This window comes from Prinia subflava, chromosome 23, assembly GCF_021018805.1.
Source record: "Prinia subflava isolate CZ2003 ecotype Zambia chromosome 23, Cam_Psub_1.2, whole genome shotgun sequence".
NCBI lineage: Eukaryota > Metazoa > Chordata > Aves > Passeriformes > Cisticolidae > Prinia > Prinia subflava.
The window spans coordinates 3,288,294-3,423,767 of NC_086269.1; the positions used below are offsets into that span (position 1 = coordinate 3,288,294).

At 57.6% G+C, this 135,474-nt stretch overlaps 6 protein-coding genes across 7 annotated transcripts; 1 reads left to right on the forward strand and 5 right to left on the reverse strand.

Annotated features, from left to right (window-relative positions):
* Positions 1 to 3,264: 3,264 nt before the first annotated feature.
* On the reverse strand, positions 3,265 to 19,605 carry BAK1 (BCL2 antagonist/killer 1). The gene is made up of 6 exons (XM_063418637.1): positions 19,426 to 19,605; positions 15,413 to 15,503; positions 11,129 to 11,264; positions 10,907 to 11,050; positions 5,931 to 6,111; positions 3,265 to 4,729 (listed from the first exon to the last, which is right to left on the reverse strand). Exons 2-6 carry the CDS (start codon positions 15,480 to 15,482, stop codon positions 4,628 to 4,630), a joined length of 633 nt encoding a protein of 210 aa, XP_063274707.1. The 5' UTR covers positions 15,483 to 15,503; positions 19,426 to 19,605; the 3' UTR covers positions 3,265 to 4,627.
* Positions 19,606 to 38,525: 18,920 nt separating this feature from the next.
* Positions 38,526 to 79,946, forward strand: ITPR3 (inositol 1,4,5-trisphosphate receptor type 3). Its single transcript, XM_063418508.1, has 58 exons — positions 38,526 to 38,968; positions 44,809 to 44,879; positions 48,028 to 48,149; positions 50,976 to 51,062; positions 51,622 to 51,780; positions 51,900 to 51,998; positions 52,106 to 52,189; positions 53,188 to 53,334; positions 53,420 to 53,515; positions 54,518 to 54,568; positions 55,101 to 55,243; positions 55,808 to 55,907; positions 56,369 to 56,529; positions 57,198 to 57,339; positions 57,534 to 57,695; positions 57,811 to 57,983; positions 58,075 to 58,194; positions 58,913 to 59,095; positions 59,180 to 59,431; positions 59,613 to 59,757; positions 59,895 to 60,042; positions 60,316 to 60,512; positions 60,630 to 60,759; positions 61,003 to 61,060; positions 61,224 to 61,389; positions 61,496 to 61,660; positions 61,843 to 61,911; positions 62,270 to 62,395; positions 62,531 to 62,653; positions 62,816 to 63,016; positions 63,741 to 63,992; positions 64,422 to 64,547; positions 64,827 to 64,952; positions 65,053 to 65,173; positions 65,815 to 65,999; positions 66,595 to 66,743; positions 66,868 to 66,976; positions 67,119 to 67,209; positions 67,407 to 67,576; positions 68,017 to 68,191; positions 68,276 to 68,460; positions 68,951 to 69,151; positions 69,492 to 69,602; positions 70,533 to 70,628; positions 71,480 to 71,581; positions 71,824 to 71,910; positions 72,483 to 72,593; positions 73,005 to 73,197; positions 74,246 to 74,371; positions 74,801 to 74,973; positions 75,067 to 75,231; positions 75,710 to 75,902; positions 76,254 to 76,349; positions 76,690 to 76,814; positions 77,016 to 77,181; positions 78,026 to 78,186; positions 78,634 to 78,795; positions 79,060 to 79,946. The coding sequence occupies exons 1-58, from the start codon at positions 38,880 to 38,882 to the stop codon at positions 79,126 to 79,128; spliced, it is 7,995 nt and encodes a 2,664-aa protein (XP_063274578.1). The 5' UTR covers positions 38,526 to 38,879; the 3' UTR covers positions 79,129 to 79,946.
* A 963-nt stretch (positions 79,947 to 80,909) lies between these two features.
* LOC134561532 (ubiquinol-cytochrome c reductase complex assembly factor 2) lies at positions 80,910 to 85,131 on the reverse strand. Its single transcript, XM_063418645.1, has 4 exons — positions 84,952 to 85,131; positions 82,494 to 82,568; positions 81,770 to 81,839; positions 80,910 to 81,097 (listed from the first exon to the last, which is right to left on the reverse strand). The coding sequence occupies exons 1-4, from the start codon at positions 85,087 to 85,089 to the stop codon at positions 81,003 to 81,005; spliced, it is 378 nt and encodes a 125-aa protein (XP_063274715.1). The 5' UTR covers positions 85,090 to 85,131; the 3' UTR covers positions 80,910 to 81,002.
* A 547-nt stretch (positions 85,132 to 85,678) lies between these two features.
* On the reverse strand, positions 85,679 to 101,711 carry IP6K3 (inositol hexakisphosphate kinase 3). The gene is made up of 6 exons (XM_063418560.1): positions 100,839 to 101,711; positions 96,958 to 97,377; positions 91,760 to 91,922; positions 90,408 to 90,580; positions 89,606 to 89,781; positions 85,679 to 88,518 (listed from the first exon to the last, which is right to left on the reverse strand). The coding sequence occupies exons 1-6, from the start codon at positions 100,954 to 100,956 to the stop codon at positions 88,066 to 88,068; spliced, it is 1,503 nt and encodes a 500-aa protein (XP_063274630.1). The 5' UTR covers positions 100,957 to 101,711; the 3' UTR covers positions 85,679 to 88,065.
* Positions 101,712 to 104,391: 2,680 nt separating this feature from the next.
* Positions 104,392 to 117,491, reverse strand: LEMD2 (LEM domain nuclear envelope protein 2). Its single transcript, XM_063418539.1, has 9 exons — positions 116,008 to 117,491; positions 114,802 to 114,842; positions 113,687 to 113,762; positions 112,425 to 112,501; positions 111,701 to 111,780; positions 108,923 to 109,068; positions 107,864 to 107,965; positions 107,679 to 107,781; positions 104,392 to 106,353 (listed from the first exon to the last, which is right to left on the reverse strand). The coding sequence occupies exons 1-9, from the start codon at positions 117,473 to 117,475 to the stop codon at positions 106,203 to 106,205; spliced, it is 2,244 nt and encodes a 747-aa protein (XP_063274609.1). The 5' UTR covers positions 117,476 to 117,491; the 3' UTR covers positions 104,392 to 106,202.
* A 4,974-nt stretch (positions 117,492 to 122,465) lies between these two features.
* Positions 122,466 to 127,983, reverse strand: LOC134561533 (promotilin-like). Of its 2 annotated transcripts, none has more exons than XM_063418647.1 (5): positions 127,856 to 127,983; positions 125,939 to 126,064; positions 124,598 to 124,720; positions 123,355 to 123,454; positions 122,466 to 122,600 (listed from the first exon to the last, which is right to left on the reverse strand). In XM_063418647.1, exons 2-5 carry the CDS (start codon positions 126,053 to 126,055, stop codon positions 122,593 to 122,595), a joined length of 348 nt encoding a protein of 115 aa, XP_063274717.1. In that variant the 5' UTR covers positions 126,056 to 126,064; positions 127,856 to 127,983; the 3' UTR covers positions 122,466 to 122,592. The 2 variants fall into 2 exon arrangements, with proteins under 2 accessions (XP_063274717.1, XP_063274716.1); XM_063418646.1 differs by having other exon boundaries at positions 123,355 to 123,457.
* Positions 127,984 to 135,474: the final 7,491 nt, after the last annotated feature.

The window sequence follows — 135,474 nt, forward strand, 5'->3', positions numbered from 1 at the left end:
GCCCGGGCACCCCTGGGTGCTGGCACTGCCCTGGCTGTGGGGACAGCTGGGGACAGCAGAGCCACCCCCTGGAGCAGCCACCTCATCCCACAGAGCCCCCAAACCCCGCCCCAGCTCTCAGGTCCTGCCACAGGAGCCCCACGAGGCAGCCCTGACAGAAGGAGAGGACACAGCCCCAGCTGAGCCAAGGGAAACACAGGTTGGAGATCAGAAGAAGTTTTTCACAGAAAGGTGACAAAGCCCTGAATGGCCCTGCCCGGGGAGGAGCTGGAGTCACCATCCCTGGGTGTGTTAAACAAAGCCTGGATGTGGCACTGGGGCCGGGGTTTATTGAGGAGTTAGGGCTGGGTTGGACTCGATGATCTTGGAGGTCTCCTCCAACCTGGTGATTCTGGAATTCTGTGACTCTGTGACTGTGAATTCTGTGATTCTGTGAATTCTGAGAGGGAATTTTGGGAACTGAAAAAGCAGAGGGTTTTCACAGCCTTGCAATAAGCTGACATAGAGGTTTAAATCAGAGTTGACTTTTAGGCTTTGAAATATCTGGAGCATAGAAAGTTTCTGCAAAAAATATAAAACAAGCAACTATTGTCTGCTGTAAGCAAACCCTTCACAAAGCCAAGTGAGTTTGCACTCCATGTACCATTTTTATTTTGACATAGATACATATATATATATATATATTAGATAATTTAAAAGCAGATTGGTTGTAAAAACAAAGGGGTTTGTTTTGGGGTTGTTTTTATTATTTTCAGGTCAAAGCCACCCCAGAGTGTCCCACACAGTCCAAAGGCGACCTGCAGGTCCCTCCTTCCCCATCCCCCTGCTCCTCCTGTGGCTTTCCCCTCTTCCCCCCCTGGAACAAGGTTTGTGTCCCTGTCCCACCCTCCCAGGGCCACCACGAGGTGTCCCTTAGTGCCCTGTCCCCTCCTGGAGCGCTGGGGAGGGGATGCTGAGCACTGGGACAGCGGGAAAAGGGAGAGGAGGGAGCGGAGGTGACAGGGACAGCGTGGGACAGCTTCACACAGAGCTGCCACCAGCCCCGAGCACCGTCCTGGGCACCACCAGGGGTGGCTCAGGGTGGCTCAGGGGTGGCTCAGGGGTTGGGAAGGGCTGGAGAGGTGGCTCTGACCCTCAGAGAGCTGGGACAGGCTCCTCCATCCAGGAGGGAAGAGCTGGGAGAGGGTGGGATTAAAACCCGCCCTCAAATCGGCTCAGTTGGGGTAAAAATCGGCTCAAGAGGTGCAAAAATCGGCTCAAGAGGAGTAAGAACGGACTCAGGAGGAGTAAATAAGACTCCTTTGGGCTCTCACCCCTTTTCCATGCACCATCCCATCCTCCTGGATGAATCCTCCTGGATAAATCCTCCTGGGTGACTTCTCCTGGATGAATTCTCCTGGATGAATCCTCCAGGGTGAATCCTCCAGGGTGAATTCCTCCTGGATGAATCCTCCTGGGTGAATTCTCCTGGATGAATCCTCCTGGATAAATCCTCCTGGATGAATTCTCCTGGATGAATTCTCCTGGATGAATCCTGCAGGGTGAATTCCTCCTGCCAGCCCTTCCACCAGCCCAGGAATTCCCCAGTTCTCCATACCCTGAATTCCTCTCCTGGGCAGCCCCTGGAAAATGCCAGGAAATCCCCCCAGGGCGCTGTTCCTCCCCTGGGGTGGTGCTGGGGCACAATCCCAGTTCAGCACAGCCCCAGTTTGAGGTTTTTTCCACCCAGGACCGGTGTCAGGAAGGCTGGGAGAGCTGAGAGCAGAGGGAGGAGAGGCACTGACATCCCGAGAGCCTCCCCCCTCTGCAAATCCCCTGAGAAAAAACGGATAAAATGGAATTTTTCCTTCGTACAGCACCTATTGAAAAGTTCTCTCTCTGTCCTGGACTTCACTAAGGCTCAATCCTTTCCCATAAATCGGGAAAAAATATCCTTTATGACCTCACAAGCTTTAGCTTCCCCTCTCCATCCCAAAAACTCTCTCATTTCCACTTGGAAACAAGAATAAACGAGGAGCAAAAGCTTTCCCTGATCCATTGGAGTTCCAGGAGTGTGTCTGAAGTAGTGAATTAAAGGACTCTGGGATTAAAGTGAATTCTGAGGACTCTGAGAATTCCTGCTGGACACAAACCCAAGCAGAGAACCGAGGGTGATTTGTCAATCAAGAGGCTGATTAGGAGGAAAAAAAGGAGATAAGGAGCGGTGGCTCGTACCCGTCGTGGCCAAAAGGCTCCATCTGGTGGTGTTTGCACCCAAAAAGGAGCTGGGGAGGAGGGAGGGAGGTTGGATCGTACTGGTTAAGAAGGGTTTAAATGAGAAATTCCAAGCTGGGAGAAAAGGGAGGCATGAGAGGAACGGGAATTTTGTATGAAATGCACCAGTGCAAGGGGGAAAAGCAGCCGGGGGGCTCAGGTGAGCCAGCAGGGCTACAAAACCTGGATTGTGGCCACAAAACCTGAATTGTGGCCACAAAATCTGAATTGTGGCCACAAAACCTGGATTGTGGCCACAAAACCTGAATTGTGGCCACAAAACCTGAATTGTGGCTACAAAACCTGAATTGTGGCTACAAAACCTGAGTTGTGGCCACAAAACCTGAGCTGTGGTCACAAAACCTGAATTGTGGCCACAAAACCTGAATTGTGGCCACAAAATCTGAATTGTGGTCACAAAACCCGAGTTGTGGCCACAAAACCTGAATTGTGGCCACAAAACTTGAGTTGTGGCCACAAAACCTGAATTGTGGCCACAAAACCTGAGCTGTGGCCACAAAACCTGAATTGTGGCCACAAAACCTGAGTTGTGGCCACAAAAACTGAGCTGTGGCCACAAAACCTGAATTGTGGCCACAAAACCTGAGTTGTGGCCACAAAACCTGAATTGTGGCTACAAAACCTGAGTTGTGGCCACAAAACCCGAGTTGTGGCCACAAAACCTGAATTGTGGCCACAAAACCTGAATTGTGGCTACAAAACCTGAGTTGTGGCCACAAAACCTGAATTGTGGCTACAAAACCTGAGTTGTGGCCACAAAACCTGAATTGTGGCCACAAAACCTGAATTGTGACCACAAAAGCTCAATTGTGGCCACAAAACCTGAATCGTGGCCACAAAACCTGAATTGTGGCCACAAAACCCGAGTTGTGGCCACAAAACCTGAATTGTGGCCACAAAACCTGAATTGTGGCTACAAAACCTGAATTGTGGCCACAAAATCTGAATTGTGGCCACAAAACCTGAGTTGTGGCCACAAAATCTGAGCTGTGGCTACAAAACCTGAATTGTGGCCACAAAGCCTGAGTTGTGGCCACAAAACCCGAGCGTGGCCGAGCTGTGCTGCCCTGCACGGGGCAAACACGTCCCAGCAGGAGTGAGAATAATACAGCAAATATTTTAATGTTTTTCTCTTAAGCACAGCTCAGAGCGTTCCCATCAGGGAAAAGGGATCCTGCAGGAACAGCCAGCAGCAAAATGACAAGCTCACATATGGAAACAAGCTGAAAAGTTTGTTATTCTGTTAAAAAAGTGGCAGGGACAGGAGAAATGGGTTAAAAAATTCAGGCTGGTCCTGCTAAGCCTGCGAGGGGAGAAGAGGGAGGGATCCTTCATCTGCAGCTTGGGCAGGACAGGGAATTATCAGCTGGAATTCCCTGGTTTGCAAAAATCAGGAGGGTTTGGATGGGAGAGAGGAGCTGGAATTCCCTGGTTTGCAAAAATCAGGAGGGTTTGGGATGGGAGAGAGGAGCTCGCTCCTCCTCGGCCCAAAATCACCCAAGCATCGGTCAGGAAGGGAACCAGGACAAATCCCTGTCCTGAGAGGAGCCTGGTCCCTGCATGGGACAGGCTGCAGCTCCAGTGCCTCCCAGTAAGAGCCAGGGAGCCCAACTGGTGCGCAGGAGGAGGACAGGGCCACTGCCTGCCCAGGTTTTTAGTGTTGGGGAAGCTGCTGGTGCCTCCCAGCTGAGCCCCCAGGAGCTGCAGGGCTCCGGGCTGGGGCAGGGAACAGCGGGCAGGGCTCAGGGCAGGAGGGTTCCAAGGGAAAAGGGTCGGGATGTCCGTGGAAAGGCCGGGAAAGGCTCAAGAGACGGGCTCAGGAGCAGTGGGAGGTGGAGCAGCCCCGCTTGGTTTGTCCCTGCTGGGATTTCCAACAGCTGGAAACGCCTGGAAACAACAGCTGGAAAACCCTGGAAACAACAGCTGGAAAACCTGGCCAGGGCTGGGATCAAACAGGGGGATGGAGCTGTCAGAGATGGGGAGGGGGCTCTGCCCCAGGGGCACAGGACCCAACGCTGGCACACAGAGACATTGTCACACACTGGGGCACTGTCACACCCCTCTGCTCCTCCAGAGGAGCCGGGAGCACAGAGATGTCCCCTCTCAGAGATGTCCCCTCCCAGAGATGTCCCCTCCCAGAGATGTCCCCTCTCAGCCATGCCCCCTCCTCAGCAGCTTTTCGAGGCATCAAACACAACGAAGCAGAGCCCCCAGTCCTCTCCTGGGGGTGCAGAGACCCCAGACCCCGCAGCAGGAGGGTCCCAGTCCCGATCCACGCTCTCTCCTGGAGCTCCTGGTGTTCCCTGGGGGTGGGAGCAGAGGAGGGGCCGCCCCGCAGCCCCCCCGGGCCCCCTCAGGGGTTGAAGCAGCGCCGCAGCACCAGGACCCCCAGTGCCACCACGGCTGCCACCAGCACGTACTTGACGTAAACATTGTCCAGGTCCAGCACGGCCCTCTGCAGGGAGGGACACTGGGGTCAGTCCTGGTAACATCCTCGAGCCCCAAACCCTGAGCCCCAAACCCTGAAACTCCTGAGCCCCAAACCCTGAAAATCCTGAGCCCCAAACCCTGAGCCCCAAACCCTGAAACTCCTGAGCCCCAAACCCTGAAACTCCTGAGCCCCAAACCCTGAGCCCCAAACCCTGAAACTCCTGAGCCCCAAACCCTGAAACTCCTGAGCCCCAGACCCTGCCCCTCTGCCCCCCAAACCCAGACTCTCCTGACTCCTCTGACCCCCAACCCCTCACTCCCCCAGCTCCTCTGGCCCCCCTGCTCCCAAGCCTGTTCCTGTACCCTCAAACCATGCCCCCAAACCTGCCCCCTGCCCCCAAACCCTGCCCCCGACCCCAAACCATGGCACCAAATCTGCCCCCCTGATCCCAAACCTTGCCCCCAAACCTGCCCCCAAACCATGCCCCAGACCTGCCCCCCTGCCCCAAACCCTGCCCCCGACCCCAAACCATGGCACCAAATCTGCCCCCCTGACCCCAAACCTTGCCCCCAAACCTTGAACCCAAACCATGCCCCCAAACATGTCCCCAGTCCCAAACCTGGCCCCCTGACCCCAACTCTGGTCCCTGATCCCAAACCCTGCCCCAATCTCAAACCTGTCCCCCTGCCCCAAACTCTGCCCTGTGACCCCAAACCTTGTCCCCAAACCCTGCCCTCAAACCATGCCTTCAAAACATGCCCCCAATCTCAAACCTGCCCTCCTACCCCAAACCTGCCCCCTGACCCCAAACCTGCCCCCCTACCCCAAACCCTGTCCCCTGACCCCAAACCTGCCCCCTGACCCCAAACCCTGCCCCCGACCCCAAACCTGGCCCCTGACCCCAAACCTGCCCCCTGACCCCAAACCCCGCCCCCAACCCCAAACCTGGCCCCTGACCCCAAACCCTGCCCCTGACCCCAAACCTGGCCCCTGACCCCAAACCCTGCCCCTGACCCCAAACCTGTCCCCTGACCCCAAACCCTGCCCCCTGATCCCAAACCTGACCCCCTGCCCCAAACCATGCCCCTGACCCCAAACCTGGCCCCAAACCTGCCCCCAAACCCTGCCCCCTGATCCCAAACCTGGCCCCAAACCTGGCCCCAAACCCTGCCCCCAAACCCTGCCCCCTGCCCCCGGCTGTGCCCCCCGAGGTGCCTGTGCTCACCCATCCTCCCTGCTGGGCGATCCAGCGGGCGATGTGGTGGTGCAGCATGAAGTCCCCGAGGTAGCGGGCGATGCTGCGCAGGAAGCCGCCCACGCCGCGCTGCCACACGTGCATGGCCAGGCGGTACCCGAAGGCCAGCAGAGCAATCACCCGGCCCCAGTTGATGCCACTCTCAAAGAGGCTGCAACAAACCCCGGGGGACCCCTGAATCCAACCCCAGGGGAACCCTGAATCCAACCCCAGGGGACCCCTGAATCCAACCCCAGGCTGAAACAAACCCCAGGGGACCCCTGAATCCAACCCCAGGGGACCCCTGAATCCAACCCCAGGCTGAAACAAACCCCGGGGGACCCCTGAATCCAACCCCAGGGGAACCCTGAATCCAACCCCAGGGGACCCCTGAATCCAACCCCAGGCTGAAACAAACCCCAGGGGACCCCTGAATCCAACCCCAGGGGACCCCTGAATCCAACCCCAGGCTGAAACAAACCCCGGGGGACCCCTGAATCCAACCCCAGGCTGAAACAAACCCCGGGGGACCCCTGAATCCAACCCCAGGCTGAAACAAACCCCGGGGGACCCCTGAATCCCCACCCGGCACTCCCAGCCCGGAGCCCTGGAGCTGCCCAGGGGGGTCAAGATTGAGGAAACGGCCCCAAATTGTACCAGGAATGGCTTAGGTTGGATACTATGGAATATTTTTTCTCTTTCTGTTTTTGTTCCAGGCCTGGCACAGCTGCCCAGGCTGGGGGATCTCCAGCAATAAGATCAGGATTGAGGGAACAGCCCTAAATTATAGCAGGAAACATTCAGTTTGGAGATTTGGGGAAATCTTTTCACTGGAAGGATTGTCCAGCAGAGCAGCATGGTCAGGACAAGAGGAAACAACCCCAAATTTAGTTTGGAGATTTGGGGAAATCTTTTCACTGGAAGGGTTGTCCAGCCCAGGGGATCTCGAGCAGCGTGGTCAGGACAAGAGGAAACGACCCCAAGCTGGATCAGGAAACATTTAGTTTGGATATTTGGGAAAATCTTTTCTCTGGAAGGGATACCCAGCCTTGGAACAGCTCCTTACACCAGGGAATCTTGAGCCAAGACTGAGGAAACGGCCCCAGATTGTACCAGGAATAGCTTAGGTTGGATATTATGGAATATTTTTTCTCTGGAAGGGTTGTCTAGGCCTGGCACAGCTGCCTGATCTCGAGCAATATGATCAGGATTGAGGAAACAGCCCTAAATTATAGCAGGAAACATTTAGTTTGGAGATTTGGGAAAATCTTTTCACTGGAAGGGTTGTCCAGCCCAGGGGATCTCGAGCAGCGTGGTCAGGACAAGAGGAAATGACCCCAAGCTGGACCAGGGAACATTTAGTTTGGATATTTGGGAAAATCTTTTCTCTGGAAGGGACACCCAGCTGGGAACAGCTGGGAATCTTGAGCCAAGACTGAGGAAACAACCCCAAATTGTACCAGGAAAAGCTTAGGTTGGATATTAGGGAAAGGTTTGTTCACTGGAAGGGTTGTCCAGCCCTGAGGACATCGAGCAGTCTGGTCTGCAGTGAGGAATTCCCAAGTTCCACCAGGGAATGTTTGGTTTGGATATCAGGGAAAAGTTTTCACTGGGAAGGGTTGTGCAGCCCTGGGGATCTCGAGCAGTGTGGACAGGCAGAAACAAGCCCAGGTTGCACCAGGAAATGTTTAGGTTGGATATTATGGAAAATCTTTTCACTGGAAGTGTTGCCCAGCCTTGGAGCAGCTGCCCAGGCCAGGGAATCTTAAGCAGTGCAGGACTGAGGAAATGACCCCAGGCTGCACCAGGAAATGCTAAGGTTGGATATAAAGGAAAATCTTTTCACTGGAAGGGTTCCCCAGCCCTGCCACAGCTGCCAGAACACCCTCCCTGGACAGATGGAAAAGCCACACGGGTGTGGCCCTTGGGGACAGGGTTCAGTGGTGGCCTTGGCAGTGCTGGGGAAGGGCTGGACTCTGAGGGGGCTTTCCCAGCCCAAACCATTCTGTGACTGTGGGTGAACAGAATCTGGGGGATTCTGGAATCAGCTGGGGATGCTGCACCAGCCCTCGAGGCTCATCCCAGCCACACGGAGATTTTGTGGCTGGAAGAGGCTCCAAAATTCTCCTCGGTGCTCCTGCTCCAGGGCTGGGCACTGATCATTTACACCAGGTTTGGGAGGGGCCTTTCCTGGCTCCCAGCAAGGAAGGGAAAAGGGAATTAAAAAAATACTAAAAAGGAATCTGAGGGCCTGTGGTTCAATCTGCTGCCCTGGGCTGGGGGTGGCCCTGGAGAGGGAATTGGGGACACAGGTGGCACGAGGACAGGGACAGGGGGAAATTCACCTGTGTGTGACAAGGGGAAGGATGGGATGAATTTAATTAATTAATTAAATTTACCTTGAGTGTGACAAGGATTAATTTACCTGAGTGTGACAAGGGTTAATTTGCCTGAGTGTGACAAGGAGTGAGACAGGAGATAATTTAATTCACCTGAGTGACAAGGGGAGGGATGGGGTTAATTTAATTTACCTGAGTGTGACAAGGGTTAATTTACCTGAGTGTGACAAGAGGAGGGTTAATTTAATTTACCTGAGTGGGACAGGGGTTAATTTAGCCAAGTGTGACAAGGAGTGGGACAGGGGTTAATTTAATTTACCTGAGTGTGACAAGGGTTAATTCACCTGAGTGTGACAAGGACAGGGACAGGGGTTAATTTAATTTACGTGAGCATTGCAGGGACAGGGACAGGGGTTAATTTAATTCACCTGAGTGTGACAAGGGTTAATTCACCTGAGTGTGACAGGGACAGGGACAGGGGTTAATTTAATTTACGTGAGCATTGCAGGGACAGGGGTTAATTTAATTTAATTTACGTGAGCATTGCAGGGACAGGGGTTAATTTAATTTAATTTACGTGAGCATTGCAGGGACAGGGGTTAATTTACCTGCGTGCGTTGCCGCCTCAGCCAGCGCGGCTTCCCGGACAGGGGAGCAGGAAAAGGACAGAAAGGAAGGAGTTAGACACTGCAGAAAAGAAGGAATTAGACACAAATGCAGAGCAGAGGGCGCAGGGACAGGGCTGTCACAGGCAGGGGTGTTAGGAGGAGTGACAGGAACCCAGAGACCTGTGGCTGTGCTTTGGGTGGCTGTCACCTGCACGAGGCTCTGTGTGCCACCTGCACGAGGCTCTGTGTGTCACCTGCATGAGGCTCTGTCACCTGCAGGCTCTGTGTCACCTGCACGAGGCTCTGTGTGTCACCTGCAGGCTCTGTGTGTCACCTACACGAGGCTCTGTGTGTCACCTACACGAGGCTCTGTGTGTCACCTGCAGGCTCTGTGTGTCACCTGCAGGCTCTGTGTGTCACCTGCACGCTCTGGGTGTCACCTGCACGAGGCTCTGGGTGTCACCTGCACGCTCTGGGTGTCACCTACACGAGGCTCTGTGTGTCACCTGCACGCTCTGTGTGTCACCTGCACGAGGCTCTGTGTGTCACCTGCAGGGTCTGTGTGTCACCTGCATGCTCTGTGTGTCACCTGCACGCTCTGTGTGTCACCTGCACGAGGCTCTGTGTGTCACCTGCACAACGCTCTGTGTGTCACCTGCAGGCTCTGTGTGTCACCTGCACGCTCTGGGTGTCACCTGCACGAGGCTCTGGGTGTCACCTGCAGGCTCTGGGTGTCACCTGCACAAGGCTCTGTGTGTCACCTGCAGGCTCTGTGTGTCACCTGCATGCTCTGTGTGTCACCTGCAAGAGGCTCTGGGTGTCACCTGCAGGCTCTTGTCACCTGCACAAGGCTCTGTGTGTCACTTGCAGGCTCTGTGTGTCACTTGCAGGCTCTGTGTGTCACCTGCAGGCTCTGTGTGTCACCTGCAGGCTCTGGGTGTCACCTGCACGAGGCTCTGTGTGTCACCTGCAGGCTCTGTGTGTCACCTGCAGGCTCTGGGTGTCACCTGCACAAGGCTCTGTGTGTCACCTGCAGGCTCTGTGTGTCACCTGCATGAGGCTCCGTGTGCCACCTGCAAGAGGCTCTGGGTGTCACCTGCAGGCTCTTGTCACCTGCACAAGGCTCTGTGTGTCACTTGCAGGCTCTGGGTGTCACCTGCAGGCTCTGTGTGTCACCTGCAGGGTCTGTGTGTCACCTGCACGAGGCTCTGTGTGTCACCTGCACAAGGCTCTGTGTGTCACCTGCAGGCTCTGTGTGTCACCTGCACGAGGCTCTGTGTGTCACCTGCAGGGTCTGTGTGTCACCTGCACGAGGCTCTCTGTGTCACCTGCACAAGGCTCTGTGTGTCACTTGCAGGCTCTGTGTGTCACCTGCAGGCTCTGTGTGTCACCTGCAGGCTCTGTGTGTCACCTGCACGAGGCTCTGTGTGTCACCTGCACGAGGCTCTGTGTGTCACCTGCAGGCTCTGCCAGCCCGTGGGGCAGCCCCTATCCCGAGGTGTCCATGTGGACCAGGTTGGGTGGGTCCTTTGAGCCCCTGATCTCATGGGTGGCCTCCTGCCCACGGCAGGGGTTGGAATCAGGTGACCTTCAAGGTCCCTCCCGACCCAACCATTCCATGATTCCATGATTTCTGTGGCCTCCAGATGGAGTTGGATCTCCAGATGTGCAGTTGTGGCTGGGCTTGTTCCTCGGGGTGTCCCAGCCTGGAGCAGGGGCAGGGCTGGCTGTGCCCCTGAGCTGGGACAGGCACAGGCCGGGTGTCCCAGGGACATCCCTGGCACAGCTGGGCAGGACTGGGATGCCTGGGAAGGGACAATGACACGAGCAGAGCACAGGAGGAGGAGCAGACAGGCAGAAAACACAGGAATCATCCCGGGAAGCTCAGCCAGGGCTGGAGGGTGAAGCTTGAACAGACAGAGCGTGGGTTTAACCATCAGCACTGACCACACCTGACCTCCCCTTCCCTTCTCCCCCAGGGAAAGCCCCCAGCCCACTCCAGGAGCCCCTGAGGCTTTACCTGGAGGCAATTTTGGTGAAGTGCTCGTAGGCGTTGTCGGGGGTGGGCTGCAGGGACGCCAGCATCGTGCGGAACTCGGCGTCGTAGCGCATGTAGATGTCGTCCCCGATGATGGCCAGGCGCTGCCCCACCTGGCTCCCGGTGCTGCCAAAACGAGCGGCGGCTCAGGCCAGGCTCTGGGGCACGGCCTGGCCCGGGTGAGGGGCAGGAGCAGGGATTTACCTCTCCAGGTCCTGCTGGATTTGCTCGATCTCCGGGTCCGGTGGCACCTCTGCCCCGCGCTCCTCGCGCTCCTGCTGGTAGCGGTAGAAGGCGAAACTCCGGAACACCTCCTCAGCCTCCTCCGCCACGCGGCCCTCTGGAGAGGCAGGAGGGACAACACTCGAGGCACGGACTCATCTCCCTCCACTCCCAGCTTTGGAAGAGGCCATTCCCTCATTTTCACCCTGAGTTTGAGCTGTCTGTGCTAACGCCGCCCTTTTGCGGAAATCCCCAAAAAAACCTCCAACATAAACGAGTCCTCAGAGAATTCCTTTGGAATCCAGTCACGTTCCTGAGGGCACAGCCCCCTTCGGAATCCACTGAGGCGAGAGGCAGGGCTGGCACAACACACACCAGACATTGGAGGGCTTGGGTAAATTGGGTAAAATTGGGTAAAATTGGGTAAAATTGGGTAAAATTGGGTAAAGCTCTCCCCCGTCTCCATCAGGACATTGCCCAACAGGATTTGGGAATCTCAGATCCAAAGTCTGAGCTTTGCCCCCAGTTCAAAGCTCAGCCTGGTTCTCCCCAGCAGCCCCCAGCAAACAACCCTGGTTGGCAGCGTGTCCTTGTGTGGCACAGCCGTGTCAAGGTGAGGGAAAAATCTGCTCATTTTAGGGGAAATCCTTCCGGATTCAGTCACATCCCTGGAGTCACGTGCCAGCACCAGCAGGCACTGCCACCTCTGCAGGGGCTGCTGCAGGAGCAGAAGGGAGAGGAGGATCTGGATAAGTCCCAGAGGGGGCACTCCCCACCCGTGACAGCAGGGAAACAGCCAGGATGGCCAGGATAACCCAAATCCCCTCTCTGCTCTCAAAAAGGGGGGAATTCCAGGTCCAGAGGGGGAATGTGCCCGTCTGTGACAGCTCCAGGCCCACACACATGTCCCTGCACCCTCACAACCCTCTCCAGACCAAAATGTGTCCCTCTCCCCACAGAACCATCTCCTGACCCACACACATGTCCCTGCACCCTCACAACCCTCTCCAGACCAAAATGCGGCCCTCTCCCCACAGAACCATCTCCTGACCCACACACGTGTCCCTGTCCCCACAGAACCATCTCCTGACCCACACACGTGTCCCTGTCCCCACAGAACCATCTCCTGACCCACACACGTGTCCCTGTCCCCACAGAACCATCTCCTGACCCACACACGTGTCCCTGTCCCCACACTGCTCAGGGACACAGCCAGGACCAGCCCCCTGCAGCACAGAGGCGTTTCAGCCCCAAGGTGACCGATCCCTCATCACACACATTCCACGGCTCCGGGGAAAGCCCCGGCTCTGCCACGGGCTGTTCTGGGTTAGAGCTTGGTTTCAGCAGCTCCAGAAGCAGCTGGAGAGGGACAGGGGCTCCCACAGCCCCACTGAGTGACCCCACAGGGACCAGCAACACCGCTCCTCACAGGTTTCTTTTCCAAGATAAAAATTTGTTTGGGACAGGAGTGGTGGGGCCGGATCAGAGCTCAGCTCCTTTCACAGAGCACTCAGACACTGCCCAGGTACAGCAGGTCCCAGGGGCAGCAGTGGGGGACCCTGCAGGACTCTGGGTTTGGGGGATCACCCTGTCCTTGGGGGACAGCACCTCCAGCAGAGCTCCACGGCAGCCAAACTGTCCCACCATCCCATAAACCCAGACTGGCCATGCAGCTCCCCACAATCTGCATTTCCAACCTCAGATCTTCCTGCCCAGGGCTGGGAAGTGAGGGCACAGCTGCGCTGGCAGTGCTGCCCCACAAACCCCATCCCCAAGCCCCCAAATCACACCAAATCCTCCTCACGGGGTTTTCCAGCTGGTCCCATCTCCCTGTCCCAGCCGGACCTGCCCTGCTCAGGTTACACCAGCAGGGCTGAAGGGAAAGGACAGCTCCTGTCACTGTTTCCTGGGGTTTTTGTTTTCAGGCACGGGTTTGTTTGGTGGCAAACAAATCCTGCACCTTCTGGGAACCGGGAATCGGTGACGCTCCAGGGAGAGCCAGAAAACAAAACCAACTGAGTCAGAGTTTCAGGGAGAGGAGGGCAAACACTCAGCCAGGCAGAAGAGGAAATCTCTGCACCAAAATAATCCCTGGGTTTGGCTATTTTTAGAAACACCAGGACAGGAGGATCCCCTTCCCACAGGTGCTACCCCCAGCACCCACTGGGATTGTCTGGGGATCTCTCCCACTCAAGGGATCTGGATCAGGGTTTGCCTGGTGGATTCCCAGTGCCAGCAGGGCCAAGGGGAGCTTTGGAGGTGCTTGAGGATCTCTGGAAGGGAGGAAGTGCTCCATGTCTGCTCCATGTCTGCTCCCTGTCTGCCCCGTGTCTGCTCCATGTCTGCTCCGTGTCTGCTCGGTGTCTCCTCCCTGTCTGCCCCGTGTCTGCTCCGTGTCTGCTCCGTGTCTGCTCCCTGTCTGCCCCGTGTCTGCTCCATGTCTGCTCCCTGTCTGCTCCGTGTCTGCTCCGTGTCTGCTCCGTGTCTGCTCCCTGTCTGCTCCCTGTCTGCTCCGTGTCTGCCCCGTGTCTCCTCCCTGTCTGCCCCGTGTCTGCTCCGTCTCTGCTCTGTCTCTACTCTGTCTCTGCTCCGTGTCTGCTCTGTCTCCTCCCTGTCTGCTCCCTGTCTGCTCCGTGTCTGCTCCGTGTCTGCTCCGTGTCTGCTCCCTGTCTGCTCCGTGTCTGCTCCGTGTCTGCTCCGTGTCTGCTCCGTGTCTGCTCCCTGTCTGCTCCCTGTCTGCTCCGTGTCTGCTCCGTGTCTGCTCCGTGTCTGCTCCCTGTTTGCTCCGTGTCTGCTCCGTGTCTGCTCCCTGTCTCCTCCCTGTCTCCTCCCTGTCTGCTCCGTGTCTGCTCTGTCTGCTCCGTGTCTCCTCCCTGTCTGCTCCGTGTCTGCTCCCTGTCTGCTCCGTGTCTGCTCCGTGTCTGCTCCGTGTCTGCTTCATGTCTGCTCCGTGTCTGCTCCGTGTCTGTTCCCTGTCTGCTCCCTGTCTGCTCTGTCTGCTCCGTGTCTGCTCCCTGTCTGCTCCGTGTCTGCTCCCTGTCTGCTCCCTGTCTGCTCCCTGTCTGCTCCGTGTCTGCTCCGTGTCTGCTCCGTGTCTGCTTCATGTCTGCTCCGTGTCTGCTCCGTGTCTGTTCCCTGTCTGCTCCCTGTCTGCTCTGTGTCTGCCCGTGTCTGCTCCCTGTCTGCTCCGTGTCTGCTCCGTGTCTGCTCTCTCCGTCCCCAGCTCACTCCATCCTGGATCCACACCCATGCTCAGAGCTCAGGGCCTGATTTTTTACTGATTTTCACATCAGTGTCTCGCTGGCCTCAGCAGGAAATCAGCAAACGGCTGCTCCTGTTTGTGGATTTTTGCACCTCCTGGACTCTGGCGTGGCAAGGACGGGATATTTTCCTTCCAGTGCAACCACAGGGTCTGGCACTGAGAGAGGGAGAGGAGCCCAGGCAACCCCAGAGCAGAAATCCCCTGTCAGGGCAGTGCAGAGCCCTGAGCTGGGCTGAGCTCACCACCCCAGCCCTGATCCCAGCCCTGATCCCAGCCCTGATCCCAGCCCTGATCCCAGCCCTGATCCCAGCCCGGCTGTTGACAGAGCTGACTCAGCTGATTCACTCTCACCTGCCCTCGGAGGGGAGGGCAGCAGCAGCAGTCACTGCATCCCACATTTCACCCTGCTGGGATGAGCTGGAGCTGAGGGTTTTTCCTCTCAGCCCCACTCCCAGTTCCACCCATTAACCAGGGCAGGCTGGGCTGGGCTCCCAGTGGGACAGAGGGACCCCGCTCCCAGCTCGTCACCACTGCCCTGCCAGGGCACACAGGACCTGATGTCACCCAGACTGCCTCAGATCTGTGTTTTCCTCTGTGATTTAAACCCCTCTCTCTCGTGCTCAGGGAAGGAAATACACCACACCAGGCAGCTCCCAGCACTTTGTTCTCTCCGTGCCTTCCAATCCCACCTCGCTGCCCACCCAATGCCAAGCACAAAATAATCCTTGATTATTTTGGATGGAAAAGATCCTTAAAGCTCACCCCGTTCCACCCAGGGACACCTCCCACTAGACCAGGATGCTCCAAGCCCCTGACATCTCCCAAAATCATCGAGCACCTCCCAGTTCAATTCAGTTCATTACAGAGCTGACCTGTTATCCCAGCCTTGCAAAAAGCCCTGGAGACAGGAAATCCCATCTTGCCCGAGGAACACAGCAGGGGAATGAATAAAAATCCAAAGGTTTGAAGCTGCTCCCTCCCCTGAGCACCCCAGACCCCTTTACCTGAGCTGCGCCTGCTGCTCCCGCGGCGTCCCTGCGCCTGTGGAGGATCCTCCTCATTCCCCGAGGCCATTGCAGAGAGGTTTGGGAACACCTGGAAGGGCGATGGAGTTGGTGAGTGACTGGAGGCCTGTGGTCCCTCACAGCCCAAGGAATCCCTTCTGGCAGAGCTGACTGCCCAAATCTTCTTTTATCTCTGCCAGACCGGGCTCCTCCCTTGCTAGCGCTCATTTGGTACCCACAGGAAACTTCTAGGTTCTCACCGCATGGCTGAGTTACCTCATAATAGCGTTAATTTCTATTTTTGCTTCACTGTCTTCTGCTCTGTCCCACACCAGCTCTTCTCAGCCCACATCACAAAAAACTAGAAAACTTCCAGCACCTCTGCGACCCCCTGGATGCAACCACTGCCATGACAATGTGTTCATGAGATAAGCCCTGATTTCCTCAAGGATTCCAATTTCCTCTCATTTCCCTTTTTCTTTACATTTCCCCTCTCAAAAAATATGAAAATTAAATGAGAACTAAACACAAAACTCATCTTTTCCCTAAAGTCCACAGGGCAAAAAACCCCAGCATGTCAGGGCTCATCAGAGCTCCTCCACCCTCTAAAGGGAATATTAATGATTAACATGAGGACATTCCAGAGCCCTCAATTCCACAACGCCTGAGCTGCAACTTTTCCTCATTTAGACCAAGCCTGAATTGCAGATGAGACACAATTCCTGACACCCCAAAATTTAAATTACACCCCAGGCAAAAATAAAGGAAGTTCTGGGTAGGGATAAATAAATATATAAGAAAATACAAAATATAAAATATAAAATATAAAAATAAATAAATAAATAAATAAATAAATAAATAACCACCCGTGGCTATGGGAGAAGTGCACAGCGTGGTTCAAGCTCATGGCATCTTACTGGAGATTGTTCAGAAGGGAAAATAAATGTGAGGCAAGAAGTGCAGCCGGTTCTCTGTGGGATAGGGCTGCAGAAATGGAAGTGCAAAGCAGCTCTGCCTTAGAAAACCACAAGCTCCTGGCACGGCTGCACTCAGGGCCCTGAGCCTGGTGACCAGGATGGAAATGCTGCTTTTTCCTACACTTTGAGGATGGGAGGACAGGATTTGCCCCTTCTTCCCCAAATTCAAACATCCCCATCCTTGTAAGTCTAAGGAAGAGCTGAGAATGCAGTGAGGATCATCAGCTGGGGCCGAGGGTAAATCTCTGGGGAGAGCTGGCAGCCACTCACCGAGATCAGCTCCTGAGCTGCCTCTCCTGGCTCCTACAGTCACAGAATTCCCTGCCCTGGGGTGCTGCAGATCCCCAGGGACGTGCAGATCCCTTGGAATGGTGTCCACCTCTGGGATGGTGTCCATGCCCTAGGACAGTGTCCATCTCCTGGAATGGTGTCCATCCCTAGGACTGTGTCCATCCCCTGGTGTGGTGTCCATTTCCTGAGGTGGTGTCCATCCCCTGGGATTGTGTCCACCCCTGGGATGGTGTCCATCCCCTGGGGTGGTGTCCATGTCCTGGGATGGTGTCCATCCCCTGGGATTGTGTCCATCTCCTCCTGCACTGAGGAGCCTCCTGTGCTTCATCCTCTGCCCTCCCAGGCCGTGGCTGAGCCCACCTGCACCGGGAGGAGTCGGAGCTGTTCCCCAGGTGGGAGCAGCTCCTGGGAGCTGCAGGAATCAGGATCAGCAGGAGTTTCCTCTGCCCCACAGTGCCACTGCTCAGGTGGCACAGGATGCTGGGCAGGGTGTGGGAGCACCAGCAAAGAGCTCAGGAGCCTCTGGAGCTTTCCCAGCTCTGCCTGTGGGGCAGCAGGGCTGTGTCCCACAGTGTCCCAGGGCTGCTGGCCGGTGACAGGGACTTTTCCCGCCAGTGTGAGGGCTCTGAGGAGCAAGAACTTCCTGGAGCACGGGCCGCCTACGCAGCTGCCTGATGACTCACGATTTCAACTTGCACTTCATTCTAAAGCCGCTGCAGCAACTTTTCTTTTCGGTTTTCATTCCGCGCCTTGGCAGCGCCGTGTTCTCAGTGACGCAGGACTGAGCCCTGTCACTGCTGTCCCCAACCACTGCTGGCCCCAGATGCCCGTGGGGACTCCCAAAAGGTTTCTCTGCAGGGGTCAGAGTGCCTCAGACCATCCTCTGCAGCTTCCAGAGCTGCTGCCTGTGCTCCTCCTGCTTCCCAGCTTCCCTGTTCCCCCGTGGTTACGGGAACACCGCGCTGGAGAACGGGGAAGGGTGTGAAGGAGGAGGTGACATCCAAACACCCAGAGACAGCCCGGGGCTGCAGGAAATGAAAACCCTCCAAGATTTGAGTCAGGGCTCTGGGGAGGGTTTGTATGTTGATCATATTGATTCAACCATTAAAACAAGTTTATCTTTTATAAGAGAAAAAAAACCCCAAATAATTAACATTTTATAATAAATTCCCTGATGAATAACTAATTCAGTTTAATGCTTGCAGGACCCACTCTTATTTTGTTAGGACAATAATTTTGTTGGAAGCCTATCAAGCAAAAAGAAGAGCCATCAAAGAAATTACAAGCTTTTTCCTGTGCATTTTAAAAACTCACCACACTGCTAAAATGTAAAAGAGAATAAGCCCAGAGGCTCCCACCCACCACCAAGCCTCTCCTGACTGAAGTCAACTCTGGACACATCAGATTTGGGGGTCAGGGAAGCTGCAGGGTCTCATCCACCCTACCAGGGCCTTGTAGGAGGCTGCAAGGGGTCAAAAGCAGCAGCCAGAATTTTGGATTTTGCAGATTTTTGAATTTGCAGATTCAGCTGCAGCTCTAAGGTGGCACAGGGCTCTTATCTTCATTAAGGAGAACCTGCCGTGCTAAGGATGCACCCTCCTGGAGCCCCCCAGCCCTCCCCAATAAAACAAAGGCCTTTGCCTCAACTGCTCCTCATTTCCCCCTCGTCTCCTCCTCTTAGGAGTCCCAAACACATTTCCTGGGTGTTTTTAACTCACACTCATCGTTTCTCCCAGCTTTTCCCCAAAGCAAAGTTCCTGAGCCCTGGGTTCAGGGAGAAGGAAGCAGATCCACGAGGATCCACAGGAGCAGCTGCAATCCCTGCATCCAAGCCGAGCCATGGGGCTCTGGAATCAGCCCCTGACGTGTTTTGAATGCCAGGAAATCCAGGAGCATCCCCTGGGACGAGCCTTTGGCAGCTCTGCAAGGCAGGAACCCCTCCCGGGGCAGAGACCCCGCGGGATTCCCGATCCCATCCCCGCCCGGCCAGCGCAGCCGGGGCCGCTCCTGCCCCTGCCCCAGGGCAGCAAAAAGGGGAGTTTGCCCAGTTCGGGGGTCGCCCAGTTCAGGGGTTGCCCAGTTCAGGGGTTGCCCAGTTCAGGGGTTGCCCAGTTCAGGGGTTGACCAGTTTGGAGGTTGCCCAGTTTGGAGGTCGCCCAGTTTGGGGGTCGCCCAGTTCGGGGGTCGCCCAGTTCGGGGTTTGCCCACCCAGCACGACCCCAGGGTGGGCAAACGACCCCCAGCACCCATCCAGCCAAGGTCCCCCCCAAGCCGTGCCCGCGGCCGGCAGTCCCCGGCGGGGACAGCACAGCCACGCCCGTGCCCAGGTCACAGCCCGGGCTGTCACCTGCCCCTCGGCGGGGACAGCTCTGCCCACCGATGCCCTGCCCTGAACCCTTCGGGCACCGCCGCGGGGTAAAAACCCCAAGTGGAGAAAATAAGGCTAAATTCCCTTTTTTGGGGCAGTGACCCGCCCGGAGCGGCACCGCCAGCCCCAGCCCGGGGCTCTGCCGCGCCCAGCGCGGCCGCGGAGGAATCACCGCGCCCTTGGTCCGTGTCACCCTCCCGCACCCCCGGAGCCCCGCACCCCGCGGCTGCCGGGGCATCCCTGCCCATCCTTGCCCATCCCTGCCCATCCCTGCCCATCCCTGCCTGTCCCTGCCCCGCCCGGGCCCGGAGAACACGGATAACCCATCCCGGGGGGAGTCTGGGGAGGGGGAAACCGGGACTGCCCTCGCCACTCACCGCGTCCCGGAGCAGCGGCTCGGGATATCCCGGGAGTTACCGCATCCCTGCCGGGCTCCGCTCCACCCCTCCGGCCCCTCCCTTCCGCCGTGCAGCCGGAGCGCGGCACGGCCGAAGGAAGCACGCGAGGCCGGGAAGGAGGAGGAGAAGAGCAAAAAATAGATCAAATAGAAACCCAACCCCACTGACCATAGATAGACACGGGCGCGGAGCCGCGCAGGACTCAGCTCCCTCTAGAGGCACCAACCCCTGCGCGGGGCAGCGCCGAGCACCGGGGGCTTTTTGGGGGGTTCTGAGGGCTCCTGAGGGGGGTTCGGAGGATGCTGAAGCATCTCCCGACCCCGGAGCGCTGCGAGGCTCGGGAGGTGCCGGCTGCGTGGTTGGCACCGCACAGCCCGTGCCAGCCCCGCTCCCTCCCCGCCGCGCTCTCCCGGAGATCTCCCGCTCCTCCCTGGCTTCTCCGGCGCTTTTCGGAGCTGTTCTGGAGGGTTGCACCTTCAATTCACCCTCTGCCTGTTCCCCGGCCCAGAGCTCCGCTAAAGTAACGATTTTAAAGAGCTCCTGGTTCCGGGAGGGAACTTGTGTTGATCCGGCAGAAAAAAAACCCCAAAAATTCACCGGTGCTGCTGCCAAGCGCCTTAGGGAATTCGAGATGCGCTGAGATTTGGGGAAATCCCAGCGGCTCGAGGAGAGCACAGATATGTTCAGCCCTGGAGGGTTCAGCAATCTGCCCCGGCCGCTTTTCCTCTCCTCGCGCCTTGGGACGCTGCCAGGGACGCTGCCGGGGCCGGAAAATGCCAGATAAGCAGAGCTGCGGGGCTGGGCAGAGCCTGGCTGCTGATTATGGCATCACCTGCCTGCCCCATGCAGGAGAGCCCCGAGGGCCCCGCGGGATCTCCTCTGGCATTTGGGAATTCTTGGTTTGCCGGCTGAGCTTTTCCAGGGAAAACCCTGGCTGGCAGAGGGTCCTGCTCCGGCTCCCTCGGAGGTTTGGGCTGCTGAGGGTGGGGCTGCACTGACGGTGAAAAGCAGGGGAAAAAAAAAGGATTCTCACAGTGGCTGTGGGGACAGGGACAGGGGAGAGGTGCCCCAGCCTGAGCTGGCCTTCAGGGAAGGAGGATCACCATGGAGCAAGGAATCAGCTCACGGGGACTGTGCCCACCAGGCTGGCAGCAAGGGGGCTGCCATCCTCCCAGTTGTGCCCACAGAGAAGGTCCTGAGTGGGGGTCGAGTTCCCACCTCCAATTTTAATTTTTGGGGTGAGTTTTGGGGGTGAATGTGGCTGTTTGGGCCTGATGTCCCTGACTCTGGGGGACCCCAGTGACCCGTGCTGGTGGTGGCTGCCCTTGTGCACAGCCAGGTGAGCTGTGGCCAGGTTAAGGTGTCCTGACTCCTGCAGGATGAGTCCTGTGCCTCTGCCCACCCCCTTACATCAATCTGGGTTGCTCCTGGCCGTTCCTTCCTGCCAGTTTGGATTTAACATCCCCAGGATGATCTGGGAGAACTTCTGCAATCACAAACCCCATCTCAGCCCTTCCTCCCTGCAAACCACTTCCCTTCCACCTCCAGCGTGTTGCACAACACCTCTGTGCTCTGGCTGTGGAAATCCAGCTGGGAAAGAGGCACTGAGCAGCCAAATCCTGAGCAAATCCTTGGAGTGAACCGCCTGTGCCACAGGCAGCTCTTTTTGTGGCGCATCGATGCAGAAGTTTCCAGCTGGAAACCAGAATTCCTCCAATGATGACTCTGACAGGGCTCGTGCTGCTCCCACTGAGCAGCAAAAGGTGTGGAAAATGAACTGTGTGGGATTGCTGGACAATTGTGAGTGCAGAGTTTGTGGGGACTGAGCCGTGGGTGGGCAGTGGGGACTCCCCGTGTCTGCCAAGGGCTGGAGAGGGTTGGAGATCCCAGGGAAACCGGTGGGATCAAAGAAAAGAGCAGCTCTGTATGGGAATGGTCAATGTGGACACCAAGGAATGATGGTGGGATGGAAGCATCCAGGAGATCGCTGGAGGGGCGCAGTAAATCCTGCTTGCAGCTCTGCCGAGCAGCCAGCCCGTGCTGCTGCAGCGCCTCGGGGATGTGGAATCAACAACTCCCAGCCCTGGATTTGCGATCACCGCTGCCGGTGTGAAACGCTCGCAGCTTTCACCAGCTCCTCCTTGCAGCAGCTCCTTTGGCTGGGGAGGGGAACAGGAGAAAAAAAAAGGAAATGTGTTTGGTGTGGGAATGTGCAGCAGCCGTGGGGATGGGGCCGCTGGATCGGGGATCCTCGTGGGGTTTTGGTGGAGGCTACATCTGTGCCAGGGCTGGGAAAAGGGCTGGGAAAAGGGCTGAGAAAAGGGCTGGGAAAAGGGCTGGGAAAAGGGATGAGAAAAGGGCTGGGAAAAGGGCTGGGAAAAGGGCTGGGAAAAGGGCTGAGAAAAGGGCTGGGAGAAGGGATGGGAGAAGGGCTGAGAAAAGGGCTGAGAAAAGGGCTGAGAAAAGGGCTGGGAAAAGGGCTGGGAGAAGGGGGCTGTGCTCAGCTGTGCATCCCCAGCCCTGCCGAGGGGCCAGGCCAAGGTGAGAACTCCCTTGTCGCCGGTGCTGCCGCAGGAAGGGAACGGGAGCGCGCAGCTGGAAGGTGGGAGAATCTCGGCTTGGAGCCGCCGGGATGACGCGGCAGTTTTAGATGAGGGGGTTTGAGGGCAAAGAAACCATCCTGCCCCCGAGGCAGGGCTGAGCCGGGCGAAATCCCGGAGCACAGCAGAGCTGGGGCCAGCAGCGGGACCGCAGAGCTGCTCTGGCCGTGTCACCGCAGCCACGGGGACACTGGGGGGGAATCCTGCCCTGCCCGAGGCTGCGCTCCTGGAAAACAGCGCTGGGAACTCCTGGAAAACAGCGCTGGGAACGTGCCTGAGGGGGAAAGGAGGAGCGGGTCGTGGTGTTTGCCCTGTCAGGGTGACACAGTGGTGACAGGAGGGGCAGGTGACACTGCTGGGATGGAGATTTTATCCTCCTCGGCTGCTGGAGGAGCTTCCCTGAGCCTTCCCCTTGCTCCCACCTCCTGTGCTGGGTGAATCTCAGGGCTTGGCCCTGGTGGGGGTGGGAATGTGGCAGGGATGGGAATGTGGCAGGGATGGGAATGTGGCAGGGACTGAGCCGCTCTCGGTTTTGGGGAGGCTTCACCTCTGTTCTGGCCCCGCTCCCGGCTGTGCCTGTGTCCCCCTGCCAGCCCTGTCCCCTCTGTGCTGTCCCCCAGCCCTGTCCAGCCCCTGTCACTGCCCCAGGCCTGCGGCTCAGGGCAGTTTGTGTCCGTTGTGTCCATTTGAGCCACCCGCTGGCAGCGATGGCCACCCCAGTGACCACCCCTGTGACCACCCCAATGGTCACCCCAGTGGCCACCCGGGCTCCCAGCCAGAAGGAAAGGGAAGGGAAGGGAAGGTTTGGGAAGGGAAGGTTTGGGAAGGGAAGGGAAGGTTTGGGAAGGGAAGGGAAGGGAAGGGAAGGGAAGGGAAGGGAAGGGAAGGTTTGGGAAGGTTTGGGAAGGGAAGGGAAGGGAAGGTTTGGGAAGGGAAGGGAAGGGAAGGGAAGGGAAGGGAAGGTTTGGGAAGGTTTGGGAAGGTTTGGGAAGGTTTGGGAAGGTTTGGGAAGGTTTGGGAAGGTTTGGGAAGGTTTGGGAAGGTTTGGGAAGGGAAGGGAAGGGAAGGGAAGGGAAGGGAAGGGAAGGGAAGGGAAGGGAAGGGAAGGGAAGGGAAGGGAAGGGAAGGGAAGGGAAGGGAAGGGAAGGGAAGGGAAGGGAAGGGAAGGGAAGGGAAGGGAAGGGAAGGGAAGGGAAGGGAAGGGAAGGGAAGGGAAGGGAAGGGAAGGGAAGGGAAGGGAAGGGAAGGGAAGGGAAGGGAAGGGAAGGGAAGGGAAGGGAAGGGAAGGGAAGGGAAGGGAAGGGAAGGGAAGGGAAGGGAAGGGAAGGGAAGGGAAGGGAAGGGAAGGGAAGGGAAGGGAAGGGAAATCCTCCCCTCACCCTTGAGGCCTCGTGGGCTGTCTGGTGTTTGTGGGGAGGAGCCCTGAGGAATGAGTGGATGTGGAAAACACCCCGGGGGTGTGGGAGGCTGAGGCACCCCCCAAATTCAGTGTCCAGCACGCCTGGAATGGGTCCCTTGGCTTAGGAATGGGATCCTCTTCAGCCACTCCTGGGAGAAGTTCAGTTCCCACGCGAGGGAGGGGAGGTGACAGCTCGGGGGAGTCACCCTGGGGGTTTTGGGGCTTGTTTTGATCAGCAGCTGAAGGCTCAGGGCCCCCAAAAGCAGAGAAGAGGCTCTGGAATGAGAGCAGACAGCAAAGGGCTTCAGATGAGGTCGGTGAGAGGATGAGGAGAGCAGGGGATGCTGCTGGGGAGGGCCCCAGTGCCCCCAGGCCTTGGGGAAAATGTGAGGATGGAGAAACCACGAGCAGAACTGATCCTGGCTCTGCCCTGCCAGCGCCTGTGGCCTGCCAGGGGTGTCCTGGGGGTTCTTCCATCCCTCCACAGCTCTTCCCAGCTGAGCAGGGAACAATCTCAGGATGCTGCTGGTCAGCTACACTTGGCTTTTGGGACTGCCTGTCCCAGTTTGCCATCGGTGCCAGGGGACATCTGGGTGACAAAACGGCACAGCAGGGGCGGGGGCAGAGGGACAGGATTTTTTCCCAGCTCAGCTGCCGGTATCAGTTACATCAGAGCCGAGCTGTTGTACAGACACTTTGTCAGCACTGACATCATCTCTTCCCCATTTTTATTTTTTCCACTGCAGGCTGCTGCCCTGGGAAGTGTGAAGGGAAGAGGAGTCGCTTCTGAGCGGGGCTGCTGCTGGCCCTGTACACCCCTGGGACGCGCTGCCGCCCAGGAGGTGAGCCAGGACAGGGATAAACTGCCAGGGGACAGGGTTAGACAGGATTTTAGTAGAAATTCCTTCCTGTGAGGGCCTGGCACAGGGTGCCCAGAGAAGCTGGGGCTGCCCCCAGATCCCTGGAGGTGCCCAAGGCCAGGCTGGAGCAGCCTGGGGCAGTGGAAGGTGTCCCTGCCATGGCAGGGGTGGCACTGGGTGAGCTTTAAGGTCCGTTCCAACCCAAGCCATCCGAGGGTTCTGCGGCTCGGAATCTCCTCGGAGCACCAGGTGGCACTGTCCGACTTCCCACCGAGCCGAGCTGAGCCGGGCCAGCCCGGCTGGGAGGCGCAGACACCGCTGGCTCCGGGCCGGGGGACAGCGGGGACAGCACGATGGGACAGCGGGGACACCGCGATGGGACAGGAGGGGCCGGCTCTGCACGGCTCAGAAGGGTTTTCCTGAGGTTTTGGGGGGTGGATTCACCTCCTGCACCCTCAGCAAATCCCAGAATCGCAAAAACCCCACCCAGCAAACCCCACCCAGCAAACCCTTGTTGTTCATCAGGTTTGTCCCAGAGTTTCCTCCCGGTTCCTTCTGGGGGTCCCAAGGGGGACAGGGCACTGTCCCGTGGTGCCACCTGTGTCCTGAGGGGGACAGGGCACTGTCCTGTGGTGCCACCTGTGTCCCAGGGGGACAGGGCACTGTCCCGTGGTGCCACCTGTGTCCCAGGGGGACAGGGCACCTGTTCCGTGGTGCCACCTGTGTCCTGAGGGGGACAGGGCACTGTCCCGTGGTGCCACCTGTGTCCTGAGGGGGACAGGGCACTGTCCTGTGGTGCCACCTGTGTCCCAGGGGGACAGGGCACCTGTTCCGTGGTGCCACCTGTGTCCTGAGGGGGACAGGGCACTGTCCCGTGGTGCCACCTGTGTCCTGAGGGGGACAGGGCACTGTCCTGTGGTGCCACCTGTGTCCCAGGGGGACAGGGCACCTGCCTTGTGGTGCCACCTGTGTCCTGGGGGACAGGGCACTGTCCCGTGGTGCCACCTGTGTCCTGAGGGGGACAGGGCACTGTCCTGTGGTGCCACCTGTGTCCCAGGGGGACAGGACACCTGTCCCGTGGTGCCACCTGTGTCCTGAGGGGGACAGGGCACCTGCCTTGTGGTGCCACCTGTGTTCTGGGGGACAGGGCACTGTCCCGTGGTGCCACCTGTGTCCTGGGGGACAGGGCACTGTCCCGTGGTGCCACCTGTGTCCTGAGGGGGACAGGGCACTGTCCCGTGGTGCCACCTGTGTCCCAGGGGGACAGGGCACTGTCCCGTGGTGCCACCTGTGTCCTGAGGGGGACAGGACACCTGTCCCGTGGTGCCACCTGTGTCCCAGGGGGACAGGGCACTGTCCTGTGGTGTCACCTGTGTCCCACGCCGGGGTTGTCACCCTGTGCTGGCTCTGGGCTCTGCAGGAGCACTGAACGTGAGGCTTGGGGCACAGCCAAGCGCTCCTCACACGCAGCAGATTTCTCAAATTGATGAACAAACCCCGCCAGATCCAGGCCCGGTTGCTGTAGCAGCTCCTGGAGCGCGCTGGGCGTTCACCACGCTGTGTTTGGGAGCCCAGGGCAGCCAGCACGGCCAGCCCGTGTTTCCCAGGCCTTGGAAGAGCTGCCAGGCTGTTCAGGACAAAATTCCTTACAAATCCACCTTGGATAATCTGCTGTACAAACACGGGCAGGCGGGGGAGGCTGGGGGAGGGCTCAGAAATCCCCTCAGGTGGGAAATTCGAGCCATCCTGTGCCGGGGGCGAGTCCTGAGCCTGGGGAGGCTCCCAGATCCTCGGGGTCCTGCACGGTGAGTGCAGAGGGAGGGGGCTCGGAAGGTCCTGCAGGTCCGTGGTGATGCAGCCCCGCGGTGTCTGGGTGGATTCCAGCCGGGAATGCCGCTCCAATGCGCTTTTCCTCCCCCTGTCTGTCCTTGATGGGTCTCTCTCTCTCCTCCCCGAGGTTTCCTGAGGGAGGAGGGAGCAGCAGAAGATTTTGGCTGCTTCGGGAGAAGCTGGGCACAGCTGGGAGCTGGGCACACGGTGCCACTCGGTGCCACCACTGAGGCGCGTCCCTCCCTCCCCAGATCCAGCCCCGGGAGCGGCGGGGGCGGCTCCCGGAGCTGCAGCCCCCGCCGGAGCCGCGGTCGCCGCCTCTGCCCCGCTCCCCGCACCGGCACCGGCCGGACTCGGGCTCGGCCCCAGCCGCTCCTCAGCTCCGGCTCTTGCCTCTTCTTTTCCCTCGGCTTAACGAAAATACCAAGTTTTCCTTTTTGCTCCCCCCTTTCCCATTCCTGGGGAAGGACCCTTGAGCCTCCTCCAGCCTCCACTGCCACGGCTTTGGCTGGAATATTTTATTTTATTTTATTTTAGATGAAGCGTTTAGTGTGACTAAAACATTCTCACTTCACGCCCTTGATTATTCCCTTTTCTTTATTAAACAGCTCTGTGTTGAATTATTTTCCCTCCTTTCCCAACCCTTCCTCCCTCCAGCTTTTTTATTATTTATTCTCTGTGGCTTCTGAGGGCTTTATTCATTAATTTCACGGCGAGAAGAGGCCACACTGCAAAAGGATCCGTGGGATCTGCTTGGCTGGGGGCGATCTCCATCCCATGGGGTTAAAACCTTACAGAACTCTGTGAGAGGGGTCGGTTCCCATCCCCGTGGGCTGGAGAAGCTGCAGCTGCCTCATCCCTGGGAGTGTCCAAGGCCGGGCTGGACGGGGTTTGGAGCACCCTGGGACAGTGGAAGGTGTCCCTGCCTAAGAACAAATCGATTTTTGGGGTCCTTCCCAATCCAAACCTTTAAGAGACACCCCTTCCCTTTCCCCGGGGTGCAGCAGGAGCGCCCCGTGCCCACAGCCTCACCCGCCGTGCCCTGCCCCGCTGGCAGCCGTGACCTCGGAGCGTTCCCAGCGCCGCGCTCACAGGCCGGAGGAGCCGCTGGCAGCGCGGCTCCTGCTAATCTGGGAATTGTATGCCAGGAAACGCACACCCAGCCGACCTGGACCTGCCGGGACAGAGCCAGCGCAGCGCTCCGCCGCTCCCCGGGCTTCCCCCCGAGCGCCCCAGGGCAGCCTCGGAGCGGTGCCGGGGCCTCGCCCGCTCCTTCCCCGGGGTTGGGCACCTGCTCCAGGTGCGGGGACAGAGTTTGGTGACGCCGTGAGCTGCTGGGTGCTCTCCCAGCCGCCTGGGGAGCGTCACAGAGCAGAGCTGCAGCACCCAAACTGCCCTGGGCAGCCTGAAACCAGGGCTGTGAGAGAAATGCACTCCCTGCTCACCCCCAGGGTGTTTGATGTGGGCCCTGACAGCGGCGAATTCATGCAGCCAGCGTTGTTTTCCTCCCCTGGCAACAGCCCCTTCCCGTGATGCCTTCCCGGGTACCAAAACCGCCCGTCCTTGACACATCCTTAGGAGCCTTGAGCTCCAAATAGACTCCAGCTCTGTGCAAAGCCGCCCGAGATTTCCCGAAGCCGAGGGCTGGAGAAAAGCGTGGGTTTTATTTATTATTATCACTCAGCCTCTGCCGGGGCGAGTGTCAAACACGGCCGAGGTGCCGGGGAGGAAGGCTCTGACCCGGCTGAGCCACCCGGGGCAGCTCCTTGCGGGTTTCTGGGCACACCTGTGGGCAGCAGCCGGTGCCATCTGTGCGGGGAGCCTGGCAGGGCCTTCCCACGGTGTCACCGAGCTCCTCCTCACCGAGCACAGACACCCGGGCTGTGCCCTCTGAGGTCCCTTGTCACCCTGGCACAGCTCGATGTGACGCTGCCACCTCCTGCCCGGCGGTGTTTCCAGGCTGTTCACAAACAGGGGGAGCTGCTCACGGACTGCTGGGTGGAAAAGCCTCGGCCAGGCTTTCCCTGCACCGATGGAAAAGCAGGATCCGGCTCTGGAGAGCTCTGTGGAGGTGCACGGGATGGCTCCATCCCGTTTCCATCACCCCGCTCCTCACTGCAGCCTTGCCCTGAGCCCCGGGGCTTGTTCAGCTCCTGCTGCACCTCCAGCAGCTCCACCAAGCCCAGGATGCTGCACCAACGTGGAGGGAAAGGAAGGCCTGGAATAACGTCCAGGCTGAGATTCACAGGGCTCACGGAGCTGCTGCAAAGCTGCATTAGAAGTGCGAGCCACTCGGATATTCCGGCGATCCGAGGCAGCAGAGGAGGATATTTGAAATGAAATATTCATGGGGATCCTCAGCCTGGGAAAGCGATAGAGCTCTTCTGCCTTCTGTGGACTCACACGGATTTATTTTTTATTATGACCCATTTGTAGGATGATGGGGCCGAGAGGCTCCAGGCAGTCTCCTCCAGCTTCAGATCCCGTTTTTTTGGGTTTTTTTTAAATTCAGGTGCTCTAAAAGCACAGAACAGCTCCACAATCTGTGGCCCAAATTCCAAACCGCTAAGGATGTAGCCTGGTATTTCTGACACACCAAACCTGGGCTCTGACACAGGCAGAGGAACAGCAGTTCCTCGCTGCCCTGGCAGCTCAGACAGGCCACAGGGTCCCCTCTGTGCTACTGCCACTGCCCTGGGGTCCCCTCTGTGCCACTGCCACTGCCCTGGGGCCACAGGGGCCCCTCTGTGCCACTGGTACAGCTCTGGGGTCACGGTGTCCCCGCTGTACCACTGGTACTGCCCTGGGGTCCCCTCTGTGCCACTGCTCTGGGGCCCCTCTGTGCCACTGGCACTGCCCTGGGGTCACGGTGTCCCCTCTGTGCCACTGGGGTCCCCTGGGGTCCCCTTGATGCCACTGCCACTGCCCTGGGACCACAGTGTCCCCTCTGTGCCACTGCCACTGCCCTGGGGTCCCCTCAGTGGCACTGGCACTGCCCTGGGGTCACGAGGGTCCCCTCTGTGCCACTGGCACTGCCCTGGGGTCCCAGTGTCCCCTCTGTGCCACTGCCACTGCCCTGGGGTCCCCCCTGTGCCACTGCCACTGCCCTGGAGTCACAGGGTCCCCTCTGTGCCACTGGCACTGCCCTGGGGTCCCCCCTGTGCCACTACCACTGCCCTGGTGTCCCCTCCGTGCCACTGGCACTGCCCTGGGGTCACAGGGTCCCCTCTGTGCCACTGGCACTGCCCTGGCTGGCGAAGGAACCATCATCAAACCAACAAAGGGCGCTCACAGCCCCGGAGCAGATGGGAGAAATATTTGCCAAACAAAGGCTCTATTTTCAAGGAAACCCTCTGCCTTTCTGCCTCGAAGACAGAAATGATTCAAGCTCTGGCGCAGGCGGCCGGGGCGCCGTGGGTAGGAAATTCTCCTGTCATGGGCTGAGCGGTTCTGCCGAGGCTGCAGCGGGAGCTGGGGCTGCTTTTCCAGGCAGAAACCATTCCTGCTTTTCATCTGGGAATGACCTGAATCCCTCCAGGTGCACCTCTTTCATCCCTGGAAGTGTTCCAGGGGAGCTTGGACTGGGCTGGGGGAAGGTGTCCCTGCCCATGGCACAGGATGGAACTGGGGGATCTTTAATGTCTGTCCAACCTGTCCTGGAATATTTCCAGGGATGCATCCACACATCCAGCCCTGCTCAGCACAGCAAAGAGCTTTGTGCTCTGCTGGTGGGATATGAAATACACTGTAATGTCACCTATAATTCTTAAAATAAAGCGCTTGTGTGGTTCCCTTTTTTCTTCCCCAGCTGTAAATTCTGCCCAGCTCTGGCTCTTCCCCCTCCTCCTGTGCCTGTCCCGGTTTATGGCACGGTCACAAAGCGATCGATTTACATGCCAGGTCAATAAAGAGTCGCTCCCAGCCCGCGCTGTCGCTGGTCCCTTGTCCCGGTGACTCAGACGAACATGACTAACTCTTCCCTCTCCAGCAAACAGCGATCCCGGGCTCTGCTCGGCGCCGCCGGGAGCTGCCGAAGAACCGCCCTGGCACGGCGTGACTCATCCCGGGGAGGTGATGTCCGCCTGCTCCGGCGCTGCTCCAGCGCTGCTCCGGTTCTGCTCTGGTTCTGCTCCGGCTCTGCTCCGGTTCTGCTCCGGCTCTGCTCCGGTTCTGCTCCGGCTCTGCTCCGGTTCTGCTCCGGCGCTGCTCCGGCGCTGCTCCGGCTCTGCTCCGGTTCTGCTCCGGCTCTGCTCCGGCTCTGCTCCGGCGCTGCTCCGGCTCTGCTCCGGTTCTGCTCCGGTTCTGCTCCGGCTCTGCTCCGGTTCTGCTCCGGCTCTGCTCCGGCTCTGCTCCGGTTCTGCTCCGGCTCTGCTCCGGTTCTGCTCCGGTTCTGCTCCGGTTCTGCTCCGGCTCTGCTCCGGCTCTGCTCCGGTTCTGCTCCGGCTCTGCTCCGGCTCTGCTCCGGTTCTGCTCCGGCGCTGCTCCGGCGCTGCTCCGGTTCTGCTCTGGTTCTGCTCTGGCTTTGCTCTGGCACTGCTCCGGCGCTGCTCCGGCTCTGCTCCGGTTCTGCTCCAGTTCTGCTCCGGCGCTGCTCCAGCTCTGCTCTGGCTCTGCTCCGGTTCTGCTCTGGCACTGCTCCGGTTCTGCTCCGGTTCTGCTCCGGCGCTGCTCCAGTTCCGTTTCCCCCGGGAGCGCTCCCGGGGCTCAGAGCACCCAAGGGAACCTCGACGGTCACCGGGGCAGCCGGCCCGAACTGCGCCCCCATGGGCAGCTCCAGCTCCTGGGGGGAACAAAAATCCCCCAAATTCACCCCAAAATCCCAATGTTTGACACCAAAAATCCACTGATCCCAAAATCCCCGTGTTTGACCCCAAAATCCACTCATTGACCCCAAAATCCCCGTGTTTGACCCCACGGCCCCCACGCGGCTCCCCCTGCGCTCCCGCCCCACAGGAGCTGAGCCCGGGCCTGGGAATCACAGCCCAGGCTGGATGAGCTGAGCCTGAGCCTGAGCCTGGGAATCACAGCCCGGGCTGGATGAGCTGTGCCCGGGCCTGGGAATCACAGCCCAGGCTGGATGAGCTGTGCCCGGACCTGGGAATCACAGCCCGGGCTGGATGAGCTGTGCCCGGGCCTGGGAATCACAGCCCAGGCTGGATGAGCTGTGCCCGAGCCTGGGAATCACAGCCCAGGCTGGATGAGCTGTGCCTGAGCCTGGGAATCACAGCCCGGGCTGGATGAGCTGTGCCCGAGCCTGGGAATCACAGCCCAGGCTGGATGAGCTGTGCCCGAGCCTGGGAATCACAGCCCGGGCTGGATGAGCTGTGCCCGCACCTCAGAATCACAGCCCAGGCTGGATGAGCTGTGCCTGAGCCTGGGAATCACAGCCCGGGCTGGATGTTGTCCGTCCTCCCGGGGCTGCTGGCGTTGGTTCCTCCCCAGCGGGATTTGGGAATGCTGGGAGGGTTTGTCCACCTCTACTGGGGTTTGCAGCCAGCCTGGGCTCACCTTTCAACATGGTGGGGGTGATTGGGAGTCAGGATTCCTCCCAGCTGGGCTTGGGAGTGAGGATTTCCCTCTTAGCTGGATTTGGGAGTGAGGATTCCTCTGACCTGGGCTTGGGAGTCAGGATTTTCCTCAGCTTTGCATGGGAGTGAGGATTCTCCTCACCTGGGTTTGGGAGTGAAAATTCTCCTTGCCTGGGTTTGGGAGTGAAGGTTTTCCTCACCTGAGTTTAGGAGTGAGGGTTTTCCTCACCTGGGATTGGGAGTGAAGATTCTTCTCACCCGGGTTTGAGAGTGAAATTTCCCCTCACCTGGGCTTGGGAGTGAGGATTTTCCTCACCTGGGAGGCTCAGCCACGCCCCTGAGGGTGGAAACACTCAGGATGAGCCTTTGTTTCTCCACACCCAGTCCCCAGTTTGAGGTGATGGGATACGGACACAGAAGGAATAACATGGAAGGAATTCCTGCCTCTGAGGGCGGGCAGGCCCTGGCACAGGGTGCCCACAGAAGCTGTGGATGCCCCTGGATCCTGGCAGTGCCCAAAGCCAGGCTTGGAGCACCCTGGGACAGTGGAAGGTGTCCCTGCTCATGGCATGGATGAGCTTTAGGATCCTCCCACCCCATCCCTGACCCTGCAGCAGAGCGTGCAGGGTGCCCAGGGCACTCCTGGGGCTCCAGCAGGGCACGGGGTCCCTTCCAGCCTTGCCCTGAGCATCTCCAGTGACATCATGCAGGGACAGCCTGGCACCCCCTTTCCTGACATTGTCACCCGGAGGAGCCCGGGCATGGTGTGGGCACCCCATGCCAAGGGGAGCAGCGTCTGCCTGTCCCCCCACCCCTGGGGACATGCCCAGGGTGACAGGGGCGGTGGCCTGGCGCAGCCACGGAGGCAGCAGGCTCTGCTGGGCCACTCTGCTCCCAGCCTGTCACTCAGCAGGAAGGAGGGCGTGTGGTTTGCTCAGCCAGGGCTGTAATTAGGCTGATTGGCACTAACTTGCCTCAAAACGCCGGGGAGGAGGGGAGAAACCACAGCTCAGCCATTTTATGTGGGATTTTACAGGGAGAAACGGAGCCAGGACAGGGCTGGCTCTGCCCCTTGTCTCTGTGACATTCCCCCGAGCCCTTTCAGAGCACACCAACCCCGAGACGAGCTCCACTGCTGAACCCCTGCCTCAAACCTGCCTGGCACAGCATCCCCAAAGCCCAGCTCAGGCTGGGCTGGGGCTGAGCCTGCCCCGGGGCTGGCAGGGCACCGCGGGCGGCGTGCCCGGGCTGGAGCAGGAGCGCGTTTCCTGCCAGGCTCTGATAAGCTGTGCCTCCATTCACGGCTGTGCGCTGACCACAGGCCACATGAGAGGGCCGGCGTGGCCCGCTTGGGAGCAGAGGAAACGCGGCTTGGCCTGGCAATCCCTGTGCCAGGGGCTGCTGGAGGAGAGGCCGGGCCTGGCAGCGCCAGCAGGGGCTGTGCTGGAGCCCTCTGGGTTTCCTCAGGGGCTGCGGGATCTGATTCCTGCTTGGAAAATCTGCCCGTTGGAACCTTGGAAACTCAGATTTTAAGGTTTTAGTAGTAGTAATATATATGGGGCAAGATGGAGGATTTGGGGTGTTGGCTAAGCCCTTCTTCTTCACCTTCTTCTTCTTCATTTTGGGTGGTTTTTTCTAATTGGGTGAAGAAGGTCCGCATTGCGGGCCTTGGGTGGTCATTATTGGATTAAAAGTATAAATAATATAGGTGTCACCTCATTATTGGATACTTTATGCTTAAGAAGATCTTGGAAAGAGTTAGAGGCACCTCCATTTTCTACCTTGTTAGTTAGAGCTCACGGCTTGTGAGACCGTAATGTAGAAAAGAGTTAATAAACACCGAGTCCAAACACAAACTGCGACTGCCGTGTGTTAATCCCGGCTCTAACATGAAGAAAAGAAGATAAGAAATCCACAGTCATGGAATAGATTTGGGTTGGGAGGGACCTCAAAGCTCATCCCATGGCACCTCCTGCCACTCATCCAGGCTGCTCCAAGCCCTGTCCAGCCCTGGTGGCACCGCTCTGGGCTGGGTCCTGCCCTGATGTGCAGGAAAAGGCCTTGGCTGGATAAAGGAGGCTTTTCCTGGGATGTAAATGGTGTGGGCACAGCTCTAATGGGCAAAAAAGGAGCCAGTCTGGAGGATTTTGCAGGTGGCTGCACACAGGTGACACCGGAGGGGCAGGGCAGGGGTGCCAGGTGAGCCAGGAGGGCTGGGCAGTGCTAAAGCTCTCGGGGAGCTGACGGAAGGGATGGGAAATGAGGAACAGAGCTCTTCCCTCACCCATCCTCAGCCAGGCTGAGGGTACAGCTGGCAGCCCCAGCCCCTGCCCCACCCCCCAATTAACCCGTGTTTGCTTATTAGGGGAGTCACAAGCCTGTGCAAACACTTCCATTTGCTCGCGATAAAGCCCAGGGAGAATAAAACCCCTGCCCGTGAGGTGTGGCCGGGCCCCGTGGGCTCCTCCTGGGGGTCTGGGGCTCCCCAGGGCCACCTGCCGAGGCCTGAGCAGCCCTTGTCCCGTGTCACCCGCTGGCTGTCCCCAACCCCGCTGCTCCCACGCGCCCGCGGCGTTTGTCCCCAGCTTGGCCCGGTGTCGCTAAGAGCAACTGCTAATTGTTCTCGCGCTCTGTACTATATTTAATTCCCCACTATTATTTTTTCCCCTTTTAATCATAAAAAGCCTAAATTTCCCTCGGGGAAGGTTATTGGCTCGAGTGTGGAAATATACCTGCGCCTCGCATGGCGCTGGGCCACCGGGGCTTTGGCTGTATTTTTAAATCCAAGTACAAAGTGTCTTCCACGCCAGCGCCGTTTAACCCTTCCCGGGAGGGAGAGTGGGAGGAAAGGAGTGTGAGGGGGGGTGTTCTCCCCTTTTTCTCAGCTCCTGCATGGAGCAGGATGGGTTTGGATGAGGAAGCAGCGAAGTGGGCAAGGAGAAGCGTGGGATTTGAGGAATTTTGAGGAATTTGCCCTGTTTCCCTCTGGTTTTCCCTCTCCCAGACCCACGAGGGCGTCGCGAGGTGGCCCCAAGCATCTCCTTCCCAAACCTCCTCCCTCCCGCCCTGTGGGGGTGTGTGTGGGGGGAGGCTGGGGTGCCCCGAGGTAACCCGGAGCCTCTCCACCTTTGAGGATGTGGGCCAAAGTCATCCAGTCTGAGAGCTATTTCAGGGGAGCGCGGCGCTCCCGCGGGAGCCGCGGCACAGGCGCCGCCGGAGCCGGCCGGGCACAGATGGGACAGGCGGGAGGGAGCTGCTCCCGCCTCCTCCGTTAATGAACCCACCCGAGGGGGCTCAGCCCTTCCCCCGCAGACCTTGGGGCGCCTTTCCAGCGGCTGCTGCAGGGGGAGGTTTGGGGGTTGCAGCTCAGAGCGGGTTCAGGGCTCGCCCTCATCCCTGTGGATGTTCTGAGCCCAAGGAGAGATTTTGTTCAGCCCTGGCTGCTCTGAAATCCTCGCTCAGAAGGAGGAATGCGATTGAAAGAGGCCTTTTTGTTTTGGCCTGGGGTCAGGCCTGGTTTCATCCATCCCAGCCCTGATGCTGCTTCTCTCTGGGGTGGGATGGGCAGCAGAGTGAAAGGCTCTGCACGGGCTTTGTGCTGGGTCCGGGGCAGCAGCGGGGTCAGGGAGCTCCCAGAGCCAGCAGGATGAGGGGACAAATTCCCCTCCTGGCCCAGGAACCTCCCTCCTGTGCCTGACCCTCAGCAGAGCCCTCGCTCCCTGCTCTGCCCGGCACAAGGGACCAAGTGTCTCCCTCCCTGCTCCTCAAACAAAGGCAGCCACAGATCTTTTTCCCCTTCTTCTTCTTCCAAATGGTTTCACCCTTGAGTTGCCGGCCTTGGTTTGGGATTCCTGAGGGGACCAGCGGGCAGAGGGGGCCCTGGCAGGGCGCTGGAAGCTGCTTGGGCACCCCCCACACCTGCTCCATCCCCTCCATGGATCTGCTCCCAAAGCACCTGGACAAACCTGAGCTCCAAGCGGGCTCCTGTGGAGCTTTTGGGGCGAGGATAGAACCCCTGGTGATCCGTTCTGGGCATCCAACCCCATCCCAGCGCAGGGAGCAGGGTGGGCAGGTAAGGGGAGCCGTGCCAAGGGCGCATCCCGCGGGCAGGGCGGGGGCCTGGGGCAGGGAGGGGACCCTGCAGCTCTTTCAAAGGAGCGATTTCAGCATGGGAAAGGAATGCGGCTCCCGGCCCTGCCAGCGATGGGATGGGATGGGATGGAGGCCGTGCCTCAGGAATAGGGATGATTTCTGCTGGCCTGACTCACTGGCAGCCTCCTCGCAGCCGCTTCCTCTCCAGGAGGCAGAAACTCCCAGTTTTTATTTATCACAGGACTTAAAGTAGGGGCGAAGGAAGGAAATGTTCTTATTTTTAACTCCTCTGAGTCCCTGGGGCCTGGGCCACCCCTGGCATAGCGAGGTGGCCACCAGGAGCATCTCGGTGGCCAGGGCTGCCCCTCACCTGAGCACTGAGCCCATGCACAGAGTGTCCCTGCAGGCTGGGAGCACCCGAGGGACCCTGTGCAGAGTGGGGTCAGCAGGGCAGGCAGGGGGGTGGCTCAGTGTGGGCACAGCCACAGAGGGCAGCTGAGAGCCACTAAGCCCCAGGGAAAATTCATTTCTCTTTCATTGAAGCCACCTGCCCGTGCTGCTGCTGGTGTGGGGACAAACCTTGGTGTCCTGCTGGGGTCCCTGTGTGTGCCCCCCAAAGGGACAGAGTTGTCACCATTCCTGCAGTGCTGGGGGTCCCTGTGTGTGCCCCTCAAAAGGACAGAGCTGTCACCATTCCTGCAGTGCTGGGGGTCCCTGTTTGTGCCCCCCAAAGAGACAGAGCTGTCACCATTCCTGGGGTGCTGAGGGTCCTCCTTTGTGCCCCCCAAAGGGACAGAGATGTCACCAATCCCAGGGTGCTGGGGGTCCCTGTGTGTGCCCCCCAAAGGGACAGAGCTGTCACCAATCCCAGGGTGCTGGGGGTCCCTGTGTGTGCCCCCCAAAGGGACAGAGCTGTCACCATTCCTGCAGTGCTGGGGTCCCTGTGTGTGCCCTTCACAGGAACAGAGCTGTCCTGTCCTGGGCTGGAGGACAAGGAGGGTTTCACCCATCCCAGCTCCATCCAGGCAGGATTTGGGGCTGTTGTGTCACCATTCCCAAGGCTCAGAGTGGGCAGGGCGACACCCCCGGGATATTTTGTGTTCCTCACCCTCAGCTGAGCTGGGACACAGCCCCGAGCACGGGCTGGGCACTGTCCCCACCCCAGGGGTGCCGTGGGTGGGATGGAGGCTTCCAGAGACTCTGAGTGGCAGAGATCGGGCCAGGTGCCCGTTTGTTCAGTGCCACGGGGCTTTTTGCCCTGCCAGAGGGTTTTCCTTGCCCGGTGAGGCCGCTGGCCCTGGCACAGCCACGGTGCCCCCAAGCTGAGGCACCGCTCGTGTCTGTGCTCAGCTGATCCGGGCACGAAGTTTTGCTCTTTGGTCCTTGGGGTTTTCCTTGTGCTCCTGTTGTGAAACCTTCATTTGCTTCTAAAAGCAGTCAGGTTCTTTTTTTTTTCTCTCATGATCTTCTCTTTTCCCCCTCTGTCGCCCTGAGATAAAGGCTTCTAAATTTGTCCTGTGCTGAAAACGCAGCTAATCCTGATGGACCTGAATTCGCATCTCCCCCCCAGAGGAATTGCACTAATTTTTTTTTTTTTTCCCCTTTGTTCTGCCAGGGGACCTGTCCGTTTCCTAGTGGAAAGGAAAAAAAAAATCACTATTTAGGGCAAGGTTTATATTCCCGAAACCTGTGTTTGTTTGCGAGAAAAGAGGACAGGAGGGAAATAAATGAGAAAAGCATCATGCTGCTTTTTTTTTTTTTTTTTCTTCTTTCCCTCCCAATATTGTTTTCACAGCAGGCAAGTTTTAATTAAAGTGCAGAACTGGGTCGCTTGTGCTGTCCAGAAGATGCTCTGAGGACGTGGTCCTTTCCCACCAGTGTTAATTTGGGAGCAGCTGGCCCAGCCCGGAGGTGTCGGAGGCTCCTCAGAGGAGCGCAGGGACAGGGTGGGCTCTGCAGGAGGGGCCGGGCGGTCTCTCCTCCCTGCCCGCAGCTCCTGGCGGTGATGGAGGGGTTGGATGTGACATTTTGGGCGCTGCCTGAGCTCCGTGCCGCTCTCAGGGCCGGGGTGTCACCGGGTTTGGCACCGCGGCGGGGACAGGAGGGGACGGCGGCGGTGAGAGGCGAGGCAGGTGCGAGCCGGCCCAGCCCGGAGCTGGCAGGAGCCACCCGGGCTTCAGGAAGCCGCAAGTGCTCGCCCGGGGCGGAAAAATCCACCGAGAGCCGCCTTGGCCTCACCTGGGGCTCTCCGTGCTGCGGGGGATCCTGGAACGCGCAGGGACGGGGACAGGGACAGGGACGGGGACCTGCGGCTCCCGCGGTGTCACCCGAGGAGGGGACAGCAGCCAAGGGGGCGGCACGGGAGGCGCCGTGCGGGACAGGGGGAAGGGGCTGCGGCAGTGACCGCTGCGGGCGGTGGGTGGGGGGCTCCCCGCGACCCCCCGAGCGCTGCAAGCGGGGGAGCCGCGGGCAAGACCCCCGGGATGGGGGCTTGACCCCCGGGATGGGGGCTTGACCCCCGGGATGGGGACTCCGCGCTGCGCCCGAGGGGCGCTGGGGGGCTGCGTGCGGGGACCGGGGGCGGCGGAGCCGAGCCTGCCCGCGGGCACCGGGGCTCGCAGCCCCCGCACCCCCGGCCCCCCCCGACGGGAGGCGGGTGCGGGGGTGGGGCCTCTCGTCCTCCCCCCCCGTCCCGGGCGGCCCCGGGTCCCCTCCCCGCACGCTGCTGCCGGCGGGACTTCCTGATCCCGCCGCATTGGCCGCAGGTAGCGCAGCTGTGCGGGACGGGGCACGGACAGACGGACAGAGCCCATGCGGACCCTTAGCTGAGCTTCATCCCCCGCCCCCTCCTCCTCCTCCTCCTGCTCCTCGTCGTCTTCCTCCTCCCTCCCTGCCCGGCTCCCTTCCTGCCCGGCACATGTAAAACTTGTGCGTGGGGCTCCGCTCCCGTCCCGCTCCCGGTGCTGCTGGCGGCAGGAGCCGGGCTGGGATCGTCCCCCGGCGGAGCAGAGACCCCTCCGCGCCCCCCGGAGCAGGGACCCCCCGGCTCCGCTGGCCCATGCTGGATTTCGGCCCGGGAAGGTGACTGCGGGAGGAAGCGAAGCCGCGCCGGGTCAGAGTCACCATGAATGAGATGTCGAGTTTCCTGCACATCGGGGACATCGTCTCCCTGTACGCCGAGGGCTCCGTCAATGGCTTCATCAGCACCCTGGGGTGAGCGAGGGGCTCCCGGGGCCGCCCGACGGCGATTCCGGGATGGACGGGACGGGCCGGGACGGAGCGCGGTGGGAGAGGAGCCGGGAGGCTCCGGGGAAGCTCCGGGTGCTGCAGCGGGGACGGGGAGAGCTGCCGGGCAGGGGACGGGGGGTCCCCGGGCTCCTCACGGGCTCCAGCTGCTGTCAGGGGCAGGATGTGACCCTGGAGGGACCCTCTGCCCTCCTTCCCCTGGCCAGAAGCTGCTTCCCCCCATTTAGGGGCTGGGGGGGATGAAGTGGGACCGAGCAGCGCGAGGGGTCGGTGGGGTGAGGATGGGGACATGTGAGGGTGACAGCTCGGGCAGCCACGGCCCCTCCTGGGTCATTCTGTGCTCCCAGCCCCGTCCAGTGCAGCTGGAGGCTGCCGGGGGGACAGGCAGGGGTGGCTCCCGCTGTCCCCCTCCGTGTGACACACCGGGAATGGCTGCAGGGTCACTAAGCCGGGCTGCCCGTGGCTACCAAAGGCTGCCAGGGGACAGTGCCAGCTCCGGGCTGAGGCAGCTCCCTGGACGTGGCAGGACAGGCCGGGGGGTCTCTGCCCAACCTTGGGGACCTGTCCCGTGTCCCTCCTTTGTCCGTGTGGCTGCAGCAGCCCCTGGGCACAGCCAGGCCAGCGATGCCCCTCTGCACCCACCGGCCTGCTGGCACAGGGGACACGGTGGGTGACAGGGAGGGCTCCCACAGGGCCACCCTGGGGCACGGGTGGGTTTTTCCTTACCCTGACCCGGGACCCCACAGCGAGCCCGCAGCCCCGGGCCGGGGGGGATTTGGGGCCGCGCCAGCGCTCCTGCCCCGCGCTGCTGCTGCTACGTGTAGGAGAGGCTGAGCTCAGGCAGGAATGCTGCCTTGGATGGGATTCCTGGGGCAGGAGCTGCCCGGCTCTATAATCTGCGCTGAATGCACTTGCTCCCACACGCCTGTGGAGCCGCGCATACCTGCGCCCACACGCCTCCCCTCACCCGCCGCGGGCACCGCTGCTGCCCACCTGGCTGCCCAAAAACGGGGGGCAGAAATGCCCAGAATCCCAGAATTTAGGGCAGGCATTTCCTTCCAGCATAGGAAATGCTTTTAAAGGTAGGACAAAGTTTGGAATTAGCCCATCAGCACCATTTTGCCACATAAGTTACAATATGAGAACGCAGATTTCAGAAGGTGCTCCTCAACCTCGGAAGCAAGTCAATCTCTCGGCCCATCAGTGCCTGTCTTTTTGAGGAATTTGGCTTACATGTCCCGTGTGTGCAGCCACAGTGGCGGGCAGCGGGCCCTGCGGGTGCAGCCTGCCCGTGCCAGCCCTCCCTGCACCCCCAGGGGAGGTTTTGGAGGTTTTGGAGGGGTTGTTTTGGACAGGGCTCCTTGGAGCTGTCCCAGTGGCAGAGCTGTCCCGGGCAGGGGATGCTGAGCACTCCTCAGAGGAGGCTCTGCAGGGACCCAGCACTGGCTGTTGGCCCCAGAACACGTCCCAGCAGCTCCATTAGGAATGTGTGGGGTTTTCAGAGCTCCCTTTGCAGCTCTGGCCCTCACATCCCCCTTTTTGCCAGGTGTTTTTCCAGGTGTCTTCAGAAGCACCTGAAGAGCAGGGCTTGCTTGGGGAGTCTCTTCTCCCTGGCCCCAGCACATCCTCTGCTTCTGCTTCAGGCTTCTGCTTCCTGCAGGTTCTTTCTCTCCTCCCTCCTAAAATTGTTTTCCCTGGTGTCCTGAGACCTGGGAGACCCAACCACACCTTAAATCACTCCTGTGATAAGGGACCAGGTGACTCACCGAGGCTGCTCCTGCTGCCACAGGGACCTTCCTTAGCTCATTTGCAAGGCAAACAGCGCTGGCAGCCCACGAGGGCGCCCTGCGGAAGCGTTCCTGACATCCTTCCTTGTGGAGGAGCCGGCCCTGGGACCGCCCGGGCTCCGCAGTGGGATCCTCTCTCTATGGGGTGACACCGAGTGTCCCCAAGTGTTGGTCACCAGGGTCACATTAAGGTGTGACATCCCTGCGGAGCAGCCCCGGGAGGAGCCCTGCAGCCCCACCCGAGGCTCCTCTGCTCCCCAAATCTCTCTGTCGGGCCCCTGGGCACAAAGCTTCCCTTTCACCCTCTCTCTGCAGTGGGCGTTTGCTTGTGAGCAGGAAAAACCTCCCGGGACGGGCGTGGAGCTCAGGCTGGGCTGGGGGAGCGCCGAGCCGAGACACCCAAAGCAGCTGAAACCTTTGAGCCAGCCCAAAGCAGCGCCCTGGGAAGGGAGAACCGGCCACAGCGGCCTGGGAGTGACCCTGGGCAGGCTGGGGCATGGGATGGGCAGGCTGGAGTGGCCACAGGGGGTTTTGGGGACACAAGAAGCTTCCCGGGAGGATTTTGTGCTGCCCCATCCCTGCCAGGCTCCCAGAACCCTTCAGGAGCTCAGAACGGGCACTGGCAGAGGGGAAGGGTGGGTGACAAACCCAGCCGGGTGCCGGGCGGCTGTTTCAGGTGAAATAACACCTGTACCTGCGGCTGCAGGTGCATTTCGGGGTGGAGCAGCTCGGGGAGATGCAGTTGGTTAAAGCGTAACTGCAGCTCCGCCGGGTCAGGATGAACCCGTCCCTGCCGGGGAGGAGGAGGAGGAGGAGTCCGAGCCCTCCTGGCACCGGGACAGCACCAAAAAGCTGCATTTTTGTGGCTGCCCCGCTGGCTTCACCCTCTCCTCCCTGGGGCTGTGGGTGCCAGAGGGGCTGACCCGGCTCCGCGGCCAACAACGAACTCTCATCACCTTCCTCTTCCTCCTCCTCCTCCTTTTCCTCACCTTAGGGATTGCTGGGCTTTGTATTGGGGTTCTCCTGGCTCTGTTGGGATTCCCCTTCTCCCGGAGCCCCCCTGGACGTGCCCGAGCTCCCCTTGGCACGGTCTGTGCCACCTCTGGGGGAGGTTTCTGCCCAGCCCGGGGGCTCCAGCCACGGCCGTGCCCGGGGAGGGCTCGGGAGGGTCGGGCTGCCCCGGATCCTGCAGCGCTGGACGAGCTCCTTCCCCCTGACCTCGGGGAAGGCCAAGAGCGCTGGCCCCGGGCCAGGGAATCACTTTGTGCTCGGGATTTGGAAGCACCAGGAAGCCCCGCTGGAAGCGCGGCGAGGACTCCGGGGCTGAGAGCCGGCCAGATGCTCGCCTGGAGCTGGATCCGTGCTGGATCCCGCCCCTCCTGCTCCTGGGGAGGAATTTGGAATGGCAAAATAACATTCCATGGGTGCATCCTGCCTCCTGCCTCGCTCAGGATCCTCCTCCCGGTGCTTGGGAGTCAAGCCATTAAAAATTTTGCCATTAAAAGGTGCCCTCGCACATCCCCACTGCTTTTTAGGGAGCTTCCCTGGCCCATCCCAGCGCGGGAATGCCGGACATCAGCGGGAGCGTGTCCCGGCCCCAGCAGCCTCCCAGGTGGCTCATGTCCACTCTGGCAGAATCCCTTTATTTTTTATTATTATTATTATTTTCAGCAATATTTTAACTGAGGAACGTTCGCCCAGAGCATCAGTTTAATCAAAAGAACGCTTGGCGTTCCTGCCGAGCGCGTAATCCTGGGATTAAGGATGCTGAAAGTGCCTTGAGATCGTTAACTAATTAAGACTTCCAGGCTGGCAGGTCACTGTCTCTAATCCTGCCCGGTGGGTGCCGGGCACGGGGCAGAGCTGCAGCAGGGCTGAGTGGAGAGAGAATCTCCCTTTTTGTGCTGTTTTCTTCAGTGCTGAAAATAAACCTGGCACTTCTTCAGAGACCTCCAGCGACAGGAGTGGAGGATTTGGGGGTTTAACGTGCCCAGATGAACTGAGCCTTTCTGCCTCCACTGGCACCGGTGGGAGCTGGGGATTGCTGAGGGTCAGGGCGTCACCCCTGAGCCCCACCCGTGGGTTGGTGTCCTCAGCCCTCGGTGGTTTTTGCTCCCAGGCACATCCCAAGGGTTTCTTCTGCCCTGTCCCCCACCAGAATAAGAGAACAGAAACCAAAACTGCCCCCGAGTGACACCAGGGCTGGGCTGGGGTTTTGCATGGCCCCTGTGGTGCTGCAGCTGCTCCGGTTTTTCCCCTTTCCCTCTTTCTCTGCTCTCCCATGTCCCTTTGCCCTGCAGGGATCTGGAACATCCCTGGCTACTTCCCCGCTGTCACAACCCATGGAAAAGGCGTTTGGACATCCCCAAATCCCCTGCACTGCTGCCCACGGGGGTTTGCAAAGGCAGGGCAGCCCTGCCTGGCCTGGCAGCTCCTGGGGTTTTCCCACCCTTCCAGGTCTTTGCTGATCGTTTTGAAGCTTCTCCTGCCACCGGGCAGGTTGCTTTTCTCTCTTCGTGTGGAACCTGAGGCCGTTCGTTCTCCCCGGGGAGCCGTGAGGAGCACAGGGGTGTCAGAGCCCGGTGCCAGCCCACGCCCCCTCACCAAGGACACGGCGCTTCCCGGGGTCCCCATCCATCAGCACCGAGGCCAAATTCCTCCCTGCCGAGCCAAAGGAATTCTCCCCTCGTCCAGAGAGCGGCTGGGCTGAGGGAAAGGGGCTGGACCTGCCAGCGGGATGGATCTGCCCGGGTTTTAGCCCTTTGCAGGGCACCGCGTCCACCTCCAGCGATTTTGGGGTTGTTTGGTTTGCTGGGGACACCGAGAGTCCCTTGGGGGTGGCGGGGACAGCGCAGGCTCTGCTTTGCCTTTTCTCCAGCGATTTTGGGGTTGTTTGGTTTGCTGGGGACACTGAGAGTCCCTTGGGGGTGGCAGGGACAGTGCAGGCTCTGCTTTGCCTTTTCTCCAGTGATTTTGGGGTTGTTTGGTTTGTTGGGGACACCGAGAGTCCCTTGGGGGTGGCGGGGACAGCGCAGGCTCTGCTTTGCCTTTTCCACCCCTCGCTGCTCCGGGCTGTGCCTGTCCTGCTGTCCCAGGATGGATTCTCCCTCCGGGACAGCGCTGCGGGCGCATCCTCGCAGGTGGGGAGAATTCCCTCCGCTTCCCTCCGGCTCTCCCGGGCAGGAGCGGGGTTCCTCCTGCTGCTCCGGATTCCCGGGGCTGGGGAAAGCGGGAGAGCGGGTACAGCCTGTCCTGCTGGAGCACCCGGTTCCCTCGGGAGCCTCGCAGGGAGCACAGAGAGCCCCTGGGGTGATGCTCACCCCTCTGTGCTCTGGGCAGATCCCCCCGCCGGGCTCTGCTGTTCTCGGTAATTCCAAAAAGCAACGCCCCGTTCATCCCAAAATCAGCCCAAGGCCCAGCCCGAGGGATTTTGCACAATGCTGGGAAAACAGAGGTGGGCAGGGAGGAGACACGGAGCCGTGATCTGATGGGCAGAGGCTGCAGCTCTGATCAGATAATAATTAATAACTGGGTTTGGGGGGCCCTGCCACCCCCATCCGCAGCACCTGCACCCTCCGTGTCCCTGTGGGAAGAGTTCCCAGGAAGGGAAGGAGAGCTGGTGAATGGAGGCTGAGCTCCTCCTGCTTTTGCTGGATCAGGGGTGCAATAACAGAGCTCTGTGTGCCAGGGGGAGCTGGGCAGGGCACAGAGCCCTCGGTCACCAAGCAAAGGGCCCGGCGTGACTGCCACGAACCTTCCCTGGTCCTTCACTGCTGCACCAGCCCTGTGTGCCCGAGGGAACGGCGTGGAAAACCCCCATGGCAGCAGTGGGAATCGATGGAAGGGGTGTTCAGCCCCTGAAAAATATTTATGGGTGGGAAACAGGTAGGAAACAGGTGGGAAACAGGAGGTGCAGCTTTGGGTTTGGCGCTCTGGGCCAGGTGATGGTGGCACAACCACTGTGCAGGCTCAGCCCTGCTGCTCCCGACCCTGACCCTGCTCCTTTTTTGTCCCCCTCAGGCTGGTGGATGATCGGTGCGTGGTGGAGCCGGCGGCCGGAGACCTGGACAACCCCCCCAAGAAATTCCGAGGTGAGGCTGGGGCAGCACAGCAGGGGTGGCACAGGGGGACACAGCTCTGCACCCGCCGGGGAGGCGCTGGCCTGTCCCCTGTGCTCAGGATGCTCCACACTCAGGGAAGGGCCCTGTCCTGGCAGGATTTGAGTGCCTGGATCACACGAGCAGGGAGCTGGGAAATCTCCCCAAACCCGTGGCTGCGGTGTTGGATTTGGGGTTGGTTTAGGGCAGCTGCTCCTTTCATCCCCTCTGCTGTCATTTTATGTCTTCTGTCAAATAAGATTTTAAATGTCCATTCCCCACTCTGCCTTTTGCTGCCACAGGGGTGGCTTTTCTCAGGGGTGGCTTTAACAACACCCATGCCCCTCACTCTCCCCTCACACCCCAAAATGGCTCAAGACCAATTTTTCCCCTCTCTCAGGATCCCACCAAGCAGTGACCTTGCTCTCCATGGGAGTTATTGCCAGTAATTTATTCACCAGCCTAATTAACGACCCTCCCAGCACCTCCAGCATCCCCCAGCCCTGTGCAGCTCCATTCCCGGACCCCCCTGGGGCTGGATGCTCAGCACCCATCCCATCCCCTGCCCGGCCTCGTGTGCCTGGGCTGAATCTCTTTTCCAGGCGCAGGTTTCTCGGCTCAGCCCCGCTCCTATCAGGATATCCAGCTGTTTGTTTTAATGGCCGGAAAGGTAGAGCTCTCCCTGCTCGATAGCCATCGCCTGCAGCGAGGTGGAAACAACGGCCCGGGGCTGTTCCCTGCGCCTGCGGGGGATTTTCATGCGCTTGTCGCCGTCCCCACATCCTGTGGCCGGACCCTGCCCTATCCTGAGCCGTGCACGGGTCGTGCCGGGGCTTCCCGAGGGGAAAACAGGACCCTCCTCCCTCGGAACGGCCCTTTGGAAATGCCAGAACCCACCTGGGAGCCGCTCCTGCCGCGGCTCCTCCGAGATGCGCCCAGCACCTCTGGGTTCTTTGATTTTTATTTTTTTGCCCTTTCTCCTCCCGCCGAGGCTCTTCCCAGCCCAGCTCGGGCGTGTCAGGAAAAGCTTCCGCCCTCCCAGGCAAGAGGGCAGCGGGACCCTCAGTGTGCCACTGCTGTCCCCAATTCCCCGAAGGGAGTCACCTGGAGATTTTGCCCCTCAGACCTCTCTGGGTGGGAAATTTTGCCCCCAAAGCCACACTGAGTGGAAAATTTCGCCCCTCAGACCTCTCTGGGTGGGAAATTTTGGCCCCCCAAGGCCTCTCTGGGTGGGAAATTTTGGCCCCCCAGACCTCTCTGGGTGGGAAATTTTGGCCCTCCAGGCCTCTCTGGGTGGGAAATTTTGGCCCTCCAAGCCTCTCTGGATGGGAGGTTTTGTCCCCAAAGCCACTCTGGATGGGAGGTTTTGTCCCCAGAGCCACTCTGGATGGGAGGTTTTGTCCCCAAAGCCTCTCTGGATGGGAGGTTTTGTCCCCAAAACCTCTCTGGATGGGAGGTTTTGTCCCCAAAGCCACTCTGGATGGGAGGTTTTGTCCCCAGAGCCACTCTGGATGGGAGGTTTTGTCCCCAAAACCTCTCTGGATGGGAGGTTTTGTCCCCAAAGCCACTCTGGATGGGAGGTTTTGTCCCCAAAGCCTCTCTGGATGGGAGGTTTTGTCCCCAAAACCACTCCAGGTCCTGCCAGCTCAGCCCCACCTCACCCTCCAGGCTGCTCACTCTGGGCAGTGCTGCTGCAGGAGCTTCCTTCACCTTCCTGCTTTTCCACCCCAATCCATCTCTCAGAAATCTGGTGGTGCTTTAACCCAGGTGCCAAAAATCTCCAGCTCCCCACACAAGCCGTGCTGAGGATTTTCTTCACGTGCCTCAGTTTCCCTCCTTGCCAAGGCGGGCTCAGCGCTGAGCCCAGGGGCAGGGCACGCCTTGGATTCGTCTTGGATTCGCAGCCATTTCAGAGAGGCTACACCAAGTTTGTGGAATTTTTTTTACCTCCCCCTGGTTTCTCCTTCCCACCAGCGCCTTTCGCAGCGGTTCCCACTAATTAGCAATTTAATGGGGGCCGCTCCGGCTGCTCGGCACGGGATGTGCCAGCGGCAAACAGGTAAAACGAAACGTGAAACCTGGCACTGCCCCAGCGGCCCCGGCCAGCGGCACTCCCAGGTAAATAAATACGCGCTCGCCAGCGCCTCGGGCCCGCCGCCAGACAGGGAAGGGACTGCTTTATTTTCTTTTTATTTATTTTTTTTTTTTAAGATTGTTTTTCTGATATATTTTTTTTTAATTTTTCTTGTTTGTGCCTGAACTTTCTGGGCTGCTATTTCAGGCATAATTAGGGCGATTCAGGCTGCAGAGCCCTTCCTGCCCTCGCCCCGCGCAGCTTCCAGCCCGGGAAGGGGGTTGGGAGATGTGAGAGCCTCGTTGTCTTCCTGACATCTGCTCCCCTGCTTCAGTTCCCGAAGCCTGGCCGTGATGTCTGCGCTTCCCGCCCACCATCCTGGGGGAAATCAGGAGAACGGGGGCAATCTGAGCGCAGGGAGGCTTTGGAGGAGCTGGGACGCAGCTTGTGCATCCTTTAGGGGCTGCAAATAGAGCTGCTGACACAGGGATTTCGGAGCGGGCAGGTCAGGGAGGGGTGGGTGTGTGTGCCCCCGTGGCACGGCCACCGCAGGCTCCTTGCACAGCCTCAGGGTGTCCCGTGGGTGACAAGGGACGGCCACCGCAGGCTCCTTGCCCAGCCTCAGGGTGTCCCGTGGGTGACAAGGGACGGCCACCGCAGGCTCCTTGCACAGCCTCAGGGTGTCCCGTGGGTGACAAGGGACGTGGAGCTGGCTGATCCTGGCCTCCCTCTCGGATCCCTCTCATCCTTTGGTGCAGCTGGGCTCCATCAGGGCTCCTTCTCCCCCCTGAAGCTTCCCTTCCCTTCCCTTCCCAACCAGCACAGCCATTTCCGATGGGAGCGCTTCTGATCCCGAGTCCAAGGAGTGCAGTCATTCCTGGACTCGTTATTTACCCTGATTTCGAGCCCGTGCAGCAGCCAGCACGCGGTGACGTGACCTCCAGCAGTCCCCGTGTCTCCTGCATGGATGGGGGACCGTCACCCACCCCAGGCGTGTCCCTGCCCCTGGGTGACACTGGCCCTGCTGGGGACAGCGCCTCAGCGGGCTGTGCTCTGCTCTGTCCCCAGACTGCCTCTTCAAGGTGTGTCCCATGAACCGCTACTCTGCCCAGAAGCAGTACTGGAAGGCCAAGCAAACCAAGCAGGACAAGGACAAGATCGCTGACGTGGTGCTGCTGCAGAAGCTCCAGGTGGGCACGAGCCGGGGACCCCGAGCTGGCAGTGCCCACGGGGTGGGTGGGCCGTGGCACCCACACCTCTGGTGGAGCTGCTTGGGGAGGAGAAGGGATTTCCAGCTTGTCCCCTGCCCAGTCGTTGTTGTGTCACCCTCCCGATGCTTCTTGTGCAGAGGTGCTGTGGCGGAGGAGATCTGTGAGCACAGCCCTGCACCCTGGGGTGCCCCAGGACACCCTTCAGCATTTCAGGGCACTCCAGGGTACCCCAGAGCACCTCTCAGCACCCCAGGACACTCCTCAGCACCCCAGGGCACCCCAAGACAGCTCTCAGTATCCCAGTATACCCCCCCGGACACCCTTCAGCATTTCAGGACACCACAAGGCACCCCTCAGCCCCCCAGGGCACCCCAGGACCCTCCTCAGCACCCCAGAGCACTGCAGAGCACCCCAAGACAGCTCTCAGTACCCCAGGATACCACTCAGGACACCCTTCAGCGTTTCAGGACACCCCAGAGCACCTCTCAACACCCCAGGACTGCCCTCAGCACCCAGGGACACCCCTCAGCACCCAGGGACACCCGTGCAGGAGGGAGCTCTGCTTCCAGGACGAGCTCCAAAGGGCTGGGGAAGGGAAAGGCTCCCGTTGGCTTCCCGAGCTTTGGCCAGGGCCCACATCAAACATTGCACAACGGCCTGAGGCAGCTGGCGAGGCCCCGCCGATGATTCACAAAACCAAAGCCGGGAAGAGATTTCACTAAATCATCTCATCAGGGGCCTGGAGCCCCACCATGCCCAGCTCTGCCCGGGGCAGGGGGGGCTGAGCAGTGCCAGGACAGCGTGTGCTGCCCTGGGGGTGCCAGGACAGGGTGGGTGCCCGCAGGGCACAGAGCCCTGGCACACAGAGCCCCCGATTTCCTGGCCCTGTAAAGTCACAGCTGTCGTGGCCACGAGCAGGCCCAGGGGCTCATTTCTGATTGATTGCACCCTGCTCAGGGCTCCTCTCGAAGAGCTGCTGCTGTTTCCTCGCTCCTTCCTGCAGCTCCCGGTGTTTCTGTGGCCGGAGCTCAGCCCGGCCCTGCCAAGCTCTGCAGGCACCGGGCTCCAGCCTGCCCCTTATCAGGGGGCTGATAAACAGCCTGAGACCACCCCCAGCCCACGGGGATGATCTCCTGAGGCAGCAGCAGCCAGGTCTGGAGTGGGAAGCCCTGCCTGCTATACTTGGTTGCCTTTCTGAGCTCGTGCGTTTCCGTGGGTTTAAGCTCTGACTTTTCTTGGCCCAAAGCAGCTCAGACAGGCTGTGGGGGCTGTCCAGCCGCTCTGCTGGTGTCCCCCAGTCCTCCCCAATCCCCTGTGGGCATCCCTGACACCCCTTCCCTGGGCTTGGGGACAGTCCCCACCCCATCCAAGGGACAGTGTGGGAACATCAGCCCCGGGAACTCCACGTGCTTGGGGCAGCCAGCTCCCGGTGCCAGCCCCACGGGCTGGTGGTGAGGGAGGTGCTGAGATCCAGAGGGAGATTTAGTGGGGCTGGATCTCCCAGCAGAGCCCTGTTGCTCCACGGGGTTGTTGTTGAACTCCCAGAGCAGCGTCAGGGCGGGATCCCTTGGCAGTGGGTTTGTTCTGATGGCAGCAGCCACTGCAGGGAGGTGAGGGTGGCTCCAGGTGGCACCCAGAGCTCTGTGGGCATGGAAGGGTCACCCCAGGGGACACCCAGAGCTCTGTGGGCATGGAAGGGTCACCCCAGGTGGCACCCAGAGCTCTGTGGGGATGGAAGAGTCACCCTGGGTGACACCAAGAGCTCTGTGGGGATGGAGGGTGACTCCAGAGGGCACCCAGAGCTCTGTGGGCATGGAAGGATGACTCCAGGTGGTACCCAGAGCTCTGTGGGGATGGAGGGTGACTCCAGGTGGCACCCAGAGCTCTGTGGGGATGGAGGGTGACTCCAGGTGGCACCCAGAGCTCTGTGGGGACAGGTACCAGGCACATTCAGAGCCCTCACCTGCTCAAGCACTCAGGACCTGCTGCTCCATCCTCCCTCCCAGTGCCAAGCTGTGATTCCAGAGGTTTCCCAATTCCTCTGCCCTCAGGTGAAAGGGGTGAGAGCAGGGTGGGAAAGGGCAGAGACTCTCCCAGCTCCATCCCTCATTTTCTGCCACAGTTCTGGGGGAGCCCTGGGCTGGAGCTGCCCGGGCTGTGCCCAGCTTGGCGCCAGGGCTGTGGGCGCTCCCTTGCCATTCCCAGATTTGCTGTGGGAGCAAATTCCTGCCTCTCTCCACGTGTGTCAACATCCCCACACTGCTCCGAGTGCCAGGGCCAGCACATGGAAAATCTCTGCGGTTTTTGGAGAGGGGCTGCTGAGCCTTCACTCCTGGGGACCCATCCTGCTGCAGCAGGCCCAGGCCTGCTCCATCTCGGGGCTGGCATGGCTGGCATGGCTGGCACGGTGCCTTTGGCTCCTTGGTTTGGTGCTGCCAAGAGCCCCCGGTCCCCACAGCCCTTATTTTGTGTGTTTGACCCCCATCCCCACCTGAGCCCAGCAGCCTTGTTCAGTGTGACCCCAAAACCCGCTGTCCTGGGGGAAGTTTGGTGCCCTTTTGTTCCTGTCCCAATTGGTGAAGTCCTCAATTTAAAGCCCTCATGGACCTCCTAGGGCTGGTCGGGGCCCTGGGCTGAGCTCTTGGGTGCTCCACGCCGTGGCCCCGGGGGCCAGAGGGGCGCTGACCCCGATCCCAGCCCGTCCATCCTTCCCCAAGCCAAGGCTGTGAGTGCCCCCGCCGGGATTTGCTCCTGGGGAGGAAGGAGGGTGCTGCTCCACCCTGAGCCCCTCTCCCTTGGGAGCAGCACGCGGCCCAGATGGAGCAGAAGCAGAACGAGACAGAGAACAAGAAGGTGCACGGGGACGTGGTGAAGTACGGGAGCGTCATCCAGGTACGGACCCAGCATGGATCCAGTACAGATCCAGCATGTCTGGGAAGGTGTCACAATCCCGGACTCCTAAACCCCGGCAGGCTCGGTGGAGTGGATTGTGATAAGGTCCAAAAGAAGCGGGGTGGCCACAGAGGGATGATAAAGGACCAGGCGGGGTCTTAAGGGTTGGCAGTTCCAAAGCACCTTTAATGTCTGAAGGGAACTGGCACCATAAGACCCAGAACAAAGAAATGCGAGCCTTTTTAAAGAGGGGTGATACAAAAATCAGGAACCAATAACTTTCAGGGGTGGGGTATGGGATCACCCCATAGGGAGAGAACAAATCAGGGAAAACACGAAGGTGTGATTTGAACATATTGCCAAATGGGGAACAGAGTTGGGGAGAACATTCCAGAACTGGGAGGTGGGTCTGGATTGAGGGACATGGGGTCTGAACCATGGATGGGGTTTGGGGGAATAAACCATTTTTCAGGGAATACCACAGGAAGGGGCTGCTGGTGTCTGGGGAGCCTTGGGGGGCTGCACTCCTCACCTCTCCCCCCACCCTTGGCTCCTCCAGCTGCTGCACATGAAGAGCAACAAGTACCTGACGGTGAACAAGCGGCTGCCGGCGCTGCTGGAGAAAAACGCCATGCGGGTGACCCTGGACGCCACCGGCAACGAGGGCTCCTGGCTCTTCATCCAGCCCTTCTGGAAGCTCAGGAGCAACGGGGATAACGTGAGCGTGGGGCCCGGCAGGCCCTGAGAGGGGTGTGCAAAGAGCTCCGTGCCCGGGCTCGGCTCCACGCCGGGCACCCCTTCTCACGCTCGCTCCTCTTTTCCCGTTTTGCTCCCCAGGTAGTCGTGGGAGACAAAGTCATCCTGAACCCCGTGAACGCCGGGCAGCCCCTGCACGCCAGCAACTACGAGCTGGCTGACAATGCTGGCTGCAAGGAGGTACTGGAGGGAGTTTTTTTCCTTCTTTTTCCTTTTCTTTTCCTTCTTTTTCTTTTTTTTTTTTTCCCTTTGTCCCGGGGTCGTGACCGCGCTCTCCTGCTCTGTAGGTGAACTCGGTCAATTGTAACACCAGCTGGAAAATCAACCTGTTCATGCAGTTCTGCGACCACATGGAGGAAGTGCTGAAGGGGGTAAGGAAGGAGGTTTGGGGGGACAGGACGTGTGAGCAGCCACCTGGCTCTGTGACAAGGGCAGGGGACAGGTCCTGCCTTGGGGGCCGACATTCCTGGGGGAATTCATCACCTGGAGAGCGGTGCAGTGAGGCAGGGTGGGATATTTTAGGATCTGCTGGCAGCAGGGAGCTGAGGGCACAAATTAACCAACCTCAGGGTGTTAAACTGATTTTTGGGGACAACCCCAGGCCAGCAGTGGCTTCTTGTGCAGGGACAATCCCAGCTGCTCAGCCCTGCAGCAGGGTGGCTGTGGCCTGGGAAAGGAACTTTCCCTGCTGAGCTATTGTTCCAAGGTCCTCCAGGAAGCAGCTGGGTGGATGTGGATTGTTAGGATCTCACAGCCCTTCATCCCCAGCACTGTGCTTATCCCAGCTTCCCACATCCTCCTTCCTGGGGTGTTAATGCCTTAAACACCTCGGGGAGCAGAGCCCCCAGGGGTGGGAAGTGATGGATTCACATCCATTTATCCCCTGGGGGTGCAAGCAGAGGGGTCACCGCATGGATAATGGGAGTGATGGCAGTGCAGGGTGCCTGTCCCCTGTCCCCTGGGCTCAGAGGAGCGCTGGTGCTGCCTAGGGCAGGTTTTAGCAGAGCTCAGGGAGGTTGGATGGGAAGAGGTGACAGTGCCCTGCGGTCCCCAGGGTGCCACAGTCCTGCCAGGCAGTCGGGAGCTGTGGACAGGAGGAATCCCATCCCCTTTGCAGCATCAGGGGAGATGCATTGCAGGAGAGCCGTGGAGAAATTCCTCCACTGGCTGAGTGGTTAAACATGGGAACAGGCTCCCCAGGACAGCCACCATCCCTGGAAGTGTTCAGAACTGAGCACACAGACACTTCAGATGCGGTTTCGTGGGCATAGTGATGAAAGATTGGGCTTAATGACCTTGGAGCTCTTTTCCAACCTGAGAGACTCCAGGATTCTTTGACCCTGACCCTCACCCCCGTGTCCCGGTGCAGGGGGACGTGGTGAGGCTGTTCCACGCCGAGCAGGAGAAGTTCCTCACCTGTGACGAGTACAAGGGCAAGCTGCACGTCTTCCTGCGCACCACCCTGCGCCAGTCGGCCACCTCGGCCACCAGCTCCAACGCCCTGTGGGAGGTGGAGGTGAGCAGGGAGGGCAGGGAGGGGCTGCTTGGAGACCCCCCAGCCCCTCCCGTGCTGTGGCTGAGCTCTCCCCTGCCTCTCCCAGGTGGTTCACCACGACCCGTGCCGAGGGGGAGCCGGCCACTGGAATGGCTTGTACCGCTTCAAGCACCTCGCCACGGGCAACTACCTGGCAGCGGAGGTGAGGGGGTGGCAGAGGGGTACAGGAACGTGCCCTGGGGCTGTGGCACCCCTCGCAAAGGCAGTGCCCACCTCGGGCAGGGAGTGATGCCCAGTGTTTCCTCTGGTCCCCTCCAGTTTGCTCCCTGCGACTCCTCCTTGCTCGCAGGAGATGTTGGCACCTGACCACCGTCATCGCTTACCTGGTTTAGGACCAAACCTCCCCCCTGGAACCCCCCAGTGAAGGGGTTTGCTTGCTCAGATTTCTGGGTTTGGCCCCTTTTCTGGCCCAAGGGGACAGGAGGGGGTGGCTGTGGCTCACCCCATGCCAAGGGAGCGACTGGCACGGCCCGGCGCGTTGGAAGTGGGACGTGACTCATCCTGCTGTCCTCACCTGGTGGAGGGTGGGGGCAGAACCTGGCTCTGGAAGCGCCATCTGCAGCTTTCTCTGCTCCCGTTTGAGAGCAGCTCGAGGCCTCCTGATGGAGGCACGAAGGAGCTGCTGCCCTTGGATAATGGGGTGTGTTTGGCACTGCCAGGACCGAGGGCTGTGCTCTGCTGCCAGGGCAGCAGGGACATCCTGGTCATGGTCCCCACCTGGAGGCGACACCCAAGGGCAGCCCCCAGGGCCCTTCCACCACAGCAGGATGGAGAACAGCAGACACTGAGGTGCTGAAATGGGTGTTTTAAACCCAAAAACACTGTGTTAACACCTGAAGAGGGAAGATCTCGGACTGAGCTCATGCTGGGCTGGTGCTGCTCACTGGGAGCTCAGCCTGGAGCCTCCAGGGAGTTCTTGCTGCCACACAGAGCCCAGGTCTGCTCCCCTGGGCTCCCCCAGAGCTCCCAGGGCTGGGACACCGTGCACTGGGCACAAATCACATCCTCCAGCCCCACCAGGGCAGGTTTCCTCTCCTGTGTTTAGGGAAAGCAGGAATAGGGATCACACCCCATCCCCAGGGGTTTGGAGGGACCGAGCAGGAGGACTGACAGCCGCTTTTCATCTCCCTCTTTAACTTTTCAGGAAAACCCAAGTTATAAAGGAGACGTGGCTGAGCCCAAAGCAGCGCCCACGGTGAGCAGAACCGCTGCTGCCACTGCCCCAACCACGCCAGCTCTCAGCCAGGGCCCCAAAGCAGGGAAATGCCCCAAAACAGAGCCTCTGAGGGGACTGCAGCCGAGTTTGTCCCCCTGTGCCACCACAACACTCCCTGCCCCGCACTTAGAGCAGTGTCCCACCCGTGAGAGGACCCTGCCAAAACCTCTCAGGGCTGTCCCAGTGCATGTTGGCTCACCAGGCCACGGGGAAACGCTTGGTAAACGAGAGAGCTGGATGTTCAGGGGGGTTTCTTGGTAAATGAGAGAGCTGGATGTTCAGGAGGGGATTTCTTGGTAAATGAGAGAGCTGGATGTTCAGGGGGGGATTTCTGTGCTGTCGGTGAGGTTTGCATCAGGGGGGCCTCGTAGCTCAGGTGCACCCACGCCGCTTGTGCTCTGCTCGTGCGAGGCTCAGCCCTGGCAAAGCTTCTGCCGCGTCCCCCCCCGGTGCCGTGGGCACAGGGGGACCCCCGAGCCGGGCTCAGAGACCCCCCCTCCCCACCGTGCAGGGGGGCAGCAGCCGCGCCAGCCGCAGGAACACCGGGGAGAAGATCAAGTACCGGCTGGTGGCCGTGCCCCACGGCAACGACATCGCCTCCCTCTTCGAGCTGGACCCCACCACGCTGCAGAAGACAGATTCCTTCGTCCCACGGTATGGGAGGAGGAGGGGGGCTGAGTGCTGGGGGAAGGGTGGCCCTGGGGTGTCCCTGGGGTTGGGGATCACTCGGCAGTGTCGTGACAGGATGGAGAAATGCTGCTCCCTTCTCAAAGCACGGCCACAGGAGCTGCCGTTTCAGGTCCATGCACACACACACCTCAGCAGAGGGAGGACAGGAAGGGCCTCTTGGGTATTTTCAGCTGGGTTTATTTCAGCACGTCGAAGGGATCAGGGACAGAAGACACAGGGCCGTGTGGAGTGCCCTGGCTTAAGTGTGGGGTCAGAAACCAATGGTCTGAGGGCACAGGGGTGGTACAAAGGCAGGGCAGAAAACCTTTGGGGGATGAGGGATAAATAATTGGGGAGGGCAGGGTCAAGTGGCCAACGGGGGAAGAATCCAGGATAGACTGGCAGCAGTTCTGTAGGGCACCATGGGGAAGTCCTCTCCTAGCCTAGGCAAGGAAACTCCATGGTACAATTCTTCCCGGGCAAAGCCTGGAAGTTTCCCTGAGGGGATTTTTAGGGTTCCCACTCAGCAGGACATTGTGCTGTTGGCAGGAACTCCTACGTGAGGCTGCGCCACCTCTGCACCAACACCTGGATCCAGAGCACCAACGTGCCCATCGACATCGATGAGGAGAGGCCCATCCGCCTCATGGTACGGCCCCGCTCCTCCTCTGCCAGGGCTTATTCCCTGTTCCCCGAGAGCTCTTGGGGTGCTCCTTCCCTCCCAGCACCTGGGGACTGAAACACCCTGGATGATCCAAAGGGGTGGGTGGACACAGCCTGGAGCCTGCTCCAGTCATCCAGAGCCCACCCCAGTCAGCCAGAGCCCACCCCAGCCCTTCTGACAGGGACAAACTGGTCACTGATGTCAGCAGGGATGGTGGCAGGTGGTGGGGACATTTCCCTCCCCCTCCCAGGGGACTGAAACACCCTGGATGATCCAAAGGGGTGGGTGGACACAGCCTGGAGCCCACCCCAGTCAGCCAGAGCTCACCCCAGCCCCTCTGACGGGGACAAACTGGGTCACTGATGTCAGCAGGGGTGGTGGCAGAGGGTGGGGACACGCCTGGCATGGCCCTGTCTGTGTGATGCTGCTTCTCTGTTGCTCCCCAGCTGGGCACCTGCCCCACCAAAGAGGACAAAGAAGCTTTTGCCATCGTCTCCGTGCCCGTGTCCGAGATCCGGGACCTGGACTTTGCCAACGACGCCAGCTCCATGCTGGCCAACGTGGTGGAGAAGATGAACGAGGGTTTCCTCAGCCAGAACGACAGGAGGTAAAGGGCCCTGGGAGACGGGGCCGTGCTGGGCTCCTCACGGGCTCCCCAGCAGGACGAGGCCCCTGCCTGGTGCTGGTGCCAGCGCTGCCCTTGCTTCCCTGCCCACAACCCCAATCCACGCCTGCTTCTCCCAGGAGCCTGGCGAGGAAACCAGATAACGGCACGGCCCCGCTGCGGCCCCTCCTAGAAAAATATCCTAGAAAAATATCCCAGAAAAATATCCTAGGCAAATATCCGAGGGGCTGGGAGATGGCCCCACGATAGGGGCAGCTGCCTTAGTCACTGTATTATTTTTAGGTGGGTGGGTTCTTGGTGCTTCCTGAGCAAACACAGATCCCTGTGGGACACAGCGAGCGCCTTCCGCCCTGCCAGCCTGGCCCACGGGGGTGACCATGGGGGTGACCATGGGGGCAGAGGCGTTAAATGCAGAATCCCTGGTGTAAGCCACAAGAAAAGCCCCCCAGACATTCACCCTGGCACGTTCAGGAACCACAGGGGCTGCAGATCCAGCCACTGACCTCTGTCAAGGAGTGCAGGATCAGCCAGCAGCTCCCCTGGCAGGTTTCTGAGGCTCTTTGGTGCCCAAAACCCACCAGCACCACTGCAGGGACTGAGTCTGGGCAGGTGAGCAGCCCCCAGCCCACTCACGCCGTGTCCCTTCACAGGTTCGTGATCCAGCTGCTGGAGGACCTGGTGTTTTTTGTCAGTGACGTCCCCAACAATGGCCAGAACGTGCTGGACATCGTGGTGACCAAGCCCAACCGGGAGCGGCAGAAGCTGATGAGGGAGCAGAACATCCTGAAGCAGGTGGGTGGCCCTGGGGCCCTGCAGCCCAGCAAGGCTGGGACATGTCCTGTGGAGATGTCCTGTCCCACTCAGGGGCCAGAGGGATGGAAAACCCCACGCAGGAGGGTCTGGCCTCCACCTCACGCTGTGGTGTCCAGCTGTGCACAGGGGGCTGGTGAGGAGCAGGACACAGCCCTGATCTCTGTTTTGGGCAGATCTTTGGGATCCTGAAGGCCCCTTTCAAGGACAAGGGCGGGGAAGGGCCCCTGGTGAGGCTGGAGGAGCTGTCGGACCAGAAGAACGCTCCCTACCAATACATGTTCCGCCTGTGCTACCGCGTGCTCCGGCATTCCCAGGAGGATTACCGCAAGAACCAGGTGCCGGGCAGGGGAGGGAGAACCCCAGATCCCCTCGGGGGAGCCTCGGGGGACAGGGGGACAAGGCGGGGGGACAGGGGGACAAGGCTCACGGCCCCCTCTGCACCCGCTGCAGGAGCACATCGCCAAGCAGTTCGGGATGATGCAGTCCCAGATCGGCTACGACATCCTGGCCGAGGACACCATCACGGCGCTGCTGCACAACAACCGCAAGCTGCTGGAGAAGCACATCACCAAGACCGAGGTGGAGACCTTCGTCAGCCTGGTGCGCAAGAACCGCGAGCCACGGTGCGTGCGGGGGTCCCCGCGGGGCGCGGGGGGCAAGGGGAGCCCCGGGGAGCCCCCGGCTCACGGCAGAGCCGCCTCTCCCCCCGGGCAGGTTCCTGGATTACCTCTCGGATCTGTGCGTGTCCAACAACATCGCCATCCCCGTCACCCAGGAGCTGATCTGCAAGTGCGTGCTGGACTCGAAGAACAGCGACATCCTCATCAAAACAGAGTGAGTGGGTGAGGGAGAGGCTTCACCACGTCGGGGGTTTGCCGTGGGTTGGATGTCGGGCACCCACCAGAGCTGCTCGCTGTGCAGCTGGAGGGAGGAGAGAAAAGTGAAATAAATCCCCCTGTAGCCCCTCTGATGTTCCAATGCTAGCTCAGACCTTAGAAGGCTTTGGGGGAACATTTCAGGGACAGGACAAAGGATCCAAAAGAGGCTCTGACCCCCAGCTGCAGTTCAAGATGTTTATTCCAGGTGGTGTCCAGAGGGGAAAGAGGATGAGTGAGGAAGAACAGGGCCTTATCTAGACTTCTGCCAGGGAGGGATAATTGGAACACAGCCAATAGGGTCAGAAAGGGGAGGAAGGGTTAAACTACACGGTTACAGGCTCCAGGGGTCTCTGAGGGGGGAGAACCCATTCCCCAGGGGAATGCAACAGAAAAGTTATCCAAGGGTTCATGGGTTGGGATAAGAACCAGGAGAAATGGCTCATCAGATATAGTCACAGGAAAACAGGCTCTAGTTAGGGATATGAATTAAGTTTATTCTTAATTGTCAGAGCAGGATAATGAGAAGTTAAATAAGACCCTTAAAAACACCTTCACCCAAACCTACAAGAAACCCACGACAGGGTGGGCCTGGTCCCACTGCAGCTCCGTCACCCCTGGAGGTGCAGCCCCTCCCTCCACGGGAGCATCTCCAGATTTCCCCTGTCCTGTGCCAGGCTGAGGCCAGTGAAGGAGATGTCCCAGACCCACGAGTACCTGAGCATCGAGTACTCGGAGGAGGAGGTCTGGCTCACCTGGACGGACAAGAACAACGACCACCACGAGAAAAGCATCCGGCAGCTGGCGCAGGAGGCCCGGGCCGGCAACGCCCACGACGAGAACGTCCTCAGCTACTACAGGTGACACTCCTGCGGCGCCTCCTCTCCAGGTGAGGCTGTGAGGGTTGCACGGCCTCACTCCCTCTCCCCCTCACCCCTGGGCAGGTACCAGCTGAAGCTCTTTGCCCGCATGTGCCTGGACCGCCAGTACCTGGCCATCAAGGAGATCTCCCAGCAGCTGGGGGTGGACCTGATCTTCCTGTGCATGGCAGATGAGATGCTGCCCTTCGACCTGCGCGCCTCCTTCTGCCACCTCATGCTGCACGTGCACGTGGACAGGGACCCCCAGGAGGAGGTGATGCCCGTGAAGTTTGCACGGCTCTGGACAGAGATCCCCACGGCCATCACCATCAAAGAGTGAGACACGCTGGGGTGGCTTTGAGGGACAGGGGGTGGCAGATGCCATGGCAGGGGAGCGTTTGTGGGGTGACCTGGGTGGGTCTGAGCCCTCAGAAGGAAGCGGGCTCCATCTGTCACTGCCTGGACAGCAGTGAGGACACCCGCTGTCCCCAGCTCACCCCGATGTGTCCCCCTGCAGCTACGACTCCAACCTCAACGTCTCGCGTGATGACAAGAAAAACAAGTTTGCCAGCACCATGGAGTTCGTGGAGGACTACCTCAACAACGTGGTGAGCGAGGCCGTGCCCTTCGCCAACGAGGAGAAGAACAAGCTCACCTTCGAGGTGCGGGCGCTGCCGGTGTCACCGGCACCTTGCAGGCTGTGACACGGCCTGGCTGCCACCACCCCTGTCCCCCACCACGGATTCTGCTGCTCAGCCCCCACCACGGCAATGTCTGGAGCTGCCTTGTCCTTCCCCAGGTCGTCAGCCTTGCCCACAACCTCATCTACTTCGGCTTCTACAGCTTCAGCGAGCTGCTGCGCCTGACACGGACCCTGCTGGGCATCATCGACTGCGTGCAGAACCCGCAGCTGATGATGCAGGCAGTGTACAATGATGAGGTGACAGGTGAGTCCCTGTTCATGGCCAGGGAGGTGCTTCCCATGGTCTGCCCGGTGCTTTCCAGTTTGGGTGGCAAGAAAACCAGACACCAGCTCGCTGATGTGGCTGGGTGTGCAGCAGGACATGGGGTGGTGAGCCCTTGCCTGTGCCAAAATAAATATTCAGTTCCTTCTGCTCGTTCTGTGATTAAGTCTAGAGCATTTTCCAGTCCAAGCGGGTCCTTCCTTGGTCCTCTGTCCCCTCCCTCTCCGCCCACCCTGACCGTGGCTGTCTCTGCAGGGAAGAACGTGCGGAGGTCGATCCAGGGCGTGGGGCAGATGATGTCCACCATGGTGCTGAGCAGGAAGCAGTCCATCTTCAGCACCCCCAGCCTCAGCACCGGCTCTGCCCCGGAGCAAGTGGACAGAGGGAGGAGCATTGAGAACGAGAACATCGTGGTGATGGAGACCAAGCTGAAGATCCTGGAGATCTTGCAGGTTGGGGCCAATGGAGTGGTGGGACCTGTGGGATGGGGGTGTGTAAGGGGATTTTCTCAAGCTGGCGTGATGAGGGCCCTCAGTCACTTCTGGTTTCTCCTTCCCTGCTGCTTCCAGTTCATCCTGAACGTGCGGCTGGACTACAGGATCTCCTACCTGCTCTCGGTCTTCAAGAAGGAGTTTGTGGAGGTTTACCCCATGCAGGACAGCGCGGCTGATGGCACAGCTCCCGCCTTTGACTCCACAAGTAACTCTCCCACTTTGCTCCCCATGCACCCCCAGCTCAGCAAACCCCGGGGGCTGGGAGGACACGGGTGGCAGAGGTGACATCTCCAGCAGAGGTGACATCTCCAGGAGCTGCTGCTGGCAGGGGCAGGGAGGGATGGAGTTTGTGTTTTGGTGGGAACAGGATCAGGGAGCTGAGCTGGGTTCCTGCAGACACACAGGGCTGGCGTTGTCCCCCCTTGTCACTCCGTTCCTCTCCCTGCAGCCGCAGCCATGAACCTGGAGCGGATCGGGGAACACGCCGAGGCCATGTTCGGTGTGGGGTGAGTCCCTCCCCCCACAGCTCCCCTGCCCACAGGGCCCTTCCCCTTCTGTCCATCCTGCCCAGGCTGGGAGCTGCAGGTGATGAGGAGGATGAGGCTCTGAAGGCTCTAAAGCCGTCCCCATCAGCCCCTGTTAACGCCCAGTGCCCCCGTCCCGCTGCAGGAAGTCGAGCAGCATGCTGGAGGTGGATGACGAGGGAGGGAGGATGTTCCTGCGGGTGCTGATCCACCTGACCATGCACGACTACCCCCCGCTCATCTCCGGCTCCCTGCAGCTCCTCTTCAAGCACTTCAGCCAGAGGCAGGAGGTCCTGCACACCTTCAAACAGGTGACACTGAGGAGACCTGGGCTGGGTCCTGGCCCTTTCCTTGGGAGGGAGATCTGGGACTGGGATTTGTGCCCCGAACTGGAAACCCCTGGGGATGTCGCTGCAGGTCCAGCTCCTGATCTCAGCCCAGGACGTGGAGAACTACAAGGTGATCAAGTCAGAGCTGGACAAACTCCGCACGATGGTGGAGAAATCGGAGCTCTGGGTGGACAAGAAGGGCAGCACCAAAGGGGACAGCACAGGGGAGGGGAACAAGAAGGAGAAGAAGGAGGTGAGAGCCCCCAGCAAGACGCTGGGATCCTGGGTGGGAAAGGAGTGGGAGGCAGGGGAGCAGCTCACCTTAATCCAACACCTGATGCCTCTCGATGGGCTCAATGGGAGGCTCCAGGAGGGTCCTGTGGGGTGTGGCTGGAGGGCCACGGTGTGACCCCCGTGCCATTGTGTCCCCTGCAGCACGGTGCTGACGAGGAGGTCATTGCTCCGGGAGAGAAAAGCAGCGAGAACTACCAGATAGTGAAGGGGGTGAGTGAGACCAAACCCCGGAGCACCGGCAGGAGGGAAAGGGGTGAAATCCTGGGGGGATTTCCAAGTTCTCCTGTGCTTCAGTAGAAACAAGTCCAAGCCTGGCTTGCTCCTGCCAGCTCAGCACAGGGAAAAGCTGTCACATCCTTGCACTGGGGGGACTGGAGGGGACTGGGCGGGTGACAGCCACGAGGGCTCTGCACAGGGAGGATCCCTGAGGCGGTGCCAAGGGAGCAAAGCAGGGAACAACCGGGATTATGGAGGGAACATCTGGAATGCAAACCAGCCCCGGTGCTGGTGGCCCTCCTGAGTGGCTCCAGGCTCAGCCCCTTGCCCTCTGTGGCCCCTCTGTCCCCAGATCCTGGAGAGGCTCAACAAGATGTGCGGGGTGGGGGAGCAGGTGCGCAAGAAGCAGCAGCGCCTGCTGAAGAACATGGACGCCCACAAAGTGATGCTGGACCTGCTGCAGATCCCCTATGAGAAGGTGGGTGGACCAGACTGGTCCTGAGTCCTGAAACCAACTGGTCCTGAGTGCCCAGGGCAAAGAGGGCACACTGGGCCCCTCCTGCTGCTCCCATCCCCCTCAGCTCCGCGTGTTTCTCCTCTGTCCCCTCCTCAGGGGGATGCCAAGATGATGGAGATCCTCAAGTTCACCCACCAGTTCCTGCAGAAGTTCTGTGCTGGCAACCAGGAGAACCAGGCCCTGCTGCACAAACACCTCAACCTGTTCCTGACCCCAGGGGTAAGCAGAGGACACAGAGGGGCAGCAGCACAGGGAGGGAATTCAGCACCACTCCTGGGGCCGAGAGCACGGGGTGGAAAAGCCAGGAGGAGACAGCAGGCACGGCAGGAGCTGGGGACAGCCCCTGCAGCTCCCTGACCTCACTCTGCTCCTCATCCCCAGCTGCTGGAGGCGGAGACGATGCAGCACATCTTCCTCAACAACTACCAGCTGTGCTCGGAGATCAACGAGACGGTGCCGCAGCACTTCATCCACTGCGTGGCCACCCACGGCCGCCACGTGCAGTACCTCGACTTCCTGCACACCATCATCAAGGCCGAGGGCAAGTACGTCAAGAAGTGCCAGGACATGATCATGACCGAGGTGAGGACCTCTCCTGCGGGGATGGAGTTGGGGGGGGAAGCAGCAGAAGGCTCTTGGAACCTGCAGCGTTGGCTTCTTCCTTGAGAAGAGCCTTCCAGCCATGCTGGATGCTCCCTGGAACCAGCCAGCCCCAGTGGCCATCAAACATCTCCAGGGGCTCAGTGCAAGGTCCAAGCGGCAGTTTGGGAGTGCCACAATTTTTGATTGCACTGAAAATGCCTGGTTTTCTCTGTAAAAACAAATCCCTGTCCCCCTTCCCGGCCACTGCTGCTTGTCCCCTGTCATTGTCTGATTAGAGATGGCAGAAAACAAGGACACAGACTCTCTATTCTCAGAAGGCAAAGAGAGCCTAACTTTATTTTACACTGTCTTTTTTATAAACAAATTTGAGCAAGAGAAACAATTGAACACTCAGAACAACACTCCTTGACCTTTTTTTTTTTTCAAGTAAATAACAAGTTAGAAAAAACACTACCTGCTAACGGTTTTTCACCTTCCAAGGACTGTTTTTGATTCTTCTTCACAATTTCCCAGGCCAGTGTGAGAAAGTTACGTGCCTCATTTTCTCATAAACTCTGCTGCTGCCTGATTTCTCTCTCTGGTCAGGTTTTCAGCATCCATAATCCCCTCACTGCAGAGGGGACACCGTTGGCCTTGGAGGTTTCTGACCTTCATTCTTCAGAGTGCTGAGCACTGAGCACTGAGCACTGACCCTTCCCTGCAGCTCACCAACGCCGGGGACGACGTGGTGGTGTTCTACAACGACAAGGCTTCGCTGGCCACCCTGCTGGAGATGATGACAGCAGCCAGGGACGGGGTGGAGGAGAACAGCCCCCTGATGTACCACATCTCCCTGGTGGACCTGCTGGCCGCCTGCGCCGAGGGCAAGAACGTCTACACCGAGATCAAGTGCACGTCCCTGCTGCCCCTGGAGGACGTGGTGCGGGTGGTGACACACGAGGACTGCATCACGGAGGTACGGGGTGGCAGCCAGGAGGACGCTGGGGCTCTGTGCTGATTGTCCCCTGATGCTGTCCCTGTCCCTTTGTTGTTGTGGTTTTCGAACGGCACAGAAATAACAACATGATTCTCTATGATGGTGAAAATGAGAGCAAACTTTATTCTTCTAAATTCTACTTTTATAGAGTAGTTCGGTACAAAGAACATGATTGGTTATTCAGTGTCTGCACTCTTTAGTAAACATTTCTTTCCAGTAAACATGTTGGAAAAACACCACTTGCAGATGGTTTCTCACTTCCCAAAGTTTGTTTGAATTCTTCCTTTAGATTTCTCAAGCTAACATGAGAAAGTTACTCCTCTACCTTTTACACAAATACTGGCCGAGCCCAAAGCTTAAGTTCAAACTAATGTCAGGCTCACACCCCTTTCCCCCCGTCCCCGGCAGGTGAAGATGGCCTACGTGAACTTTGTCAACCACTGCTATGTGGACACGGAGGTGGAGATGAAGGAGATCTACACCAGCAACCACATCTGGACCCTCTTTGAGAACTTCACCCTGGACATGGCCCAGGTGCGCGGGGAGGGTTGGGCGGGAGGGACACAGCAGTGGTGGCTTGGATGGGGACAGGGTGGTGTCACCAAGGTTCCCTTGAAGCCTTCTGCAGGTCACGGATACACACGTGTATCTCATACAGCTGCCATGCTTGGGGCTGGGGAGGGGCCAGGGCTCTCTGGTGTGACCACAGGAGCTTTGTCACCGGCCATGTCCCTCAGCTCAGTGTGGTCCCAGCCGCCTCTGGGCACACACGAGCTCTCCCCGGTGCCACCAGCGTCCTCCCTGTGCTCACAGATGTGCAAGAAGCGGGAGAAGCGCCTGCCGGACGCCACGCTGGAGAAGTACGTGCTGACGGTGGTGCTGGACACCATCAACGCCTTCTTCAGCTCGCCCTTCTCGGAGAACAGCACCTCACTGCAGGTGACACGGGGCGGGCAGCGCGGCAGGGGGAGGGCAGCGGCTCAGCCAGCCCCCCAAAACACGGTTTGGATGCGTGTGGTGACACTCCCCTGTCCTCCAGACCCACCAGACCATCGTGGTGCAGCTGCTCCAGTCCACCACGAGGCTGCTGGAGTGCCCGTGGCTGCAGCAGCAGCACAAGAGCTCGGTGGAGTCCTGCATCCGCACGCTGGCCATGGTCGGTAAGGAGCCACCGCCAGGGACAGGGGACAGGGACAGAGCCACCCTGGGCTGTCTCTGCCCAGCAGCGAGCAGGACACCCTGTCCCTCCTGTGGGGGTGGCAGGACACCACGGGGAAGGGCTCCCAGCTGGCAGTGGGGACACTCAGCTCCGGGATGTGCTGCTTTTTGAGCTCCATCCCAGCGTGCCCAAGATAACGCGGGGATAACCTCAGGCCAGGCTTGGCTGGGAGCTCCCTGGTGTGTCCCTGCCTGACACAAAGCCAACATTGACAGTGGTTTTCCCTGGCCAGGACTTTGCCCTGCATGTGCAGCTGCCTGACTCAGGCTGAGGGCTGTTAGCACTGAGTCACCACGGAAAGGATTGCTGCTGGCCGGGCTCTGGGTGGGGATTTCCCTTCGGAATTCCAGGCAGGGTGCTTGCAGCCTCAGCTGGGGCTGGGACCTTTCTCCACCCTGTGTGCGGCTGTGGATGTTGGGATGTGTGGGAACACTCCAGCCCATACTAGCTGGAGGAGTTTACTCATTTATTTACCCAAACCTCTGCTGCAAATGAGGTGAACGCTGGTGAAGGGGTGCCCAGACAGGGTGGTGGGACCCGGCTGGGCTGTGCCTGTCCCAACGCCACCCCCGTGCCCTGCAGCCAAGAGCCGCTCCATCGCTCTGCCCATGGACCTGGACGCCCACGTGAGCTCCCTGCTCAACAGCAGCGCCACCAGCACGGTGCAGAGGAACACCTCGAGCTACAAGGCGGCCACGCGCTCCTTCCCCCGCGTGTCCGCCACCCCCAACCAGTGGGACTACAAGAACATCATCGAGAAGCTGCAGGTACGGGGCAGGGCGTGGCGGGGCGCGGGTGGCAGGAGGGTGTCACGGGGCGCCTGTCCCGTGTGTCCCCTGGCATTGTGGGGCGCCTGTCCCCTGTGTCCCCTGGCTCTGAGGGGCGCCTGTCCCGTGTGTCCCCTGGCTCTGAGGGGCGCCTGTCCCGTGTGTCCCCTGGCTCTGAGGGGCGCCTGTCCCGTGTGTCCCCTGGTGTCACAGGGCGCCTGTCCCGTGTGTCCCCTGGCATTGTGGGGCGCCTGTCCCGTGTGTCCCCTGGCTCTGAGGGGCGCCTGTCACGTGTGTCCCCTGGCTCTGAGGGGTTCCTGTCCCGTGTGTCCCCTGGCTCTGAGGGGCGCCTGTCCCCTGTGTCCCCTGGCTCTGAGTGGCGCCTGTCCCGTGTGTCCCCTGGTGTCACAGGGCGCCTGTCCCGTGTGTCCCCTGGCATTGTGGGGCGCCTGTCCCGTGTGTCCCCTGGCTCTGAGGGGTTCCTGTCCCGTGTGTCCCCTGGCTCTGAGGGGCGCCTGTCCCGTGTGTCCCCTGGCTCTGAGTGGCGCCTGTCCCTGTGTCCCCTGGCTCTGAGGGACGGTGCTGTGGCTTGCAGGACATCATCAACGCCCTGGAGGATCGCCTGAAGCCGTTGGTGGAGGCCGAGCTGTCCGTGCTGGTGGACGTCCTGCACCGGCCGGAGCTGCTCTTCATGGAGGGGACGGAGGCGTTCCAGCGATGCGAGAGCGGGGGGTTCCTGTCCAAGTGAGGCCGGTTTGGGGGTGCTGGGAGGGCTTTGGGACCCTCATCCCGGCTGGGCTGTGTGCGGTGGGGGTGCTTCCCTCAGGGATCCCCTCCCAGCTGTGTGACAGTGGCTCTGCTGTGCCAGGCTGGTGCAGCACACCAAGGACCTCATGGAGACGGAGGAGAAGCTCTGCATCAAGGTGCTGAAGACGCTGCAGCAGATGCTGATGAAGAGGAACAAGTATGGAGAGAGGGTGAGCGCCGTGATCCGTGTCCATGCAGGCCCCGCTCCCAGGCTGGCAGAGCCCGCCCTGGGCACCCAGGGGTGCTCAGCTGGTTCTGCCCTGGCCCCAGCCTTGGCAAGGGGACACCGGTGACGTTTCTTTGCCTTGGCAGGGCAACCTGCTGCGGAAAATGCTGATGAACAATTACCTGCAGAACAAGAGGTCCAGCTCCAAGGGGGAGATGGGGGATGCTGCTGGGGGAGGTGAGTGCCCCTCTGCTGCCCCTTCCCCTCAAATTCCCGGCTCCCAAGCAGTGACAGGACCTGTGGCTGGTTGCCGTGTCCTTACCTCCATGGGAGCAGAGGATTTGGGGAGGGCAAGTGAAGGCACTGAGATGCCCCCGCAGGGGTGGAGCTGTGCTGGCTCTGTGCTGTCACATCCCTCGTGTTCTCTCCCTCAGGCCAGGACCAGGACTGGTCGGCCATCGCCGCTGTCCAGTGCCGGCTGGACCGCGAAGGGGCCACCAAGTTGGTGGCTGACCTCATCATGAACACCAAGAACGAGAAGATCTTCCAGGAGAGCATCAGGCTGGCCATCTGCCTGCTGGACGGCGGCAACACCGAGATCCAGGTGCTGGGGGGGACCGAGCAGCCAGGGGTTGATGTGGGTCGTGTGAGGGTCCAGCCCTGGGCAGTGGGTTTGGCCAAAGCACCTCTTGTTTGGGCTGAGATCTGGTGATTTGAGCTTCCCAGCTCCAGGGCTGGGGGAAGGGCTGGGGGCTGTGGGAGGGGCAGGTGGTTCCAGGTTGTTTCTGGAGTTCTGCTGATGCCCTCTGCCGGGAACTCCTAAAATGACTCAGGGGCTGCAGCTCTTGTGGGGGACCTCCAGGGTTATCCCGAACTCTTTGTGACAGGGAGGCTGAAAAACGCTGCGTGCAAAACCCAGTGGGGCTCCAGGCAAAAGCCAGGTTATCCTGGACAGGGTCTGGAGTGCTCAGGCTGCTGCTCGAGGGACGGACAGGGACACTTCAGACCCCGTGCTGGGGACCTGAATGGGTGTTTTTTCCCCAGAAATCCTTTTACAACCTCATGACGAGCGACAAGAAGTCCGAGAAGTTCTTCAAGGTTCTGCACGACCGCATGAAGAAGGCGCAGCAGGAGACCAAGTCCACGGTGTCGGTGAACATGAGCGACATCGGCAACAAGCCCTGCGAGGACAAGGACGAGCCAGCCCCCGGCTCCAAAGGTGCCCTGTGTCCCCTTGTCCCCTCGGGAAGGCCAGCACCGGCCGGGTGACAGCCCAAGCTGACGAGGGGACAATTCCCTCCAGGACGAGGTGACACCTTCCTGATGCCCGGCACCCCCACGCGGTTCCCGATGGCCGCGGGGTTCCGCAAGGGCCACGACCCCGGCGAGCAGGGCCAGAACAACGAGATGGGCGTGACGGTGCTGATCATGCAGCCCATCCTGCGCTTCCTGCAGCTGCTCTGCGAGAACCACAACCGCGACCTGCAGGTTGCTGCTGGGGCGCCGGGGCTCGGCTCTGGGGTTGGGCTGGGGGATCTGCCCCAGTTTGGCCCCAAAATGCTGTGGGCAGCAGCAGCAGCTCTGTGCCTCAGTTTCCCCATGTGCAGTGCATTATCCCTTGTGGATAACGTGGGGCTGTGGCAGCAGCAGCTCTGTGCCTCAGTTTCCCCACGTGCAGTGCACCATCCCTTGTGGATAACTTGGGGCCATGGCAGCAGCTCTGTGCCTCAGTTTCCCCATGTGCAGTGCACCATCCCTTGTGGATAACTTGGGGCCATGGCAGCAGTAACTCTGTGCCTCAGTTTCCCCTGTGCAGTGGATGACTTGGGGCTGTGGGAGGGGTTGATGGCAGGACTGGCTGTGGGACTGAGGTCTGCAGCTTACAGGGGCAGCCCCAGCCCAAATGTCCCTCAGCCTGCAGCTGGCGGGGTGTGGGGAGAGAGGGATCAGGATCCCATTCCTGGGCTGTGCCCCACAGAACTTCCTGCGGTGCCAGAACAACAAAACCAACTACAACCTGGTGTGTGAGACGCTGCAGTTCCTGGACATCATGTGCGGCAGCACCACGGGCGGGCTGGGGCTGCTCGGCCTCTACATCAACGAGTGCAACGTGGCCCTCATCACGCAGACCCTGGAGACCCTCACCGAGTACTGCCAGGGGCCCTGCCACGAGAACCAGGTTGGGGCTCCTTCCCCAGGTCTTGTCACAGCCCAGGGGAGGTTTTTGGGGGGGATGTGGAGGAAGCAGGGACAGGTTTTGGGTTCAGAGTGGGAACAGGAGCAGAGCGTGGGCAGCAGAGCTCACAGGGCTCCTGCACAGCTCACCAGCTTGGCTGCAGAGTGTGGTGGTGCAGATGGGGGTAAATAATTCCGTGGTGTGAACGGGGCCCTCTGCAGGGAGAGGGGAGGTTTGGAGGCCCAGGGCTGGAGGCAGGGCAGTGTGCTCAGAGCTGTGCTGGAGGGTGGAGCTGGCAGCACTGGCAGCCCCTGTGGGGTAACGCATTGCCCGGCACCCCCAGAGCTGCATCGTGACCCACGAGTCCAACGGGATCGACATCATCACGGCCCTGATCCTCAATGACATCAGCCCCCTCTGCAAGTACCGGATGGACCTGGTCCTGCAGCTGAAGGTGCACAGAGGCCTGAGCTGGGGCGGTGGGGACGTGTCTGTGTGTCCCTGAGTGTGTCACTGAGTGTGTCTCTGAGTGTCACTGAGTGTGTCACTGAGTGTGTCACTGAGTGTGTCACTGAGTGTGTCCCTGAGTGTGTCACTGTGAGTGTGTCACTGAGTGTGTCTCTGAGTGTGTCTCTGAGTGTGTCTCTGAGTGTGTCACTGTGTTTCTGAGTGTATCTCTGAGTGTCTCAGTGTCTCTGAGTGTGTCTCTGAGTGTGTCTCTGTGTCACTGAGTGTGTCTCTGAGTGTGTCTCTGTGTCACTGAGTGTGTCCCTGAGTGTGTCACTGTGTCTGAGTGTGTCCCTGAGTGTGTCACTGTGTCTCTGAGTGTGTCCCTGAATGTGTCACTGTGTCTGAGTGTGTCTCTGAGTGTGTCTCTGAGTGTGTCTCTGAGTGTGTCTCTGAATGTGTCACTATGTCTCTGAGTGTATCTCTGAGTGTGTCACTGTGTCTGAGTGTGTCCCTGAGTGTGTCTCTGTGTTGCTGAGTGTGTCACTGTGTCTCTGAGTGTATCTCTGAGTGTGTCCCTGTGTCCCTGAGTGTGTCCCTGAGTGTGTCCCTGTGTCACTGAGTGTGTCACTGAGTGTGTCACTGGGTCTGAGTGTGTCACTGAGTGTGTCACTGCGAGGACTCACTGGCAGGGTCACAGGTTGTGCTCTGGGGCGAGCTGGTCACTGCAGAGGGGTCCCTGCCTGTGTCAGCCCCTCGGGTGTGGGAGCAGATGGGCTCCGTGGGGCAGGGCTGGGGCGGCTCCACCACACTCCGATGCCCCTGGCACGGGGAGTTGGGGGCACAGGATGATTCTGCCCACCCCAAAGCCCTGGGCAGGGCTCAGCTCCCCTCACCAAGGGCTCAGCTCCCCTCACCAAGGGCTTCTCCTCCCCAGGACAACGCCTCCAAGCTCCTCCTGGCGCTCATGGAGAGCAGGCACGACAGCGAGAACGCCGAGAGGATCCTCATCAGCCTCCGTCCCCAGGAGCTGGTGAGGGAACTGGGAATGTCCCACCGAGCCCCCAGCACGTGGCTGCACCTCCTCTGCCCCGGGTGCTGCTGCAGTTTCTGCACTGCACCCAAGAACCACCTCCCTGCCCCACTGCTGCTCCTGCTGCCCAAATCCCGGCTGGAGGAGGGCACAGGAGTGGGGAAGGGTCTCAGTGCCCACCTCCCCTGCCCCACTGCTGCTCCTGCTGCCCAAATCCCGCTGGAGGAGGGCGCAGGGAGTAGGGAAGGGTCTCAGTGCCCACCTCCCCTGCCCCACTGCTGCTCCTGCTGCCCAAATCCCGGCTGGAGGAGGGCACAGGAGTGGGGAAGGAGCTCAGTGCCCACCTCCCCTGCCCCACTGCTGCTCCTGCTGCCCAAATCCTGGCTGGAGGAGGGCACAGGAGTGGGGAAGGGTCTCAGTGCCCACCTCCCCTGCCCCACTGCTGCTCCTCCTGCCCAAATCCCGGCTGGAGGAGGGCACAGGAGTAGGGAAGGAGCTCAGTGCCCACCTCCCTGCCCCACTGCTGCTCCTCCTGCCCAAATCCCGGCTGGAGGAGGGCGCAGGGAGTGGGGAAGGAGCTCAGTGCCCATCTCCCCTGCCCCACTGCTGCTCCTGCTGCCCAAATCCCGGCTGGAGGAGGGCATGGGGAGTGGGGAAGGGTCTCAGTGGCCACCTCCCCTGGCCCACTGCTGCTCCTGCTGCCCAAATCCCGGCTGGAGGAGGGCACAGGAGTGGGGAAGGAGCTCAGTGCCCACCTCCCCTGCCCCACTGCTGCTCCTGCTGCCCAAATCCTGGCTGGAGGAGGGCGCAGGGAGTGGGGAAGGAGCTCAGTGCTCTGTGCTGCCTTGCAGGTGGATGTGATTAAGAAAGCCTACCTGCAGGAGGAGGAGTGTGAGAACGCCGAGGTTTCCCCCCGGGAAGTTGGACACAACATTTACATCCTGGCGCTGCAGGTAGGCAGCTGTAAAAGCGTCCTGCCAGGCTGTGCTCGCAGGTTGGGTTTTTTCCTCCGTATTTATGCACATTTCCCTCCGTAATTATGCACATTTCCTCCAGCCAGATTGGCCTCCCTGCGGAGCCAAATGTGCCTGTGGCTGTGGGGAGCAGCCGTGGCTTGCTGGCTGTCCTGTGCCCCGTGTCCCCTGCCCTGTCTGCCATCCTGTGCTCACTGTCACCATCCCTGTCCCCCTGCCAGCTCTCCCGACACAACAAGTCCCTGCAGCAGCTCCTGAAGCCGGTGAAGCGAATCCAGGAGGAGGAGGAGGAGGGAATCTCATCCATGGTATGGGGAGGCCTTGGGGATGGAGGCACAGCCTGATCCGAGGCTGCAAAGAGCCCGTGCAGAGCCCACCTGGGCTTTGTTGTTCAGGATTTGATGGATTTTGCTGTTCCCCAGGGGATTAAAGAGGGAGAGACACCTAAATTCCCTTTTAGCCAGAGGTACAAGCCCAAAGGTGTGTGTGCCCTGTTGTGGGGTGACACAGGCTGGTGGCCCTGGGGGGGTCCTGCCCTTCCCCTCTTTCCCTTCAGAAAGGAAGGCCCGAGTCCTTTGCTGCCGTTCCTTGCCAGGGTTCCTCGGATCCCGACAAGATTCAGCAGGAATGTGATTTCCCCGGGGTTTTTGTGAGCACTGGTTTGTAATTTGTGGATTAGCAGCACTTGGATGTAATTATTGCAGGGAATCGATTGTCTGTCACCGCGGGGAGCACTCGCACCCCTTATGGAAGTTTTAATTCATTTGCTTTTCCCTGAAAACCTCATCAGCTGTGGGAGATGTTGAGGCACGTTGTGGGAACAGTCAGATCCAGCTTCTGGCTGGATCCTCATCCTCTCCCTTTCCCTCTCCCCACCCAGCTCAGCCTTAACAACAAGCAGCTGTCACAGATGCTGAAGTCGACAGCCCCGGTGCAGGAGGAAGAGGAGGATCCGCTGGCTTATTACGAGAAACACACGTCCCAAATCGAGGCAAGACCTCCTGCCTGTTGCCTTTCCAGCCTGCCCACGCTCCATGAATCCCACCCGGCTCCAGATGCCTCATGTCCGATTATTTTGCACCAGGAGCTGTCCCCCATTTCCTATCCCCGTGCTGGCAGGAGCATTAGCTCCAGGAGCTGAGGGATGAGCAGCCCCCTGGACCCTTCCCTTCTGTCCCAGCAGCAGTGGGATGCAGCTGATCCAGCAGCCTCATCCTTGGCATGGATCTCCCATTCCCACTTAGCACAGCCAGGGCTGCCTCTGCTCAGAGCACTTCTAAAGGAGTGCCTGACAATATTTGGATCCTGTGGAGTGGGAGGGAGCAGGGGAAGGCACAGCTGGATCTGGGAAGGAGGGAAAAAACCAGAGCAGGGCAGGATCTGAGGGCTTTGCCTCCCGCAGATCGTGCGGCTGGACCGGAGCATGGAGCAGATCATCTTCCCCGTGCCCGGGATCTGCGAGTTCCTCACCAAGGAGACCAAGTACCGCCTCTTCACCACCACGGAGCAGGACGAGCAGGGCAGCAAAGTCAGCGACTTCTTCGACCAGTCCTCCTTCCTGCACAACGAGATGGAGTGGCAGAAGAAGCTGCGCAGTAAGAGCAGGGCAGAGCCTCCCCTGGGCTGCCCCGGTGGGGGTCTGGAGGTGGTTCCTGCTGGGAGTGGGGTGGCCGAGCTGCCCCTGCCCTGCAGAGCAGCCCACACCCGGCAGAGTGCAGGGAGTGAGGGTTAAACCCCAGCTGTGGGGTTCCTCTGTGCTGTCAGGGCAGTTTCTCCACAGCCTGAGGTGCACCTTGCTCACATTCCCTGGGATTCCAGCCGAGCTGTTTGCCCTGGAAAGCCCTTTCAGTTGCCTTCCCCTAAGCCAGGGTCTTGTGGCTGCACATGGGAAATAAAACCTTTTTCTCTGCCCCCTGCAGACCTGCTCAGGGGCTTCCAGTGTGGAAACCCTGGCTGTAAACCCTGGGAACTGAGTCGAGGGTCACACTGTGGATACTGGGGTGCAGCTGAGGAGTAGTGTAGGGGCTGTGAGGGAGCACAGAGCCAACCTGACCCCAGCGTGTCAGAGGAGGTTTCCAGAGGGCTGGAAACCAAGGAATGTGAGCAGAGCCACTTGGGAAGGTGCACTCCTCTCCCAGCAGATGAGCAGGATTGTTTTCAAAACACTTCATGAATGGTTTGAAGGAACTGGGAGGCTGGGTTGGTCTGGGGCCAGCAGCTGCAGAGCCCACGGGGGTCTGGGAGGTGACACAGGGGGACACAGGTGGTCAGAGGGGACACAGGGATGACACAGGGGGTCTGGGATGACACAGGGGGTCAGGAAGGACAGAGGGATGACACAGAGGGTCTGGGCTGACACAGGGGGTCAGGAAGGACACAGGGATGACACAGAGGGTCTGGGCTGACACAGGGGGTCAGGAAGGACACAGGGATGACACAGAGGGTCTGGGCTGATCTAGGGGGTCAGGAAGGACACAGGGATGACACAGAGGGTCTGGGCTGATGTAGGGGGTCAGGAAGGACACAGGGATGACACAGAGGGTCTGGGATGACACAGGAGCTCCAGGAGGGCACAGGGGCTCCGGGAGGACCCAGTTGGCAGGAGGCTGGCTGAGGTTTGTGTGTTGCCTCCTCTCCCCCCAGGCATGCCGCTGATGTACTGGTTCTCCCGCAGAATGACGCTCTGGGGAAGCATTTCCTTCAACCTGGCCGTCTTCATCAACATCATCATCGCTTTCTTCTACCCCTATGTGGAAGCCACTTCCATGGGTAAGTGGCCTGGCGCCTGCTGCTCCTCGGGGTGGAAGGGAAAGGGATCTTCACATGCAGGAAAACTGGCACTGCCCTCATCCTCGGGCTCCTTTGGGCTCCTACAACCCCAGGTCCTTTCTGCTTGGATAAAGGATTAGTCAGGATTTCAGTTTCCAGCCCTCCCACCCCTTCCTTCTCAGGGAAACTTCCTTTCTCCTGGGCTGCCCTTGCCTTGCCAACATTCCTGTTGTCAGGCAAAGCCTCCATCACCTGCAGCGGTCCTGAGCTCTTGGATAAAAGACATTAAAAACTGTATCAGTAAAAACCACCTGAACCAACACAAATCTTGGCAGTGCAGCATCGTCATTTCTGACAAAGAGCTCATTAGTGTGTCTGGACAGCCTGGCAGCAGCGGTGCCGCTGGCATTTATGTGTCCCTCCTCCCAGGAGTGCTGGATTCCCCGCTGATCTCCCTGCTCTTCTGGATCCTGATCTGCTTCTCCATCATGGCCCTGTTCACCAAGCGCTACGGGGTGAGGCCGCTGCTGGTGGCGCTGATCCTGCGCTCCATCTACTACCTGGGCATCGGCCTCACCCTCAACATCCTGGGAGCTCTCAATGTGAGTTTTCCTCGTGCTGGGGGATCAGGGAGCTGTCCCGCCTTCCCAGAGCTCAGCAAACCCTCCCTCCCTCCCGTTTCTGGCCGTCCCCAGCTGACCAACAAGATCGTGTTCGTGGTGAGCTTCGTGGGCAACCGAGGCACCTTCATCCGTGGCTACAAGGCCATGATCATGGACGTGGAATTCCTGTACCACGTTGGCTACATCGTGACCAGCGTCCTGGGGCTCTTCGTGCACGAGCTCTTCTACAGCATCCTGGTATGATAAATCCAGCTGGCTGGGGGGGCACAGGCAGCCTGGCTGCTGCTTTAGGAGCTGGAAGGTTCCTGTGACACTGATTGATGGCGGAGAGAACAATTCCCTGTGCTGTAATCTTTGCACGGGCTGAGCTTTCTGCCTCCCGACAGTATCTATTGCTGTCTCTCTCCTGGTCCTGGGCTGTATCTCTCCTTCTAATCTGCTGTGTGCTTTATCTGGGTCAGCTGGGAGGCAACGTGAGCTGGCGAGGGCAGAGGCAGGGTACGTGTGGCCTATTCTTGGCTCTCCTGCTGTGCATAAGTCACTCCATTCTTCTCTGCTTCCCTTCAGTAAGCTGGGAAACTTCAAGGCTTTGTGAGAAAAGTTAGTCAAGGTCTGCTGAGCGATCCAAGATCTCAGGATAAAAGAGGATATAGATAGGCCAGGCATTGTCAAGAGAAGCACCCCGCAGCATTTCTCTGCTCCTGGGTCCTTTCAGCTGTTTGACTTGATCTACCGTGAGGAGACCTTGTTTAATGTCATCAAAAGCGTGACGCGGAACGGGCGCTCCATCCTGCTGACAGCGCTGCTGGCCCTCATCCTCGTCTACCTCTTCTCCATCGTGGGCTTCCTGTTCCTGAAGGATGACTTCATCCTCGAGGTGGACCGGCTGCCGGACAGCAAAGCCAAAGGTTGGGCAGTGCTGGGGGCCGTGGGACACTGTGGGACCCTCCACACACACCTCAGGGTGGGCTTTTACACTGGGAGCACTGGTTTTGGGGTCACAGAGAGGACAGCTTCGTGCTCGTGCTGCACAGAGCCCAGTTTGGGGTTAGTGGTGGCAGAGCAGGGGGTACAGAGCCACAAATGAAGGGTCAGCACTGTGGGGTCTCAACTCTGAGAAAAAGCTTCATGGCTTAGAAAAAGTAGGAGAATGTGAGGCAACTTTTCCCCAAGGAGGTTGGCATCGTCCTGGAGGCCCGTGGCAGTGGTTTGCTGGGGAGAGGTGCTGCTCTCACAGGGCTGGGGTCTCTTCCTTGCAGATGATCCCTTGGGGATGCAAAGGAACGTGGAGACCTTCGTGGAGTCGTGCAGCAGTGATAAAATCAGCTGCTCTGCTGCACCCACTGCCTTGGAAGGTAAGAGAGCCCCGTGGAAATGCCAGCCCTGTGGATTTGCCAGCCAGCTGAGGAAAATCCCAGCTGTTCCAGGGCAGTAACTCAATCCATTTCCTGGGATGTATTGGGCAAGAGGCCTGTGAATTTTGCACTGACCCTGGCATAAAAAATGTCGGGGTGGATTCATTTAATGAGAAAGGAGGTGGGAGCTGCAGGAGCTGCTGGAGGAGGTGCTGGGATGTTGCTGGCTGGGACATTGGAACAGGCAGCTGCTCCTGTGTCGCTGCAGCTGGAACCATCCCCGTGGCAGGGCGTGGGGCTGTGCCTGTGCTCTGAGCCCTGGCTGTGCTCTCCTCCCCAGAGGCCGACCCGGAGCAGTGGGAACGCGCCTGTGACACGCTGCTCATGTGCATTGTCACCGTCCTCAACCACGGCCTGCGCAACGGCGGTGGCGTGGGGGACATCCTGAGGAAACCCTCCAAGGATGTGAGTGGGGACAGCCCCAGGATCTCTTTCTTCAGCTAAACCCTGCTGCAATCACTGCTGGGCCCTCCTTCCTGGGAGCGGTGACACATCCAGCTCCATCCCTCACGTTCTCCTCCTCCCCTGGTGCCACAGCTGTGTCACAGGGCTGGGGTGGCTGGAGCAGAGCTCCAGACCCCCAATTCTCCCTCTCATCCATTCCAGGAGTCCCTGTTCCCTGCTCGAGTTGTCTACGACCTCCTCTTCTTCTTCATCGTCATCATCATCGTCCTCAACCTCATCTTCGGGGTCATTATTGACACCTTTGCTGATCTGAGGAGTGAGAAACAGAAGAAGGAAGAGATCCTGAAGACCACCTGCTTTATTTGTGGTGAGCACTGGGAATACAGGAATTGCCCCAAAGCCCTTCCTCCCCTCCCAGGTTGGGGGAAGGAAAAGAATTTCAGTGCGATTCTGGTTTTTATTTATCACTGCAAAACTTGAATCTCTTCAGCGAGGGGTCACTGCACTGGGAGGGGTTTAAACAAGGACACAACTGGAAGGAAATTCTCGGTGTTGTTCCTCACCCTGCTAATGAGGTGATAAACTAAAACCACATTGTGGGATTCTTGTCCTGTGCATCTCACTGCTGAGACCTTTCCTTGGCCAGTGGGGGAAAAAAAGCAGCATATTACTGGAGAAATATAATAGAGAAAATGCTCTGGAAGCCTTTCAGTCAGCAGTAGGCATAAAAGAAAAAAAAGAAAAGAAAACCTCAGTAAATCTCTCTGCTTTTTCCTTTAAAGATCCTCTGGGTTTATTTTACTGGGCAGAGGCAGAGCCAGCAGGACAGGGGAAGGAATTGTTCCCTGTGTGGGTGGTGAGGCCTTGGCACAGGTTGTTCAGATCCCTGGAAGTGCCCAAGGCCAGGCTGGACAGGGCTTGCAGCAACCAGGGACAGTGGGAGGTGTCCCTGCCCATGGCAAGGGGGTGGAAGATCCCTTCCAACCCAAACCATTCCATGATTCCGTGATTCTGTGATTTCAAGCAGAAATCTCCTGAACCCCCAGCTGGGCTGTTGCCCCCTGGTTTGGATGTTTATGTGCTAAACTAATTATTAAAGGCACTTGAGTGTGGCCTTTGGGAGGGGATGCCCTGGGCTGAATTCCCTTCCACGTGTTTGCTGCTCACTCACCTCCTCCCTGTCCTCCTCCACCCTCCCCTGCCTTCCCCAGGGCTGGAAAGGGACAAGTTTGACAACAAGACCGTGTCCTTTGAGGAGCACATCAAATACGAGCACAACATGTGGAACTACCTGTACTTCATCGTGCTGGTGCGGGTGAAGAACAAGACCGACTACACCGGCCCCGAGAGCTACGTGGCACAGATGATCAAGGTACAGGAGCCCTCGGGGCAGCTCCTTGGCTATCCCAACGTGCCTGTCCCAGGGATATCGGGAACAAGGGGCTGGCCAAGGAAAAACAGCTCTGGGAAGTCCTTTTGGAAAATATCAGCTAATGGTGCAGTGCCTGAGTTTGTTGTTCGCTGGTTTTTTCCATGTGGTCTGTTTGGGGGTTTGTCCTGTGAGTTGAAGGGTTGGACCAAGCAGGGAGTGGGGCTTCAAGGGGGTTTTGAGGCAAGGGAGGGAAAGGAAAGTGAGGAGAGAAAAACTTCTGTTCTTCAGCCCATGAACCAACCTAGAAATGGACCATGCATGGAAAAATTGCAGATTTTTGTGCAGAGAATTTCCCTAAGCACAGGGAGGCTGCCTGTTAAACCTCATCTTCCCTCCTGCTCTCTGACCCCTCACCCCAACTCCCCTTGCCTGTGGTCACATTCCCAGAACAAGAACCTGGACTGGTTCCCCCGGATGCGAGCCATGTCTCTGGTCAGCAATGAAGGGGAAGGGGAGCAGAACGAGATCCGCAACCTGCAGGACAAACTCAACACCACCATGAAGCTCGTGTCCCACCTCACCTCCCAACTGAACGAGCTGAAGGAACAGGTATGGGAGATGGGAAATCCCCTGCAGGAACTCTCTGTCCTTCCCAAAGCAGCCACTGAGGGCAGGGCCTGCCCAAGGCAGTGCAGTGACAGCGCAGGCACAGGGCTCCTGCAGCTCTTTTTTGGGGACACTTGGGCCATGTGGGTTTGGGTATTGCCTCAGCAGCTCAGTTTGCTGGCAGAGGCTCAAAGCAGCGCAGTCAGACACTTGGGAAGCACATCCAAGAGCAGGAATTGCCTCAGCGTGTCCTTGTTGGAATTGCAGATGACGGAGCAGCGGAAGCGCAGGCAGAGGATGGGGTTTGTGGATGTCCAGAACACCATGAACCACTGAGACACAGCTCCGGCCACCGAGGGACTGCACCCGTGGCAGCTGAGGAGGCTCCCTGGGCTCCAGGCGTGGATTGTCACTGTCTGGGGACAATGGACCTCGTGGAAAGGGCTCCCCAGGCAGCTCCTGCCCTTAGGGCCTTGTAAGCAATTCCAGGAGCAGGCCCTGCCCGGAGCCCTCCCCACACCTGGGCCCAGGTGTTTTTCCAACACCCTCGTAGGACGATAAAACCATGCAGGACTTTGATTCCTCATTGCAGTAACTCTTTATTTTGCAACTGTGGAGGGTTGTATCTTTATCTCCATGTGCTCCAGCCCCTCGGCCGTGGGGTAAGTAGCTGTAGGGCCGCACTATTTAACTTATTCCGAGTGCCACTTGTCCCTGTGGGTATTTGCCAAGCAGCCCTCGTTATCTGCTGTGCCTGCTCCACGCTGACCCCTCTCCATTTACAGAATTCCCTTCATCCCATGGTGCAGTAAAGCTGAACTCAAGGAGGTGGATTTAATTTAATTAACTCACCAGATGAGGAGCTGAGCTTGTCCTAGTGGGAACTAAAAGTCTTTTGCCTTCTGTGGTCTAAGGATCTTTGGGCAGCAGTAATAGGGGCCTGCAGGTTTACAGGAGTTCACTGTGAAGGGGTGTCCTGTGTTTTAGTTTCATAGTTTCATCTCTGGTGTCATGTTTTACCTTTTTTTTTTTTTTTCTTTTTTTTTTTTTTTTTAGTTGTTATCGTTGTTACTTAAGAACCGACGTGTAAATTGCCTTAAACTAAATTAAATACAGAATCGTGTTATAATAAAAACTACAACGTGGTAAAGAAAGTGCCCTTCCTGTGCCCTCTGGTGTGTGATGGGGCTGTCGAGCAGAGGCACAGAACAAGCCCAGGAGCAGAACCCAAAGCAGGGCTGGCACCCAAAGGTGCTCCCAGCTCCAGGTGTTGCACATCCCGTGCCAAACACTGCCATGAAGAGCCACCACGAGCACCAGCCTTGGTTCCTGGAGCTCTGGACCAGAGCCTGCTGCAGTTTCAAATTCTTTCACTGCCTGCCAGGAAATCGCTGCTGAAACCCGTCAAAAGGAGCAGCTGTTGGTGCTGTGGAGCCCTGGCACAGCTCTGCTCCAGACACTCATCCTTCCCAAGCCAGCCCCAGCTCCCAGCCCAAGAACAGGCACTGATGAAAGCAGTAAAGCTCTAAAAAGGAATAAAAAAGCCCATAACAGTGAAGTTGCAGAGCACTTGAAATGTGTTTATGGCCCCATCTAGCAGCATGTCATTTAATCCTGTCTTCACCCTGGGCTCTGCACTAACCCACACATCCCTCTCCTCAGGCTGGGGGGGATCTGCACAGAGCTGGCTCCTCCAGCAGCAGCAGCTCTGCAGCAGCTGATTAAAATCTCAATTAAACTCATGCAGTGCTCCACTGTCACCATGGCAAAGTCACCCTCCGTCCTCTCTGTCTTCTCTGAAGGAAAATAAATGTGATGATTAAAGTTCTCCCTCCCTCCACTGCCCTGGTCCCTGGGCTAACACACAAACACAAGCACAGAGAGGTTTTCACATCCTCTCTGTTCTCTTCACAAGAACATTTAAAGCTGCACCTCCTCCCTCTGGGCAGCTCCTGCTTGTTCCATTTTTGAGATACAAAGGGCCAGTTCTGACAGCACAAAGTTCCCTTCCCTATTTTGCTCCAGCATGGATGTGTTAGGCTCTGCCCCAGATTCTCAGCAGAAAAAAAGAGGAGGCACTAAATATGAAGAATGTACAGAGTGGGGCTGAACAAAAATGCTGTTGCCAAGAGGAATAAGTGGTTTTATTCATCATGGCAACACACAGAGCTTCAGGGATATGTACAGTGGAGAAGCTGAGAGCTGGGCCCTCACTTCGAGTCCTCCTTGGGTGTCTTGGCAGAGAACTTTTCCCGCAGTCTTTTCCACGTCCCTTTTTTCATGTCCTCCATCTGTTTCAGAATGTCTGCAAAAGGAGAAGGGAGACAGAGATGGGGCCTCAGGAAGATAAGCAGGAAAGCAGAGGAATGAAACCCTCTTAAAACAGCTCTGCCTTCCATCTAATTTCCCTTCCTGACTTTTCATCTTAATGAATTTTCATTCCAGGCCCGAGGCGAGGCTGGTTTCCCTTCCAATCAATGCAGGGAGTCTCTTATCACTAACAACTGATACTCAGTTTTCACGCACTGCAATCAAAGTTAGGAACTGGAGCAGAACAAAACTGCTCTGGCTCCCAGCTCTGCCCTTTACAAAGGATGTGCTGAGAGCATTTCTGCGAGGGGCACCGGCTCCTTCCCAAGGAAGGAACACGAAGGGAATTGGAAGGTGGTGAAAGAGAAGCTGAGCTTGGGGTGATGCAGCAAACGTGTTCCTTCCACACAGATCCTGCTGTCTGACCCCACAGAGCCTTTGCAAACCCTCTGTTGGTCCTGACAGTGCAAATTCCAACTGATTCTTCACCCCAATATACTGAATTATTCCTCAACTTGCTCCTCATGCAACTCCTTCACAGAACTGCAGGCAGCCCCTTGGTGCCCTCCAGTGCCAGGGGCTGAGGAGGGATGCAGGGGGCACCCCAAAGACCAGAATGCCCCTTTCCCCCTGCCCTGCCCTCTCAGCCCAAGCCCAGCAGCAGTACCTGTGGCCAGGATCGTCCTGCAATCCTCCACTGTCACCCCGGTGAAGGTGGTGTCCTTCAGGCGCGGGTACTTCCCAGGAGAGCAGGAAAGGAGGCAGAGACACAAACAAGTCACTTGTGTTGCATGGAAAAGGTGCAAGTGTCACCAGCTGGCACAGTCTGAGCGTGCTTCCAGCTGGGATTCAAGAACCAGGCCTGCCCTGCCCACCCAGCAGCTGCCCTGGCACTGCTGCATCCACCCCTCAGCTGTCCCTCAGGCATTCCCGGGATGCTGCCATTCCCAGGGTGCTGCCGTTCCCAGGGACGCTGCCGTTCCCAGGGTGCTGCCGTTCCCGGGGACGCTGCTGTTCCTGGGGACGCTGCCATTCCCAGGGTGCTGCCGTTCCCAGGGTGCTGCCGTTCCCGGGGACGCTGCCGTTCCCGGGGACGCTGCCGTTCCCGGGGACGCTGCCACTCCCGGGGACGCTGCCGTTCCCAGGAATGCTGCCATTCCCAGGGACGCTCCCATTCCCAGGGACGCTGCCACTCCCGGGGACGCTGCCGTTCCCAGGAATGCTGCCATTCCCGGGGACGCTGCCATTCCCGGGGACGCTGCCATTCCCGGGGACGCTGCCGTTCCCAGGGACGCTGCCGTTCCCAGGGCATCCTGCCATTCCCAGGGATGCTGCAGCAGGTGGTGGCTCCCCTCAGAGCGAGGGGCGGTGGGCAGAGGCACAGCTCTCACCTTGTTTTTGTAGAAGTTGGTGTGGATCCTGACTAAGCTCTCGTACATTTGGTCACAGGCCTCGGGGTCAGAGATCTGCAGGGGACACAAGTGACACACAGGTCTGGTTTTACACCTCCACAGCCAAACCTCTCCTCGTTCTGAGGGACAACGGCCATGAAGGAGCAGCCCAGCTTTCCCAGGGCACTGCTGGATGCTGCCCATCTGCTGCCCTGCTCTAGAACTTTCCCCTCCATCTCCCACCAGCTTGGCCTGCAGGAATAACAACACCTGGGATTTCCAGAATGGATCTGAAACTCTGCATCAACAAGATCTGACAGTGAATACAGGACCACAGAGAACATTATTGGCTGTGAAATCTGTGGCCCTGCCTGCTGCAAGGCCACCTCTGTCACCTGCCTCATTGTAGGGAATCACACAGGACAAGGTGCCAGGCTGCACCTTAGAAACTCCCTGCAGGGAGCTAAAAATAGCCAGTAATTGATTAGGAGAATCAGCACAAACGACAGGGAACAGCTTGAAGGGTAACTGGATTTCTATTTTAGCTGAAAGATCCGGCTCATCCCCGACCTGTGCCAGGTGTCTCTGCCTGGCACAGCCCCTGCTCGGCTGCTTTTCCAGCCTGCAGTGTTTTTCCTGGGTTTTCTTCGTGGTACAATGAGCCCAGCTCACCCCAAAACTCAATGCTGCTGCCCCATGAGTGGTTAAAACAGGTCAAGAATAAAAATAACATCAACAGAAAGGTGTCAGGATGAAGTAGGAAGAGCAAGGAAAAGGTGTCCTCGTTCAGCAGGGCTGAGGAGAGAGGACACGGGGACAGCCACATCCCCCTGCAGGTGATCTCCACCTGTGCCTGCAGCCCCATCCCAAACACGCCCTGCCAAGGCTCCAGCAGATCCAGCCACTAAAAGGGCAGCACAAACAGCACCTCAGCCCTGGAAATCCAGCAAATGTGGATCCATCCTCATTCCATTCCATGGCTAAAGAGGCCTTGTGGCTCTGGTGCCCCTCTCAGAAGCTCCTCCTGCCAGCACATTCAACCTCTCCACACAAATTGCCACCACTGCTGCAGGCATCAATTCAGATTTCCAGGATCAGTGGCAGCTTTGGGATCTCAGAGCCAACTGGTGCAACACATTAAACTGTCCTGAGCATATGGAAAAGCAATAAAAGCCTCCCCAAAATGCCTGCTGCAGACTATTCTGGTCACTGGTACAGAATTAGGAGGCCCCTTGAGGTCGAAACCACATCTCTGGAACAATGTTTTTATGCTAAGAAAGGGCACATTTGCATTCTGCAGCAACACCTCCGCGCCTGGGAAGGTCTGCAGCCAAGTCAGGCATCAGATTCCCTAATTCACTTCAGCAGCAAAGGCAAAACTCCAACAGAATTACATCTGGAGGCGGAATTCAATTGTACAAGCACTGCATTCCATCAGTGTCAGGCAGTGCTGCAGCAGCCCATCATTCCACCCTCGAGGCAAGGAGATCACAGGAATTAACTGGATTCCAGCACAGCTGACAAATTCCCAAAGCTCTGTACCCCTCTCCCATAACCACAGCAATGGGGTTCTCCAAAGTACGTGGTGTAAAGGGTGCAAGAACTGGGTATAAACCAGCAGTCCTGAGGGTAAAACAACTGTCCTGGGTACAAACCAGGTGTGCTGAGTACAAACCATTTGTCCAGGGCACCGAACAGGTGTCCTGGGAACAAACTGTCCTGGGCACAAAATATTTATCCTGAGTACAAAACCCATTGTCCTGGGCACAAAGCCTGGTATCCTGGGCATAAACCATTCATCCTGGGTACAAATCCCATTGTCCTGGGCACAAAACTCGGTGTCCTGGGCATAAATAATTTATCCTGGGTACAAAACCCGGTGGCCTGGGCATAAATCATTTATCCTGGGTACAGAACCTGGTGTCCTGGGCACAAAACCTGGTGTCCTGGGCATAAACCATTCATCCTGGGCACAAAACTCGGTGTCCTGGGCACAAACCCAGCGTCAAGGTACCTGGTGGTTCTGGGTACCAATCATTTGTCCCAGGTACAACCCAGGTATCCTGGGCACAACCTGCAGTTTTGCCCCGTGGAGGAACAAGCCCGTATTCCAAAGGCTTCCCGGGGTGTGTGTTCCAAAGGCTGCCGAGCGCTCACACTCCTGCCCTGCCCGGGAAGAGCCGGCAACAGCAGGACTCCATCACCTCTCTGCCTCCCGTTCCCTCCCAGCTCAGCATGTCCTAATATTCCATGAAAGCCCAGGCAGCCCGGAGCACAACCTCCTGCCGGCACACAGAGCCCAGCGAGCCCCGAGGCAGAGCCGTGTGTGAGCCCCAAACCCGCGCTCCGCCCGCCATCCCTCAGAGCCCCCTCACAGCCCCCTCACAGCCACCGCCGGGCCGCTCCCCGCGCCCTCCCAGGACAGCACCGCCCTCCCAGCCGCCCTCCCGCCCCTCACCGGCGTGTTCTCGCCCTCGCGGAAGGCCTGCGCCACCCGCTGCCGCAGCACGGAGCCCAGGTCCCGCTGCCATTTGCTGTCCTCCGTGGGCCACTCCTCGCAGAGCCGCAGGAAGCGCCGGTACCGGCTGGCGGCCATGGCGCCGCGTCACGTGCGCCGGTCACGTGGCGCCCGCCGCCGGGTCACGTGAGCGCGCGGCGGGTCCTGGGGATGGTTAAAGGGGGAAATTCCCCTCAGGAGCGGCGGGTCCCGGGAATGGCTAAAGGGGGAAATTCCCCTCAGGAGCGGCGGGTCCCGGGAATGGCTAAAGGGGGAAATTCCCCTCAGGAGCGGCGGGTCCCGGGAATGGTTAAAGGGGGAAATTCCCCTCAGGAGCGGCGGGTCCCGGGAATGGCTAAAGGGGGAAATTCCCCTCAGGAGCGGAGGGGCGGGAATGGTTAAAGGGGGGGAAATTCCCCTCAGGAGCGGCGGGTCCCGGGAATGGCTAAAGGGGGAAATTCCCCTCAGGAGCGGCGGGTCCCGGGAATGGTTAAAGGGGGGAAATTCCCCTCAGGAGCGGCGGGTCCCGGGAATGGTTAAAGGGGGGAAATTCCCCTCAGGAGCGGCGGGTCCCGGGAATGGTTAAAGGGGGAAATTCCCCTCAGGAGCGGCGGGTCCCGGGAATGGCTAAAGGGGGAAATTCCCCTCAGGAGCGGAGGGGCGGGAATGGTTAAAGGGGGGGAAATTCCCCTCAGGAGCGGCGGGTCCCGGGAATGGCTGAGGGGGGAAATTCCCCTCAGGAGCGGCGGGTCCCGGGAATGGCTAAAGGGGGAAATTCCCCTCAGGAGCGGCGGGTCCCGGGAATGGCTAAAGGGGGAAATTCCCCTCAGGAGCGGCGGGTCCCGGGAATGGTTAAAGGGGGGGAAATTCCCCTCAGGAGCGGCGGGTCCCGGGAATGGCTGAGGGGGGAAAATCCCCTCGGGAGCGGCGGGTCCCGGGAATGGCTGAGGGGGAAATTCCCCTCAGGGGCGGCGGGTCCCGCACCGCGCCTCAGCCCCGGCTTGTGGCCGGCCCAGAGCGCCCAGTGCCGCACCTCCAGGGATGGGGACTCCAGCAGCGCCCCGGGCAGCCCCTTCCAAAGCCTGAGCGCCCTTTCCGTGAGGAAATTCCAGTTTGAATCTCAGTTTGAGGTCCTTTTCCCTTGCCGTGTCCCTTGGGAGCAGAGCCTGAACCCTTCCCACCCCGGCTGCCCCCTCCTGTCAGGGAGTTGTGCAGAGCCAGAAATTCCCCCTGATCCTCCTCCAGGCTGAGCCCATTTTCCCAGCTCCCTCAGCCATTCCTGGTGCTCCAGACCCTTCCCAGCTCCCTCAGCCACTCCTCACAGGATTTACGGTGGTTTGAGTTGAAGGGACCTTAAATCCCATCTCATCCCACCCCCTGCCATGGGCAGCGACACTTCCCACTATCCTATATTGATCCAAGCCCTGTCCAGCCTGGCCTTGGACACCCTCAGGGATGGGGCAGCCACATTGTGCAGGTGTATGGGGGATAAAAAGGGAGGGCACACTTTTCTAATTCAGCTTTTTCTAATTATTCAGCCAGCAAGTTGTTTTCTGTGCAGCAACGAAGAGTGAGGGGCTGCCCAAGGAGGTGCTCTGGTTGTAGTGTCACACCCAGACCCTCCTCATCCATCCCTTGTCCCACCCGTGCCCTTCTGAGCACCCTGAGAATGCTCAAACTCATCCACAAAGCCTCAAACTCATATCACAGCCTTCTGACGTGAGCCAGGACAATCCGTGGCTCAATCCCTGCTGAAATTGGGTGTTTGAGGCTTTTTTTTTTTACAGTTTGTGGTCAAGCAATAACCCAACTCTGAACAAGAGTCTTCCCAGGTGGACTCCAGGCCAAGCAAAATACACAACTGGGCCAGATGTCTTAAATTTTCCAGCTCTAAATTGCAGCAGCTCCCCAGCTTTCTGCTGTAAATCCAAGTGAAGCGTCTCCCTTGGGATCTGGTGTTTAAACCTCTTAAAAAATTATGGGCTTGAACCCATACTCAATGTACTTAATGTACCTCAAGGCTGCTGCAGGAGGGAAAAAGAGATGGACAAGGGTGGGAGTTACTTCCACAATTTTATTTATATCCCCACTCCCCGGTAGTGGAGTTCTGTAGCTCTATTCCTTGTGCAAGGACTCCTTCAGAAGATTTCCCACACCATGCAGGAAGGAATTATATTTGTTCCGTCACAATAATAAAATCTGTCCACAAAAGCTGTAAACATTATTTTTAGAGTCTTTTGTAAATGTCTCCTTCAAACACACACACACACGCACACAAACACACACATACACACACGCAGTATTTGTATCAAAGAATTTCTGGGTGACTTTTGACATCCAGTCCTTGACTCAAACTCACACTTCTTTTCCTTTTTTTTTCTTGATTTGTTGTTTTGGTTTTTTTTAAGCAAAAATCCCTTGATGTGAACGTTTTTTGTGGCTGATACCTGACAGAGTCATCGCATTCCCATATATTTTGACTTTATATATTTTATATATATATATTCGAGCCCCAATGGAGCCTCTTTCCTAGAAAATCCGTGGAAATTTCCCTGTTCTAACCCCACGGGGATGTTAAAGCTTGGCGAGGTGCAGCTCTTGGTCTGCACAGGCACACAGAGAATCCCGGCCAGGGGCACTGGGAATGTTGGAGGGTGTTTTTCCCTCCCGCCTCAGCAGGAGCAGGAAGGGAAGCTCCAGAGGGAAGCTCCATCAGTTCATTCCTGCCCCAAACCCCCTCCTCCCGCTCGGCTGCGGCGCGAGCAGCTCCAGGTTCATCATTAAGACTCTTCCCTAGTAATGCTTTCTTTGGCTCACAGATAAATCAAGGACAGCAGTAAAACCAGAAAGGAAAATAAATCTTCTGCTGGACGGCAGAGAGAGCAGATTCCTCCAGCTCTCTGCTTTCCACGCTTCAGTCCAATGACGGCGCACGGGGAGTTTTCAGCACTTCCCGATTTATCCGTGCTCGTTCCGTGCCACATCCAGCGGCCGGAGGGTCCCACACAGCTGACCCCAGGCGGGATTTTCAGGGCTATCAGCCACTAGGAAATCCAGGCCGTCTCACAGAAATCCTCACTTCCCTTCCGACAGGCTCTGAAGGATTTTGATTAGGTTCTCCAGGCCGAAAATGTAGCCGTGGTCCGGCCCGTCGTGCGGGGTGGGGTTGGGGTTGCTCTTGGAGCCTTTGAAGGTGGTGTGGGCAAAGTCTATCATCCTCACATCCACCCTGGAGGGGTTCGTGCCGTGAGTTTTTGGGAAGGGCGGGCGATGATCCGCGCTCTCCTTGTGCTCCTGCCCGTCGTAAATGATGAGGAGGGAGCTGGAGTAGAACCTGTAGGAGCTTTGTTTCCTGATCACGGCGAGCAGCGCCTTGAGGCGCAGCACGATGGGCTCCAGCAGCTCCGCCCGCAGCTGCTTCCCGTTGCACAGGAACAGCCGCAGGGTCTGCCGGAATCCCTCCGGAGACAGCCTCCTCCCAAAGTATTTGTCTTTGCACAGGAACTGGCCCGTGTCTGCCTGGTAAACCTGGAAGGGAAGAGAGGAATAATCCATGAAAACAGAGAATAGCCCGAATTTTGAGGGATTCACGAGTGATGCCTTAAGGTTTTATATTTTTCATATATTTTTCAAACCCTGTGCTGCATTAGTGCAGAACTCCAAACTTCGTATAAAGTGTTGACTACTTTGGTAATTAACACCTGACACTTAACACACTTTGGTCAAAACAATTCCTCTGGTCCTGGAAGCCAAGGACACCCTACAGCCTCAGGCTGTGAAAAGTATAAACAAAAGTGAATTGGGGAGGAGCGAACTGGGGGTAAATTATTTAATTACCTAAAGCTGTAATTGGAGAATTAACCCCTGATATACAAGTAGACCAAACTTATATCTGTCTGAAAAACTTGTGACCATCATCCAGTTTGGGTGTGGCCTCTGGGAGCTTTTTGACTGCCCAAGGTGTACCTATGAAAGGCCTTTAATAAATACCCACTTTATCCTCTTAACTCTGTCTAGCCTCTGTTCTAGGTAGTCACTCCAAGGCATCACTGACCACTGATGTTCAACTCTGGCCATAGGAAGATGCCAAAGATCAGAAAAGGACATGGGTTTGACTTGATATATTTTGCTTTATACTCTATTCCCATTACTCTCAAACTATCTCCCAGGCAGGGTTTTGAAATCTGCTTGAGAACAGTGAGTGAGAAAAACGCGTGGTTTGGGATCCCAGGAGGAAGGATGGGGATTTCCAGCAGGAGAAATTTAGTCCAAAATGAACCCCTGGCTCTCACAGCTCCAAGATGGGGCAGCGTGAAAGCCCAGGTGGGGCCGTGTGGTGCTTTTGGGGTTTTTTGTGCAGCAGCCAAGAGCTGAGCAGGAATCTGTGTGTGAAAGCAGCTTCTCAGATGGGGTGAAGGGTTCTGGTGGCAGTGGCACAGAGAAAGGGTCACCCTAAATGTGCCATATTTGACACCCTCTCTGACACAGCCGAGTGGCCGCTTTTTACAGCCCATATTTGGGGGTAAAAGAAAATAAAACCACTTCAATTCACACCAGCCAAGAACCCCTGGAGATTCAAACCAAGGGGGGAACCAAGAGGGGATGGAGGCTGTACCTGCATGCCGCAGATGCGCACGCCCAGCGATGCCGAGGTGCTCTGCTCACACTTCTTGATGTGCCGGGCTTTCTTCTCCTCCGAGGCGTCATCCCCGTGCTGCCGAGTGCCCATCTTGAGATCCAGGATGCAGGGGAAGCTGTACTTGGACACCACGTTCTCCAGCAGGAGGAACTCTGAGCGTGAGTCAAGGGAAACCCAATACTTTTAAATTCTAATTGAAAGAGGCCTTAAATCAAAGCAACTGCTGACACTCTCCATAACAGCTCGCAACTGTAATGAGACTTTCTGAGCCAATTTCTCCCGACGTGTCATTGCTATGGGCCTCTCGCTGCCAATTCCAGTTAATTTACTGTACTACAGCCCTACCAATTAAAGCCCCAACAGCTCCATTCTCCAGTGACACTGTAGCCCTGGGCTGTCACTCCGACACCTTCCCTCGGTGCTGAGCTCGCTCGGGTGGGTGGGGGAAGTTGTTAAACTCCATTACTCACATGACTGGTGGGTAATGAAGTGTAATAGGAAAATAAAAGGCGAGGCAGCTGCTAATTCCTGAATAGTTGTGTTTTTAAATGTATGCCAAGGGGATCTTTGATTTCTGCTAACTCTTGATGGGAATTGGGGTGGGGGTTTTTTGTTGGGTTTTTTTTCAACAGTGACAGGAGATAACAGAGAATATTCCTTATTTTCCCAGGGTCTGTGCAGAGGAGGGGATGCATCCCCCTGCAATAAACCCTACACTCATTTCCAGCTGTTATCTGCAGCCAGGACTGTGCTGGGGGGGAGAGAGGAGGAAGGATACGATGAAGTTTGTTCTCGTTGTGCTTGGAGGAGATGCGGTTCAGGTGCTGCCGGTGACAGTGCAGCCCCCAGGGGTTGTAGCTCTTCCTTTCCGGCTGCTTCCCATTGGCCTCTTCCAAAAGGGAATCTGTGTGGTACTGAAGGTCTGTCCTCAAAAGCATCTTCCCAGGGCAGCTAGACAAAGCACACAAAGGAACATGTCGGGTTTAGAAGCTCCAGAGGAGAATATTGCCTTTCCTCTTTTTTTTTTTTTCTGTAGAGCCTCAAACTTGATAAGGTGGATTTTCAGGGACTCTCAAAGGAACTATATTGATCATGTCCAACCTGCAGAGATCCTTTGTTACTCCATAACAGTAATTTTCAGAAAGCCAGCTATTGCTACCTGCCAATATTTTTTTTCATTATAATTTAAAGTGTGCTGGCTCACTTGAAAAGCCATTCACAGCCCCAGCTGCCAGGGATCTCTATTTATCCACCTAATGGGCACAGCACAGGCAAATGGTCCAACAATGGGAATGATTCCCAATTTGGAGGGGCTGGCTCCAAGGAGGGGAAGGAGGGGAGGGAAGGAAAGAGTGATGAGGAGAGCTGTTCTCCTTGGGGGGTCATTCCTTGGTCTCTCTCATCCCAACTCCACCACTCCCATCACTCCAAAGGCAGCAGTTCCATGGCAGGGATATTCCACCTGCATTCCCAGGTGGCCCAGGGCTGCTCTGAACCAGTTTGGGATGAAGGATGTCCTGCAGAAAACCTCTGGGAGCCAGAAAAGCTCTGGGAACACCGGGTGCCTTCCTGGGAGAGCTCTCCCCTGGGATGGGATGGGATGGGATGGGATGGGATGGGATGGGATGGGATGGGATGGGATGGGATGGGATGGCATGGCATGGCATGGCATGGCATGGCATGGCATGGCATGGCATGGCATGGCATGGCATGGCATGGCATGGCATGGCATGGCATGGCATGGCATGGCATGGCATGGCATGGCATGGCATGGCATGGCATGGGACTGAAGCCCCTCTGTTGCCAGCCAAGGGCCATTCCATGCTCGGTTACTATTCTCCCATGGCCTCTCCTCTCCTGGAGCGTGCTGTGCTCCAAGGAATGCGGTTTAGAGCAGAATTTGAGGCACATATTTAAGAACATCCCAGATCCACCCCACTCCATCCCCATGCCAGGGAAGAACAGAACCACACACACAGGCCTTGGCTCTTCACCTTGACAGTGCTTTAGCCCTAAACCCACAGTTAGGCCACCAAACCCATCCCAAACCCATCCTAAACCCATCTCAAACCGCCCCACCCAAACGGCAGATGCCAGCCAGGAGGACTGCAGGGAGTGCCAGACCCTCACCTGTCTTTGAAGGTCTTGGTGACCTGGGTGTGGCTCCACTTGCACTTGTGCCACAAGGTGACAGCGGCGTCACCGCCGGCGCTGTCCGGCTGGCCCAGGCTGGGGCTGGCAATCAGGGTCAGGTTGCCCAGGCTGTCCTTCTTGAGGTGCACGGACACGATACCTGGACAGGGGGGAACACAAATGAGACAGAGATGAGCCTGTTTGGTGTCACTAAGGCCTGGCCACCACCTCGTGTTCCGGTGGGCTTTTACTGATCCCACTCTGATTTCAAGCCCAATAAAACATCATTAGGCTGAGACTCTGGAAAATACTCTCAGGATTTTCAAGTGTTTCCCCTCTCAAGGCTCAGTTTGAAACCGGCCTCCTCTGAACCCCACATTCCTTTGTCTCCCACCTCTCCAAGTTCTGCTGTGCCCTGGGTGACCCAGAAAAGCCCCCCTGCTCCAGATCAGGAGCTCCCACATTATTTATCACAAGGGATTTAAGTGCTTTTTAAAGACAGCACAAGGCTGGAAACACTTTTCATTGGCAGGAAACAGAGGGAGGGTTGGGGACAAGGCATTTTCCAAGGACACCCAGCGTGCCAACTCCTTCTTTTAACTGGAGAGCCCCAGGAGTGGGGCAGGGATGTGGCCATGGGCTGGCAGTGCCCACACATTGTCATGGTCGTGTCCTTCCCCCAGCACCAAGGACCAGCACCCAGACATCCCCCGGGGGGCTGGAGTGTCACACGTCCCGTGTTTGTGCCCGACACAGGCCAGGACTGTGACCAGGGGTTATTTTTTTCCACCCCGAGTGCTTAAAACACCATTCTGCATTTGAACATCGCGATTTTCCCTGACTCTGACAGGAATCACAGGGCTCAAATGCCAGCCGGTCCACCACGGATTTAGCCCAACGGGAGCCCATGGGTGGCGCGGGGCCGGCTGTGTGCGCGTCTCAAGTGACAGCTCAGGAATGGGCACGGACCGCGCTACCGCCGGCTCTGACCTTTCTGCGAGAGGCTGATAACGCCAGCCCGCTCCCGCAGCTCCGGGGGCGTCCTTAGAGCTCAGCCTTAAAGCTGCACCAGGGGAAGTTTAGGTTAAACATCAGGAAAAAAAGAATTGTTTCACTGAAAAATTGGAATAGTCTGTCCAGGGAGGTGGTGGAGTCAGAGCCTGGACGTGGCACTCAGTGCCAAGGTTTGGTTGGTGAGGGGGTGTTAGGTCACAGGTTGGACTTGGTGACCTCAAATGTCTTTTCCCACCTGGTTCATTCTGTGATTTGGGGCTCGGGGGGCTGCCAGCTCCCAGAGAGGACAGGGACAGCAAAAGCAGCACTGGAAAGAGCCCAGCTGGGGACACGGGGAGCTGGGATGGATCCAGCTGTGCCCAGGGCATTTGTGGGGGCATTTGAGGAACTGGGATGGATCCAGCTGTGCCCAGGGGGTCTGTGGGGCATTTGGGGAGCTGGGATGGATCCAGCTGTGCCCAGGGGGTCTGTGGGGCATTTGGGGAGCTGGGATGGATCCAGCTGTGCCCAGGGGTCTGTGGGGCATTTGAGGAGCTGGGATGGATCCAGCTGTGCCCAGGGGTCTGTGGGGGCATTTGGGGAGCTGGGATGGATCCAGCTGTGCCCAGGGGTCTGTGGGGGCATTTGGGGAGCTGGGATGGATCCAGCTGTGCCCAGGGGGTCTGTGGGGCATTTGGGGAGCTGGGATGGATCCAGCTGTGCCCAGGGGTCTGTGGGGGCATTTGGGGAGCTGGGATGGATCCAGCTGTGCCCAGGGGGTCTGTGGGGCATTTGGGGAGCTGGGATGGATCCAGCTGTGCCCAGGGGTCTGTGGAGTATTTCAGGAGCTGGGATGGATCCAGCTGTGCCCAGGGGTCTGTGGGGGCATTTGGGGAGCTGGGATGGATCCAGCTGTGCCCAGGGCACCCTCACCAGGTCTGCTGGGCATGTGGGGAGATGATCTCAGCAGCTTAACAAGCAGTTGTGCTCTCCCAGGCAAAGGTGCCAAAGCAAATAAACGTGCAAAGCCCCTTCTCTCCATTTCAATTGCAATTCCAGTGAGCAAACACCGACCAGAGGCTTTGCCTCCTGTGCTTGCCAGGTTCTGCTGCCTCAGGGGGGTTCCCCACTCAAATCTCCCTGCAGCCACCCCTGTTGGATGGGGGTGCCCATCCCTCCCTGGGTCCTGCACCCCAAAACCTTGGGTTTGGATGTTTTTCCCTCACCACAGCCACTGCTGGTCCCTTCTGCTGTTCAATCAGCATCACTGTGAGCAGGCTGGGTTAAACAGGCTGACTTTGCACAGAAATGGGGGAAATTCTACCCAGGCTGCTCTGCCAAGGGAGCTGAGGGGCTGCAAAGCTTCATTAGGAGGAAAAGGAATATTTTTAGCCCTCCCAGCCCTCTGTGGTGAGCTCAGGGAGCTCCATCTTCCTCAGGCTCCAGAATTACCTTTTCCCTGAGTCCCATTCTTTAAAAAATCCATATTTCTGAGAGCAAACAAATCTCCTCTCAGCCTGGATGACTGCTTCACATTTTCAGGGGATGTAGGCATGGAAAAAAAGAAAAAGGCAAAAAAAGCCAGCGTATCTTTTGCCTAAATCAAAGCCTTTTTCATTTTAAAAAGTCACTGGGAGGCGACCGGAGCCCTCGACTGCAAACACCATAACCTTAAAAACTGTCCCAGTTCCTGCCTGCAGTCAGCAGGGCTGTCCTCATTTGCATAGTGCTGACGGGCTGGCCCCAAAAAAACTTATATATAGCGTGAAAGTACGAGTTGTTAAATATCAGCCATTAATATGAAAATTAATGGGGAGATTTTCAAAGGCGAGAACCGAGCGTTAAATTGGAAGGGAATGTGATCCTCTCCCTCCTCCCAGCTGGAATTTCAGTCTTCAAAAATCCTACAGCTCAGCCTGAAAAGTGGTTTTTTTTTTGTTTCCTGGGGGGATTCCACGAGGGTTTGCAGGTGTCCTGCCGTGACCTGTGTGTGACAGACAACCCCCAGAGCTCCTCCTGTGCTGCAGCAGGCAAAAATCTCTGCAAAGCTTTTGGTGCCTGTCTGTGCTGGCCTTTGGTGTCAGTGACACCCCAATCCCCCTCCTGCCGCCACCAGCGACGAGCCAGAGGGTATTTCTGTGTGCTGTCACCACTCTGGAGGCATCCCAGAGGCTCTCAGGAGGTTTCACTCTGTAACTCTGCCCTCGTGGGTTTATTTATTCCATTTACTGCTGGGGGCGCTGGGAACCTGAGCAGAACTGGGCTGGAAAACAAACCCAGCATCCCCCTGCGAGCTCAACTGGGACAGCAGGGCCCTCAAAGGGGGTAAAATCAGTCCCAAAGTGCCTGATATGGGTGAGATGTGCAGGAAAACCACGGGCTCGGGGTGAGGCTTGAAGGAAATTTGATCCCCATTGTGGAGAATGTCACTGTTACATAGAATGTCACCATTGCACAGAATGTCACCATTGCACAGAATGTCACCATTACATAATGGTCTCAGGGCTGTTCCCACAGCACAGAAATAGAGATACGAGGTATGTGGATACGTGTGAATGGGGGATGGAGCCACCAGGATCATCCCTCTGGACACTCAGCCCCCTCATCATCCTCACAGGAAAGCTTTTCACCTCTTTAATTGCCTGGCAGCAGGGCTGGGACAGCCAGGAGAGGAATAAACCTGTGGACCCAATGCCAGATTGGAGAATTGCTGTTTAATTACCTTAAAACTCTCTGGCATTTGAAATGAGAGACAAAAAGGCAAAAAGGTTTGAATAACCAGGGCACCCTGGACTGGTTAAACTGGGGCTGTTTAACAGCTTTATCAGCGAGGGCTCAGTGCTGCAGCACCAAACCCCAGCTCCTGCCAGAGGAAACCGCTCAGAGGAAACTTTTCTCCCTTAAGCATCTTTTTAATATTGTCCCATAAATCTGCAGAGGCCCCTGACTTTGTGGGAAGGGGAGAGATTGGGCTGGAAGCGCGTTGGAGCCGTGGCTGGCTGAGCTCTTTGCTGTAACGCCGAAGGACCAAGAGATATTTTAAGTTTTTACGTGACAACCGAGCTTCTCGCCTCCCCCAAAAGCCAGGGTCAGGAGCTTTACAAGCAGCACGAGTCTGGCAGTAAAAGCAGAAAATACTGAAGGAATAAGAAATAGAAGGAAGGGAGGGAGGATATCTTTTAAAAATACTGGTGCTCCTCTCCCAGTGCTGCTTTCCAGGGCTGAGAAATCTGGGAATGGGGCTGAGAAATCTGGGAATGGGGCTGAGAAATCTGGGAATGGGGCTGAGAAATCTGGGAAGGGGGGCGAGAAATCTGGGAATGGGGGCGAGAAATCTGGGAAGGGGAGTGAGAAATCTGGGGATGGGGGTGAGAAATCTGGGAATGGGGCTGAGAAATCTGGGAATGGGGCTGAGAAATCTGGGAATGGGGCTGAGAAATCTGGGAAGGGGGGTGAGAAATCTGGGAATGGGGGCGAGAAATCTGGGAATGGGGGTGAGAAATCTGGGAAGGGGGCTGAGAAATCTGGGAAAGGGGCTGAGAAATCTGGGAATGGGGGTGAGAAATCTGGGAATGGGGCTGAGAAATCTGGGAATGGGGCTGAGAAATCTGGGAATGGGGGCGAGAAATCTGGGAATGGGGGCGAGAAATCTGGGAATGGGGGCGAGAAATCTGGGAATGGGGCTGAGAAATCTGGGAATGGGGCTGAGAAATCTGGGAATGGGGCTGAGAAATCTGGGAATGGGGCTGAGAAATCTGGGAATGGGGGTGAGAAATCTGGGAATGGGGGTGAGAAATCTGGGAAGGGGGGTGAGAAATCTGGGAATGGGGCTGAGAAATCTGGGGATGGGGGTGAGAAATCTGGGAATGGGGGTGAGAAATCTGGGGATGGGGGTGAGAAATCTGGGAATGGGGCTGAGAAATCTGGGAATGGGGGCGAGAAATCTGGGAATGGGGGTGAGAAATCTGGGAAGGGGGGTGAGAAATCTGGGAAAGGGGCTGAGAAATCTGGGAAGGGGGGTGAGAAATCTGGGAATGGGGCTGAGAAATCTGGGAATGGGGCTGAGAAATCTGGGAATGGGAGTCAGGGATGGCACAGCAAGCAGAGGGGCAGGAAGGAGAACCCTGTGCGCCTGGAAAGGCCTCACCTGCAGCAGCTGGGGATGCTTTTTAGCAAAGTGAGAGCTCTGGAGCTGCCCTTACCTTTGTACTGAGGCGTGAACTGCCTCATGGCCAGCGGCAGGGACTCGTAGAAGCTCAGCTCCTGCGACACCAGGGGCTTGCAGACCGTGTGCTCGTCGTAGGTGAGCATGCTGGTGTGGCCGCCCACCTGGTGCACGAAGGGCTGCAGGAGCACGGCAGCCCTGCCCTCGGCAGGGCCCAGCGGGCTCTGCCCCACCATGGTGCCAGGGACAGCCCTGGGGGTGCCAGGGACAGCTCTGGGGGTGCCAGGGACAGCCCTGGGGGTGCCAGGGACAGCTCGGGGGGCTCGAGACCCTTCAGCAGCAGCACACGGAGCTGGGAAGCACAGCCTGGCGTGGGCAGCACCAGGACGCTTTTCACCCGCTCTGCTGTTTCCACCACACTGGGTTTTGCTCCACGCTGGCCTTTCGCCAATGAAATCTGCAAAAATAAGAGGGAATTAAATAATTAGAGGAGGGGGGTCAGCCAGCAGCCAGGGGGGGTGGGATCTGTCCGTGCCCAGGGAGCCCCAGCCTGACACACAGAGTGCAGGAAAGCCCCAATTTCAACGTGTTGGGGACGAGTGAATGAAAGCAGTGACATCAAGGCAGCAGGATCAGGGATTCCTTGGACAGATTATTAACACTGCATTGATCAATTAGCCCCAGTTTGTCCCACAGGCCGTGTTAGGATGGTCCCAGGCCTTCCCTTGGACACTCCCTGCATTGTTTAAAGCCCCTGCAAGCCCCCAGGCTCTCCCTTGCCCCACAACACTGCGGGTGGGGTGAGCAACAATTTCTGCACCTTGCAAAGAAACCTCAGTTTGGGACATTCCCTGTCATTTAACACCGGGGCAGCAGCAAGAGCATTTCCCTTGCAGGCTGACAGGCACTCACAGGGGGATGTGGATGTGTCACAGCAGCACCCACAGGGCTCACACCCAGCTTTCCTCCCTGCCCCCAGCCATGGATCCACGCCTGATGCCAGAAATTCCTCCTTGATTCTGACAGCAGCAAGTCTGGGCTCTAAAGCGGCAGCGTAGGAAAATCACGGAGCACATCCGTGACACACCAACAGCTGCTGCTTCTCCCATTCCTCACAGGAAACCCATGGATGGCTCCTGGACATCGGGAATTTAATCCCACAGGCACCAAGGATGACAAAAAGGAGCTGGTGGTGGTGCTGGAGCAGCCTGGCTTCACACCCATTCCACATTCCAGACTCACAGGGATGGGAAAAAATTATTAAAATCATCATTTGAGGATGGGTCCATGGCAGCACAGGCCCTTTCTCCTGATTGCTCCAGCTCCAGCACACCCTGGGGAGCTTTGCACTCTGTTTTTGCCAGCAGAACCCCAATGCAGGGGACAAGGACGCCTTTGCAAGATCCATTTCTGCCAGGAAAGCCTCCAGGGTGTGCTGCCAGGTGAGTGCCCCATCCCTGCCAGCCCCAGGGTGTGACCAGGGCAGCGCTGTCACCTCCTGGAGGCTCCTCCTGGAGCCACCACCTGGAGCCTCCTGGAGCTTCCCGCGGTGGGCAGGGGCTCCGAGGGAAGGGCTTGCCCTGCAGCCAGCGCTGCCCCGGAGCACAGAGCGTGTTCCCCATCCTGCAGGAAGGATCCAGAACTCCATGGTCCTCCTGGGTCCCTTCCAGCTCGGGATATTCTGTGATGCTCCAATCCCCCCTGCCCCTCCTGCTGGGATTAACCCCTAAGGGAAGCGCTCCTGGCGCAGGTGCCTGTTTTGTTTCCCGCCTGGAGCAGTGGGATGGAGCGGGCTGAAGGCAGAGAAAAACCGCTCCCACCTCCGAACGCACCGGCGGCTCCTTTATCTCCCCCAGGGTGGGGTTTTTCCCTTCCCATTATTCCTCTTTGGAGAGGAATTCCTGCTCTACAATTACCTTCCCCGGAGGAACAAAGCCAGGCTCCCGAGCCGAGCGCTTCCCAGCTGGGAAGAAAGCGGCTCCTTGGAGCTTTCCTGGGCGTTAATAAAAGCATTCGGCGTTTTGTTAAGTTGTGGCAATTTTTAAAGAGGATTTTCTGCCTCGGGAGCTGCAGGTTGTTGTGGTTTGTTTTGTGTGGCTTTTCCCCCCTTCCTCCCATCCTTAAAAAGAAGGAGAAAAGCCAAAAGCAAGCGGATTTGTCATAACACCTCTTTGGAGCAGGGAACAACACGACTTAAATCCTTCCTTGCTTCTGAGACAGTCCAAGGCTGAGACTGAGCTGACACAACCCCCTGACAGCTCTGGCAACCTTTGAATTGTGAAGGGAGTTGGGGGAAAAAACATCCACGATTTGATAAAGCTCCTGAATGTTTTCTCCCGAGCAAAAGTCAGAGCAGGATTTGCAGTAGGAGAAGGGAGGTCCTTTTCTGGGAGTTTCTGCTGGGAAGCAGCTCATCCATTCGGAGCAGATAAATGTTCCTGCAAACACTGAGCTCCCCTGAAACAAGACACTGGAAATAAATCACCTCCACTGGCTCAAGGTATCGCAAACGCCAGGAGATATTTACGTCACTAAAAATACACGGAAAATTACAGATAAATCCAGACCCTCCGAGCAGAACCAGAATCCATCAGTGTTTTTCCCCCAGCTGAAGGAAAAGCAGCTCAGGTGCTGCAGGTGGAGGTGAGCCAGGAAATATCGGGCAAGGAGAATGTGGAGAATATTCCTCTGCATAGAAGAGAAATATTCCATTCTCCAGGAAAGGGATGGTTGGAGAAACCATGGAAGGCGTCCCTGGCACTGGCAGGGCTGGAGCTGGATGAGCTCTGCCCCAGGGTTGGGGACAGTGCTGCTGGCCTGGCACTGTCACCTCCCACCCTGCTCCCAGGCAGGGCCAAATGTCAGAGGAGTCTCAGCTCGACAGGTTGTTTATCCCCAGCTCCAAACCGAGCCAAAAGGAACCAGGCAGATTCAATTCTCTCATGTTTGAGTGGCTACTCCATCCCAAACAGGGCTCATGTGGCCCGGAGGGAAATGCGCAGCCAGGCTGAGCTGGGTCCATGCATCAAAAACACTCAGGAATGTTAAAATGCAAAATCCCTCTGAAAGCAAGAGCCCTGTGCGCAGGGCTGTGCTCTCAGTGTCACCCCTGCTGCCACCCCCCTGCTCCCGGAGCACCCCAGAGCTCCAGAGTCGGGTTCCGAGCACGGCAGGGGCCACCACAGACACGGTGCCACCATGGACACGGTGCTACCATGGACTCAGTGCCACTATGGACACGGTGCCACCATGGACACGGTGCTACCATGGACTCAGTGCCACTATGGACACGGTGCCACCATGGACACGGTGCCACCATGGACTCAGTGCCACTATGGACACAGTGCCACTATGGACACAGTGCCACCAGGGACACAGTGCCACCACAGACACGGTGCTACCATGGACTCAGTGCCACCAGGGACATGGTGCCACCACGGACCCGGTATCACCACAGACACAGTGCCACCATGGTCCTGGTGCCACCATGGACCCAGTGCCACTATGGACACAGTGCCATCATGGTCATGGTGTCACCACAGAACCCAGTGCCACCACAGACATGGTGCCACCATGGGCCCAGTGCCACCACAGGACCTGGTGCCACCACAGGACTCGGTGCCATCACAGGACCCGGTGCCACCACACTTTGCAGAAAAGGGCACAGCTTCCCTCAGCCCCCTGCCCACTTTTTGCCCTCCACAGCTCCTCCCTCCCCTGCACTTCCCAGCCCGACGCTTCCCAGCGATTCCCTGAGCAGGACGGAGCACCGAGAGCCACCAGCCCCAGGGTCGCTCCAGAGATTCCCTGTCCCTGCTGCTCCCGTCCCTTCCCGACAGCGAATTCCCTTCCCACCCACCTCCAAAGCCGTGTCCGTCCCTCCCCGTCCCTCCTGCCCGGGGTCCAGCCCAGCCTCACCTGTGGCTGCAGGTGTGCGCCGGGGGCTGCGGCGGAGCCTCGGCGCGCTGCCCGTGCCGCGTTTCTCGCTGCTTCTCGCTGCGGCTCCGCGGGGAGGAATGAGGGGACGCTTGGGCATGGCCCGACTGCGTCGGCGCTGGCAGGAGCCCGGAATGTCCAGCTGACATTCCAGAGGGGCTGTGCCCGGGAGAACCACCCTGGGAGGGACCGGAGACCGCGTGCGAGGGCTGGGAACGGGACGAGAGGAGCCGGCCGTGCGCTCCGGCTGTGTTGGGAAATCGGCGCTCCGGGAAAACAACCAGGGATTTGTCCATCTGTTTTCCACGGAATTCCCCCCTCAGCTCGGCCCCCGCCGGGTTTGTCACCTCCCTGCAGAGCGGGGTGACACCGGGAGAGGGATGGAGCTTCCCAGAGCTCCCAAAGTGGGAAAAACAGCCCGGGGAGATGCGGGAGGAGAGGCACAGGGTGGTGACAGGGGCTGGGGGACACCAAACCCCCCTGTGTGGCAAAGGAAAGGTGTGGGCAAAGTGGGGGAAGGCCGGGATTTGCCCAAAGCTGGGCAGGAGATGAGTGGATCCGGAGCTCCGGCCGTGCCAAGGGGAACAGAGACACGTCAGAGCTCGGGAGCCTTGTGGGGAATGGAAAAGTCCCAGGGAGCTTCTGCCAGGGCCACCCTGTCCCCTGCAGCCACTCAAGGACAGCGTGTGCCCCCCAGGCCTCAGTGTCCTGTCCAGCGTGTGCCAAGGGCTCCTGTCAGCCTCTGCCAGCCCCCTGCACCCCCCAAAAACCAGGATCCATGTGTTTTTTAGGGAATCACAAGGAACACCCGGCCTGGGCAGTGCCCAGGACAAGGAGGGGACGGTGCCCACTCTCACCCCCAGTCCCCAGCATGAACTTGAGGACTTCAGCAGAGCCGTGCCCAGGCCTGGGCCCCCCAGGGATGCCATGGGGGAAGAAAACATCAGAGCTGGGATAAGGATTGGTGGATGTGGAAATCCCCACGAACTGGAGAGGAGAAACCAGGCTCAGGATGAGCAGAGGGGTCAAACTGATGGTGGGGGCAGAGGCTGAGATTAAAGACAAGGATGAAAGAAAGACCCAGATTCCCAAGGCCTGGCCTCACTCTGCTCCATGCTGGAATCGGAGCACAGGAAAGCACTTTTATATTTGTTTGGGTTTTTTTAAATAAGGTTGGTTTCTGAAGGAGAAAAAGCTGATCTGAGCACTCTTCACAGCCAGACGTGGGATTTCTGCTTCCCTCTTCTCCTGTCCCCCGAGTCCAGCTGAGCTTTCTCCTCCTCCTCCTCCTCCTCCTCCTCCTCCTCCTCCTCCTCCTCCTCCTCCTCCAGGGCAGGCAGGGCAGGGCAGGGCAGGGCAGGGCTCCAGACCAGCTCCTCTCCCCGTGCCCAGCAGTCCCGACATCCCTGCTCTTGCTCTGTCCCTCACCCGCTGCAGCCCCCAGCTCCAAAAACCCCAAAGAGCAGCCAGGCCCGGCTGCAACCCCCAAACGTGCCAGGCTTTAAACCCAACCATCCCAGAGCTGGTAGGAAGGGGCCAGGCCCATGCTGGGGGTCCCTGGGGATCAGTGAGAGGCAGGACTGAGTGCCCAGGTGGGCTCTGGGGGGGCCAGCACAGCCCCTCTGGCAGAGCCCACCTGGCTGTGCCCAGCACGACTGGCAGAGCCCACCTGCCTCTCTGGTGGAGCCAACCTGGCAGACCCCACTTTCCATTCTGGCAGTGCCCACCTGGCAGAGCCCACCTTCCATCCTGGCAGAGCCCACCTTCTGTCCTGGCAGAGCCCACCTTCCATCCTGGCAGAGCCCACCTTCTGTCCTGGCAGAGGCCACCTGGCAGTGCCCATTTTTCCCCATGGCAGACCCCACTTTCCATTCTGGAAGTGCTTTCCATCCTGGCAGTGCCCACCTGAGAGAGCATCGCCTCGGATTAAAGCTGTGCTAATTAGGCGCTAATTACGGGCACGGTGATGTTCTCACCTTGGCCAGCCCCGCTCCGAAGCTGTCCCAGTCCTGCTGGGGCTGGGGGCAGTGCGGGGAGCCTGGGGGTGCCAGGGCTGCCCCTGAGTGACCCCAGCACGCCGGGACTCATCCCGATATTCCCGGGCAGGGCCTCGGGCGCTCTCCTCCCTCACAGGGGACATCCCTGGAGGCTCCGGTGCCCTCCTGCCCTCCCGGGAGCTGCTGCAGTGCCAGGGGCTGGGAATGTGGGGTCGCAGAGCCCGCACCGTGCCCTGGGCGAGACGAGCTCAAAGCCGGCGGTTCCTGTGACCCGCTGGGGTCTCCTTGCTCTGGAGAACCTGCTCAGACCCCCGTGGGTTTGGTGTTCCCACCAAAGGTGCTGCTGGACAGGCCTGGGGACAGTCACACCTCGGGGATGTGACACAGCGAGGGTCAGTCAGACATCCAAAAACCCCTCCCGTTCTTACAGCTGGCTGGAATCCCGGATAAATCCCGGATAAACCCCGGGGCGGTGGGGATGGAGGGAGGCAGCTCCGGGCAGGACTCGCCCCCTGGCTGTGCTGGCCCTCCCCGGCTCCCCGCGATCTCTCCGGGAGAACTGGCCCCGTGCCCCGACTCCCGGCCCGTCAATAAGGTGCAGCATCAGCTGTCGCGTCAGCAGCAGGAAAAACATCCCGCGGGAAGGGCTTTAAATGGAAGCAGGAAAGGAAAAGATAAAGAGGTGGTTTCATTTCAGAGCCCTCGTTGGGCCACGTTTGCCTCCCTGACAGGGAGGGGATGCAACGGCTCCATTGGAGAAGTTATTTATAGAAATGTGGCTAATTATAAAAATTTACTTGGCAAGAAAGCGGGAAAGGGCCCTCAGCAGCTCTGGTTGGCAGGGGGGGCTGGGAGGGAGCAGGGCAGAGGGGCAGAAGCTGCTTTTCCCAGGAAAGCTGCTGGCACTGCCAGAATTCCTGGTCCAGACTGGCATGGAATGGCATGGAACTGCTCTGCCCTGGAGAGGGGAGGTGGCACAGGGGACACGGTGGGGGTGACAGTCACAGCCACCATGGGACAGCACCAGCCCCTGGCACACGGAATGGCCCCAAACAGCACCATCTCCTAACCTGGATGGGATTCCAGCACCATCTCCTAACCTGGGTGGGATTCCAGCACCATCTCCTAACCTGGATGGGATTCCAGCACCATCTCCTGACCCGGATGGGATTCCAACACCATCTCCTAACCTGGATGGGATTCCAGCACCTCACCTGGGCACAGCATCCCACCAGGAGTGTGGGGCCAGGGGAGAATCAGCCTTGCTCTGATTCCCCCCTTTAATCCCCAAATCTCAGCAAGAGCTGCAGGCAGAGAGGAGGCAGCTGCTGCTGGCCACGGGGCCACTCCCTTCCTGTGAAATCCCCTTTGTCACCCAGAGCCACAGCACGAGATGAATTTACCCAACGTGAGTCACCCCTTTGCACAGCAGTCAGTGTGTGACACACTCCTGCCACACCCCACGACTCTGGAACCCGACCTGATCCAAGCAAAACCACTTGGGACAGTCCGTGATGTCTCAGCACAAATAAAAGTGGTAAAGTATTGGTAATAAATTTATTTTTGATATTGATTCTTTTACAGAGCTAAATGGAACATAGAAACAGCACCAAGCCATTGAAGTTTGTTCTACAAAACCAGATTTAATACAAAAGGATGACAGCAATGCCTGACTCTGTGCTCCTGGACGGGTAAAAAAGCTCACCCAAACCCCACCAAGAGTTTAAAAAGGTTTAAGAACAGAGGCACCGGTGTTTGAGAGAATTTCTCTGGCAGCAGTGATGATCTTGATACATTTTGGAAGAATCAAAGTTGCCTTTACTCCCTGTTTATTACAGCGCAAGGGGCTGGTCCTTGCCTCCAGGAGCTGTTGAGTCTCCTGCCCAAATGCCCAAAAATTGGGGGTCAGAGCCACCTCCACGCAGGACATTCCCCATTTAGTGGGAAAGATCTCCTGGGTTTGCTCCTGGAGAATTCTGCTCCATCCACAGGTGATCCCCAGCAGCCCGAGGGGTGCCAGGGGAACGCCTCACCTGGGGAGAGGGGCAGACCCTGCCAGGTGAGCAGGCACAAGGGACACACCTGGAGTGGCACCACCTGCCCAGGGCTGTGCCCGGGACAGGAGCAATCCAACATCCAGCCCTGGGATGTCCTCAAGGAGAGCAACACCCAGGGGTGACAGGGCTCAGATCACTGCTGGCTCCACTCTGCAACTTCTCCTGCACGAGGCCAGCAAAGGGTTTGGGTCCTGCAGCCTCGGGAGCTGCTGCAGAGCCCAGGGAAGAGCAGAGCAGCAGCTCCTCACACACACTGGTGCCATTTCCTGGGAAACAAAGGTTCCTTGGCCGGACAGAAACAGAAGCTGAAGTAACCAGGTGATTACAGACACGAGATACGACGCAGCAGGGCTGGGACAGAGCCAGGCTGCTCCTGGGACCCCCGGGGGGCTGCAGGAACAGCGGCAGTCCCGGGGCTGGCACATCCCTGCTCCCACATGAACACAGACACTGCAGCTGCCCAGCTCAAACGTGAACACCGAGCCCTCAGAGCCTCCCAAAGCTGCTCTGTCACAGCCACCAAGCAGTCCCAGGCTGCAGCCACAGGAAAGCGCCTTTAGAAGCTTTCTATACCCTTTATTTTCCACCCACATTCCCCCCCACGCCCCCCAAAAAATAATAAAGCACACAGACTGCAGACTTAAAAGTGTTAACAGAGTCACAAAGTCTCCTCCACCACCCCCAGCGTAGCCCAAACCAAGGCACGTCAGGCTCCCCCCTCTGTCCAGGCCCACCGTCACCCAACTCCCCCTCTCCCCAATTTTGGATGGATGAAGCCAACACAAAACATTTTCCTCGCTGGGAAGCAGCAAGTGCTTCCTCACTGTCTTTGCACTGATAAAAACAAACGCAAACAAAGACACGGCTGCACTGCCACCCTAGTGTTTCCATGGGAAATGTTATCTTTCAGCACATTCCCTGATGGACTCTGCCACCAGTTGGCCTTTGCAGAACTGAGGTCAAATTTTGCACCCCCCCAGGCTCTGGCAGAGCCCCCCAGCCCTCGAGAGGGGTGTGCAGTTACTCTTTGTAGGTTGTTGTTTGCTTGCCACAGGAGCCAGGTCTCTGTGGAAGGCTCACTTTGGTGCAATTCCAGCTTCCCACCAGCTCAAGCCCATCTTCTTCCCAAGCCAGTCTTGCCCCGGACGTGTGTGTTTGGAGAGTTTTCAGCGGTGAGAGCAAACAGAGCCGTGCAACCCTCGGGCCAGGCCCTGCTCCTCCCACCAGCAGCGAGGGGCCCGAGCCCTGCACAGGGTCCCCAGGCACACCCAGGGCTGCTCCTGCCGCTGCCCTCAGTGCTCAGAGTCCGACAGGTACGAGGGCTGAGTCCATCTCCACACCAGCATGTCCTCCCCCGCCACCCTGTGCGACTCCGTCTGGATCCGGGACTCGTTGGAGGCCAGGAAATCCACGGCTCTCTCCCACACCCGCTTCATCTTTTTTCTGCAAGGAAAGAAATGAGAATCCTGAGCTGGTTGTGCTTCCCTGCCTGCAGCAGCTGCGCCTGTGGATCTGTTCCCTGTGCAGGCAGAAAAGGGCATCACACAAAGCCTGGTTTGGAGATTTCAGACCAGGGCACGACCACACAAATCCTGTCCAGGGGGGAAGATGAGAGGCTGGCAGTGCCTTGAATTTCTGCCTCAATTTGTGCTGTAAATTCTCCCTGCAAAGGGACTTGATGTGCAAATTGCCCTCCCTCGTTCTGCACACAGAGATCTCAGCCAGGGGGACACCCTGATGTTCACCCCAGCTTTGGATCCAGCAGTTCTGAGCATCTCACACCCAGGGACGGCTCAAACAGCTGCAGCCAACCCGTGTAGGAAAAGGAATTCTGTGTCTGACACAGGGGGAGGATGTTTAACACTTCACAGGAGGACACAGCAGCTCCATTTAACCAAAACACAAGAAATAAACCTGCAGAAATGCAGCAAAGCACCAGGATCCAGCCCTGCAGCCCTTCAGCCCCACCACACACAGAGCTGTGACCTCAGCCACAACTCCTGTCTGAGAAAACCTCAAACCCAACCTGAGAAAGCCCCAAACCCAACCTGAGAAAACATCAAACCCAACCTGAGAAAACATCAAACCCAACCTGAGAAAACATCAAACCCAACCTGAGAAAACATCAAACCCAACCTGAGAAAGCCCCAAACCCAACCTGAGAAAGCCCCAAACCCAACCTGAGAAAGCCCCAAACCCAACCTGAGAAAGCCCCAAACCCAACCTGAGAAAGCCCCAAACCCAACCTGAGAAAGCCCCAAACCCATCCTGAGAAAGCCCCAAACCCACTCATCTCACTCCAGCTCCCTTCCCAGCTGCACCGCTGTGTCACTGCAGCAGTGACAGCACAGCTGTGTCACTGCACCTTGTACCAGCCCCGGGGCTGGCACTGATCTGAGTTGTGTCCAAGCCTTTCCCAAGCCCAAGGCTCCAGCCTGGTCCTGCAGAGCAGCTCCAGGGTGATTCTGGAGCTGTGTGGATCCCACCCTGCTGCTCCCAGCCCTCCTGAGTGCCCAGGGCCAGCTCAGGGTGCCCAGGGCCAGCTCAGGGTGCCCAGGGCCAGCTCAGGGTGCCCAGGGCCAGCTCAGGGTGCCCAGGGCCAGCTCAGGATGCCCAGGGCCAGCTCAGGATGCCCAGGGCCAGCTCAGGGTGCCCAGGGCCAGCTCAGGATGCCCAGGGCCAGCTCAGGGTGCCCAGGGCCAGCTCAGGATGCCCAGGGCCAGCTCAGGGTGCCCAGGGCCAGCTCAGGGTGCCCAGGACCAGCTCACCTGCTCTGGGGAGGGATCAGGCTGTCCCGCACGTGGAAGATGCCGACGTAGGGGTAACGCTCCAGGTTCCTCTCCCATTCCTTGTAGTGGTCTTGGACAACAGCTGGAGGACAGGAGGACACAACAGTGAGGGCTGAGCCCTGCAGGGAGCAGAGCAGGGCGCCCTGAGCCCCCACAGCTCCTACCTATGATCTTCTTCACCATTTCATACATGGCCTGCTCCTCCTCCTCCATCTTCCGCCAGCGATACCGGAGGTAGAGCAGGATCCCCCAAAGGGTTATCAGACCTAGGAGAACAAAACCAGAGGGAATTCAGGAGCTGGATACTTGCTGGATGCAGCTTTAGTTCTGACACTGCGAGCCAGGCCTGCTTGGAACTGAATCCCAGTGATTGCTGTTGTTCCCCAGAGCAGCTGCACCCCAAAAACCCCTCGGTGCTGCTCCCCCTGCAGCACAGGAGCACCTGTGGATGTGGGATGAGGTGATGGGAGAGCCTCAGCACAGAGCTGCCCTCACCAAAGAAACCTCAGCACAACCACAGGGCCTCAGTTCTGCACATCCCAGAGGAGGCTTTGCCAGAGGCCTCCCCAACAAGGATCACTCTGGAAGACTGTCAGGTTTCACTGCTCCATGGAGAGCTGCTGGATAGGGAAATAAAATCTGGGGCTCCAGCGGCAGCCCAAAATGCAGGAGATGTGTATGGAAGGTTTAGCACTGACAATGTCCCCAGAAGGACTTCAGTGTCTGCAATAAACAGAACTGTCCCTTGTCACCCCCTCCCTGTCAGGCTGGATTAGAAACTCCTGCAGTCACACAGCTCTCGTTATCACCTCGCTGGGTAAAACCCCTGTCTCAGCTGAGGCGTGACAGACTATTCCAATAAAACCTCCAATCCTGAAGTGCTACAAGTCATTATTAAAGAGGCTGGAGGACTTGGGAGCTTAGAGCAAGAAAAAAAAGAAAAACTGACTCCTTAAGGTAAGTTAACACACTTATTCTGCAGCCCATAATAATGGGCACTTGAGGAATACCCAGAGAGCTCATCAGCTGCCTGATTTAAAGCAACTTTTAAGCACTCACAGCACAAGAGGAGGGCTGTGGGTCTCCTGCGCTGCCAGAACAAAGGTTAATTAGACATTAACTCATCAGCAGATTTATTTCACCTCTGTTAGGCAGTTCCTATAGCTGAGGAATGTGTGATCACAGGGCTCCATGCCTGCAGCTGAGCCCCGAGTGCCACTTACTCCAGAAGAACAGGAACAGGTTCATGATGGCCGTGACCACGGCGCGGCGGAAGCGGCAGCCCAGCCCCATCTGGGGGTGGGCAGATTCCAGGCAGAACACTTCCTCCACGCTGGAAATGGGCTCAGACAGGTCCCTGCCTTTCAACCTGATGGGGAGAGGCAGGAAAAGCTCACTGAAGAGAGCAGGGACAGCAAGAACAGAAATGAGAATCCCGAGCTGGTTGTGCTTCCCTGCCTACAGCAACGGTGCCTGTGGGTCTGGCTGCCTCCTGTTCCCTGTGCAGGCAGAAAAGGGCATCACACAAAGCCTGGTTTAGAGATTTCAGACCAGGGCACGGCCACAAAAATCCTGCCTGGGGGGAAGATGAGCTGCTGCAACTGCAGTCTTTAATCAAAGCCGGGAGAACAACCAGACTGCGGATGCAGCAGCTCGCAGGAAATGCCCCCACACGCAGGCAGAGCCTCCTGCCAGAACGTTTGGGGACTGTCCCCAGGTTAATTCTTACCTAGGGACTGGCTGTGGCTTCAGGGAGGCAGCGGGGCTGCAGCTGCCATTGGCACACTGAGAATCCCTGCACTGCCCCCCTGACAGCCCCTCTCAGCGGGCACGAGATTAAACTCAGAATTGCATTCCCACCTCCCAGCACGGAGGTGGAAACGTTCCCCGAGTCAGAGTCAGTGCTCAGCCCCGGCAGTGGGAGCTGGGGGACCCAGGCTGGGAGTGACAGAGTGACAGAGTGACAGAGCACCAGCACAGAGCCCTGCAGAGCCCTCAGCCCCTCACTGCAGCACTGCTGCTCCCAACTCCACACTGAGCCACTCCCAGAGCTCACAGGCATCGAGGGGTCCCAGGGACAGCCAGCAGAGCTGAACCAAAGGGGATTGTATTTTTTATGCTCCTAATTATGAACAGCACATTAAACAAAGAAGTTTGCTCGATTTACAGGTGCTCAGCTCACACTGCAGAGAGCTCGGCCGCTTCTGGGTTCTGCAGGAGCTGCACACTCCCGGTTGTTTCCCACCCCCTTGTCTTGTTTACAACCCGAATTCCACGGAAATATTTAAAACATGCAGCAGAATCACCCCGTGCAAAGCTTATTTTCAGTCCTGCCTCTCAGACTAGCAACTATAAAATAATCTCATGCAGCTAAGAATGCCAGGGGCAGGGTTTTGGGGATGCTGCCACGGCGGCTCCGGGGAAGCGGAGCTGTTTGGGGACCAGCCAGCAGAGCTGCTAATTAACAAAATAAAAAGTGGGAGGATATTGTATCCCACGGCTTCTGACTGGAAATGTGCTGGAGTATAAAAATATGAAATTTGGAAACTCTGCAGCCCAGCCCACCTACAAATGCAGCCCTGCCCCTGAGGAAGCCGTGCCCCGTCCTGGGAATTTGCACACCCCAGGAATCAAAGCAGCAGCTGCCGTCTGATCCGTGGATCACAGCAGCAGCTGCAGGAATATTTAAGAGCAAATGGAGCAGTGGGAATTCCAACAAGCCTTGCCCACCAACCCCAGCACCACGACTGCTGCAATTCACTTAATCAGAGATACATTTAGCAACGTGAAAATGCAAACAACTGTTAAGGCTTTAGAGTCAGAGCAGACTGGAGGCAGCCCACGCTTCCCAGAGGAAGGTGAGGATGGCTGCTCACTCTGGATAACACTTTCCATAGATGGATATTGTGGTTTTTCCCTGAAAACTCAGTACTGATGTTCTTGCTCATGGATGGAGCCTGCTGGTTGAGAAATGCCCCCTCAGTCAGCACCCACAGTCAGTCAGACCACCCATTCAGGAGGAATTTCTCCATGGAAAGGGTGGGCAGGCACTGCAGGGGCTGCCCAGGGAATTTGTGGAATTCCCCTCCCTGGAAGCGTTCACTGGATGTGACACTCAGCGCTCTGGTCGGGTTGTCCAGGTGGGGACAGTCACAGGTTGCACTTGGTGATCCCAGAGGGATTTTCCAGCCTCAGTAATTCTGGGATTGGCTGCACCAGGTGCTCTGCCACAGACACAACTGACACTGAAGGTGTCACCCAACGTCCCTTTCCCTCTGCTGCTCCTCAGGACTTGCTCCAGAGCACCCCAAGGCGTGGCTGACACCACCCCCTGCACACAGGGCTTTGTGAATCCTCTCATCCAAGCATGCAGCTCCACAAACACACAAATGCTCTGGACAGAGCTTATCCCGGGAAAAGCGACCCCGTGGGCAATTTAAGGGAGAGCTGTAGGCACAGGAGTGTGGGCAGGACACCAGGACAACTCCAAAGAGGCACAACACAACCACTGATGGGCACAAGCAGCCCTGACCTCCCCCTTCCATCCCACCTGCAACACCCCTGGACACAGCCTGGGCTGGGAATGAGACTCCCGGAGGGAGCTCAGTTCCCATCCTGCTGCAGGCTGCACTTTTCCTTTGGAATTTTGCCCATCAAGCTGTGCCACAGCCAAGCCCAGCCTGTCTGTGCAGCCTCAGGGAGCTGAAGGGCACCACTGACCCTGTCAAATTCCACCCCAGCCAACACCCAGATCCCCAACTTTGACACAGTGGGCTACAGCCCATCAAATTCCCAAATCCCTGTTGCTGTTCAGGATCAGCAGATCCCTAACTTTGACACAATGGGTTTCTGCTCACCAAATTCCCAAATCCTTGTGGCTGTTCAGTATCAGCAGCCCCCTAACTTTGCCACAGAAGGTTTCTGCCCACCAAATTCCCAAATCCCTGTTGCTGTTCATTATCAGCAGCCCCCTAACTTTGCCACAGAGGATTTCTGCTCACCGAATTCCCAAATCCTTGTTGCTGTTCAATATCCAGTGCAGGGCAGCTTCAAACTTCTGCGAGGAACTGCCAGTTACATTCTGTGCAAAGGAAGCCATAAGAAGATTAGCCCTCCACTCATTTAAAATACTGACCAACAAGATTTCATTACAGCAGTGGGAGAATTCATTCCATAGGGGCTGTCCCCAGGTTAATTCTTATCAGGATTCTGCAAACTGGAGGGAGGAGAACTAAGCCTGAAGGTCTGCCTGGCCTAAAGTCCTCTGACTGGGGAGATGATGCATGAAGCACTCTGTGAAATAACACCATCCCAGACTGTTAGGGCTAACCACTAAATACAACATAATCTTACTGACAGGTTACCAGGAAAGAAATGGAATGCTGGATCAGAGCAGTCTGTCTCCTGACACTCTGCAGTAGAGAAAAATCCTTCTTCTGCCCAGCCCTCAATCCAGGGAAATTTCTGGTTTCACAAGACTGATGGCTCCAGTGAAACAACAAACCATTAAGATTTACAGGGGGTGAATCAGAGATGGAGGAGAAAATTATTTTCAAAAGAACTGCTGAGAACAGGACTGGCCAAAGGGGAAGTGAGAGATATGGGAGAGAATCAAAGCAGGATGAGGAAGCAAAATGGATGGTGAATTGTTTTAGTGTCTATTATTTATTGCTTTATAAGAGACTAAGCACTGGGTTATAACAAAGCTGCTCAGAGCCCACTCACCAGCACGTGATCCTTCACCTCACTAACCCAAATGCATTTGCTTTTTAGATTCTCAGGGTTTCCACATTCGAAATTACCTGGTAAGAAAAGTCAAATAGAAAAATCATGTTTGTAAAAAAGCCCTTGAACAGCTCAGAACCAGGCTCTGAACGTAGACCAAGAAATGCTCTCCTTTCCAATCAGCCCCAGCCCTGAGCACAACGATTCCAGGGTGAGATTTATATTGCAGGCAGATCAGATTATGACTATTAATAAAATGCTCAGCCACTGCACGGAGGTTGGATAAGGGCAATCAAACCTCTCACTTCAGAGCTGCTGCTGGATAAGGGCAATCAAAGCTGACACTTCAGAGCTGCTGAACACACAATGAGGGGGAAAGTATTGCTCCTGCCCCTTGCAGAGCACAGAACCACAGCTGCCACCAGGTATCAGGTGTGGAGCTAATGATCAGCATTCAAAATGCCTCCAAGGAGCTGAAATCACAGCTCTGCCTCTAACCCAGGCAGAGAAATGCTGCCAAAGGCACTAAATCCTCTCAATCTTGCCTCACCAAGTTGACTAAACAAATGTGCTAAGTAAATCTGGTGGAAATCCGAAGTCAGATTTGAAAAGATTTAGGAATTCTGTGCAGCTTCAGTATCCAAAGGCTTCAGCCTTGAGGTCTGAAATGCACAAAATGGAACCGAAACCCTTTTAATGATTACCACTGCTGCAGATCTTGCTGAACAAGTCCCTGCTCATACAGTGGATTTCTAGCAGCCTCCTCCATCCCATAATACCAGTGAGGGGCTGGATTTACTCCTGGAGCAGAGACTGTGCTGGGTCAGCTCCTCATCTCAGAGAGCCTGTCCCACTCAGCGGCGAGGAAAAGGAGAGGCACTCACACATCTACTGCCACATTTCAGCAGAAATGACAATTTCTTAGGTCAATTCACGTGTAAGAACACATCAGTTTACACTCCTGCCTCTATCTTGAAGACAATTTCAAGCTGTTGGTAGAAAAGAATAACAAACCCAACCAATCCTACCTGAAAACTCCCAACACTTCAAGCACAAACAAGGCCCACTCGCCCAGGCAGGGTGACAGGAGTGCATTAGCCGAGCACCACTCAGAATAAAAATAAACCCACCTCTCCCTGTTTTCCTATTCCCTGCCTGCCTCAAAACTCCTCAGAGGGAACTGCCTGTTCCACAAACCCCTCTGGAGTGGGAGAGAAGCGAGCAGGAGCTGGGAGAGGGGGTGGGGAGGTGCTGGCACTCACCTGCCTGCACGGACAGGTAACTGTAGAGCTCGTGCAGCACGGCCATGGTCACGTCCTTGTGCTTGGCCTGGCAGAACTGCAGGGCACAGACAGGGACAGGGACACACATCAGCAGTGGCATGGGGACAGTGGGAGTGCAGCTGCAGACACCAGACAGCCACAGCACTGCAGTCTGGCTCAGTCCTGCACCACCAGCTCCAACCAAAACTCCTGAGCAGAGGCACAAGTGACTCTGAGCATCTTCTGGAAGTCCCTGCCCAGAGGAACTGGGGGAGTTTTAAGGTCCCTTCCAGCCCAAACCAGTCTGGGATTCTGTGAAGTGCCACCAAGACACAGCCCAGCCTCAGACCCACCACAGATGGATGCATCACCTCCAGAACTCAGAATCCAACACAAAACCTTCTCCCTCCTAATCATGGAATGTTTGGGTTGGAAGGGACCTTTAAAGCTCACCCAGTTCCACCCCTGACACCTTCCCCTACCCAAGGCTGCTCCAAGCCCTGTCCAACCTGGCCTTGGGCACTTCCAGGGGTGGGGCAGCCACAGCTGCTCTGGGAATTCCATCCCAGCCCCTCCCCACATCACAGGGAAGGATTTATTCCCAATATCCCATCCAAACCAGCACACGGAACCCTGGAATGGTTTGGGTTGGAAGGGATCCTCCAATCCCACCTCCCACTATCCCAGGCTGACATTTTATCCACTACCCAACCTGGCCCTGGGCACTTCCAGGGATGGGGCAGCCCCAGCTTTTCCAAAAATCCATCCTGACAGGAGCAGGGCTCCGTGGTGGAGCTCAGGGAATTAGCTGGATTAAATCTTGTACTGTTAAAGCTGCAAACAGCTTTATTGCAAACCAATACCACTGCTGGTACAACTGTTAAAAAGAAATTGATTCACATAATTGGGAATTTAAATTTTTATCTTTCAGAGTCTCATACACACTCCTAACTTAATCTGGCCCATTAATTCCAACTCATCAAGTCCCAATTTTTCTGTAAAACGATAGAACTAATCATTTTACAGTGATACTGTTATGGGTGGAATAAAATACCTGGAATAATCACTGTTCTGCGAGAGCTCACAAGATTGAGGATAAATAAATAAATGCTTACATCATCCGTTCTTTTGTCACAATCCACAGGCAAGAGATTAACTAGGAGAGAGAAGAGGGTGAGTTAGCTGGCTGCAAACAAGAGCTTTGATCAAGAAAATAATTATCTTTTTAAAAGCAGGCTCAACTTAAAGCCTGGTTCTGCTATTATTCACCTCCCCCTGGCAGCAAAAGATGCAAAAAGGCCCTCCAGGAGTTGATTTGGGAGCAGCCCTGAGGAGAAACACACCAGTGATGGAGCTGATGAATGTGTGGGGAGTGAAAACTGGGCTGGATGTTTTAACAGCTCCTGTTTGGGGAGAGGCTTCACACTGATCTTTACACTCCAGTGCTGCCTCTTGCTGCCCACCAGGCTCACCTGAAATATCCCAGCACAGCCAGGGAGGGAAATGAACCCTCCTGGAGCAGCTCTGGGCTCTGCAGGGCTTGAGCAGCTGCTGGCACCTCTGGCACATCCCATTGCCCTGAGCTGCCCCAGGGCTGGCACAATTCAAACCTGCTGCCCCAGAACGGCTGTCACAGCTGAAACAGGACAGCCCAGTGACAATGGGCAGGTTTATCCTGGCTTTGGGAATGCAGCAGCTTTCCCAGCCCACACCAAGGGCACAGTGTGCCCAGGTCAGGACCAGCACCTTCCCCAAACAGCCCCCAAACCCTTCTTTGTTCAGCTCAAAGCCTGAAATGTCCCCATTTCCAACTGTTCCAGCTGGGGAATTCTGCTGGGGAAACCCCTTTTCATTTCTCACCAAGAGAGAGACACACTCTGCCACACCTGAGGTGCTGAACTGATCTGCTGCACTTCCCCCTTGGACAGAATAAAGGCTGGGAAGGGCCGTGCTGGCAGAGGGAACATCAAAAACACACCCCAGGTACTACACAGACATCGTGTCACACCATAAAATCCATCCTTGGCCCAGCAGGCTCCATAAAATCCATCCTTGGCCCAGCAGACATGGCACTCCACATAAACCCCATGGTTCTGAGGGACTGAAGGCCAAACTCGTTTGGAAAATGCAAACTTTTGATTTGCTTCCCACGATTAACAAGGTTTCCCATAGAAAAGGGGAGATGGGAAGAGGGACAGAAACAGAGATGTCAGGTCATGGCAATAAGGATGACAAATGCGATGGGGATGGAAGCAATAAAGAGAAAGCAGGAAGACAGGTGAGGAATAAAGTTTAAATGAGAATTAAACCAGTGCACGTACAGCTGTCCTCTCTCCCGTCCAGCCAGCCTGACCCAACCATCTTCACCACGAGGATGCCCAGAAAAATGAGGAGCAGCACCACGCTGGCGAAGCAGAGGAACTGGGACAGGTAATACTCCAGGCCTTTCCCCTTCCCCTCCGGCTGCTGCCTCGGCGCCGATCGCAGCAGGGCCGTGCGCGGGGTCACTCCGTGCCCCCCATCGCTGGCTGCCCGCCACGGGAAGCGCCGGATCAGCCCTGCAGCCCGGCTGCCCGCATCCCTCTCTGCCTCCTTCCCTACGCTGGCAGCCAGGTCCTCCTTCCCTCTCCTGAACAGGCTGCTGAACCTCCCGGGCGCCGCCGAGGAGCCCCACTGGGTGCTGGGGGTCACCTCGCTCTCCCGTCTCCACCAGGTGTTGGAGGAGAGCCCCTTCCTCTCCCCCGCCGTGTCCCAGGCAGCCCGGGAGCTCTGCGCCCCGATTCCCCCTGCCGAGGTCCCCCAAAGGCTCCTGGACTTCTCCTCGCCGGGAAGGGGTTTGGAGCCTGCCGAGGAGCCCCAGTAGGGTGTGGAGCTCAGCCCCCCAAAGCCATCCAAGCCCGAGGCTACCCGGCTGCCGAGCCCCCCGCTCCTCTCTGCTGAGGGGCTCCACTGGGATGCGGAGTTGGAGCCCCGAAACCTGTCCAGGGTGGGTCTCAGCCCACTGCTGAGGCCCCCGCTCCTCTCTGAGGCGCCCCACTGCAGTGAGGAGCCCCGAAAGCCATCCAGGGTGGCCCCCAGCCCCTGGCTGAGCCCGCGGCCGTGCTCTGTGACATCCCTGGATGTTTCCCAATGGGACGCAGAGCTCAGCTCCCCGGCCCTGTCCACCCCGAGGCCCCCGAGCCCCCCGCTCCTCTCTATGGACGTGTCCCACTGTGAGGGGGAGCTGAACCCCCCGTGCCCAGCCAGGGATGCCCCCAGCCCACCGCCACCTCTCTCCACAGTCGTCCCCCACTGCTCCGAAGGGCTCAGCCTCCCGAGGCTGTCCCGGGACAGGCCGCCCTCAGCCCTGACGCCTCCAGCCCGGCCCGGCGGGGACCCCCGGGGGTCCCCCCAGGCCTGCCCGCCGCTCTCCCCCGACGTCCCCCAGCGGGACGCGGGCGCCCGCCCCACTTCCTCCTCCTCTTCCTCCTCCTCGTCCTCCTCCTCACTCTCGCGGGCGGCCCCGCCGGTGAAGCCGGAGCGCTGCCGCGAGGGCGAGGCCTGCGGCGGCCTTGCGGAGGAGCGGCCTGGGCTGGGCGGCGCGGTGCGGCCGCTGCGCCGGGCCGCCGCCACCTCGGCCCGCAGGCAGCCCAGCTTCTTGATGTAGACCTTGCGGGTGGTGGCGGTGATGGGCCCCGCGCGGTAGCCGAGCGCCAGCAGCTCCTTGCGGAGCTCCGCGTCCGTCAGCTCCGCCATGGCCGCGCCAGGCCCCGCCGGAAGCGCCCCGCGGGCGGGAAGCGACGCCGCCATCTTGGGAGGGGCCCCGCGCGCCCCTGGCGCCGCCATGTTGGGAAGGGCACGGGGCGTGTGGGGAAAGGGCGCGGGGGCGGGCGCCATGTTGAGAAGGTCAGGGGAGGTGCCGGTGCCGCCGTGTCCTGAGGGAGCAGCAGCTCCCGCTCCGCCCTGCTCCCTCAGGACCGGGAAATAGGGAGAGAAATGGAGGAAGCAAAAGGCGAAAGCTGCCTCATCTGCGCGGCGAGCCGGTGTCGATGATGGGTTGCCCCCCATCGCTGTGTGGGGCTGCTGCTGGAGCAGCTCCTGCCTCACTCACGCCGATGTTCTGACACTTTCAGGGCCATTCTCCCAAAAAAAAGTCCCTTTCCCCGCCACCTGCCACCCCCACACACATTTCCATCATCACTGCCCGGTTGCTGAGCTCTGCCAGAACCTCAGACAGAACCAGGATCCAGATCCATGAAATATTTCCTGGAAGCGGGGTCCCTCCACACCCCACACCTAAAACAGCAAACTCAAGCGTTGACTTGTAAATTTATTTTGGCACAGCTGTGATGAACAGTAATTGCTTTTTCCTGCCGCCACCGCTAAAGAAAGCGATGAAAGCGGCTGAAATACGGCGGCATGATGTCGGAATTTAATTAAAGGTAATGGAACAGCGGTGCTGAAGGTGCTGGGGGCTGGCTGCCACGGGTTTGGTGACAAATGTGTGACACCAGGGTGGGGACACGCCGTGGTCCCTCGGGAATGGCACCTGTGGGGAGACAGAGGCTGAAAGAGCTGAGCTGTGCCTTCCCGACATAAATCACAGAACCCCAGAGTCAACGAGGCTGGAAAATCCCTCCGACATCATCGAGTCCAACCTGAGAGCCATCCCCACCTGAGTGCCATGTCCAGACTTCCTTGGATACCTCAGGGGTGGGGACTCCAAACCTCCCTGAGCAGCTCCTTGCAATGTTTAGCAACCCTTTTCATGGAGAAATTCCTGCTGATGTCCAACCTGACCCTTCCTTGGCACAGCTTGAGGATATAGCCTCTTGTCCAGCCACTAATCTCTTCCTTAGCTGGTCCCCAAAGCTCACCTCGCTCTTCTCAATTTATCCAAGAAAGCAGCAACAAGATGCTGAGATTTGTTTGTCAGGTTGGCAACAGCAAATATATCCTCGGCAGAGGCCAGGGAGCCCATTAAAAGAGCAAACTCAGCTGTGCTGGGAAGTGTGAACGTGCTAAGCTGAGCCTCCTCTGTGCTCCACTGCCAGCTCATGATGTGGAGAGGGGTCTAATGTAAATAAAAAATTCCAATTTGCTGCTATCACACGGATCCTGTGAGCTCACAGCACTCACTTTGCAGAAGCTCTGCCTGGACATGCAGATGCAAGCTGGCTGAGCTGATGCAAACCTGGGAATTATATGAACTCACCTTGTTCTGGAGAAAACAGCAAAAAAAAGCCCAAACCCATCCTTTCAACTTGCGATTCTGTTCATCAGAGGAATTACCCCAGGCCCAGCAGCCTCATTGCATAATCTTTGGAGGGGAGGATAGGGGATTGCTGTTGGACAGCTGGAGAATGGGGGAAAAGCTGTGATTCCTCCTCAGGAGGAGGTTGGCAGCACCAAAGCTCAGCAGGACCAGGTGTTTATTCTTTGTGGAGAGAAATCCACGACCCCTTTCCCTTCCTCCCCGTGGGAGAATCCCCACCTTCCCTGGAAGGCATTTGGACCCCACAGGGAAAGCAGCAGGAACAGACGTGTCAGACCCTCTATCCCCATGGGCAATCTTTGTTCCCATCCCCTGCCCACAGTACCAATGCTGAATTTGACAGTGGAATTTCTATTTTTGCAGCTCCTTCATCATCCTGGTGGCTCTGGGAGCACCAAGCGGTGCCGAGGCTGCAGATGGGCTCGGCAAAAAGCGTTTCTTGGCTGGAAACAGCCGGAGCTGGCTGTGAGAAGCTGGGACAGCACGGAGGGGCAGCCTCCACCTTCCCTGCGAGCCCAGAAGCTGCCTCAGAGCTGCTGGCAGCGGCTCCCATGCCAGAGGAGCAGACGCGCCGCGCCGGCTGCGCCTGTTCTGGCAGCCTGGGGACAGGGCTGCTGTGAGCAGAGCCCCGGGAATGGATCCGTGCCGGAGCAGGGAATGGCTGCACCCCAAACCCTGCAGCTGAACCCTTCCAGCGCTGGCTGCTGAAACCCTGTGTTCCCACCCATCTCCTTATCCATGGCTTGGGTGACAGCCCTGCCTATGGCACCCGGGGAAGTGTCAGGGCTTTCTTGGGAGCCGACTGTGCCCATTTGTCACCCTGTCACTCACAGCCACTGCACAGGGTGACCCAAGAGCCCTCACCCGCCTGCCCGTCCTGGGCCTGCTCAGTACCTCAGGAATCAGAGGTGATTCCATTCCCTTCCCTCCTTTTTCTTTCCCTCTTTCCCCCAACCATTGGGCAGCTCATCCCACCATGAAATTCGTGTTTGGTTTCTGGAGCAGCAGATTCTTCCTGCCTGCCTGCAGGTGTGCTGCTGGCTGCCAAAGCACCTTCCAGGGCAGGGGGAGAACAGATCTGTCCTGAAACCTGGAGACTGCTTCCTTCTTACCCAGAGCCAGAGCTCTGACTGCCTGGAAGGAGCTGGTTGGGGTCCCTCCATCTCTTTCCAGTGAAAACATTTCTGTTTCTCCTGCTCAGACTCCTGAGGGTGGAAGGAATTTACTCCCAAAAGTTGAAGGTGTATTTTGGTGCCTGTTTGGACACCACAGGTGGTGCTGCAGGACAGGACAGAGGTTCCTGTGGTCTCTGCCACAACCGGCATTCCATCCCAAGCTCATTTATAACTGGGACAACTGGGAAGAGCCACTGGCAAAATCCGTGCCCGGGGTCAAAGCTGGCCCTTGCTGATGCAGCTTGTCTGGGTCCAAGGGTAAGAGCAGGGTCCTACTGGTGGATCTCCCTCTGGAATTTTCCACAGCCTCAGTCCCAACATCACCCCAGTGGGAAATGGTCCAGGAAGCAAATCCAAGAGGCTCATGTTCACTTTCTCTCTTTCCATCACTGGAAAACTTTCTTTCCTGGTTGGCACAGGAGGGGTGTTAGCCTGGAAAACGATGGGAGTAAGGAGCTGGGAAAGGGGCACACTGGAGGGACAGCTCTGAGCCATGGAGGGGGTTTGGGAGCAGTTTGCCCCTCGAGGGGGAATCCTCCTTGCTTTCATGTGGCAAAATCAACCCTGGAGTAAAGGTTTGGGTGTCTCTGAAGTAACAAGGCAAGAGTTGCCCTCTGAAGCGAACAAGGCTCTGACCTTGCTGCACACTGGTGTAAATGTGGCGCAGCTTCTCCTGTGATTCCCATGCCAGCTCTTCCATGGATATCACCCCTCTGCAGATGGAGCTCCTGCAGCCCAAACTGCTCTCACTCCCAGCCTAATGGAATGTGTTATTTCCCATCTCCCTCCCACTCAGAGTCATTACAGAGCTTCCACTGCTCACACTGCCTCAGCAATACCGGGAGCTTCCTGGAGCTGATCAGTCCCTGGACAAGGAGTGTGCCTTTGGATCAAACATTAGAGCTGTAATCCACTGCACGCTGCCTGTTCCATTATCCACTGGGAGCTCTCTCCTCTCCTGAGGGCTGCTTACGGCAGAGTGCTCTGAGGGGTGTTGTTCCAGCACAAACAGAGCTCTTGGAATGAGCTCAGTGAGAACAGAACTCCTGTTAGGTTGGGAGGATAAAATTGGATTGAAATTGGATATATTCACGTACATGCCATTGATCTCATCCAGCCGTACTTTACATATGTTGGATTTCCTGCTGCCAGCAGAGAGGAGTAGCTCTCAGATAAGCCAAAGGTATGGAAATGGAAAGCAGAATGTTCAAGTAGAATTAAGATTTCACCTTGGGGTGTGTTTGAGAGGCTGGAGAAAGGGCAGAGCTCGGTGCCGTTCCCTCACACTTTGCCTGGCACAGCGGTTCCTCACTGTGCTGGTGGATTTATGGCACCAGGCTGATAGGAGGGGTTTGGGCACATGGAGGGGCTGCCCACCAGGGCTCCTGTGCTCTCCAGCAACGTGGGAATGTGCCAGAGCACCCTCCTGGGTTAGGGACACCCAGGTCCCCCCTCATGCCACCACTTCAGCCAGGAGATCTGGTAAAGGTTTGCCTCAGTTTCCCTCATTGCCAAAAGGGAGGGCTAAGGCTTAATATTCCTCAAGGATTGATTCCTCAGGCTTTGCCACACACTTTCACAGAATCCTAATATCCTTGAGGCTGGAAAATCCCTCTGGGATCATCAAGTCCAACCTGTGCTCGATCCCTACCTTGCCACCAGCCCAAAGCACCGAGTGCCACGTCCAGCCCTTCCTTGGACACCTCCAGGGACAGGCACTCCAAACCTCCCCGGGCACTTCCAAGGCCTGAATGCCCTTTCCATGAGGAAATTCCTGCTGCTGCCACCCTGAGCCTGCCCTGGCACAGCCTGAGGCCGTTCCCTCTCCTCCTGTCCCTGTGCCCTGGGATGAGATCCCAAATTCCCCCCGGCTGCCCCTCCTGTCAGGAGCTGTGCAGAGCCAGAAATTCCCCCTGAGCCTCCTTTTCTCCAGGCTGAGCCCCTTCCCAGCTCCCTCAGGATCCTCCAGACCCTTCCCCAGCTCCCTCAGGACCCTCCAGACCCTTCCCCAGCTCCCTCAGGATCCTCCAGACCCTTCCCCAGCTCCCTCAGGATCCTCCAGACCCTTCCCCAGCTCCCTCAGGACCCTCCAGACCCTTCCCCAGCTCCCTCAGGACCCTCCAGACCCTTCCCCAGCTCCCTCAGGACCCTCCAGACCCTTCCCCAGCTCCCCCAGGATCCTCCAGACCCTTCCCCAGCTCCCTCAGCTCCTGACAGGACTCTCCAGAGCAGTGCTCAGGAAAACAGGGATGTTTTCCAGAACCTGGAACCTTCCCTCTCTCTTCTTTCCCGCATTGGGCACTCCCCATCTGTTTGAGAAGCTCACAGGACAGAAGACAAAAATCCTCCTTTTAATTATGCTGCACATTTATTATCTCACCTCAGATTTTGTTAATCTCTCTCACAGATTTCGTTTACATAAGTGGAGTCTTTCAGCTTGAGCAGCTCCAACGCTTTCTCTTCTGATCCTGCAGATATCAGTCAGCTAAATGGAAAAGAGAAAAGCACAAGTGTCCTTAAATCTGGCATTCATTCTCTCCAGAGCTTTATGTGTTGTTTCCTCCTCCTCAGCTCCCCAACTGAAAGCTCAGAGGCAAACAGGGATCAGCACAGGCAGAGCAGAGCAATCCTACAGTGAGAGCAGGACCCCCATTCCTGGGCTTAAACATCCCAAAAAAACCAAAAGCACAGGGACAGCCCCATCCCACCACCCCTCAACCTGCAGGCAGGAAGAGCTGCACGAGCCTGCCCCTGGATATTTGCTGCTGCAATTCCCCCACACGATTTCCCAAAGGAAAAGGAGGATTTGCAGCAAATTGGAGTGTAATTAAGTGTCAGTGTTAAGCCCCCGTGCAGGCAGCGAGGTGTTCCAAGCTGGCTGCACGTGCTGAGCTGCCTCGAAGGTACAGCTGCTGTTACAAGCTCTGCTGGAAATTGTTCCCTGGAGACTGAGGACTTTTTGGGAGGAGGAGGAGGAGGAGGAGGAGGAGGAGCAGGGAAGTGGCAAACAGAGCTGCTGGAAAAGGTTATATCAGCTCTGGGGCACAGGCATCACCTTACGAGGGAATAACCTTCCCAGAAGGGTGCATACGGGAGTGGTTGGGATCTGAGGGCTCCACAAAGTGAGCAAACATGACACAAAAACCCTTCTGGGGAATATAAATATCTCCGTGCTGATGAGCTGGTGAGAAGAAGGAAAGGCAGAATTCCCAAGGCAGAAATCAACCCTCTGACAGTACCGTCTGGGGTGTCCTGTAACAGCTCTGCCAGCAGTTTCTCCAGGACATCTTGGTATTTTTCCAGCTGCCTTGGGGTGAGCCAAGCTCTGACAGGAAGGGCCTGCTGTGGAGGAAGCAAGAGAAATCAGAACAAAAAGCTGAGGGGAGCAGAGGGAGGGAAGTTGGGGTGGTTTGACCCCACTTGGATCGAGCTCGTGGAGGGTTTAGGGTGGATTTGGAGGGAAGAGGATGATGCTCATATAGGGAAAAGCAACATTTTGAAGGCAACACACTCTTGAGTTGTTCAGAGTGCTGTTGCATAACCCGTGGGCTGGCTCAGAAATCCAGATAAAGGCACCTCCTGGCAGCAGGGACTGCAAAGAAAATAATTTCTGAACCTTCTAATCCTCCACTGTGTGGCACATCGACCCTTCCAGCCTGAGCCTGCAGAGCTCCTGCCCCAGCAACATCTGAGGATGAGTTGGTCCTGCTGCAGCCTGCTGGACTTGGAGCCAGCTGTGCCCGAAGCAAAGAGCTCTGATTTGGTGCTGCTCAGCTGTGGGGATGTGCTGGGTGTTTCACACTTTGAACTGGGACTTTTTGCTGTTTAAATCCTGTTACTGAATGTTGGTGCATCACAAGTGCAGGAGGAGCTGCACATTAAGCTGTGCCTCGGCCAAATTCCAGCCTGGCTGGTCCTGCTGCGTGTCCCACTGGGTCTGTCCCTGTTTGGGGGGACCTGCACCCTCCTTTTGCTGGCAGAGAATGGCTGAGCTCCCTGCAGGAGTGGCTGCCCACGCAGGGGAAAAAAATCCCTGTGCTCAAGTGGAAAAGCACAATTTTCAGACTTGGCTCGCCAGGTAAGTCTGCCTTTGAGGGCTTAGCCTGGCACTTCAATCCCTAAAATTGCTCATTTTCTGCTCTGTATGCAGACTTGGGGCCCAAGATTTTAAATAAGGCCTCGCCAGTGCAGAGAGCTGTGGGGTCAGAGGTGACAGAGAGCAGGAGCAGAACTGGGAGTTCCTGCCTTGTACCTGGCTGGGCTTCACTGCCTGGCAAAGAGAGCTCGAGCTGTTCCCATCTTCCCAGGGAGAAGCAGGTGGGTCTCAGGGGTCACCTGGCTGCTGAAGGACCACGATAATTTGTGGAGTGGAGCTAAAAGTTGTCTCTGATGTAAGCAGGCAGGCTGGCAGAGGACATCTCTTGGATTCCTTGTCCCCTGCACGTCCTCGTGGGCTTCTCAGAGTCAAATGGCTCCACATACCTGGAGGGTCTTGGCTGTGTTGACATCCACACCGGATTGCTCAGAGAAACCTTCCTCCTCCAGCTGCTGCAGCGAGCTCAGGGACTTCTTCTGCCCTGCCTTGTTCCTCTCCTTCTCCTGCAGCTTCGGGGCAGAGAGCAGAGAGGGCAGTTGGTGATGCTGGGATCAGCACAAACCCACGGCGCTGTCCCGGCAGCCGGGAACCCGCAGTGCTGGGCACAGAACCAGCTGGAATCCTCCTGGGAAGGGCCCATCAGCCTGAGTGGCCTTTGGGGACAGGGGACAAGGTCGGGTTACGGGGTAGGGTGTAAAGGTCTGCAGTAAACAGGACCCGTGTGTGGTGGGGAAATCCTGTCAGCAGGACGTGGGAGCTGACAGCACTGGGACCTGACCCAGCTGTCCCAGAAAACTTGGCCTGGCTCTGGTTTGGATCACTGTGGGGAAACTGAAGCGAGCCCTGCACGTGCAGAGCCCTGCACACAGCCCCGGGCACAGGTCACGTTTTCCCAGCCTTTCTGCAGGTCTGTAATGTCAGCCTGCTCCCACTTATGGGGCTAAAGTTGCCTTCAGGACCCTCTGGAAAAAGCCAGAGGTGCTTTGGAACATGACAGACACAGCAGGAGACATCAAACGTGGCACAAGCCGTGCTCAGTGTCCAGCGTGTGAGCACGGGAGGAGCAGGGACAGCCTTTGGAGGACAAATTTCCCCTTTGTTCATCCAGAAAACCCCCAATCCCTGGCGGACACGGAGCTACAAGGCCTGGGGGGTACAAACACAGCCCATGTGGGTCTCCATCCTCCTCAGGATGCCCGTGCTCCCCACAAAAAGCAATTGTTATCCAGGGATAGGTGTTGGAAATGGGATTTCTCCCGGTATCCAGGGGCTCGGCAGTGCGGGGGAAGCTCACTGGGGCTGTGTTTCAGATGCTGCCGTCTCCGAGCCTGCCTGACACCTTTCAACGGTATTTGTTTCACTTCAAAAGGAAAAACGTTCTCTCGGTACATCCCAGAGGTGACAACCAGCCGGGGGATGCTTAATTATTTGTTACAACAAAAGAGCCATCACTGAGCTGATGGGAGGCTGCAGCTGCTCTGGAAGAATTCCAGCACCGAGGAGAGGGAAAGGACCCGCAGGGGCTGCAGGTGACACCCCCACAGGTGTGGCAGACCTTTGGTAGAGGGGCCCAGGCCCTTCCTTTCCATCTCATGCCTTAAAAATTCCCTCTGCTTCCCCCCAAAGCCATGGATTTTGGGAGAAGGATATCACAGTGCCTCCTGCTGATGTTTGGGGGGTGAGGGTGGGAGAAACCTTTCCTGGTTTATTCATTCCAGAGGGGTTACCTGCATTTTCTGGAAGTCGCTCTGGGTGAAAAAGGGCATGAAGCCTTGGGTCTGCTCAGCCAGCACGGACAGCAGGGACACCAGCAGCAAACTGGCCACCACCTTCCTCGAAATCATCCTGAGAGCCTGGACAACACAGGAAAGGGGACACCAGGGGCAAGAGAGGGGTGTTTGACAAGAAACGCCTTTGGCTCTGCACCAGCTGCAGCCCAGCTCAGCCCCAGCCCTCAGAGGAATATTTACTCTTCCAGTTGCTCCTGAGCTGAGAATAGAAGTGCCTTGACTGACAATTCTCTTCTCAAAGCTGTTGGTGTAAACAGATTTGGTTTTGAGCAACACCTCCAGAGATTTCAAGCCCAGCCCTTCAGGATTGCTCAAGCCTCCCTGAGTTCTTGAGCCTCAGCCCTGCAGCTGTGTTGGTTTAAGACCTGAACACATCCAGAGCAAACCCGTCAATCCCAGTGCCAGCGTGGCAGACAGATGCTGCAAAGAGAGAAACCTTCACACAGCTGTTTTGTTGATTTTTGTTTTGGTTTTCCTCACCACTGGAAACCTTCCTGGATGGACTGGATCTTTTAAGAAGCTTCATTGAGTCCGAGGGAGATGGGAAAGGCATTTTCCAGCCTGGCTCTGTCTGAGCCTGGATAAAGGGCTTTAAAAACCACCTCTGAAGTGATCTAACTGTGACTTCACATCAGGAAAGGACTTATGTAAACATTGAATGTTCTCTTTAAATATTAAAATATTCTCTCTGGACAGACTTAATGAAGTCAGGTCCTACAGCTTAACTTCTGCACCTGATTGGAGCCTGATCCTTAATTAGTTTCAGCAACCTCTTGGTTTGGACTTTGTGGAGAAGACATTGTTAGGTCAGATTTGACTGCTGAATTAGATTTCCCAGATATATCAGCTGGTATTGAATGGAGGGCCAGTGAAAGGGAATAAATATTCCCTTTCCACAGCACCTGTCAGTCACATCCTCTCCTCTCCCTTCCCTGGGCACTGCCCAGGGCAGCACTGGTGCCATCTCCCCCTGGCCACCCAGGCCACCAGAGCCACCTCCTGCCCTGGGACATCCCGGGGTGTCCCAGCCCTGTTTCCTGCAGGGATCCAGGCAGGAATTCTCAGCCTCTCTCCTTGCAGTGCAACCTCAGCAGCATCAATCTTTGGTGCTTTTTCATTTGTTCTATCGCTGCAGTAAATATATAAATAAATAAAATACTGCTGAATACAAAGAAAATAAACCCAGTCACCTCCTTCATCTCTTCTTGGCTAATCCCTTTGGGAATTGATTCTCTCCCTCTTTTCCCAGAAGAACACCCACACAAACTTCTCCACTCAGAAATGTCCCTGCTGAAAGCCCTCCCCTGCTTGGCAGGCAGGACCTGTGTTCCAGCCTTGAGACCTCCAGCTCAGCACCTGTCCAGGCAGAGAGGACTTGGATTTGCTTCCCAGCTCCAGAGGGAAAGAAGAAACCAGGAGAGGTCTGAATTCAGCATCAGCACTGCGGGCACATGGGGCTGGGACAGCAGTGCCAGCTCTGCTCAACCCCCAAAACCCAGTCAAGTGCCAGGGTGGGGGCAGGAGGGGTGGGCAGCTGGCACTGTGACAGGACAGGACAGTCACCTACCGAGCTGCCTCCCAAAAATCCGAGCATTCCTGTCACTGAGACCTGTCTGAGAGTCGTTTTCTGCCTGCTCAGAGCAGCTCCCCGAGCACAGAGGGCACCGGGGCTCCCCACAGCTCTGCTGGTGTCTGCTGGGTGCCCACAGGAGGCAGGAGCTGCTGGAATCGGTGCTCCTGAGATGAGAATGAGGGAAAAGCACCTTCCCCCTTGTTTCAGCATTGATTTTGTCAATCAAATCCTTCTCCTCCTCTGAGCTGGCTCTGCTGTGGCTGAGAGATGCCAAGACCTACCTGGGAGTGCAGCCACGGGGCTCTGGAGATCGGAGCTCCTCTCCCTCCTGTCACACCTGGGTGCTCCTGCTGGTTCCTCTCCCTTTATAAACCCATCCAGGCACTGCAGCCACTCACCCATGGCCTTGTCCAGCTGCCTGGCCTGCATGGAAACGCCTTTCCCAGGCAGGGAATGTTGTTATCTGCACTGGAGCTTTCCGAGTTTCTCGTTTCCAGGCAGATCCCCTTTGCTCCCTCCCCAGGTTCTTCGGCTGTTCCCGGTGGTCCCACGGCTGAGGCAGATCTGCTGCTGCCTCAGTTTCCCCCTCTCTAAGACAGAGAATTCCCCTCCCTTCCCTAAAATAGAGAAATTCCTCTCTTCACTTGTGTTTTTACATCCTGAGCCTGCAGGACAAGGTTTTTATGATGTGAATGTCCCAGCACTAAAATGACACCTGCGTCAATTATATTTCTACTGTAATTGCAGATCACGAGAACATCAAAATTGCCACTCTGAGTCTTCAAGTGGCCTCTTCTCCCATCCTCAGTGAGCCTGGCACACTGATCCCCCTTGGGAACACAAACCCTGCACTGTCATCCCTCTCCAGACAAACGAGGTGCTGAGAGAGGGAGGGAATTGTGCAAGAACTCATCCGTGCTCTCCCAGGACCATCAGCCAGGAGCTGATGCCAGAGGGTTTGGGATCAGGCCAGGCACATCCCGGTGCTGCTCCTGAGGGAGTCTGGGATCAGCCAAGCGAGGGGCAGGAGGGAAAAATGAGTTGGGAAACCATGAAATCCTCTTGCCTCCAACGGGATCCATGGTCTGGGAGAGCAGGGAGCAGCAGCATTCCTGCCTGGCTGGGGAGGGATATCGGGAACAGCGATTGCCCAGCCCAGGAATGCCATTTGTCACCTGGGAATGCCATTTGTCACCTGGGAATGCCATTTGTCACCCGGTCCCATCGCAGCCAGTCAATAGGACATGGCCACACCAGGTGTCACCAGGGACCTGCTGCTGTCACTGCTGTCAATAAGGCTCCATTTGGGACAGGGCACTGCTGAAAAACCTCGTGGCCAGCACTCAGGTGCTTCCCGGATCCCTGGGCATTCGCTCCAGCTTATCACCCCCTGGGCAGTGGAAAGATCCCAGAGACTCCAGCACAGCTTTGCTCCCTGGAAACCTCCCTGGGAATGTGGCTGGGGGTGATGGAAAGGCTGTCACCCACACAATGTGGGGTTTCCCCTCCCTTCCCTAAACAATTTGCACAAACCCCACCCGATCCCCATTTTAATTCACTTTTCCAGCCCTGTTCTTCACATGGTTATGATGGATGCAGCTGACGAGTCAGCAGATGGTGCTGGGAAGTGACAAATTAGTTACCAGGAAAGGTCACTTCTCCAAAGCACCAAACTTTCCCGTGTCTTGTCCCGCTGTCCCTCCAAGACGCGTCCGGCTGGCAGCTTTCCATCCACCTGGGATGGAGCCTTCTGCCTCGGGAAGGACAACCTTCCAAATCAAACAGAGGGATGAAAATTAATCATATCTGTATTAGCTGCGTGCAGCCTGCCAGCTTCACCTCTTAATTATGCAAGAGTGCTCCGACAGGAGGAAATGGTGGAGCTGGAAATAAAGGAGCTGACTCCAGGTCTGGAAGCGCCAGGGCAGGTGGGAGCAACAGGCTCCTCCTGGCTCTGGCTTGGCCCAGTCCATAAACGCAGCTTTTGGCACATCCTGGCTGCAAAACAAGGATGAACAAAAATTAAAAACCCCTGCTGGAGGTCTCCCTGCCAGCCCTCTAATTCCAAAATTCCATTCTGCTGCACCCCTGGCATAATTTGCAATTTGCAGCCCCTGAAACTCCCCTTTGGGCTCCGGTGCCAAATGGCAGCAGAGGTTAGAGGCTCAACAAAAACACGATGTGCAGGATGGGCTTGGTGCAGCCCTGCTTGTTCCAAAAGTTAAACGTTTGGCGTGGCTGGGAGTCGTTTTCCCAGGAAAATGGCAGTGGAAGCGCAGTCCTCTGGGCCTGGGAGCAGTTGCAGTGTCAGAGAACAAGGGGCAGAACGAGCCAGCAGCACAGAGCATTTCTCTCCATCTCTCCAATCCCTTCTCTAATAAAATAAATGCCTGCGATTATAAAAACTTTCTCTTCTCTCAAATAAGGAAAGAAATAAACAGGAGGAAAATGTTTCCTTGCCTCGTTTCTCTACATTTTTGGTCATTCCTCTGCCACCCTCTCCCCGATCTGGAAGAAGTGAAGAGAGAAAGGAGAGGAGGTGAGAAAACACGATGGGATGCAGCTCAGCTGTTCCCATTTTGGTTTTCAAATCCGAGCCACCCAGTTTTCACTTGAGGGATCAGGAATATTTTTAGGAACGGTACAAAATGCAGCCTCACACCCAGGGAAGGGCTGTGACTGGTTTGTCCCACGGGGCTGGGGGATGTCCCTGGGCACCCCACTGTCCTTTTGGGGTGCTGTGACCCCGGGCTGGCGATGGCAGAGCCCAGCCAAGGCCTGGGCTGAGCTCAGAGGCAGGGAAATCACTCAGATTTCAACCAAAGAGATCCCTGCCCTGCTCACAGGGGATATTTATTCACTTTGATGAGGAGGAATTCAGCTTTTCCACACTCCAGGCACCCTCTGACCTTTCATTGCCTCATTCCCTCCTTCCCCTGCCCTGTTCCCATATCAAACACCGGTGGATCAGGTTGAGCCCTGCAAGACAGCAACACCAAGGCACCAGAAAAAGCCCCAGATGGGTTTTTTTTTTGGAGGGCTGCTCAGACCATCCCATCAGCAGGAGGAGGATGAACGATATTCCTGCTCCCCCATGGGATGCAAAGTCCAGCCCTGGGCAGGGGAAGGGAAGGGAAGGGAAGGGAAGGGAAGGGAAGGGAAGGGAAGGGAAGGGAAGGGAAGGGAAGGGAAGGGAAGGGAAGGGAAGGGAAGGGAAGGGAAGGGAAGGGAAGGGAAGGGAAGGGAAGGGAAGGGAAGGGAAGGGAAGGGAAGGGAAGGGAAGGGAAGGGAAGGGAAGGGAAGGGAAGGGAAGGGAAGGGAAGGGAGAAGAAGAGCAGGGCAAACAAGCAGAAGGAAGAAGAAGAGGGAAAAAAAGAAGAGAGGGAAACTAGAGCAGGGAAGAAAAAATGGAGGTAATAAATAGAGGGAAAGAAAGAAGAGAGGGGTCAGAAGGGGTCCAGGCATCATTGTGCCAGCTGCCAGCAGATTTCCCAAGACTGGATGATGCCAGATTCCCAGGATTTATTGGTGCTCTCACTGGAATCTCCCCATTCATCCCAGCACCCCTCAGCAGTCAGTGGCCATTTATCTGCCACAGAGGAGAAGGGTTCTGGCTCTCAAGGCACCAATTCATCCTGGCAGGAACAAGGAGGTAAAGCTGGATGGCTTCGGGGTGAAAAAGAGACTCACATGTGGCAGGTCTGTGAGCTCCCGGGTGAGGGATCCCAGGAGAGACCCGGGAGAAGGAACAGCAGCACACCCATCCCAGCTGGGATGTGGGGAAAATGGGATGGAACACTGTGACAGCAGCAGAAAGATCTGCAGAGCCTTGGGGTCTGTGCAGCCAGGCCTGATCCCAGCACAGGGCTCACTTTTGATAAAATGCCCGTTTAATCCGTGGATATTTTGCTTCGGCGTGGAATAGCAACCTCAGCGAAAGCCTCTCAACCACAAAGGCTTTAGAGGGCTAAACAGTTAAGATTGGGAATTAAGGAGAATAAATATTAATGGAAGAGGTGATAAAATCCATCATTTTTGCAGACAATCCTGCCCGTGCTCCTCTGCACGGGGCTGTTGCGTTTACGGCTCTCTGGAGCAGGAGCTCCACATGCTCGGAGGGATCTGGGATGGAGCTGCAGCAGGAGCCACACAGAGCCTGGAGAGGGCCCACATCCCACAGGAGAGGGAAAAGAGAGCAGGGACTGCCCAAAAAAAGGGCAAATATGGGATTCAAAGTGCAGCAAACCCTGCACTGGTGTCAGTGGCTGTGGATAAAGAGCAGCACAGCCAGAGCCAGCGCTGTTACATAAAGGGATGGGGAGCAGCCCGGCCTGGGCTGGATGGAGGAAATGAATCCAATTACAGGATGAAGGGCACAGGGAGAAGATGGACATATTTGGTCTGGAGCAAATCCCTCAAAGGCTTTAAAGCAGGGATGGCAAGAGCAGGACGTGAATGAATCGCGGTGCAGGACACGCAGCCACCACCGAGAGGAGTTGGGGGCTTGGAATTGGGCAGGAGGCAGGAATGGGGCTCTGCACCTGGCTGAGGGAAAAACACTGCCTGGGTGTGTTCTTCTGGGACTGGGACACCAGTTTGGCTGTTCCTGGGGATGCTGGAGTGAGGAGCCAGCCCAGCCAGGCAGCAGGGAACAGCCCTGCTGGAAAGAGGAAACAAGCAGGCAACCCCTAAATTTCCTCGGTGCTGATTCCCATAAGATTATAACCCAGCTGCCCATGTCACAGCAGGTTCCAGACTTCCACTGAGAAAACCAAGGGCTTGTATTAGAAAGAGAAAAAAAAAAAAATTTGACCCAGTTATGACAAAACGGAGCAGCGTGTTCACGGCGTCGCTGTGGAAGCCCATGAGCAGCCACAAGGCCCTGGGGAGTCACAGGATTGCACTTCAAATGAGATTTACAAATTAAAAATAAAAGAGCTGGATTATTTCTGTGTGCCTGAACCCCCTTTCCTGGCTGCTCAGCCAGGCTCAGATGGACACAGAAGGGTTGGGGGGAGGGGGTGAAGTGCCTGTGTATCCCTTGGGAATTCGGGAAGAGCCTTTCCTTTGCCTCTCTGACCTGCCCCTGGTCAGGAGCTGCACGCAGATCCCTGACCCCAAACTCCCCCTGGTGTCTCCTGCCCAAACACCTCAGAGAGCCCAGAAACCAGAGCAAACCCCAGACTGACTCCAGAAACCAGAGCAAACCCAGACTGACTCCAGAAACCAGACCAAACCCAGACTGACTCCAGCGTGCAAGACAGGAAGGTCAGAGCGGCGTTTTCTCCGTCACCCCAGCAGAGCCTGACTGGCTCCAGGCACAGCCCCGGGAGCGGTGCCGGAGCCGCCGGGATGTGCCGGCTGTGCCGCCCGCTCCTCGCTGCGGGGCCGGGGGAATGTCTTGCACACCTGCCCACTCTGCCACAGCCCCGGGTTGTCACCGAGGGAGAAGTGTTGACAGCAGCACACGGAGCGGAGCGGGCTCGCAGCTGAGCCGGGATTGCTCAGCTCCTTGGCAGGGAAGTGACAGGGCCCTGTCTCTCCAAGGAAATCCTGCAGCACCTGGAGAGACATTACCTGGATCAGCAGTGGGAGGAAAAGGCTGGGAGCTGGCAGAGCGTGCAAATACCAGGAGAGGTTGGTGTGGAGGAGCTCTCCCCACATCCCCACATGTGAGGAGAGCCTGGAGCAGGATGGAGATGGAGAACCTGCATGGGAAACGGGAGCTGGGGTCCCTCTCGTTCAAATTTTGTGCGTGAGAGACAGAAGACAGCCTGCTGTGCACTCTTATTTTTTGGGACAGAAGCAAGGGCACCTCCCTGTGCATCCCCAGCCCCTGCCCTGGATGGGTGCCCAGGGCACGGCCACGGGGCCACAGAGCCACCAGCCATGGCCAGGTAATCCCTGCTGGGGGAGGGCCGGCCCAGAGAACCCAATTGTAAATACATCAGTGTCCTCCTTCTCCCTGCCACACGTTTAAATCTATTTGATCCACTCTAATGGATTGATCTACAAGTTTGTGCACACACATCCTGCTTTGGACGGGCGGCTGGCAGCGCCTCGCCCATCACGGCCTGTCAGCTCCACTCAGCCTCACCTCCAGCACAGAGCGAATCCAATTACAGGATAAAGGGTTTTCTTCCCCTCCATATGGTCTCTATAACGCTCTGGCTTTATCTTGCCTTAACCCCTTTCCTGGCGAGGGAGTTCACAAGCCCGGCCTAAGCGGCTCAGCACCGCGGCCCTGGGTGGCTGCTATGTGATACGGGAAACGGGGTCTTCCCAGGGCACCCAGAGGCACATTCCTGCCTCTTTTCCTGCCCGCTGGGGAGGAACGAGCCCCCACGGGAGGGAGATTCAGGGCAGCACTGGTTACAAAACCAGCCAGAAGCACAGGAGAGATGCAGGCAGCATTGTGCGCACAGCTGGGGTTCACAGGGCTGTGTGTCAGCCCAGCACCAGGAGCTCAGCACAGATGTTCTCTTCATGACTGATTTGTTGTGCGTTTGCCTTTCCCTCCACCTTGCTCTGCCAGGTGTTCCCTGGGCGCCCCTGGGCAAGCGGCTCCTGTGGCTCCTGTGCCCAGCAGGGCTGGGACTGGGCACCACAGAGGCCTTCAGGAGCCCTCCTCCCCCGTGTGAGCTCTGCCTGTCGCTGATCCCTGTGCACCAGGCGTGTCGGCTCCGTGCAAGCCAGTTATTTGATTATAATTATCATCCCTTGCTTTACACAGGACATGAAAGCCCAGAGCAGCTCAGGGCCCCGTCACGCCGCGCGTGAACAAACAATGAGCGAGAGACAATCCCAGCTCAAAGCTCTTGGCAAAGCAGGAAAACCTGCAAGGGGCAAGAAAAGCCTTTTCTTGAGGACATACACAGAGCAGCAAAGCTCTCCTCCCACATTAGGCAGGGCCTGGAATTTGCTGTTGTCGTAGAGTCAGCACGGAAAACAGCCGGGAGCTCTCCAGGAGAGAGAGAGCAGCTCATAAACTTTCCCTGCTAAGAGACACCAAATGAAAGCCATCTCCGTGACAGGGCTGCAGCAGGAGCTGGGGTTGCATTCAGGACACGTCCTGGAGGGACCAGCCACCCTCACCGGTGTCATTTCCCTGCTCTGGGTTTACTCGAGGCCTTGGCCATTGCTCCGGCTGCCCAGAGCTCTAAATCCACCGGCCTGGGGGCAGTGACCTGAGGGGACACGTCCGTGAGGACACCTGGGAGGGGACAGCCCTCTCACAGGGCACAGGTGCCTCAGGCTTACCTGCTCCGCTCCACAGGCAGCTCCCAAGAAAGGGGAAGGGGCTGGTCCAGGCCTTGTTGATGGTCAGTTGAAACCCTCTCAGTCCAGTTGTCCCTTTGAAAGGTGTCTGGGGAGCACCCAGAAGCCAAATCTCCTCCACCCTCAGCTGCCAGGGGGAGGGAGAGGATCTGCTGAACCAGAAAAGGTCCCTCTCCCAAAAGGTGCAGCTGAGTGTTCCCCCAGCACCCAGACTCGGTGTCCCTCTTCCCCCCACAGCTCCCTTTGCAACACTCTTGACTTTAGGAGAGGGCAGGACACCCCAAAGGGGAGCCAGGAAGGGATGGGAGGTCACAATTAACTTAATTAACCCATGGGATACCCATGTCCATCAAAACCTTGGAGAAGCACCGGAGCTTTGGGATGCTGCTGGTGCTGGCAGCAAGGCCTGAGTGTTTTTGAAGTGAAATATTGGAGCTGAAGACTTTCTTTCTCTTTTGAAGGTGGGCAACCACAGTGAAATATTGGAGCTGGAGAGAGTTGCTTTCTCCTGTGGGAGCTGGGAGGGGCAGACTGGAACTGAGATGGATGCACAGCTGGTTTCATGGATTGGAATTTCTGGGATCTCCTTTGGTATTCAACTCATTCGGCAACAATGAGCCAA

Bases quoted from the DNA above. Each gene is read 5' to 3' on its own strand.
- LOC134561533 (XM_063418646.1), bottom strand. From the start codon at position 126,055: ATGATTTCGAGGAAGGTGGTGGCCAGTTTGCTGCTGGTGTCCCTGCTG. The intron at 124,721-125,938 runs GTAACCCCTCTG...TCTGCCCCGAAG, and splicing joins GCGACTTCCAGAAAATGCAG to CTGCAGGAGAAGGAGAGGAA. The intron at 123,458-124,597 runs GTATGTGGAGCC...CTTCCTCCACAG, and splicing joins ACACAGCCAAGACCCTCCAG to CAGGCCCTTCCTGTCAGAGC.
- LOC134561532 (XM_063418645.1), bottom strand. From the start codon at position 85,089: ATGGCCGCCAGCCGGTACCGGCGCTTCCTGCGGCTCTGCGAGGAGTGG. The intron at 82,569-84,951 runs GTGAGGGGCGGG...TGTCCCCTGCAG, and splicing joins GCGAGGGCGAGAACACGCCG to ATCTCTGACCCCGAGGCCTG. The intron at 81,098-81,769 runs GTACTGCTGCTG...CTCCTTTTGCAG, and splicing joins CAGGACGATCCTGGCCACAG to ACATTCTGAAACAGATGGAG.
- LEMD2 (XM_063418539.1), bottom strand. From the start codon at position 117,475: ATGGCGGCGTCGCTTCCCGCCCGCGGGGCGCTTCCGGCGGGGCCTGGC. The intron at 112,502-113,686 runs GTGAGTGCCAGC...TTTTCTTACCAG, and splicing joins TTACCTGTCCGTGCAGGCAG to GTAATTTCGAATGTGGAAAC. The intron at 107,966-108,922 runs GTAAGTGGCACT...TTGTTCTCCTAG, and splicing joins CCTGTTCCTGTTCTTCTGGA to GTCTGATAACCCTTTGGGGG.
- BAK1 (XM_063418637.1), bottom strand. From the start codon at position 15,482: ATGGCCTCGGGGAATGAGGAGGATCCTCCACAGGCGCAGGGACGCCGC. The intron at 11,265-15,412 runs GTAAAGGGGTCT...CTGCCTCTCCAG, and splicing joins GAGCAGCAGGCGCAGCTCAG to AGGGCCGCGTGGCGGAGGAG. The intron at 4,730-5,930 runs GTGAGCACAGGC...CCCTCCCTGCAG, and splicing joins TCGCCCAGCAGGGAGGATGG to AGGGCCGTGCTGGACCTGGA.
- IP6K3 (XM_063418560.1), bottom strand. From the start codon at position 100,956: ATGCCCAAGCGTCCCCTCATTCCTCCCCGCGGAGCCGCAGCGAGAAGC. The intron at 91,923-96,957 runs GTAAGGGCAGCT...CCCCCTGTCCAG, and splicing joins GTTCACGCCTCAGTACAAAG to GTATCGTGTCCGTGCACCTC. The intron at 90,581-91,759 runs GTGAGGGTCTGG...TGCTTTGTCTAG, and splicing joins ACCAAGACCTTCAAAGACAG to CTGCCCTGGGAAGATGCTTT.
- ITPR3 (XM_063418508.1), top strand. From the start codon at position 38,880: ATGAATGAGATGTCGAGTTTCCTGCACATCGGGGACATCGTCTCCCTG. The intron at 64,548-64,826 runs GTGCGCGGGGAG...CTGTGCTCACAG, and splicing joins TCACCCTGGACATGGCCCAG to ATGTGCAAGAAGCGGGAGAA. The intron at 67,210-67,406 runs GTGAGTGCCCCT...TCTCTCCCTCAG, and splicing joins GGGGGATGCTGCTGGGGGAG to GCCAGGACCAGGACTGGTCG.